Consider the following 144,179-nt stretch of genomic DNA (forward strand, 5'->3'; position numbering starts at 1 on the left):
AATAAATTGTTTTTTATGTGCCAATGTCATGCTCAGTGTCTCTATCATGGCTGTCAAATCACAGGCTCTTTAACATGAATATCTGCACTTATGCATCAGTAACAAAAGCTCTCACTTCATTTTAATGATAACTGGTATGGATTTTGGGGTACTCTGTGGTTGATTTAAAACAATGAAGTCATGAACAACTTTACAACATGTTATTAGACTATATGAAGAAACAACCCAAGAATAGTTCATTTTTGAACTTGAAGTTTTATGAATGTCCACCTAGAATTTCCTCCAGGTTGATGTCTTTCATCCAGTCATCATTGCCTGAACCTGATTTAAGCAGGGAGTCAATGAAATCAGAGTCAGCATTTATCCCTGGTACCGTGTTATCGTCCTCTGGTAAGAAGTCAAAGGTCAACCGACCTGCCCGGTTGTTCTGATAAGTTGCTGGGCTTTGGCTCAGCTCTCCAAATGTTGTCGGGCAACCTTGCTGTTCTGGGGACGACTGGGTCATGCAAGTCACCCCAGGTAGAGGGGGTATCCTAGGCTGACTGGCTCTAGGAGCAGAGCTTCTGATTGCAGGGTTTATGGATAACAGGTTAGAATGAGGCGCCACCTGGTTAGGTGGGCAAATAGACCTTGGAGGAAAATGAATATCACTTTGGGGCATCACTGTATTGGACAGACTTTTGACATCTAGTCCTGACAGAGCTCCACTCTGTTTTCCGCTGTTTGTCCAGTTTAAAGCAGTGTCCATCTTGCTGGTATTGGTGCTCATGTCACCCAATCTTTGCCTGAGCAGGGAATCCTGACGGATGCTCGTCTTCACATGCTGAGTGCTTGATTGAAAAGTGGCACTCTGGTTGTTTGTCCCATGGAACTGAGGCTTGTTTTGCTGTAGCCCCATTCGGATCAAGCTGCTGGGTTGCTGTCGGAGCTGGTTTGTGGAAGCTTGAGAGCCTGTGGGTCCTGAATTAGGGGCTTGTCCAAGTGGAAACCTTCTCTCTCCTGAGGTAGGCACCATCTTGGAACTTTGTCCATTGGGTAGGTGGCATGACAAGTGTTGGATGCCACTTTGGTCTGACCCATTGCCTGTTGCATATGCATAAAATTATGTGACATAAAATATTGATTTACTTAGCAATGACATATTGCAAATGACTAATATCTGAGTCAAGGTTTGGTGTAGTTGCTTATTCCAAACCTGAGTTAAATTAATCGTACCACATCATCAGTGTGAGTATAATTCATTTACTTAATTAAATGTAGTTCAATCATGACAACTCTTTGAATAGTTTTAGCATGCTAATGGATATGGCAACAGTAATGTATTTGGTTTTAGCAAACTAGATCTCCTATGCATGCTAGGGTTGCTAAGCAAGTATGGAGTTGCTCTAAGAGGTGGAGGGTTTTACAGGAATTCTGATAGCATGCTGCAGGAAGAGCTTATGGTGAACACTAGAACAGCCTATTTTAATGTTGAGCAAGCAATCAAATTGGCTGCAGAATCAGCAAGGGCCAATAAGTATGTGTAGTAAATGATGTGATTGCTAACAGATTACATGTGAAGGTCCTATTAGTCTGCTCTATCTAGAGTTTCATGACTGAACTAGATATTTAATTCCCATATTATTTGACACTGAAAATACAATCCACACCTGAGTATAGGCTTGGCTGTTGAGCACCAACTCCATTGCATGGGTGTTTGTAGTCTGGTGGAGGTCGTGTTAGATGAAGACTGAACTGATCCTGTGTGCTCAGTTGCTCCTAAAACATTTACAGCAAAAGTACATTTAGTAGTTTAAGAATAAAAGTTCCATAGATTACAACTGACCAAATAATCAGTGATCACTAGGGCTGTGCAAATAATCACATTTAATTGTCATGCACATCTCGTCAGTAAAGTCACTTCAGTGATAAGTAGTAAATCTCCATCACCTGCTTTCAGATGGAGTGGCATTTAATACACAGAGCGGTAGATCACTGACAAGCTATGCAATATCATGTTTCTTATCGCAGGCGATTCAATCTGCGATAATGAACACGATTGCTTAATTGTCAGAACAGTACGGCTCTGTGTAGTAAATGCTGCTCCATCTGAAAGCAGGTGATGGAGATTTACTACTATTAACATAACCGGCTTTAATGAGGAGATACACGACAATCGCATTTCATTAATTGCACAGGTCTAGTGGTCAATCAAAGGTAAAAAAAAAAAGGTAAAGGTAAAGATTTATATTTCAAATAAAAGCTGTTCTTTTAAATTTGAAAAATGTATCATGATTTCCACAAAAATATTGAGCAACAAAAACTGTTTTCAACATTGATAATAATAATGACAACCGAAAAATAAATATTACCGTATTTTCCGGACTATAAGTCGCACTTTTTTTCATAGGTTGGCTGGTCCTGCGACTTATAGTCAGGTGCGACTTATTTATCAAAATGAATTTGACATGAACTGAGGGAAATGAACCAAGAGAAAACATTAACGTCTACAGCCACGAGAGGGCGCTCTATGCTGCTCAGTGTTCCTGTAGTCTACACTGAAAACATAGAGCGCCCTCTCGCGGCTATAGACGTAATGTTTTCTCTTGGTTCTTGGTTCTAAATAAATGCGACTTATAGTCCAGTGTGACTTATATATGTTTTTTTTCCTCATCATGACGTATTTTTGGACTGATGCGACTTATACTTAGGTGCGACTTATAGTCCAAAAAATACGGTACTTGATTTCCAAATCAGCAAAATTGAATTATTTCTGCAGGATCATGTAATGGCTTCTCAAAATTTAGCTTTACCATCATAGGAATAATGTATATCAAAATAGAAGACAAACATTTTAACTTGTAATAATATTTCACAATATTCCTGTTTTAAATATAACCTGCAAGTAAAATATGTACATTGTATGGGGGTAGAAGGACTGTGTATGAAATGTGTTAAACACGCCTTGAGGAAAAAAACTATATACCGAGTGTTAACACTTATGCATTGTTGGGGACGTTTTCGTTCACTAGGGGGTAAAGTTGAGTCTTACTTTTTGCCACAACTTTCTCTGTGTTTGAGCAAATGGAATGGTTTTAGGTGACAAATCTTATTTAGACACATATTTTTGAAATTTTTCAAAAACTCAACAGTACACTGCGGGCAAATTCACTACCCTATCGTCATGTCCGTGGATGAAAATATCCAATACATTTAAACTGCTGTATAAATGTATGAGATAAATATTTTTTTTCTATTTTTGTTTTTGCACAAATCTATTAATAAACCTCAGTCCTGATCAAAACTACCAAATGTTTAAAAATAAATAAATAAAGATTTTAACTATTTAATTACCAAGTTAATAAATTATGTCACTGATTTGAAAAAAAAAAACACAAAATGAATTATTTTCAATATAAAAAGTGATTGTGGACAGGATATTTTTTTTACCTTTTATCACAGTCTTGGGCATGTCAAAGATTAGTAACACCATTGGCTTTGATGCATTGTTAGTTTTTGTGCAGCATTAGATTTTAATTTTTTCTCCCTCATTTGTTGTTTGTGGCTGTTTTTGCCCCATTGACTTCCATTATAATGAATTTTTTTGATTGCAAAGTCATGACACCATATAATCATACATTCTGGATTGTTGGTGGTTTTCCCTGTTGGGAAGAGGTAAAATTTGTAATTTTTATGGTTGATCACTAGGTGGGACCATTAACCCTTTAGATAGGCCTGTGCAAAAAAAAACTTCGTTTCTGGCTTGTATATGGAGTTATATGGAGTATAACAGCAAATTATAGTGTGTGTGAGATTCTTGATTGTTGGTGGTTTTCCCTCTTGGGAAGAGGTACAATTTGTTATTTTTTACAGTTGATCACTAGGTGGGACCATTTACCCTTTAGATTGGCTTGTAACAAAAAAAAGCTTAGTTTTTGAATTGTATATTGTTACAGCTGCTGGTGTGTTAATGAAGGTGCATGAGTAAGAAGATATATAAAAGGGTTCTTTCAATGATCGAGGGTGAATAAGGGCACATCCAACATAACAATACAATACGATATGATAATCACGGACAAGGAGGAACTAAACAGACAGGGTATTTAAGTACAAGGGAAGTAATCAGGGGAATGGAGAAAGGTGGGGAATAATCAAATCAACCAAACAGGAGATAGAACATGATGAAATAAGGAAACTCAAAAGGAACAGAAAGTCCATGCACGTAACAGTTCGCCCCCTCCCGGGAACAGTGGGCCCTCGCACCGAAAGAGACCATCAAGCGGAGGGAGGGTGGGGGCTCAGGAGGAGAGCGTGGGGTAGGCAAGGGGCAGGCAAAGAGGGAGCAAGGAGCTTGGAACCCGTGTGGGGTGGAAGGAGGGAGGACCCAGGGAGGAGCCCGGAGCAGGAAGAGCCAGATGGTGCGCCAGAGACCAGCCAGGATGACTATCCACGGTGGAGCCGACAGCGAGAGGAGCCATGGTGGAGGAGGAGCCGACAATGCCAGGGGGCCGACTGACGGAGACGTGCCGGCGGGTGAGGAGCCCAAGACGGAGCAGACCAGCCGCAGAGCCAGGGTGACACAGAGGGTCCGGAGGTCTAAGGTAGCGCTGGAGGCACCGGTGACCGAGGCGGAGGCATAGGCGGGGCTCCGGAAGCCCACTGCGGAGTCAGAGCAACTGAGGATAGAGGTGGAGCCAGAGGGAAGGAGGACCCTGACAGAGCCGGAGGGATGGGTTGATGAGGCGCAGCCATAGGAGTGGAGTCCCAAGGCGGCGGATGGTTGACGACTGACCAAGGTGGGGCCGGAGGTACAAGGGAGCCATGTGGAGCTGGTGGGATGACAGGAGCAGGGTGCAAAGGCGGAGCCACTGGGTCAAAGGACCGAGGTGGAGTCCAGGGCTCGGAGGCTGGAGGCGGAGACAGGGAATCCACACACCAAGGCGGAGCTGTATGGAATTATATTTGTTTCAATAATAATGAACGAATCTTTATAAAATTTAACCTAACTTTTTCAGAAACTATCAAAAATATGCCATTACAAAAGAAGAAAATCACAATGAAAATGAAAAAAAATTTACTCAGTCGCACAAATTCAACAGGCTCTTCAAATATGCTTCATTCTTTGTTAATGTTTTTCAAAGATTTGTTTTTGCTAATCGTGGATTCTTAATTCATTGCCACAGATTTCGCTTACGTTTCGCAGTTTTTCATTTGGTGTTTTGACACAAACCTTTTGTGGGGGCGGGCTTTACAGTGATCTACTATGAGTGGATAGTGAGCTTTTGATGGGAAGGTACTCTCTGACAGGGAAGTGCAGACGAGACGCCACCCAGTGGCGTGCATATTTGAAAGCTCTCGCGGTAGTGATGTGTCGTTCATGAACGAATCGTTCTTTTTAAACAAATCTTTTAGGTGAACGAATCGTTCTCATTCACGCAATCCACTGACTCATATTTCTCGTTCACTGAAGTTCCTCCCTCCACAGCAGCGCGGCGCTATAAGCAGCGCATGCGCAGCTCAGTGAACCAGGTATCTGTGAACTGTTTTCATATTTAGCATACAGAACTCCACGTTTAATCCCCGATTTATGAATGTGAATAAATAATATACAAACCAATCTGTCTGAACAAACAATTGAAATGCTAATTAGGCAAGAAAACCTCGTGCTTTGTTCATCTGAACAACTTAATTAGACTTTATGTATTGAATGCGATTATGCACACATTTTAATAAAGCCAGATCAGTTTTTGTAACAAGATAATACGTTCGTTGACTTAAGACATAACACATAATAAACTCTTTTTTGCCACCTGCTGGCATATTTTGTGTAATACGAAGAAATGATCACTGAACGAATCAGTGAACGATTCTGAACGAATCATTTTGGTGAACAAACTGAAAATGAACGAATCACTTGAAAGACTTATAATTTCCACCACTATCTCGGGGTGATTAAATCTGGTCTCTACCGCAAAAAAAATTTTTTCACAGGCAAAGTGAAAGACATTTATTTTAAGCTCATACACAGGTTCTACCCTGTAAAAGAAGTTTATACAAAGATTTAAATCTGACATTGATCTTACATGCTCTTTTTGTTCGAGTTGTGAAGAAACTGTACACTTATTTTGGTCATGTCACTACACTTAGAAACTTTGTGATGATATAGGTGTTTGTCAAGTGTAAGATTTTGCCAGGCTTCTCAGTACATATGAAAAACATTATATTTGGGTATTATGACTCTGACCCCACAAACGAAAATAACAGTTTTGTTATTAATCAAACAATTTTCCTAAACAAATTTCACATTCACAAATGCAAATTATCCAACTGTAAACCTGTCTTCTCTGTTTTCCTAAAAGAAATGGAAAACTATTTGAATGTAATTTCAGTATCTACTCATAAGAAAGCTATAAGTACTGTTAGATTTGCTCTGCCTTTGATCTCCTTGTGTAATTTTGTTTAGATTTTGGCCCTCTTTTCTTTAAAAAAAATAAATAAATAACAAAATAATAGAAAGTTCTATTTTATTCTTTTTTTGTGTGTGTGGTTGATATTATGTGATGTATGTTTATGTTTTTGTTCTCTGCATTAATAAAAAAATAAAAAAAGCTCTCGCGTTGATTTGTATGCAATGCGTCGTGCCTTGTATTACTAAATATGTAAATAATATTTGACCTTCGATCGTCTCAGTCTGTAAAGCTTGTGTTACTGAAGTAACATCGATACAAGTTTTTCATGTAACAATGTGCTACAGTTTGTTGCGGGTTATTATTGTCATTCAGTAACACAAGCTTACTTCAAGCTGCCTTGAAGGACAAGACCTCATCTTTACAGACTGAGACGATTAAAGGTCAAATATTATTTACATATTTAGTAATACAAATCAGCGTGAGTGCTTTCCAATATGGGGGCCACTGAGTGGCGTCTATAATTCCCGGTCAGAGAGCACCTGTCCATCAAAAGCTCACTATCCAATCAGAGTACATCACCGTTAACCCCGCCCCCACGAGAGGTTTGTGTCAAAACACCAAATGAAAAACTGGGAAATGTAAGCGAAATCTGTGGCAATGAATTCAGAATCCACGATTAGCATAAATGAATCTTTGAAAAACATTAACAAAGAATGAAGCATATTTGAAGAGCCTGTTAAATTTGTAATGGCATATTTTTGATAGTTTCTGAAAAGTTACGTTCAGTTTTATAAAGTTTCGTTCATTATTATTGAACCAAATGTAATTCCATAGAGCTGGAGACTGGAAGTCCCGTAGGGAACCATCGCGCCCAAATGGCGTTGACTGAGGGTGAGCTGCGGGACTGACTGGCACCAGTGGAGATGAGGTCGAGGAACTGGCTGGTCTAGGAGGAGATGAGAGAGGGAGGCCGGGAGGAAACATAGGAGAATCGAGGCTGGACAGCACCAGCGGAGAAACAGGGGATTCAGGGCTGGGTGGAACCAGTTGAGAAACAGGAGATTCAGGGCTGGACGTAACCAGCGGAGAAACAGGAAATTCAAGACTGGACTGAACCAGCTGAAATGGAGCAGAGGAACTGACTGGTCTAGGAGGAGGTGGGAGTGGGAGGCTGGGAGGGAATACAGGAGGATCAGGGCTGGACGGAACCAGCGGAGACCAGGGATGCACCGAAATGAAAATTCTTGGCCGAAACCGAAAACCGAAAAAGAGAAAACCAAGGCCGAAAACTGAAACCGAAACACCGAAAGAAATTATGCCAATTAATAGTACCATTGCATTTATTGCTATGACGGTGTACTAACTTTACTAAAATTAAGACATTGCAATTGCATAAATTAATATTAAAGTTTCAAATATAATTACAATTACATAAATTATTTAAAAAAAAACATAAAAATACATAATTACAAATTATGCAAATATGTATTAAGCACATTGCAACAATGCACAGTATTAAAATAAAATTCAAACTAAAAATGTATCCCACTCATGTGTATATTAAATAATAATGTACAGGCCTACTGGCCTGCAGAAAGGTTTTAAAATTAACTGTTCTCTCATAAAAACAAAGTGCATTTAGGTGAAGTGCATTTGAAATTTTTCTCTGTAGGACTAGAAAGTGCATTACTTCTCCAGTAGGCAAGACTGTTATCACTTCTGGGGATGGGGACTTCAGACACATAACCATCTAGCTGTTGAGCAGTTGATCTTGTCATCTGCCTGACATTTGAGAAATATTTGAGAGAGTGTATTTAAATAGGGCCAGGGCATAAATAAACATTTTTATCATATTAAAGCAGAAATCTAGCAGAAAATCTAGCAGAAAAATGGCTACAATCTGATATTATGTATGTATGTGTGTGTGTTTGTGTGTGTGTGTATATATATATATATATATATATATAATGTCACATATATAGTAGCCTAAGAACAAAATAGCCAACGTATTATTATTATTTGAGGCACTTTCTTGTAGAATTCCACTGAACACATCAGACAACGAGGGTGCATGCCCCTCATCTGGTGCAGAGACGGGTCTTTTTTTTTGCGCTCTGATCTCAGTCTCCTGCGCTTGGCGCTTGTCCGTCTCCACGCGGGTTCTCCGCATCCAGCGCGGCCTGGATCATTTCTCGTGTGCGCTGCCTTATTTCCGCATCCAAGTAATGGTCTTTATAACGCGGATCAAGCACATTCGCGATGAAGTGCAGAGGATCCGAAAAGATCTCAGTGAGAAGTGTCCTACTTTTCTTTGTTTTCACTTTGTTAGGAGATGCTTTAGTGCTGCGAATAAAGGAATAAGAAGAGAGAGAATGTTCTCACTGGTGTGAAGTGAATGTCGTGGGGAGCTCGTGGTCTGCGCTATGCAGGTGCACGTGCAGGTCGCGGTTTCTGTTTGCGTCATCTTCACAACATTTCGGCCGTGTTGTTTCGGTGATAAAAGTCTATCGGCCGAAAACCGAAAATGAAATTTTCGCCGAAAATTTTCGGTGGCCGAATATTCGGTGCATCCCTAGCGGAGACACAGGATATTTAGGGCTGGTCGGAACCAGCAGAGAAACAGGAAATTCAGGGCTGGGCGAAACCAGTGGAGAAACAGGAAATTCAGGGCTGGGCGAAACCAGCGGAGAAACAGGAGATTCAGGGCTGGGCGGAACCAGCGGAGAAACAGGAGATTCAGGGCTGGGCGGAACCAGCGGAGACACAGGGGATTCAGGATACCTCCATAAACCAGTCTTTAAGGTCCATTAATTCCTCCATATAATTCACAGAACAGGTGCAGCTCACCCTCAGTCGCAGGAGTGTGGGCAGGGCTTTCTCCATGCCCTCGATCTCCACCAGTAATCCCACGACACACAGTCTTGCCGGCTCACACACCTGGTCAGTTGCACGCTCGAGTCCTTGTTCCCAGACAATGATAGGCTGGGGCTCTGCGGGTAAGGTGGGCACTGGCTTTATCTTCGTGCACCCACTCCACGAAAGCGGCAAAATCCTCTCTGGGACCGTTTGCTGGCTGGCGTGCCTTACACCGCTCGCTCAGGCCGGTGTAATAAAAGTTACAGAGCGAACGGTTGGGGAAGTGGGTAAGGCATGCCAGATCGAGAAAGTCCCTAGTGTGGTCTTCCAGTGAACGGTCCAGTTGCTCCAGGCACAGGAGATGGACTGCTGGTAAGGCCATTCCAGGAGAGGGGAAAAACAATACAGAAAAGAAAGAAAAACGCCACTAAATACACTTTTAGGACCGTGATTCTGTTACAGATGCTGGTGTGTTAATGAAGGTATGACGAGTGGGACGGGGCCGAGAGACGTGGGAACAGAAGCGAGGCCGGTGGAGTGATTGAGAAATGAGCGACACCTGCTCGACCCACCGGTCTCGAGTCCCACGGAGGAGATGGAGGGATATAAAACTGGAGCGACGACAGTGACGGATGAGAGAGGACCAGGCCTGGGCTTTAGTTGTGTTTGGTTTTTATTTGTGCACGTCAGTCATCCGTGAGGGGCTGTTTTATGTTTATTTTGTAATTAGTTATTATTTTGATTGTCCGCCGGTTCCCGCCTCCTTCTTCCCGAGATTATGAAGATTTCATTTGTTACAGAAGGCGATGAGGAAGAAGATATATAAAGGGTTATTTTAATGATCGCGGGAGAATAAGGGCACATCCAACATAATACAATATAATACGATAATTACGGACAAGGATAAAACATTATATTGTGTGTGTGTGTGTGTGTGTGTGTGAGAGAGAGAGAGAGAGAGAGAGAGAGAGAGAGAGTGTGAGAGAGACCTTTGCACACTTTGCACACCTTGATGTATCTGAAAAAAATCTGAATAAGCACCTTAGCTCTCAGAACTACATGGAGTAAACAATAAAAAAGAAGTGTGTTTATACACACGCTGCCTTTTGATTGTGAAAAGTACAGACCAAAGAAAATCAAGTGGATTTAAACACTTGCATGCCATCCTGCTGGTCATTTGATGGTGAGAAGAGCAGCAAGCAACATGAGAAAGGGCTTCTGTAAACGTCTGACAGAAATAAAGTCAGTCTGGTTATTAATAAGTGGAGCTGGTGATGCTGTTTGTGGGGTTGTTTAATCAGATCTTGAGAGATTTCATGTATTTTATTTCAGTTGATTTCATCTAAGGCTGTGTCTGAAGTAGTTCTTGTGTTTATCTTTTTTTCAGTGATTCTGTTTGTTAACAGCAGTTGTTCATCACTAATTCACAATCAGCACTTAGTTAATCACTTAATTACTTAATTGCAAAGTTTTAAAATTTACATGGTTTAAATCAAGGCAATCGGTTTACTCAAACGGTTTGAGTTAAGTTACTTGTTGGGTTTTACAGTGCAATTTCTTTTGTCTGTTTTCTTAATTGCAGAATATTTATCATGTGCATCCAGTCCTTCATGCTGTCTTTGCTGTAAACTGGTTAAAAGGCCAGAAGTGAGAGACTTATTTACCCTCATTTGATAAAACTGTTTTGAAAAAAAATATTTTACATTTAGAAATTTCTAGAATCTTTGTTTCGGGTTTTTTATTAGTGTAAAAACTTTTCCAAATTACTTTTCCAAAATAAAAAAGTAACTAAGTGAAATTTTCACTTATTTTTCACAAGATCTTGAATAGTTCCTGTAGCTCAGTGGTAGAACATTGCATTAGCAAGTGCAAGTTTGGGGGGTTCGATTCCACGGGAACACATGATAGGTGAAAATTGTTAGCCTGAATGCACTGTAAGACACTTTGGATAAAAGTGTCTGCTAAATGCATTAATTTAATATTATTTAATTAAAATTTACTCAATAAAATGTACTTATTCGTTTTTTTTTTTTTACTTAACTTAGTTAAGTAGATTTACTTAATTTCCAAATGTGTTAAATTTACTTGAAAAATGCTTGTGCAAAAACTTGCCAAATAAAAATTAAGTAAATTTACTTATTGTTTTTTTCAGTGTATTTTACCTAATAAATAATAGTTTAGCTGCAAATACGCAACATCACGAATATGGAAACATTTGGATGTGTCCGGAATGAGAGAGGTAAACCCAACAGGTAAGCTAAGTGGATATACTGTATATCAACTTATTTTATTTACTTATTTATTTCGTGTTTATCCCATTTTTTTCATTGCATATGAAAATTTAAGAATTAAAAAATCCTCCTACCCCCTAAAAATTCTCTTCACATTCACTTGTGCGCTTTTGCGCAATACCTTCCTCTCGCATTGCTCAATTGTGGACGACGTAAAAGTGTTTGATATAAAGGTTGCTGTTCCATTTTATACATTAATTTGTTAATTTAAAAAAAATCTAATTATTCTGTTAGTTTCATGGTAACATGCAATCAAGGTCTTCTGTTATATAGGCTATATTTAATATTCACTGTGGCATTTTCACCCGTTTAAACTTAAAATTCCACGATATTTTAAATTCAGTTTAATAGTATTAATAATTCTGATTTAAACTAGTATAAAAACGCATTAAATTGCTTAAATTATTTCTATAAGTTAAAGTAGCCAACCTTAAAAATGTGCTGTCATGACTTTTTCATCGTATTTTTTACAGTCTGATAACAAGCTGTATTTGTTTTCCTCTTTTTATTATTATTTTTGTTTTAGTTTATTGAAAATAAATTGGCTAAAATAGAAGCAGACACGTTTAAATTAAAACAACCACAAAAACATGACTAGTCTTGAGGGAAATGTAGGTTTTATTATTTTTATAAATCGCAGATCTCACAGACGAACGTCTTAATATGATCGCACATTAGAAATGTTTGGTGAGATAAAATGTGCACGATAACATTAAGCAAATCTCTTCGCCATCGTCACTCTTTATTATTAAGCAGGAGTTTACGTACAGTTAATGCGTGTGCGTGTGCCGCGCTCATTGTGGTGTGTGTTTGTGTGACTGACAGACAGCCTCCGCGGCGCGCATGAGAGTTCTCGCAGATCTCACAGACAAACGTCTTAATATAATCGCACATTAGATATGTTTGGTGAGATAAGATGTGCACGATAACATTATTAAGCAAAAATCCATAGTACATTTTTTTTTTCCTTGTTCCAGTACCGAAAGCAGAACCGATAGCGTCAGATCTTACTGATACGGCCTTTCATAATTTAGCCCCCGGGGCCAGTTTAAAACCGGGTTTCGGTACACATCCCTACTTATATCTGACTTATATTTTTTCCTCTCACAAACTCTGATTTATTTTTTAGCGTGTTAAAATAAATAAATAAATAAAACATGCAGCAAACAGAGAATAGGTGATGAATCCATTAAAATGCAACTATAGACGACTTATATATTTTTTCCTCTGACAAACTTAATTTATTTTTAGTGTGTTTAAAAAATAAAAAAAATAAAGAAGACATGCAGCAAATGAAAATGGCGATTAATCCGTTAACATTTTATATTTCAGAGCAGAGCCTGGGCCTAATATAGGCTATCCAGGTTTTTTTTTTTTCCCATTGCATCTGAAAATTACTTGATCAGCCTCCCGCGATGCTCAGCTGTGGACAATTTAAAAATGTTTGATATAATGGATGCTGGCCCATTTTATACAGGAATTGTTCATTTAAAAAAATTGAATAATATTGTTAGTTCTAATTATATTATTAACACAAGTTCATTTAGACTATTTAACATGCCCTGTGGCATTTTATCCTTTTTTACTTATAAACTCCTTGAGAATTTAAAGTTAGTTTAATAGTATTTAAATTCAAGTTTAAAAATAGGTTTTAACTGCTTTATTGGCTTCCAATAGCTGCTCGCATAAAATTCAAGGCATTGATTTTTGCCTACAAAACTACCACTGGCTCTGCACCCATTTACCTAAATTTGTTACTTCAGATTTATGTGCCCTCTAGAAGCTTGCGTTCTGCAAGTGAACGTCGCTTGATTGTGCCATCCCAAAGAAGCACAAAGTCACTTTTACGGACTTTTAAGTTAAATGTTCCCTTCTGGTGGAATGAACTCCCCAACTCAATCTGAGCAGCTGAGTCCTTAGCCATCTTCAAAAATCGGCTTAAAACACATCTCTTCCATCTTTATTTGACCCTCTAACTTTAACACTCACTATTCTAATTCTATTCTTAAAAAAATCTAACTACCTTTCTAATCTTTTTATATTCTATTTTCTTTTCATTCATTATGCAATTGTATATGTATGTGTGTGTGTATGTGCAAAGACCTCTAACTAGCTTGCTCTATTCTTTTTTATTTTTATTTTTTATTCTATCTGTTTTCTTTTTATTTATTATATTATTTAAAATCCCATGCTACGTGTATTGTGTTAACCTAACTGAGACTTGTTATAGCACTTATATATCATTGCTCTTTTTGTTGTTTTTGATTGCTTCCACTGTCTTCATCTGTAAGTCGCTTTGGATAAAAGCGTCTGCTAAATGAATGAATAAATGTAATGTAAACTGCTAAATACCAACAACCATACTGCATGTGAATAAATAAAATGCAAACTTTTCATAACATTTCATTATTCATAAAATGCATAACGTTTCTGGTGTTTGGATTTGTACTTCAATATAATGAGCTCTACACTCAAAAAAATGGATTTGTGGCACTGTTCGATTTACACAGATATGTTTTGTTAAAACTACACAAATATATTTAGTTTTTCGCCAAAACACAATTGCATTGTGCTTAATCAACTTAAACTGTTTCATTTTCAATTTTACTTAATTATCAATCGTTAAACAAACGTAAAGGGTTTAATTCCGTCATTCAAAAAAAAACGGAAGTGACGATTTCCAACGCATTTGATGACCGTGCAGAGGAGAGCAGCTCTTAAGAACACATTTGATTACAGCGATGTGCATGTTTGCACGAACTCTGAGGTTCTCCAAGCACTCCAGTAAAGAAAAGTCCAGTCACGTTTATTTATATAACAGTCCTTTATGCAACAGATAGCTTTTCAATATTAAACATGAAAATACAGAGTCAGTGTCGCTAGAATTATAATTTGATTTCCTGTTATAAAACAGCTCTCCAGTGTGGAGCTAGCTAATGATAAAATCATTTTATAATTGGGGGAAATATTTCATTAAAGTTTTAGTTCTGCGCTAGATCAACCGAAACTGTTTTGATTATTATATCCCAATAAGGTATTTTAAGAGAGATTGTATTTATTAATAAAATGTTTATCCAAAAATGAAATGTCCTATCACGTACCTTTACTTTTATTATACATATGGCTTACAATAAGAGATGTTAAGAGGCAGAATGATTTGTCATTCAGCTACTTTCTCATATAACTAATCAAATGGCAAATATGAGTTTCTCCCTTATCTCCTTTTGTGTACCAAATATATTTAATTGTATAAATTAATTGTGTACTTGTAATACATAATGACTTTCAAAAGCGGAGGTAATTCCCTTTATTTGTTAGAATATGAATATTATTTAACTAATTGCAAAAGCTAAATAATCAATAAATGTCTAAACATGAAATTTCGACCGAGTTTGGAGACCCCTGGCTCAGCACAGTGAAAGTATTTGAAGCTTTGTTTATGAACATGGCGGTGTGGTCATACAATGACTTTAAACCGGACACTACTCTGAGCTGTTCACATTGTACAAATGCTCCAGATATGTAATCAGGTTCACCCTTTTGGAATGGTAAACATGACACTATTCATCACTCACACAAATAAATCACTTAATATTTTGATAATTGAATTGGTTTTTGCTGTTAAACTTTTTTTTTTGTAACACATTGCACTTCATGTGTTTACAGATTTGTGCAGAATTTGAGACATACAGAATTACCATAGGCCCATTAGAATCAACAATCTTTGCCAAACTGGATCCGCACTACAGAACTTATGAAGATGCTTGCATACTGAAGAAGAGTGCTTGGACAAATACTGAAACCCTCTTGGTGCCCACTACGCAGGTAAGAACAACTGCACTCAACACAACCTTGTATTAAAACATTATTCTCTCACTGGCCACTGGAAATTGACAAAAAAGACAGATATAATAAGATTAGGTTTATTAATACAATAAATACAAAATATGTGGTATTACTTTAAACTGACAGATTATGAATGCATTTGCCTGCCAAAAACCATTCATTTTGATGTAAGGCAGGGGTGTCCAGATCTGCTCTAGGAAAGCCAGTGTTCTGTGGAGTTTAGCTCTAACTCACCTGCCTGGAACTTCTAGTAATACTTTTTTGTTTTAAAATTCCCAAGAACCTTAATTAGGTGGTTCAGGTGTGTTTAAATGGCTAGATCACCCAAAAATAAACATGTCATTAATTTCTCACCCTCATGTCGTTTCAATCCCCTAAGACCATCATTCATCTTCAGAGCACAAATTATGATATTTTTTAGGGATGCCCCGATCGTGATTTTTCATGGCCGATATCGATTTTTTTATAAGCAAACTGGCCGATTCCGATACCGATTTCCGATTTTTTTTTATCTTTAAGCAACAAACAAGAAAGAAGGAAAGTATGCATAAACAAGATGTTTATTTGGTATTTAATTGGCCAAAACTGTATTTTGGGTATTGAAAACAATAACTGTAACCATCTGAAATTAACGGCAGTAACTGCACAGTTAGTAGCTTACATTCAATACAAACATAGATGGTACAGACATCAGCATTTAGCTTTTGTTTTTGAATTGGGTTGAAACTACATAGAACTGGTCTTAAATGAAAAATTAATTGTAACCATTGGAAATTAAAGGCAACAACTGCATAGTTCTACAGTCCAATATTGAGGAAAAGCTTAATAAAGCCCCTTTCACACTGCGATTCCAGCAATTACAGATCCCGCAACGACACGTGACATCAGGGCAGGCGCTAAAAGAGTCGCACGATAACGTGCGTCATCAATTTGACACGGCATTAGATCTGGCTTTTGTTCACACAGAGCTCGTCCCGGGATTGAACCCGGCAATGTTACTAGGTGCCCGACCCGGGTTCAATGCCGGAATCAATCCCGGGACGTGTTTGCTTTCACACAGAAGGCGACCCGGCAATGTTCCGGCAATTTGCCGAGTCCGACGTCCAGTGTGAAAGGGACTTAAGAGGTTTCTTAATCAGGATTTAGTATTTGTTTTAGTTTTAAAATTTGGTTTAAAAAAATAAGTCTTGAAACTAAATAAAAGTGAAACCAGTGAAACTAAATAAAAGTATGCTATATAAATACATTTTAAAATCAAATAATTTTGGTGAGAATAAAACAAAGATGCAAAGTGTTTCATTCATCCAATTAAAGAAAATTTGGGTAATGATTTACATCTATATTTTTTTACTTGATCCAATGAAAAATAAATAACTATTGTCTCAAGTAAAAAAATAGATGTGAATCATTACCCTATTTTTATTTTAATTGGATGAATGAAACACTTTTTTTCAGTGTGCTACAGCAGGTGATTTTTATATCAAATGAAGTCGATGTAATTTTAAGGTGAAATAAAAAATAATCATCCTAATGCAGAACTGACGTTTACTTCTGGCTTTTCAAATGTGTTTGCAAGTCATACTTTACACAAAAAAAAAGTATTTTAGTTTTGTCGCAGTTTAGTCTGTTTAGTTTCTCATCCAACACGCGAGAACTTGATCTGAACATCCCTTCACTGTTGCTTGTGCAGGGACAGTATGCTCAGGCAGCTTCAGTGAGTGCAGGAAAGGGGCTCTTATTTTGTTCTTTTGCGCTTCCTGTTATCTGTGCCTCAGACATGTAGCTCTGCACTTCCAGTGCTGAACGGCTGCCCTTGTACTGTGCACAGATTTCGAAATATTTTCCACACAAATTACATGATAGCGAATGATTACAATGTAGTCTGAGCACGCGGGCGCACTTCCGGAAAAATCGGCCGAAAAAAAAGGCCAAAGACCGGCCGATTACCTATCGCATATTTTAAGCAAAAACCGTCTGGTTCCTATTTATGGCCGGTCAACCGGTGCATCCCTAATATTTTTATGAAAATGCGAGCGATTTCTGAACCTCCATAAAGGCTGCAATGCAACTGAAATGTCATAGTAAGGACATCAGTAAAACAATTCATGTGACATCAATGCTTCAACCACACTTTTACAAAGCTACAAGAATACGTTTTTGTGCGAAGAAAACAAAAATAGCGACTTTATTCAACAATTCTTCTCCAAATCACATATGCCACCATTATGGAGAGTAACAAGAGGCATGAACCTTTGTTTTCCTCTACATGTAATTAAGGCTCAGTGCATGCGTGTTCTAGGTCAGCAGCACCATGCGCATTAATTATTTACGTGCTGTTGATAATGGTGGAAGATGCGATTTGGAGAAGAATTGTTGAATAAAGTCGCTGTTTTGGTTTTGTTTGCACAAAAAACTATTCTTGAAGTATCCAAATGAAGACCCTAGCAGTATGGAGTATATGGTGAGTTTTTTTTTTTCAAGGTTAATAAATGATTTGTTAAAGTTAATACCCAAGTTAATTTGATAAGTTAATTTGAATTCCCCATCCTTTTAAATACTTCTAGGATACAGACGTTGCCAGCAATCAGGAGGTGATCCAGAAGACTCGTGGGAATCTATTTGAAGCTGCAGTCATTGAAGACAGTCCAGCAGAAGTTGGTTTTAAAGGATAAAGTTCTTCAGGACCTAGCAGTTTACAGTCTGCAAAACCATGTTGCTGGGACTGATATATGGACTGAACTTGAGCAACCCTCCTGAACTCAGGTACACATTTGTAATACTGAAGAAGTCATTTCTGGAGCCTGTTCCTGTTTCTGGAAAAAGGTTTGATTGGTTACCCATGAATGCCAATTAGAAAATGAGTAGTTTGATATTTCTGCTATTTTGTGTAATTTTTTTGTAATTTTGTAATGTGGTTTCAACTGTATTTAACTGTGTGTAATTAATTATTGCTTGTTTAACAAATACACTTTGATAATTTGTGACATCTTGTCTTTTGACTCATTACAAGACAAATCACACAAAAAATGCTTTGTTGAAGTGAGTAACTTTAAATAGAAAATATTTAGTTAAAGTAACTAGAACTAATTGTGTGGAACCACTGTCCATAATTGAAATGAGTAATTTGAAACAAACCTCCTTATGTTGATAGAGTGAAACAAATTTGGCTAGATTGTAATAAACCAAAACATGTTCAGTTAACTTAACCAGTTTAAGTTAAAGCAAAGTGAATAAATTGATTTGGTTGGACATTACTATTTCACATAGATTCTACCTCATTCAGTTGTGTTGTGACAACACAAGGAGTTTGCATAGATTCAAAAAATTCCATTAATTTTATCAAAACACAATTTGGTTGTGTGGAACCACTGTCCATAATTGAATTAAGTAAGTTTAAAGAGTCATTTTTCTGAGTGTAAGTTTAATAGCCCTAGACTGGTTCTCTCTCTCTCTCTCTCTCTATTTAACAGCATTACCTCAATGAAATACGTCTTCCTTGAGGTAGAATGAATGTTTTCCTGCTTGCTAAATGTTGGTCTCATGATCAATAAGTTGTATTCGCCTCAATCTGATTCAGTAAAGTCAAACCGCAGACAGTGAAGCTGCATCACTGAGCGCGAGTCCCGCACGCTGTGAGGCGGGAACAGAGGATTCCGCTTGGTCTTAAAGCCTTCCGCAAACATCCACGATCACAAATAAAAATGATTTTCGTAAAATAATGATTAATTATTAATTGATGATTTGTTATTATCATTATGGTCTTGTGAATATATAGATAAAAAGCTAAATGTTTTCATTTCATTTTCATTTCGTTTCATTCTTGGTTAAAAAAAATCTTCAGGTTCCATATGCAGAGCGAAATGGGAACGGTCCAGCATTTAGCAATAATTGTAATTAACTCTGTTTTTTTCTTGATTTTTTCAAACTACTAACACTTTACAATTTTGAATTATGCCTTACGTGTGTCCAAAAATTTAGTATTTTCTGTTTCAGCTGTTTGATCGCGCTGGTGTCTCGTGCACATATTCACTGGAAACAGCAGTCGTTCACCAGACATTCAGCGTTAGCAGTGATCCACTTACTCCACATATTGTTAATTATGATTTTTTTCCATCGATACTGAAACACGCGTGTACAACAAAGCCTATTTTACCTCACGAATAATACTTAAGCTTCAAATGGGCAACATCACGAATATGGAAACGGATTTCTCCCGAGTGAGAGAATGAGAAAGCCCAACCTTACCTTATGCTTAGCTTTAAATTATTATTATTTTTTTTTGTTTATAGCTAAGCGTATATTATTATATACTGCAATTATGTTTATCCATTAGAATTCTATATTTTTAATTCTTGTTTTGTTCTGATATATTTGTTAAATTTAAAGGATTTGTTGTAAAGTGAAGGGAATTAAATATATCCTGTTTGTACATGATAACATTATTAGGCCAGCTGTTATTATTTCTAAATGTAATAAAATGCAATTTATACATGAATTATATAATATCAACAAAAAAAAAACATGCAGCAAACGAAAATAAGTGATTAATAGGCTACATTAAAATTAAACCTATACACGATTAATTTTTTTTTTTCTCTCACAAACATCATTTATTTTTTAGCGTGTTTAAAAATAAATAAAAAAAGAAAAGATGCAGCAAATGAAAAAAGGCGATTAATCCGTTAAAATGTGTTACTCTGGGTTAACAGTAATTATAAGTATTATATACTTCAGAGCAGAGCCTGCATGGGCCTAATCTAGGATATTTTTTTGTTTTGTTTTTTTCCATTGCATCTGAAAATGACTTCACATTCACTTCACGCGCTCAGGCAAAGATCCGCCTCTCGCGTTGCTCATCTGTGGACGTTTTAAAAATGCTTGATATAAAGGTTGCTGTCCCATTTTATACAGGAGTTTTTCATGTAAAAAAATCGAATTATATTATTAACACAAGTTAATTTAGGTTATTTAACATGCACTGTGACATTTTACCATTTTTAATTTATAAACTCCTTGATATTTTAAAGTTAGTTTAATAGTATTTAAATTCAAGTTTAAAAATAGGTTTTAACTGCTAAATACCAACAACTATACTGCATGTGAAAAAATAAAATGCATACTTTTTAAAACATTTCATTATTCATAAAATGCATAACATTTCTGGTGTTTGGATTTGTAGTTCAATATAATGAGCTCCAAGTTTAAGAATAGCCCTAGACTGGTTCTCTCTCTCTCTCTCTCTCTTTAACAGCATTAGCTCAATAAAATACGTCTTCCTTCAGGTAGAATGAATGTTTTCCTGCTTGCTAAATGTTGGTCTCATGATCAATAAGTTGTATTCGCCTCAATCTGATTCAGTAAAGTCAAACCGCAGACAGTGAAGCTGCATCACTGAGCGCGAGTCCCGCGCGCTGTGAGGCGGGAACAGAGGATTCCGCTTGGTCTTAAAGCCTTCTGCAAACATCCACGATCACAAATAACAATTAATTATTAATTGATGATTTGTTATTATCATTATGGTCTTGTGAAAATAATAATATGGGCTGCGAGAATATAATGAATACAAAGAGTAGTGCTGCTCAGTGCAGGCATGTTTCAGCCCAGTAACACACCGTTCCTCAGAGCCAAAACACAGACCGAATTCTGTTCAGCTGGAGGGGGTTGGGTTTTTGGGGTTAGTTATGTATGGCTTTTGGGGGTCGAGATAAAGGTGTGAATTGCTCTTTCATATGGACAGTGTCTTATGAGGCTTTCAAAGTTGCTGAACCGGTTTATAAAGGACTGTTGTTTTGGTTATAGACAAAAAAATGGTCTGTCCCCAAGTAAGATTTTTCTAGTTCTAGTCGTTCATTTGTTATATTCAACTAATCAGAGGTTTATATTAAATTTACATAATCAAATTCTTAATATATTCCGCGCTCAAGCACATGCATTAAGTTTGCCACAAAGTACATGCAGCAGTAGCCTAATAATTGTGAAAAATGAGACATTTTAATTATTTAATAATAAACAAATGTTTTCTAGTCTGCTGCAAGATGAAATTCACAGTGCTGGCTCTCTCCGACAGAGAAATGCAACACTCAGAGATTGTTGAATGTTGAATATTAATGCGCCCTGTCATTAATGCGAATTAATAATTTTTGCACAAATACTTGCATATGAATATTAATTCACATATTGCTTTACAACGAAAATAATTTTTTACATGCAATTATCCAAAATGAAACCAAACAAGATTTTTAATGAAGATAAAATAAATAAGAATAAAAGCTGCACATCTACCATCACACGTGCAGTGCAAATCTTGCACATACTTTACACATCTGCATTTAAATGCAGCTGCATTTTTTTTTCATTAAATAATATGAAAGCAAGTAAGGCTGGGTGATAAATCGATTTTATCAATTAACTCGAATTTGTAATTTACATCGGGTTGTTTGAATGAAAATCGGTTTTCTTTTTAACAACCACCGACGCACCACTCAGTCTCCCGTAGTTCAGAGTGGCTCAACCATCCCCCGCGACTCTGACAGAGACACGCCGTCGAGCAAAGGATGAGCTGAGCGGTGTGATTCTGACTGGAGCCCGTAATATAACTGCATATTCAGCAAGAATTCATGTTAAACATATTTAGCTATGGCTTGATCAGGTTATAATGACTGCAATAGTCGAGCGGGATGTTAAAGGCTATATGAGTTTGTCTGTTTCTTTTACTGATTATTTTCGGGTTAAAGCATGATTTAAACAGATAAAGCACATTCACACGCAATAGCTTTAGCAATAATGCATTCAAACAAATGTAATCTTACAGTGCTACTACATTATCAGTAGGCTATTTGATTTTGAAATCTTGAAGAAATTAATCGATCTGTTTAGATAAAATAACTGACAAAAATGTACTGTTATTTTCCTCACAAACACAATTTGCACAGCTGATGGGCTAGTATTAACAAAAAATAAATAATAATAAAAAATAATATATAATAAAAAATAATAATAAAATAAAATAAAGGTCTTACCAGCATTAAGGTAATAACATCACAGTTTTTTATCATCTTTTCTCAGTTATAAGTTTAGAACTATATTAAAACTTGTTTTGAAAAATGTCTTTGTCATTTGAATATTGATTTTAAAATCGATTTAAATCATAAATCGGATTTTTTTTTTTTTTAGGCCACATGCTATCGCCCAGCACTAAAAGCAAGTAAAGAAGGCTCCCTTTAAAATCACTTATGTTGTCAGTTAATGAAGCTCTTTTTTACATCGTGTGTATTTATTGATTATAATGACATAATGAGTTTAATCGTGAGGACGTTTTATTAATCCGTCTTTAGAGTTTCAAAGATTTAATCGTGCAGGTTTAATTTTATTCGTTTCTTGTTTTAGGCTAATTAGGCATAATTAATGTGAACGAAATTACAGTGCTTCATGTTTAAACATGCAACAATTTCTTAATCAGTTTACAGACAAATGTTTTTTCCCCAATAATTTAAAGGACAGTTAACGAATAACAAAAATGCATGTTGTTTTATTAAAGGAAAAAATATATTTATATTGAAAATATAAATTAAAATATAGGCATAATATATGAAAATATTGACATTTTGCATATTAATCCATGAAGCCAACCCCCCTAAAATAGGCTACCACTTTTAATTTACCACAATTTCTTTTGAATAATATAACGCATAATTAATATATTATAAATAATACTGCACACCTTTTAAATGTGTCAAATCTAAAATATGGTTTAATACCATGTAGATTAGAGAAAATATAATCACAGGTTCAGGCACAGGCTTGACATTTATCCTGCTTGAATTCGTTCTAAGAAATGCACATAACTTCATAAGTACCAAACTTTCGTCTGTGGATATTAAATATTTTAATTACAGTGTTTTTCTTTCATTTTCCGTGACTGAAGCAGTCAAATGTAACACATCAGTGAGGCAAAACTGACGTCTATTAGCGAAAATGTGCTTTGATGCGCTTGTTTGATAACTTGTGGTTAAAGCGCCACTCAGCGGTCAAAGGCTGCAAATGCACTTTATACCGCCGCCGCGGTATGTGCAGCGGGAAAAAGGGCCTTTTGAATGTCTACTTAGTGTAGATGGACTGGGAAGTAACGGAGCAAATGTAAAGGTGGGTCCAAAGGTCAGAGTTGTACAGGATCTTTGTCAGAATGACTGTCCCTACATTAAATAATTAAATTCACTGTGGTGCACACAGAACAGTAATGCTGTGTTTCTCTGTTATTTGAGTTGGAGGAGAAGGAAAACTCGAGAAACTGCCAGATAGCTAAGGGTATTAGAAAGCGCATACACACATTCCCTGCCCTATCTTACTTGTTGTCTGATGTCTTGGCCTATGTGAACCGCATGAATCTCACATTCCAAAACCTGTTGTGAACATGACCCTTGCTAGCCTTGAGGACTTGATGAATGGGCCATGTAAGGCAGAGACAGAATTTAACAAGGCTTTATAAGATGGTAAGTTTTGTGGCATTACACTGACGTGGACAGATGTGCAGAACTTTTTGGTTTTGCATGCAGAGCTCACCAAATCTTTCAGAAAAAGAATCCCTTTGGAGCATGTGAATCTCATCGCTGACCTTGACACCGTCAATGCATCCTGCTATCCGGACAAAAACAGCACACTGAAGAGCTATGGGCTGGATGCTTTAGAGTGCATTTGTGACCACTATGAAAGACAGAGGGTTTCGAAAGAAGCGTGTGCTGCAGGATTTTCTCCCGGTGAAATGAATGCTTTCAGGACAATTTTTTTTTTTTACTGGAAGGACCGTTTCATTTTATAGGTATTATTCTCAGATCAGTTATTTCAATAGTAACCTGCTCTGTACAATGTGACATACATATGAGGCATGTTGTCACACAATGCTAAATGAACTTGGGTGATAACAAGTGTAACAGGATCAGTAATTTTTTTTTTTTGCAGCCATGACATGTATGCCTATACAGAAATTGACTTTGTTGAAAAATAAAATTACCCTAAGTAAAAAAGTGTGACACTTAAAAATTAAAAAAATTTAGTGCACTTTCTGTGAGCTGCAAAATGAAGAACATTTCCAAATGGCAGCACTCACTGGATCAGAAACGTTGAGCTGCGGTTGACCCAGTGGTCTTTGAAGGTTCTGGTCCTGGACTGGGTTCTTCTGCGGAGAACTGAGAACCGGAGGCCTCTGCTGTTGAGCTGGGCCTGTTATATCTACAGAACGCCCATTCACTGGTAAACGAGGCCCTTGTGAAATTCCCTGCAAATGGAAAGCATGTTATTATTATAACTCACATTTAAATGGCACATCAAAAAATGGCACATTAGCCACTGCATTACACCCTGCTGTGATTGAACAGTTAGTCCACTAGGGGGCAAGCTTTGTTTACAGTCAATCTGATGGTACACCGTCCCTGTTCACATGTGACTTCCTGTGCGTGGTAATAGGGATTTTCCATAGCCTTTCCCACACTGTTCTATCACTTAGAGAAAACACATCTATGGCTATATCCATAATGGGGACGTAATGGTACCTGAGGGAGAAGAAATTTGTCTAAAATTCGCAAAACATCCTTTCATTTTAATATGCCTACAGTCACACATGCACTGTAAACACTGTAAATAAATGCTGGTTCTAATATTATTTACAAAACACTGTCTCTACAGACTGTTATTTAAACACAGTAGCACGGGTTTACTGAAAGACTGATAGTCGCACTCAAGCCCTGCTTTACTCTTGAGACTGATCCTATGGGGCGCAACCCAATTGCTGCCAGCAAATAACAGATTTATTCAGCCATAGGGCAAAGGCATGCAATAACAGATCATCTCATAAGCCTATTTACCCAGTTTTTTTTGCACTTTCCTGAAATGCACTCTTATACAGGCTGTCATGTTTCATGTTAGTTGCTCTTTTAAAGCACTGATTACGTGGTTGTATGCTGCTATTTTTGCCATAAAGAACTTAAATTGAATGACAGCTGAGCACATTTATCATCATTTATAAAAAGAGACACAGTTATCCTTGTCAAGGTAGTCACGTACTAACATTTCATGTTAAATCAAAGTAATACTGTTTGCATGTGGTTTATAACAGGGCCTGAACAGAGTAAGAGAATGTTCGGCAGACAATTTAAAACATTTGTGAAAGTTCCACCAACATAACGCAGTAATTCCCACACACATGCATTTTAACTATATCACCTGGATGGCCAAACAGTATATGAGCACATGAGGCCGCAGGCCGATTGCCGTAGGTAATCACAGCATGCTGATACACAGCCATATCTCACTTCTACAAGTGTGATATTGCATTTATACAACAGTTTAACGGCACGAGTGCATACATTAATTAGAAACAGCAATGGAGTGTATTTAAAAGCCCTATTTTAAAATACACTAATATTTATTACATATTCTCATATTTATTTTGTTTAATTTTTATAATTTTTACGAAGTCATAATTTTGTTATTATACTGGTTTGCTTTTTGCAGTTACTATTTACTACTTTTCATAGTGTGATTTTTGTTAAATTAAAACAGAACAGTTTTTATTTTATTTTATTTTTACATACAAGATATATTACTACTATTTTAAAATCCATAGATAATAACTGAAATTTTAATTATATTTTGACTCAACTAGGAAATGTGACAAGTTTACATTTCAGAAATCTGGTCACCTTCAAAAGTGCAAAGTTAAGCACTTTTTAAAATATTTTTTTCCTCCTTTGTAATAAGCTTTGGAAACATAAGAGGTAAGCATTTCTCTTTGATATAATAATTAGTCTATTTTAGTTTATTAAGGATCAAATTGCCCATGTTTGCCTGAGCGGTTTATTTGGAACAGTTGAGTGTCCTCTAAGCTTTCTTTGATTTGTGAGAAAGTGTTATCCAGAGCTCATTCAAATTTATTGTAACCTTTAAGCAATCGTTCACCCCAAAATTATGATTCTGTCATGTTTACTCACCATCACGACATTCTGCAATTGCGTTCATGTAGCTCACACATTACACATTTACCAGTCATGCCAAGGTCATGATTTGGATTCCCAGGGAATACATGAACATATGAAATGTATGCCTTAAATGCAAAGTAAATTGCTTTGGATTAGATTTAAAGAATGTAAGTGTAAAATCCAAACCTGTACGACTTTCTTTTATTCCATGAAAACAAAACATGTTTAGTTCAAATGCAAATAGGACAAGTAGCACCACAAAAACATCACAGCAGTTCAAAATAATTGTGCTCTATATTTTTATGCAAGCCATACGGTGTGAAGCACAGACTAAAAAAATTTAAGTAATTTTTATCTTAAAATCCACCATACCCTTCAAATCTCATTTATGCCAATTTATAATCAAATGGAATATGGAATGGAATATAGAGCATGGTCAGTATGGACTACTTTTATGGTTCTTTTTTGCTGACCATCAAATGCAATCACAGTCTATTCTCAAGTTATGTAAAAGAGCAGCTTGGACGTTATTTTAAATATCTCCTTTCATGTTTCATGGGATAAAGTCATAAGGATTGAAATGAAACAGAGTAATAAATTATGATGAACATCTAAGAAAAAGAGCTTTGCACTACACCAAAAGTAATAATTCTATGTCAAATAGCTTCAGTAAAGTGAAGTACTTCTAAACAAGCCTGAACCTGAGAAACGTCTCACGTGCCCTGGTCTCGCAGGAGCATTAAAACCTGCAAAACAGCAGAGTCTGTAAGCTTCTGTCCTCAGCAATCTCTGTTTGAGAACATGTCAGCCAGGACGGCCAAACACACACAGTGTATACAGTGTCAATCACAGTGTTGACACAAAAGATTTCCCATGGCAGAAAGGATTTGAATAAAACACCACTGCGTTACGCGAGGCTATTAATTTGAGAACAGATGTCTTTAGGAGAGAAACTCCCTCTAAAGCCCCACTCGAGAGGTCCAGAAAGAAAAACACTCAGAGAGCTGCCCTGTCATGGGAGGGATTCCACAGTCGAACCACAGAGAAGAACCAATATGAGAGCAAGTAACACAAACTGTTATCTCTGGAAAGTGTTCTCTAAGTGGAGCCCTAGATGCATTGCCTGATGGATCAGCACTGGGACATCTGCTTTTTTCAAGGTAAATATCGTAGGCCAGACTGCTGATAAAAACTGCACATTGGACAATTGGTACCAGATGAGTTATGCCAATTATCTCCAAAAACAAAAAAGAGTCACACACTTTAATATTTCGTTGGACAGCCTTTAGCTTTGTTTACGGCACACATATGCTGTGGCATTGATAAGCTTCTGCAATGTCACAACATTTATTCCCATCCAGAGTTGCATTAATTGTTCTCCAAGAACTTGTATTGATGATGGGAGAATTGCAACTGCGCAGAGTCTTCTACAGCAAATCCCAAAGATTCTCAATGGGGTTAAGGTCTGGACTCTGTGGTGGCCAATCCATGTGTGAAATTGATGTCTCATTCACCCTGAACCACACTTTTATAATTTGAGTCTGATGAATCCTGGCATTGTGAAACAAAACCCATTAAAAAAGGTGGGGGAGATTCATAAAAAGTGGACTGCAGCTGGAGTCAAGAACTACTACGCACAGACATATGCAAGACATGGGTTTCAGCTGTCACATTCCTTGTGTCAAGCCACTCTTGAACAACAGACATCATCAGAAGCGTCTAAAGTCAAAAAGGACTGGACTGCTACTGAGTGATCCAAAGTTATGTTCTCTAATGAAAGTAAATTTAGCATTTCCTTTGGAAATCAGGGTCCCAGAGTCTGGAGGAAGAGAGGAGAGGCACACAATCCACGCTGCTTGAGGTCCAGTGTAAAGTTTCCACAGTCAGTGATGATTTGCGGTGCCATGTCATCTGCTGGTGTTGGTCCACTGTGTTTTCTGAGGTCCACACAGCCGTATACCAGGAAGTTTTAGAGCACTTCATGCTTCCTGCTGCTGACCAAATTTATGGAGATGCAGATTTCATTTTCCAACAGGACTTGGCACCTGCACACAGTGCCAAAGCTACCAGTACCTGGTTTATGGACCATGGTATCCCTGTTCTTAATTGGCCAACAAACTCGCCTGAACTTAACCCAATAGAAAATCTATGAGGTATTGTGAAGAAGAAGATGCGATATGCCAGACCCAAGAATGCAGAAGAGCTGAAGGCCACTATCAGAGCAACCTGCGCTCTCATAACACCTGAGCAGTGCCACAGACTGATCGACTCCATGCCACGCCGCATTGCTGCAGTAATTCAGGCAAAAGGAGCCCCGACTAAGTATTGAGTGCTGTACATGCTCATATATTTCATTTTCATACTTTTCAGTTGGCCAAGATTTCTTTGTATTGGTCTTAAGTAATATTCTAATTTTCTGAGATACTGGATTTGGGATTTTCCTTAGTTGTCAGTTATAATCATCAAAATTAAAAGAAATAAACACTTGAAATACATCAGTCTGTGTGTAATGAATGAATATAATATACACGTTTCACTTTTTGAATAGAATTAGTGAAATAAATCAACTTTTTGATGATATTCTAATTATATTACCAGCACCTGCATATTCAAGTAGTCAGCTGGTAGTCAACTTCTTCCATTGCTCCAGAGTCCAATCCTTATGCTCCCTAGCAAACTGAAGCCTTTTTTAAGATTAGCCTCACTGATAAGGGGTTTTCTTATGGCTACACAGCTGTTTAGTCCCAATCCGTTGAGTTCCTTTTGCATTGTGCATGTGGAAATGCTCTTACTTTCACTATTAAACATGATCATGATCCTTCAAGATGTTTTTATGACCACATCTTCGAAGATGATAGTTCCTCACTATCCTTCCAATATTTAATAATGTGTTGGACAGTTCTTAACCCAGTTTCAGTAGTTTCAGCAATCTCCTTAGATGTTTTCTTTGTTTGATGCATGACAATAATTTGACCCTTCTGAAACAGATTAACATCTTTTACACGACCACAGGATGTGTTTTCTGACTTGGTTGTTTAAGAAATGAGAAGCTATTCACTGCATCAGCTAGGGTTAAATAACTTGTTGCCAGCTGAAATATAATCATCCATGCAGTAATTATCCAATGGGAGGCTCTATTTGCTTAGTTAAATCCAGGTCCTGACTTTTTTTTTTATGATGGGCAGTGACAAATAAGAGTGAGCATGGTAAAGAAAAGGAAAATATGATTAAAAAATTTTCTTAGAAATTTTCTCTTTGTATGCAATTAGTATTATTGTAGTCAGCTGAAACAAACTAAAATCATATTTTTCTTAGAAATGACAAAACACAACAAAAGTACTAAAACTGTACTAAAATTAAAATGATAAAACTATGAAAATATAACAATGCTAAATATAATTAAAACTAATAGTTTTTCATTTATACTAAAATAACACTTGCATAATAGTTATAATATTTTTGTTTTAGATTTATATTTAATTATATAATGTAAAATGATGTTTCCAAATTGACAAACATTCTGAATTATTATTAATAGCAATACTTTAATCACATATTTCAGCAATTTAAGAGTCTGAACTAATCTTTCCTTCTCATACAAGGTCAATTAACATTATATTTTAAGAGACTTACTGCACTGACCATGACACACAGTCAAGCTCTGTATGATATAATTTCCCTTTTTTATTCATGTTGGTCGCACCACATGACCTTTGACAGACAAAATTTGTTCTAATATACTGTGAAGAAAGAAATAATGGTTATGACAAACTGCTTAAGGTTCTCATTGATGATGCTTTTTTTCTTCATTATGATATCAGACAGTCGTCATTTGTCTGACATTTTTGACTCCACCACCAATTATAACCACCACCCCCCCCCACACCAAAAATTATCCAAATCAATTAACTTGTGAGTAAGCAGAGGGGAAATGTTTAACCAATGCTTCTGCAAATGGCAATGACAGATCACTCTGTCAAAACATCATAGAAAAGGCACTCAGCTCAATGTGTGTATGAATTAAAGGGGAAGTCGTGGCCTAATGGTTAGAGAGTCGGACTGACAATCGAAAGGTTGTGAGTTCGAGTCTCGGGCTGGCAGGAATTGTAGGTGGGGGGAGTGCATATACAGTTCTCTCTCCACCCTCAATACCATGACTTAGGTGCCCTTGAGCAAGGCACTGCTCCCCGGGCGCCGCATCGTAAATGGCTGCCCACTGCTCCGTGTGCGTGTTCACTGCTCTGTGTGTGTGCACTTTGGATGGGTTAAATGCAGAGCACAAATTCTGAGTATGGGTCACCATACTTGGCTGAATGTCATGTCACTTTCAATTATATATTTAGTTTGTTTTTAAATTTATTGATAGGCCAAAAAATAGCATCACATTTTTTACCCATAAAGCATAAGTGGTGCTGGCCAAGGCTCATAAAGAAAAAATGCCACGTATTTGAATAACATAAAGCCTCATCACATTCCACACATGCTATTATGGTTAAAGTTCAGGTCATATTGTTGTAAAATGCTCTGGTGGTGACGAAAGTTACATCTGAAGTTGCTTCATTAGTTGATACCATGAAAAATTCTCAGAAGTTGTGACCACAAAGCCAGACTTTGTTCATTTGACTGAAATCGACTGCCTTAGTCAAACTCTTTGTTATGTGGGGGAGCTAAAGCCTTGCTAGTGTGGCCGTGTCTGTAATCCACTCTTTGTGATCCTGATGTGTCATAAAGCTGTTTTCCATCTCTCTTTCCCTCTTCGTTCTTTACCAGTGCATCGTTAAATGAATACCACATGTGTCCGCCGACTCCATGAAGGAGAGATGTGATTTAGGCTCCCATTCCACCAGCATTACAAGCAGTTGACAAGACTGCAGGCCCGGGCCCCGCTGCGCACTCTTAGCACTTCCTGCTGACTGGAGGCAGGACGCCATCCCCAGAGAGCAGCCCGGCATCTGGACTTGGTCCCAGATCATTTTCCCAGGAAACATTCGCTCCTTGTAGCGAGGCTACAACAAACTAGCACTTTACACCAACCCCCACAAACCAACTCATTCCCACTCCCAGTAATGAAGAGCTTCAGCGAAGCCACAAGCAGCACAAAACACAATCCTGCGCCTCAAACTCTCATTTCCCTAAATTTACTAAAAAATAATAATAATAATGTGGGGTTTTCTACAAATGGACATTTTTACTTAAATTTTAAAAGATAAAAATTAACCATTTCAAATCTGACATATGAAATAAAAGTTACATTTAATAGTTGCGTACAATTTATTTATTTAAATAGAAGAGTTTACCAGACCTTTAGACATTATATTTCATATTTAGAGTCTCATATTTGATACATCAGGATTGTACGGCTCATAAAACATGATATATGGGAATACTGGGGATAACACTGAAAGACAACAAAATCACCTCAGTGTTATTGAGAGGCCCAAACTGAGCAAAAAAAAAAAAAAGAAATTTGGTATAGATGCTGATAGTTGTGTCCGAAAAGTAAGATGGAATCCTGATTTGTAAATCTTGTAATGCAAGTCAATGAGAGCTTTAGAAAAGATTACTTACATAAATGCATACAGTATATCAGATGTCTCATTATATAGTCATTTTTGACCAGGGAAACCACATGAGTAACTAATTTAGAAAACAAAACAAAAGTACAACAATTATCTACATTTTTCTCATACCCTATGTGAGGAAAGTCAGTAGGTTTTATTTCAGTGCTATAATATTAACTGACCAGAAAATTACCAGAATACAACAAAATATGATTTTTTTGGTCATTGTAAAAAAAATAATAATAATTTATTTTAAAAATTTATAAATAAAAATAATTTGCCTTTTAAATTTTAAGTATAATCAACTTGGTTGTAAAAGTCAGTTCATCTTAAATTACACTGAACTGACTTCAAATATTGCACTGTTCCCATCATCTAAATTAACTGCGAGTAGAGTCTCCCATAGGGAGCGCTCTTTGTGTGATGCACAGCATTACTGCCTATGTAAGGAGTGTTTTAATTTAGGCACTTAAGAGCTTCCATTACTGTCTAATGCATTTATAGTTGGTTGCTATGTAGGCAGTGAGTATCTAGGCAGTTCACTGGCTTTTGGAGCACAGCTACAGTCTCACTTTAGAGCCAGAGATACTTGAATCGCACTCCAGATACTGACTAGTCAGTATAACAGCACTTTAATCAGAAACTTCAGATGCTGCTTGAAGTTTTTGGGGCACACAGGTCTCTCAATGTGATATGTTTTTGCAATGTGTGTTTTTTTTCACATGCAATAAAAAGATTTCCACTCAACTCTTATGACAGTCTGTGATATCACAAATACCCAGTTTGCCATACTCAGGCTGACAACTGATCAGCAGGCTGTGAGAAAAAGGAAACAAGAAACAGACTCCACATTTGTGTCTCTTTACATTCAATTTTTGCATTGCACCCAGTGGGATAAAATTCAGCTTCAACAAAAGTTCTCGAGGGCTCTGGTGGGGTCACGGCACCATTTCGGAACCTTTATTTCCATGGCATTACTAATTCAGTTCACTGTGGGAAGACTGTCCATTGCCTATTTTTCACCCTGTTGGAACAGACATTCTGACATTCATTTCCACTAGTGTAGCATACTTAAGCCCATCAATGCCATATGATCTGTACAATCACAAATAGCTCATGTAATTTCGTCAAGTTTTTTATTTTAATATATTAATTATGAAACCAATTAATCTAGAATGCAGTGTTGGTCTGTGTTGGTTACTCTACTTTATTTTGATAAAGTTTCAACTGTGCTGTCAAGTTAGCAATGCTGGAACTGATTTGTTTTGTGTGTGTATGTGTGTGTGTGCATGCCAGCGTGAATACTTCTACTGTGTCCTTATGTGTCCTTGCCAGCAGAATAAGTTTTTAACACTTATTTTCTTATTAGTAATGCATCACTGTAAAAAGGTCTGCTTTCATTTGTGTTCACACACAATAAAAACAAAATCTTGTGCTTTTGTAAAATAAAGAAAACAAATGGGATGTCGTTTTCTGCTATTTGAGTTTACTTTCTGTGAACAAATTAATCCTGTCACAAAAATTAACTGAACCTCAGCATAAATAGTCTACGTTACATGTTGCACAATTTTTTTTATTCCTTGTATTTATATATTTACTGCAGATTACATTTAACAATGTAAATAATATTTATGGGGGTAAAAAAAAAATAATCTGTACTATCTGTACTAACCCCGACAGTTTTTTCTTAATAGCTGGTGACTTCAACAGAGCAAACCTAAAAAAACCACACTGGACTTTGTCTACATAACCCTCAAAATGTTATGTTAATGAACTGTTAAATGAAAAGAATGCGTACAAGGCTGTACCCCGCCCCCACCTTGGGTACATGGATCACATCTCTGTTAGGCTAATTCTGAATGAAAAGTTTGGCCAGATGGTGCTACCTCAACACTACAGGACTGCTTTCAGTGCACAGACTGGAACATGTTTAAAGAGGCAACCACCTCATTACCGTATGCTCAAAAAAATCAACAATCACTTTACAGACAGCAGAGATACATGGAGCCTGTGGCAAGCCATTCAACCCATCACTGACTACAAGCCCCTGCCACAGGCATGTGATGATGACACATCCCTCCCGGATGCACTCAACCACTTTTATTCACAGTTTAACATGCAGAATGACACACCTTCAGAAAAACGACCAGGCGCTCTGTCTGTCTCCAGATGAAATAAGGAAGACCCTATCTATGACTAACCCACGCAAGGCTGCGGGTCCTGACAACATACATGGCCGTGTACTGAAAGACTGTGCTGCACAGCTGACAGAGTTCCTAACAGATATCTTCAACACCTCGCTGAACCAGGCAGTTGTCCCCATATGTCTCAAATTCACAGCAATCTTACCAGTACCAAATAAATCACCTGTGTCCAGTCTAAACGACTACCATCCCATATCACTGTCTCAAATCATGATAAAGTACTTTGAGAGGTTAGTCATGCACAGCATAGGTAAACCGGAACCGGGAACACTTCCTATAACACCTGATGTAATTCCTACATCATTAGCAGGATGGCATCTACGCTAATATTAGTCTGTTTCTCTCTTATTCTGAAGTCACCGTAGCCACCAGATCCAGTCTGTATCCAGATCAGAGGGTCACTGCAGTAATCCGGATCCAGTACTTATCAAGACCAGATGGTGGATCGGCACCTAGAAAGGACCTAAAAAACCTAGTAAAAGGACCTAGAAAAGACCATCCCTGAAAGACAGCGGAGACCAGGACAACTAGAGCCCCAGATACAGATCCCTTGTAAAGACCTTGTCTCAGATGAGCCTGGTTTCTCCCAAGGTTTTTTCTCCATTCTGTCAACGATGGAGTTTCGGTTCCTTGCCGCTGTCGCCTCTGGCTTGTTTAGTTGGGGTCACTTCATCTACAGCGATATCGTTGACTTGATTGCCAATAAATGCACAGACACTATTTAAACTGAACAGAGATGACATCACTGAATTCAAAGATGAACTGCCTTTAACTGTCATTTGCATTATTGACACACTGTTTTCCTAATGAATGTTGTTCAGTTGCTTTGTTTGACGCAATGTATTTTGTTTAAAGCGCTATATAAATAAAGGTGACTTGACTTGACAATATCAAAACCAGCCTCCCAAACACACCCAAACTGGACCACCAACACCATGTCACTCTCCAAGAAGGCACAACAGCACCTACACTTTTTCTGCCGGCTGAACAGAGCAAGTCTCCCTCCACCCATCCTCACCACATTCTACAGGGGCACCATCGAGAGCGTGGTGACTAGCTGCATCACTGTCTGGTACGGGAACTGTAGTGCATCAGATCGCAAGACCCTCAGCTGCACACAGCTGCAATGAACTCAAACCCCCCTGCCCTCCTCTGAAACCCCACGCAAACTCACTACCTCCTGTATCATGGACCATCGCACCTTCTCCAACCCATGTGAAGCTGTGAAGCATTCGTATAGTTTGTATTTTTTAGTTTATGTATAGGTAAACATATATATATATATATATATATATATATATATATATATATATATATATATATATATATATATATATATAATCTGTCAGCATGTAAGTTGTGTATAGATTCATATTGTTTTACTTCATTGTTGTACGTCTGTATTTATGTAGCACTGTGGTCCTGTAAGGCACGACATTTTGTTCCATTGTTTGTCCACACATGTAGCGGAATGACAATAAAGCTAAACTTGAACTTGAACATAGTAATTTTTTTTCCCCCTGTTGTACAGAAATCATAACGAATGTATATCATGTATTTAAACATATTTGTAATTACACATTTTTAATGATAAAGTTACAATGAATTAATTGTTATTTTTTAAAATGTATTAACTTTATATGCAATATCAAAGAACATATTATAGTTAAAATTTTTATCAAATACTCTGCATGTGCTTCAGTATGTTAGTCAGCACAAAAATAAGTCTAATTTAAATAATTATTAAAGAGTTGAATTTGACTTTATCACAGTGTATGTTATCCTTAAAATTTTACTTTTCATATTTAAAGGGATAGTTCACTCCAAAATGAAAATTTGATGTTTATCTGCTTAACCCCAGAGCATCCAAAATGTACTGTAGGTGATTTAAATTCTTCAGTAGAACACAAACAGAGGTTTACTCGAAACGTTGCAGTCTGTCAGTCTTATAATGGATGTGAATGGAAATCCCAGCTTAAACATACAATAAAACAAACAAACATACAAAAAAAACATACACAAACAAAACCAAACTAAACCCTGTGGCTCTTGGCGAAACATTGATTTGTAAAGACACAAAACGATCGGTCTGTTCAAGAAACTGAACAGTATTTATATCATTTTTTTACCTCTGATTCACAGACTGCCCGAACATTTTAGAACTTTCCTGAGCATGTTTTCCTGAGCATGTCCTCCTGAGCACGTTCTCAAGCAGGTGAGGCACCTTCTTCTCACGCACCTGCTGCTGAGAACGCGCTCAGGAGGACATGCTCAGGAGAGTTCTAGTAGTTCAGACAGTAACTGCGTTTACATGCAGCCAATAACCCGTTCAAAACCGGGATATTAGCAATAACCTGGTCGCGCACGGCCATGTAAACACCGGCAAAAACCCAGATATGCTCATATCCCGGTTTTTAAAAACCGGGATATTATACCTGGGGTATCCCTTTTCTAACCTGAATATTTAGTCTTGTAAACGCGTGTCGGCATATCCCCATCAAAATGTGTGTTCTGCGCATGTTCTATTCGCAAGGAATCTTGGTCTTTTGAGTAGAGACGGCGCATAAAAAAACCCCGCGTGCAGTATAGAGGCACAGTAGTGTCAAGTGCTGCTGGTGGATCAGTACCAGCGCCAAAGCGCAAACAAAGACTATCGCTATCTGCCCCAAACTATTCATTATCCGCCTGCTGCTGTTGTTGTTGTTGTCTTTGGATACAGGAACAAGAATCGGAAATGACGCATATTGCGTCTTGTTGTCCGTACGTCCAGACGCTAACCGTGCGTCGCCGTTTACATCGGGATTGGTAACTCTCTCTGCTCACGCATGTAAACGGGTTATCCCGAATGTTTCAGAAACCCGAATAGTGACCTTAACCCGACCATAACCCGAATTTTAACAGCATGTAAACGTAGTCATTGTGTGAATCAGAGGTAAAAAGGGATATAAATACTGTTCAGTTTCTTGCACAGACTGATCGTTTTGTCTTTACAAATTTAAAATCTTTGTTTGTGTTTTACTGAAGAAACAAAGTCACCTGCCTCTTGGATGCCCTGGGGGTAAGCAGATAAACATAAAATTTGCATTTTGGGAGAACTATCCCTTTAAGTGGCTTTTTATTTCATTAATAATACATCACATGCAAGCGTAAAAACTACTTTTAAGATTTGAAGTACATAAGTAACACATAACTAAACACAATTAAGTGCACTTCTTTTTCACAAGGGGATTTTTACTCTTAATGACACAGTAGCTGTCAGTTTAACTAATCTCAAGACTAGTTGTTAGCTCAGTTAGCTACACTTTTTGAATAGATTCCCCAACAATGCAAAAGTGACTGCAGTCATTGTTTTGATATGCAAAAACTAGCTAAAAAAAGCCTTCCAAACAGTGGTAGCCTATTCTGTACTGTGGGTACACAGATTATTGTCCATTGGGAAATTGGGACCTTAAAGAACCTTAACAACTCTCCCATCAATGGCTGCAAAAAGAGATATCTTTATGTCAAAATCAAGCATGTCTTTCCACGCTCTCCCCCCTTCTTCTGGAGAGGCTAAGGATGACTCCTCTTGTGTGGTTCTTGTTATCGTTTCCCACAAAGAGAGTCAAGAGATACTGTATGAAACTGAAAAGGGGGATGTTCTAAAGCTCTCAAATCATAACAAATCAGTGGTCAAACCTCTGGCATTGGGTTAAGCAGATTACTGTAACTTGTCCCTTGCAGCTAACAACCTCCAATTAGCAAATCCCGCTGTGTGCATATATGCCCTGACAGCAAGTGACTGTGACAGGCGGAAAAATTAGAAGTTTCGCATGTTAATCCACCATGCTCCAACAAGTCGGGGCTACCGTCAAACTGCTTTGAGGGAATATACAAATTCAAGGCACCCTGCACCCGCCTAGACACAAACAACAATCTTGAAAAACAAAAAGGAAAAACAGGCCTAAGTGCAGCGCCGTTGAGTTTAAAGCATTTGGCAGAATGCTAACGGCTAACACAACACGCTGACAGATGGAAAGAAAGCAGGGTGTGTGGTTTTGACACTATGACTCCATTGTGTCAAGAACAACCTGCCCTGTACAGAGAAAATGTGATAGAGTGTTAAATGGAAAATGAAGCAAAGCTAATTATTTGACAGAAGATTTGACATATCATAGTAGCTTTCAGTAACAATTGTGCCATATTTCTCAACAATTCGTCACTCTTAGCTAACAGAGCATGGCAATTCCTATAGATGAGCTTTAGCCTGAGAGTATGTCCAGCTAACCAGTATGTTTAGATTTTGTCTTAGGAATGATTTTTTTTAATTATTTAAATCAATTCGATCTGATTTACAAATAAATTTGATTCAATGGAAGTTGTGGTTCTCTAATGATTCTGAAGAAAAAACATTGGACAACTAAAAAAAAAATCACATATAATTTATGAATGAATGATTCAATGACTCACTCAAGATTAGGTTTGGGTTTTGTTTTAATTTTATTGATTCTGATGTGATTGAATAATGATATTAAACATTTTTCATGTGTTTCTTTTTTTGCAAACCATTTAGTGGAGCTGAATACCATGAAAAAAAAATCAACATGCTACATAAAAACTGGACTCTTTAAAGGGGTCATATGAAGCTATTTTAAAGATCAATATTTTGTGCATTTGGCATAACAGAATGTGTTGATATGCTTTAATGATAAAAAAACACGATATTTTTCAAATACTGTACATTATTGTAGTTCTTTAATGATCTATTAGATCAAAGTGCTTTCTCATGTTGGTAGTGACACCTCTCTTGTAACATAGTTATTTTTTTGGCTTCTAACCGCAAATGTAGCAAAACTTTGAAGGGCTTAGATTAGTGAGCAAGCTCCTGGCAGATCGCTAGGTCTGGTCCTCACAGATGAAGAAAAAAAAAGCACATAGGAATCGATAGGCGGAAAATTTGAATTTGACAACAAGTATCCGATTCCTGACCTCGATTTTCAATTCCCAACCCTAATACTTACACCCTTAACAGTTAGGGAATGAGTCCCAGTGTGTCATGGCTATTACCCAAGAAGTCACTGGAAACATATCGTACAGTTTGACAAGCAACAGCTGTTAAAAGGATAATAAACACTTATTACCTGTCGCTGATGTGCCATTTTGAAATGGATTCCAGCACCATGTTGACTGAATGGAGGCCTTTGACTTAGAGGCTTAGTTTGTAGGCAGGCAGATGGCTGCATGGGAAGTTGACAGTTCTGAAAGTGCATGCCCTGGCCTGCTGTAGATGGCTGCTGTTGCATGGTTGTTTTGTTTGGTGGTGCAGCCATGATGGGTATTTGTTGGGCTATGGTGGAAGGTGGTGCTTTAGGGCTGAAATGCAGCATCGGCTTAGTGCTGAGAACCTTTGTGTCCATGTGATGGGATGGGTTGAATTCATTGGGGTTGAGAAAACAGTTGGACATGACTTTGGCCTGACCAGCATTCTGAGCGCTGAGTCTCTGCTGAGAAAGGGAAGCATTACCTGAAAGAGTCTCCTGATTAAAAGAGCCAGGGGTTCGGTGGACACCCGAGGCAGAAGGCCAGTTCCTAACCCCTCCTGCTTGAGTCTGCTGGTGGTTGTGGAGCATTGAGTTGGGCTGCTGTTGGTTAGCAGCCATTTGTTTTAGCTGCTCAGCATGTGACATCTCAGGCCATGATGGAAGACCTCGAGAGGAACCGCCAGTAGGTCCATGGTGTCCTGAAGTGGTGGATGAGGTGGATAAAGTTGTGTTGGCCATGGAGAAGGAAGTTCCGGCAGAGGCTGGTCTTAGTTGAGGAGAGCTTCTAGCTGCCTGGCTAAAATCTGGTGAGTACTCTGTCTTGATTGGCTTATCCAGGTGAATACAAGGAGGGGCCTCTCCACCTGAATTGGGTCGACCCAGATCTAGACCAAAGTTATCGTCTTGCTTTAGCATCTTCTCCAGCTCTAGATCATTGAGTGATGGCACGGTCTTTGTGAGCTCATCGAACAAATCCTGGAGCTCTGGGTCAATCTGTCCACTTACTTCGTCTTTGAAATCAAACGTCAACGTCGAAAGATTTGTGGACGACTGGCCACAGGTCTGAACTTCAGTTGGTTCCTTCTTCATATCCCTTAGAGTTATGTTGAATAAATCACTGCCAACTCCATGAGGCATCATGAAGGTGTCCTTTCTTTGAAGGCTGTTACCCTGGTTGGCATCCCCTACCAATCTTTGATTCTGCCCTGATGCCAAAGCACAGGAACCAGGTCGAATAGAGCTGGGTTCCATGCGGAGGCGCTTGAAGTCGGACCCTGATGCCCCACAGGAGAGGCCATTCTGCTTTGATGTATACCCAGGAGACTGCGCTTCAATCTTTCTCCTCAGTCCCTGCTGAAAATGCAAAGAATAGAAAGTCAATTTTATTTAACAAATGTTTTATAAGTCAGGTTTAATGAACTCTTATTAAAATACTCTAGATGTTTCAAACCAATTAAAACTAGTGTATAACAAATCTGTTCATGGGTGAATTATCTCTGCGAAAATGTATACAGTTTTGCAGTTTACTGCTGAGACTCTTTAGCCTTGTTCAGATGTCCTTTTTTGTATTTCAAAAGAGACTCATTAGATTTAACATAATTTCCCACATGGCACTTATAGGGTAATATCTACAGATATAGGTTAAACTCCTACTTACTAAGAATCCATGTGCTAGACATTTGGATTAATTTTCTAATGATTCCATGCAAGTTGTGCACATAGAAAGCTCACATGCATTTTTTTAAATATATATATTTTTTAAACTTTTTGCCAGATTCACAACAAGTGATTACATACATACATTTGACTATACCCTTGTGAATGTAGATTAATCTAGATTCATTTACAGTAAGGAGCTCATGCCCACAGTTAGTACTTAGCATAGTACATGCACAAGCAATCTTCTGTACAGCCATTCATCACTCTCTGCAAGCGGATTGCTCTCTAAAGATGTGCTTTTGCCCTGAGAGCATGCATAACACGATCTTGGAGTAATTCTTTGCTAATCTCAAAACCAGCTGAAATACAATAAACAACTTTTATAGAGGCCTAGACTTGATGTGATCAACTATATTTTTATGCAGCACCTGTCACTGCTATGATCTGTTTTGTTATTGTGAAACAACACCTATTTTAGGGTCAGGTAGTTATTCTGTTATTCATACATATACATATTTTCTTAACACATCCTATAATTCTAATTAAACTACAAGTGATTTTTGCATTTGTGTTTGTTGGTTAGTTACCATTTGCAGGCTTACTGATAAATAAATTTCTGTGTGGAAATATTTCCACAGAGGTTTTACGCACAAATATGTGTGTACGTACACCGCTACAGTTAATGAGACCCAATCTAAATCATATCATGAATATCCCTGCATCTTCAGTAATCCACCTGTTTTACTAGCAGCAGGCCAACATTTGCTGAACAAAAAATAATTAAAATACTCCCAAGAACTATTGTCTCAAAACCTGGTATTAACTGTGTGGATAAATTTAGCCATTAGATTGATGTTAGACAAAAGAAGGCTTTATCTGTGTCCCTCATTTGCATGAATTACATTTCCCACTGTTTGTTTGTTGTAAAGATAGCATTTTCCTTGTGTGAAACTGTTCCCTTTGTTCCTAAAGTCTTATTTTATGTAAATTAGGCTTGAACAATAATTCAGAAGTAACGTTATAGATGCAAATGTAGAACAATATTTAGTATATAGAAACATTTACTTTATATTAAGGCATAATTCTAGAGTTACATATTTTGTCAGGTAGCTTAAACATTTACTAAAATGAACACTATATATATATATATATATATATATATATATGTGTGTGTGTGTGTGTGTGTGTGTATTTCTGGTGTAGCCTAATGTAATAAGCAATATTCACGTATATACAAATGAATAAACCTGACTATATTGTCACACCAACAAAATTTCAAATCAGGTAGAAATTGTCTCAACATCTGCACATTTGAGTTTTATGAAGAAGAAATTATAAATATAATTTATCAGACAGAATAATCATGATGTAGGTGCTGACCAAATCCACCCTAACCAACACTGTTTCCACCCAGCTGCAATATTGCCTGCACATGGATATGCATAGTTATTTAAACACCATCTGACATTATTGCCTACAGAGAGAGATGTGTGTTCAACCCAACTTCATTATCAGCGCAGGGACGGGTGACTGTGGTGCAGTTTTCGCTGTAGCGGAAAATTTGAGGCATTTCCGTTTACTGGAAATATTACTGGGCTGGGATGTTTTATGCCTTCACCACTCATCACCCTCATCTCCATCTCTCAAAAGCCAGTTAGATATTTAAATTAGCTATGAATGGCATGTTGACATCAGTATAAAATTATTTTCCCATTGTCAACCAGGTTACAGATAACATATGACATGCATTTGTGTATGTTCAAACAACTTCACTGTGATGGAGCAAGATTTGAATTAGGCTGGACATCAATGCTTGTGTGTTGTTTTGTGGTTCCTATGAAGTTTCTAGGCTGTTAGTATGTGTTGCCCAAAACCCCCTCAAAACCAGTCAATAGACCAGTTTTACACAGCAAAATCCCCAGTGTTAATGTGGAGTGTGAACACATATAAACACTGAAGCAGAGTTGAAGTTAATAAGATAATTAAGAAGTTAATTGAGTTATGATTGAGCATTATTGAAGACACCTGATGTTAACAAGCAGTATCACCAAACGAGAAAATCACAATTTGTGTGTCTCCATTATAGTGGTCAGTGTTTGCTTTAGTTGGGATCTTGGCCCTTCAGTTATTACCTTTAGATTTTGTGTGGCTGTGGTAACTGAGTAATAACATACAGACAGACCAGAGCAAAGGCAATCTAATGGTATTGATTTTTGTTTGGACTAATTGTCATGTGTGACCTGAATGCCTGGGTTCAGGTTTCTTTACTGTGTACATAAATTAGGCGGATAAAAAAGTGAACCAGCATTTTTGCCATTATATGACATGTTTTTAAAAGTTAGTTCTACATAAAGAAAGAGTTCTTTATTTTAGACACGCATACATCAAGAATGATCGTGAGCATCACAACAACGGTGACCATCAAAAAAGCATGTTGTAGCCAATAAAACTCATCCATGGCTCCCATCATGCATTGCAGCATGAATAAATTATGAGCTGAACTGTCTATTTAACCTTTTATTCTAACTTTATTTTATTTTTGCTGTTTTTATGTGAATTTTTAGTATCTAGTTTTGTGATGTTCAGAGTAGATCTGTTTATCTGAATATGCTGTTTGTCACCGTTGTTGAGATTCATTTGCGGATTCTTGTTATCTGTGTGTGCCTACAAATAAAACTCTTTAATAAAAAAAACTTAAAGTCAGAATCACAGATTCGCAAGAGATGCTTACAAAATGTATAGAAAATACAGACTCTTTTATGTGGAATCAAAGCTGTTACAATCGATAAGAAGAGACTGTAAATGAGTTAAGTGATTAAGATCACGCAACGATTACATTAAAACATAATTATCACCCCCGGAGGATTTTTGCTCTTGGCTTGACACACAAATTTGAAAAAGAAAAAGTTACAAGCCAAGATCCCAACTAAAGCAAACACTGACCACTACAATGGTGACACACAAATTGTGATTTTCTTGTTTGGTGATTCTGCTTGTTAACATCAGGTGTCTTCAATAATGGTCAATCATAACTCATTTAACTTCTTAATTATCTCATTAACTTCAACTCTGCTTCAGTGTTACTTTTAACACTGCTTCAGTGTTTATATGTGTCCACACTCAGAGTGTTAAATTAACACTGGAGATTTTGCTGTGTACCTGGGGATGCATTTACTGTACAACGACGTAACACACAGCTTAACTACCATGGTATGATGCATCATTTAGAAATTAACTCGCTAGTGACAACCGTTTCTGTACTGACATGGGCTCACCTACCGTCATTTGAACCATGTTGGCTGAACAATATAAGACTGTCTTTAATAAAGCTGTGTGCAGGTTGTGGAATAATAACTTCTGCTAATTAATTGATTCAATATCAGAATTCATGTCAGAATATTATAGTTTATTAACATGAACAACAGAAGGCCTTCCTTTTATGTTTTATTTGATGTTGGATTAATTGCAGATTCTCCTTACATCATACTCTGAGGTTTCCTTACACATTTACACACATGCACAGTGCACACTCTTCAAATACGCAACTGATTGTTGGCATGCTAAAATATAGAGTAAAATGTGTCAGTACATATTTAAATAGGATATAGAATATACTGCATATTATCATGCTGTATTGTGCATCATGATCTATGCCCACATCTCATAATGACATGAAACTATGCTTCTAACCACAGGCAGTTTACTTTTTTAATGAGAGCTGTAGTTCCAAGTTTGCAACTACAGCTGTGGTAAAATCAGAAATGTTGAACTACTGTATGTAATGGCAAAGCTTTTCAACCATAACTGGCTATCAATGTTTTTGGGAAACACAACCAGGTTAGGAGACCAACCGATACTTTATGGGAGACTATTTTCAGCTTAAACAAATGTAAAAATGTGGCAGTTTATTCACATAAAATACAGTTTTGGAGACTGAAAATGCTAACTTTTTAAAATGGGTTTATCAAAGTGCAGGTTGTTGAAAATGATGCTGTTATCATCTCCATGTATTTTCTCCAAAATTATTAACACTAGCGGTGTTTCGCTTAATTTGCATAGTTTTAAAATGTTAATGAAACGAAACATTCAAAAGAAAATATTTATCCATTTCTGGTAATATCAGGTTGCTATAGTCACACAAGTTTGTTGAGAAAAATATGTTGTTCCCTCTACATAAGAAGTCTTGATAATGAGCAAAGGATGTTGTTCTCTCAACATAGGATCTCAAGGCCATGACTTTACATTGTATGACCATGACATAAGGATGTCGTTACCTTGACAAAATTATCTTGAGGCCATAACATTTTATCACATCCCATGAATTAAAGGGAAAGTTCACCCACAAATGAAAATTTGATGTTTATCTGCTTACCCCCAGGGCATCCAAGATGTAGGTGACTTTGTTTCTTCAATAGAACACAAACCAAGATGTTTAGCTCAAACTGTCGCAGTTTATCCATCTTATAATGCCTGTGGATGGGAATCATGGCTAAAACGATTCATTGATTTGTAAAGACACAAAACGATCAGTCTGTTCAAGAAACTGAACAGTATTTATATCATTTTTCACCTCTGATTCACGCAATGCCCAAACTGTTAGAACTCTATTGAGCATGTCCTCCTGAGCGTGTTCTCAAGCAGGTGCATGAGGCATCTTCTTCTTCTTGCTTTATGGCAGATTTCAGACTTGTATGTGCATTACCATCATCTATCTCTCAGATGGACCATTAACACTCTATCTACAATCTCAATTAGGAGTGTCAATGGTCCACTTGAGAGATATGTGGCGGTCACGTGCCTGCTTGAGAACGTGCTCAAGAGAGTTCTAACAGTTCGGACATTGCGTGAATCAGAGTTTACATTTTGTTTTTATAAATACTGTTCAGTTTCTTGCACAGACCGATCATTTTGCGTCTTTACACATTAGTGTATCATCACGAGCCGCATGGTTTAATTTGGCTTTATGTATGTTTTTACCGTGATTCCCATCCACTTACACGTACAGTATAAGAGTGATAGACTGCAACAGTTTCAGTAAAAAATCTTGGTTTGTGTTCTACTGAAGAAACAAAGTCACCTAAATCTTAGATGCCCTGGGGGTAAGCAGATAAAAATCACATTTTCATTTTTGGGTGAACTATCCATTTAATATGACGTGGCCATGACAAAACTAAGTGAACCGAACATGTCCCCTCCCAGTCACTGTACTGTGAAAACTACAAAAAGCACAAATTTGTGAAAACAGTGATGTATATTTAAAGGAATAGTTAATACAGGTCTGGAATAGTTAGTCTACAGGAATGCGTATGTCCACTAGGGTTGTGCCGATAGACGATAGTATCGTGTATCGACGATAGTCAGAGATATCGACATAAGCAGATTTCTCTGTCGATAATCAAGATGATATTAGGCTCATTTTCCTATTAATGTATTAGATTATAATAATAATAACTATTATTTTTATTAGGCTGCTTATTAAAATAAAACTGCCCAGCTATTTCATTTCAGCATCGCATTTCACACACACACACGGCGCGTGCGAGCGCAGGAGGATTAGAGCCTGTAGTCACTGAAACTGTCCGCCTTGACTCTGATAACTCGTTAAATCCATGAAATGAAAGAGATAGAAAACGAGGAGTTGGTGTCCCACACATTTAATGGCTGCTACACGACAACACGCTCTTCTCATACATGACAGATTAACTCTTTCTTGGCGTTACAAATAAAGACAAAATATTAACAAGGCGGCAGAGCGAACTTATCATCCATAGTGGTTCTCACGTAGACCTTCTATTAGACTTATCACTTACAACACTCACTATGTGGTGATGACGTAGAAGGACTACGTGAGAACCACTATGGATAAGTTCGCTCTGCCGCCTTGTTATTATTTTCATGCACACCACACTATAATGTGATGCATGCAAAATACAGAGTTTTGGCCGTTACTAAAAGTCACCATCCACAAACAGACGTACATCGTCTGCAGATATTAGGTGTTTCATTGCACTTAAACAAGTAATCTGAACGGCCTATATGTGTGCACTATTTTAAACGAGCCCTCACTAACTGAGTTTAATGCCACAGTTATGTTAGAATGCATCTCATTCTTGTTTCTGTGGCGGTGCATCAGACTCGTCATGAGGTGCGCGGTCCGGAGCGCTGTATGACTGATGCATCAGTTCAATTCAACTTTACTCCAAATATATGAACTTACCTGTTTTAAATACTTTATATTTAACTTGTTTGTTTATGCCCAATATTAGTGTTAAACTGTTGGACTTTAAATGAAATCTAATATTGATTTACACCGTTGACTGATTATGCAGAACATTTAGACTGATAACTTCCTCACACAGATGCGGCAAATTGTCACAGGACGCACGATATGACAGTTGTGTCCGACTATATATATGAATGTAGCTGTTTTAAATACAGTATTTTTATATTTAACATTAGTTTATCAGTATGTTTTAAAGTATATTTTTTCAATAATTGGTGATTCCATAGGCTCTCTCACGCACCTGCACGGTTTAAAACACAAGAACAAAGAGTCTCTCTCTTGCTCCACCCATGCACGATAAGATCGTGTATCGTCGATCTCACGGGCTGACGATATGACGATTTGAAAAATGACCATATCGCCCAACACTAATGTCCACAGGTGCGTAAGGCTTCTTTACAAAGTGACACTGCCAACTACTGGCCTGGCATGCATAATACAGCATTTTTAATCATTCTTGTGGGTTTATTTGAATGGGGATTGTCTTGATGATGATGTCAGCTGTACATGAAACCTTTGAAGAACGCAAAAGAAAAAGTCGTTGTTGCGAAAACATACCCTAAGAGCAGCAAACCAACCTTCTTCATGAACCTTCTTCATTCTAAGTCTATGGGATTTGTTTTAGTGGTAGTCCTGTTTGGTAGGGTGAGTATGGTAGTTTCTAGTCTTGCATAATTTATGAATGGCATGGAATTAGCTTTGGAGTAATGGAAGCGTGCACGCTGAATGCCAGGTGGGTGGCTGTGATTTCTTTCTTGGAGACGGCAATGGTGGTTTGTGCCAGCTTTGGATACAGTTGTTGTAGCTGTTGTTAGATGGCAATGATGGTTTGTGCCAGAGTTGGAAAACTGTTGTCATAGCTGGTACTAGGAGCTGGCCGGTTTCACTGTTTTAAATGACTATTTATGTCTGTATGTCTGTTATGTCTTTATGATGTTGCAAATTTGAACATGATATATTGGGGGGTGTTGAACCCTTACGGTATCAACTTGCTACCGGCTAAGCTTATTTATGTTTTAGAACTTTTGTTGAGTTGTTAATAAATTATGTTGACCTGGACAATTTGAGTGGAGAAATCTATGGCTGGTCATAGATAGACTTTACATTAGGAGAATATTTTGGCTAAGCTGATGAACTGTCCAATAATTTGTCTTTTTTTTCTCTCTTTTGCCATGAATTCTGAGTACATATTTCTTTTTAAAATACATGTTTGTTTCATTTTGAGTGTATGTATGTCACAGTTGCTATTCTCATTGTATTATGCAGTGCATATCAAAATTATATTATACATATTCAGCTGGTTATGTGATGCACAATATTGTGCAAAGAGCCATGCAGAAATAAGTCTTTACAATAATTTATCCTTGTAATCATACTTTTTGTATTAAAATGCAATACAAGTTATTTGAATTGACTCTGTAGGTAATGTTTTGGAGTTTTGCAAAAATGTATGTAGAGGCAGTGTTGCCAATTAAGGTTATCAGCCACTGAATAACCAATACTGCTCCACGGACCACAAGATGTTTCCACTTGTTTTATTTGATGGCAAGTGCACACATCTGAGCTATCATTTATCATTCACACACAGTGCTGGACAGATTTCATGCAAATGTAACACTCAACCATAAGTAGGAGCAATACTGTTGATTGCTAAATTGATACAACACAGAACAGCACTTCACGACCAGCCAGGGTTTTTATGCAACATCAGTGAATCTTTCTGTGCTTTCACAAACTCTTTGCCACCTCCTTCAACATTATTTATATTAGAGGACTGAACAGTATTGCAACACTCCAGAATCTTTCTTCATGTCCCTTTCTTCATGTAAACAGTGGATTATTTCCCTGTTGATATTTCATAAAGAGTGTTGTACAATTATAAAACACAATAGTACAATTTTCTCTGTGTATCTTATCCTCTCAATTTTCAAAACCCAAAGCCAAACATTAGCCAGTGAAGAACTGTGTCCCATTTTAAGAGAAGACCCAAGTAAGCACCATGTGTGTCACTGCCTTTTACAGTCCCTCGCTAGATTAAATAAGTCATTTTTCTAAAATATTCACATGGTGACACATATAACTGTCACTAACCAGATGTAACATATTAAGGTAGAGAGGAACCTGATGTTTCTTGTCTGTATGCCAAATACACTTCAGATGGTCTGATAATAGTTGCGTGTTCATTTTGGCAAGGGGCTGCAAAGAAACAGTGGCCTCTATTCATTGGAAATCCTCCTGACAGAGCGACAAGTGACCTGAAAATAGATTTTCTGATTAAGCTTTAATGAGCTCAGAAGCTCTGGATCACTTTGAAAGTGACTCCTGGAGGGAGGAGAAGAAACGGCTCTCAGCACAAACTGTGCGAAGGCTTCGAGGTATCACACGTGTGACACTGCTCTTGCTGAAAATGAACACAACAGCTGATTAATGTTGTAAAGTAACTGCTCCACTGGGCCACAGTTATATTAGACAAGGATATTCTTGTTTAGGAATAATGGAAATGAATGGCTATAAACCATTTCACAGTAGACCTAAAAAAATGTTGAGCTGTTGGTTTGAAGTTTAAGCATTAAAGCTTTTCAATGTTTTTTCCCCCTTGTTTCTGTTCCCAATTGCAGCTTTATATCTCCCAAATGCAACCTAATAGTCCATTAATAAGTTGATTATTAGCTAAACACCATCAGATGGAGCTACAGTAGATCCAAATAAAATTTCAGTTCAGTTAAAAATAAAGCCATCAAATAGATAAATATTACCAATCTGTCTACATTCTCAGATTTAGGAATATTAAATGCATAGTACTGGGGTGCTAGGGCTGCACGAATAATCGCATGCGATTGTCATGCGTGTCTTTGTCAATAAAGCCAGTTCTGTGATTAGCAGTAAATGTCCACCACCTGGTTTCAAATGGAGCGGCACTTCCCAGCTAAATTTTTTTTTTTTTTCTAAAATGTTCTAAGAACATTTTCATGGATTGTTCTAACAATGTTTTTAGCGGGTAGTTTAATTTTGTTCCCAAAATGTTCTCTCAAAAGATAGGATAACATTCACAAAAAACATTCTAAAATGTTTAGCAATAACATTATTAGAACATTATCCCCTAACCTTCTAATTAAGATTTAAGCAGATGTTTAAATGTTGATGTTGATGTCTGTTTAAAAGTAATAGTTTAGTCTGATGTCACCATAATGGTGATAAGTGTTGGCTTTAGTTGTGCAATTTGACACTTAACTTGTCAGTGTTGTTCTTTAGCTGCTGTCATCTTTATTGTGGCCAAAACAGCAAGAGAACATGTGGTTCGATGGTGCTGGTTGCTTGCTGATGATTGCTATGTCACCATATATGTGGTCTGGTTACCTGTTTTCATCCAAGCTAATGTGTGGTGTTACTTAAGTATTATTTATTAAAGTGACTCAATGGGTCAACAGCCTGACACCCAGCCAATTTTAAAGCAGATAATTTCAAGGATTAAAAAAAAAAGAAAAAAAATTGCTTTGTCACACAAACATCAAGATTCAGTGTATGAATCTCAACAATGGTGACATGCTTCATGCTGCAATGTATTCTGGGTACATCATGCAAAACTAATCCGTAGCACCCAGAATGCATTGCGGCATGAAGCATGTCGCCATTGTTGAGATTCTTACACTAATTCTTGAGGTCTCTGAAAAAAAAAGTGACATAAATCGGCAAGACCTTGTGTATTGCAACACATCTGCTATAGTCACTAATTTAAAATTAGTAGCATAGAATAGACTCCTGATAAAAACAGTTGATCAGATTGTTAAATTAAGAAATGTTTAATATCAGCAAGCAACCAACATTACCTAATGACATCTTTCTCTCACTGTTTTTGTTGTAACAAATATATTTACAGCAGCTAAAAGAACATTAACACTGAAAAGAGTCATGCTGCCTAAGTACTGATCACCATAATGGTGACGTCAAACTAAACTATTATTTTCAATAAACCATCAACATCTCTGTTAATCTCAATAAGAACTTTTTAAAATTTATGACAGAAATAAATCTTGTTTATAATAAGTGAAGTTTGTAATACTGTTTTTGGAGTATTTATGCTAGAGTTTGACACCAAACAGAGGTTGGGTTTTCACTTTCAACCAACATCTGACTTCTGAGCAATGTCAGTCCACATCTAGTGTGATGGGAAGCTGTAGTTCACTGACTAGCTGCGCAATATTGCATTCATAATCGCAGATAAATCGTATGCGGCTATGAACGCGATATTGAGTGATTATTGAGCGATATTAAGTGCGGCTCCATTTGAAAGCAGCTGATGGACATTTATCGCTAATCACAGAACCATTTTTTCTGATGAGACATGCAGACAATCACATGCGATTAATCGTGCAGCCCTATGGGGTGCATATGTTTATTATGGCTAAAGCCTGAAATATAGTTCACTTTTGACAGAAATGCTTTGTGTACAGTATGCATAAAGCCAAACACATAACTTTTGAAGTATACTTCATTTGGTTGCTAAAATTGTCCTAAAACCCCCGAACATGCATCACTCCAAACAGCTGAACTCACAGTGCACAAATGGTCTAGTTTTAATCCCAGACATATCTGTTGATTGCATGAACGCAATAGCAAATCAGAGGTGTATTAGTCAGAATCCACTCACCGCTCATAAAGCAGGAGTTTTGTTCAGTGTTTCTGAGTTGTGCACGCTCCGAATCCTCTCATTAGAATAAATAAACGTACACACGATGTGAATAAGTGATGAATTGTGCAGTAGTGTAGAGATCGTAAAGAACTGGGTTGATTGACAACTTTTTAATGATTATAAGCTGGAGCGCTCTTCTAGGCTATAACCCATTCAGAATTTGAATACCTTCACTCACGGATTCACTCTCTAATAACCATGAATCCAATATTGGCTTTTGTCATCGTGTTGCCTTTATTACTTCAGTTAAGTGAAAGTGGAGAAGGTGCTAGCACAGTGAAATATATCTGTTGGCATGTGTGGCTGCATGTATCGACACGCCCCTGTACCTTAACCAAATATGTATAGAATATTTTCCTTAACATTGCAGCAAAAAAATAAATAAAAAAACGTATGTATATATATATATATAAAAATATATATTAAAAAATTCTTACTCTCGGTTAACAGTTAAATGGCAGGGTTTCCCATACATTCATTAATTTGTGGCGGCCCGCCACAATATCAACGCTGACCGCCACGGATTGATTCCGATTTTTTAACTATTTAATATGGGTACAATTGTATTTTATTGTAGAGCTGCGCGCTGCTTGCTCCCTCTCAAAACTGACAACGGAGGCACGCACGACTAGCCCCTCCTCTTCAAACACGATCTGAATCAAAACATGAGCATGCGTTAGTTAGAGGACGGATCACCGGTGTTTAATGCTTATTCAATCCGGAGTTGAATGGTTAGTAATGAACACTGTTGCTCAACATAACTCTGAGAAAGTAGTCTATGTTAAGCGCTGTCGCGTTTCCATTACAGATTCACGCAAAACTTTTGTTTTTTTTTCGAAATATCGATAAACAACTATATTGCGAAATGACGGCGTTTCCATTAACCGATGTTATGCGACTAAAACGTCATTTTTTTCCTCTAGCGATCAGTGATTCCAAAAATCATGGCAACAGATGTTGGTAGGTTTATATATATCACAGCCACCAGGCTAGACATTATATTATTATTATCTCCAGGTTCAGGTTGGTGTGTGTTGGTTTTTGTCCACCTCAATCTGCAGGTCTGTGTGTGTGTGTGTGTGTGTGTGTGTGTGTGTGTGTGTGTGTGTGCGTGCGTGCGTGAGTGTGTGTGTGTGTGTGTGTGTGTGTGTGTCAGAGTCTGTGTGTGTCCACCTCCAGGTCCAGTTTGGTGTGTGTGTGTGTCGGAGTCTGTGTGTGAGTGAGTCTTTTTGAATGTTTGAGTGTGTGAGCCCGTGTTTGAGTGTGTCAGTAAGTTTGTGAGTTTGAGTGTGTGTGTGTGTGTGTGTCCATCTCCAGGTCCAGGTTTGTGTGTGTGTGAGCAAAATTTGCAACAAGAAGTCTGTGGAGCAGTCATAGCATAGAAATTGTAGCAATGGCATAGCAATGTAGCAATAGCAATGTCTTTAAAGGGATAGTTCACCCAAAAAATGAAAATGAAAATTCTATCATCGTTTACTCACCCTCAAGTTGTTCAAAACCTGTATGAGTTTCTTTGTTCTGCTGAACACAAGGAAAGATATTTGGAAGAATGTTTGTAACCAAACAGATCTCGGTCCCCATTGACTACCATAGTATATATTTTTTCCTACTATGGAAGTCAATGGGGACCGAGATCTGTTTGATTCTGTCAATCTTCCAAATATCTCCAAATATAACCAAATTATCCCTTTAAGGTATCTGACACTAAGTGTTGGCAATGGAAATGTGTACTTGCCACTAAAAATATATGATATATTTATGATATATATATATATATATATATGATATATTTAACTTAACAAGTTAAATAAACTTAACCGTTTAATCATAAATATGCATGATTAAACAGTTAGCTGCATTTTATAATTAGCATTGTTTTTCCCTTCTATCTAGGGACAGAACATACCTGACCCATCATTTGAGAATCACTGGTGTACAGCACATCTGTTATTATGTGCCTCAGTTTGCGGCTGTCACTTGCGCTGACCAAACAGAGGAATCTTGTCCTGCGATGTGACAGTGTGTGTGTGTGTGTGTGTGTGTGTGTGCTGCTAACATGTGCTGCTAGCAATTGGATCATCACACTGATGATCAGTGCGACTGATAGAAAGCTCAGCGTGATCAAAATGAGAGGATGTGACAGCCCTGGACCTGGAAGCAGCTGTCAGACCTGTGGCACTCCCTACAGCCACTGCTCTGTGTGTATTTATCTCCGTGTCTGCCTGCCTGTGTATACATCAAAGAATTCATATGAAAGAGTGACTGAGTGTAATGCATTACGTGGAGGCTCATCGTGGGGAATGTTATTGTACTATTGTTACCTCTTACAAAATAACTAATATCACATTGTTAATTTTCATGGAATGCAAAACATTACTTTAATTAATTGTCACTTTCATAGCTATGACCCATGACTCACACAATCTGTTAAAAAAAAGGCAAATATACTGGTAATTGTCTGCCAGGACATTAATAATCCATTAGCTTTATGGACAATTCTAAAACACAACACAAAGGTGTAAAATACAGGGTAAAAAACACTCCGAGCAACTGCATAGCAATACATTAAAACATTTTCAGAACCATAAACCTGACTCAACCGCGCAAATCCATTATTTCCATAACACATTTCTAATATACTTTTTTTAAGTATGCTGGAGCATACTTTCTCAAAGGGATGTTGCATATTTACTTTTTGAAGTGACCTAGAAAAAGTGCAGAATGTAAAACATTTCATTGTTTTACATTTGTAAGTTTGCATTGCTTATAATTTAGTAGGAATTAAAGGGGTCATTGGATGCTTAAGTTGATATGATTCTTTAGGGTCTTAATGAAAAGTCTTTAGAGTTGGTTGTGTACACACACATTGCCAACACACATTTCAGTTCAAACAACTTATGAAAGTGCATGTAGCATTCGATGACCCATTTTTAAAAAAATGCAGATTTTACTGTAATCTTAGATTTCTTCAAACTGTGTATCAGAAGCTTCTAGACCACTGACTGTCTATTTAAAGAGAAAGCTGTGGCCTGTTTGACAAACAAACGAATCTCTTTGTGTGCAAGAGTGTCTATGCTTTCCTGCTCTTTAATCTATTCTACAGGCCCTTCAGGCATATTGTAATCCACCCCTGTGAGAATATGAAACCATCTCAAATCCAACCTGGCAAAAAACATGCCCTAAATAAATAATAATAAAAAAATAAATAAAAAACACCACTCTTGTGTTCCTAGGGAGACATAATATTTATATCGGTTACACGGGATGCAGAGCACCGAGAGGTGGAATTTCAAATCACAGAGAAGCAAGAAATCGGAGCCCTGAAAACCTGTGTTTCATAGACTCAACTCCCTGCATATATGTGCATGAGAACTAATTACATTCAGCCTCTGAGTGGAGAGAGGAAAACAAAAACTGAAAAGAGAGGCAGAGAACCGCTATCACAGAAAAATAAATACAATAAAGTCTATTAACCAAACAGCTTTGGTTCCTGTATGCTGATCACTCCCTCAGTTAGTGAGCCTACACATATTGATTCAAGAACAGTGACATTTAAATTCCAGATGATTATGGCAAAAAAAATACAAAAAATTCATAACTGCTGATTATTTCCCTTGATATTATGTTATTATTTTGATCAGGATGACTTGTTTAAGATGTTATTTTTTTATTATTATTGATTTGATTTCCATTTCTCTTAAAAAAAAAAAAGCAATTAATATTTTAGAGGTCCTTCAGTTAGCATGTTCAATGTATGCTGTGCTTACAGTAACAGTATAGACAGTATTCACTGGAAAAACCCTCTCTGAAAAGTTGCATCTCTAAAATCATCCCTTTTAAAACAGCTGAATGCAGTTTTGTGTATTTTTACAACATCTGAGGCCCCTACAGTTCAGTGAGTGAAATTTTGATAAATTAATCACACACAAAATTAACACCTGCGGCTGCTGACATTATATTGTCTTCTGAAGCTAAATGATTGTTCTGTGCAAGAAACAAAACATTACATGCAACATTATTAGCTGTAATGCAGAGCATCAGAAAAGTGGGGAAATCTGATTATTATCCAGAAACTGGTTCTTTCAGAAAGTTTATTTCAATGAACACAATGACATAGCGTATACGCAATTACATTACCCAATAATGGTGTACTATGCGGATGTTTTACATGTCTAAAGCATCTAAAGTGAATCAACAAATCTTTACTCAACTATAAAACTTTCATTTCACCCTTTCATGCAAGTGTTCGGTTCACGCATGCTCATATCAGTTACTCGTCAGTCTTTGGTCTGAGTCGAACTATTTCCTCAGTTCAGTGACCGCTGGAGGGACTGGAGCGCTGATTGAGTTCATTCATAAAAGGATCAGATTCATTGGTATTTTGTACCATTCGAGGTTGGAGGGACTGTCAGGTACATCTGAAAGTTAGTTTCGATTGCGTAACTTGCTGCTTGAGTAATTCATTTTTTCTAGAGCTGTTTAATCTAGTTTACCAAGAAGAAATAGTACAAAAGAATGATTCGTTCGTGAACTAGACATCACTCTGGACCGTTTACCTGAGGCTCTGGATAACAGGTAATGTCGTAAACTGCATCAGAGGGAGAGCTCTTTGAGGAAGATTCTGCTGCGCTGCTGCACCCCAGGACAGTGGCAATGCCTTAATCGGATCCAGAGATGACAGCTATGCTTTCCCAGGCCGCAGAGAAGGTAGGGCTCGAGTAGAAACCTCCACTGCATCCAAAGCCTTCCAGGCTGGATGATTGGTTCCTAGGAGTGGCCTGCTCGACAAAAGAACATTTTTCACTATCTCTTGGTTCCAGGAGGGCATGAAGCGTTGCAGACAGCCCAACACCGGACCTCATTCATACTCCTCCTTCGCCAGCTGGCAGCAGCGGGGAGTTCGAGAGGGTCAACAAAGGCCCTACTCACGCACCCTCTGCAAACCTGTGGAACCAGGTAAGCACTGCACTGCACACTCAGACCCCTCTCTGGTCCGCTCACAAGTCACCCGAGTTGGGTCCCTGCGCTTCAACTCGCTGCCCCACTGTGGGTATGGTGTTTGTTTCACTGGTTCCGGCTATGCGATTCAGTTCGCCAAGCATCGCTCCAAGTTCAGCGGCATCTGCTTCACAACAGTGAAGGAGGCCGATGCTCCTGTATTGGGTGCGGAGATCGCAGTCCTACTGGCGAAGGACACAATAGAGCCAGTCCCTCCAGCCAATATGATAACGGGGTTTACAGCCCTTACTTCATTGTACCCAAGAAAGGCGGTGGGTTATGGCCAATTTTGGACCTGCGAGTCTTGAACCGGGCCCTTCATCAGTTACGTTCAAGATGTTGATGCAGAAACGCATCTTCGAGTACGTCTGTCCTCGAAATTGGTTTGCAGCGATCGACATAAAGGACGTGCACTTTCATGTGTCGATCCTTCCGCAGACCATTTCTGCAGTTTGCGTTCGAAGGACAGGCATATCAGTACAAATTCCTTCCCTTTGGCTATCCCTGTCTTCCCGTGTCTTCACAAAAGTCAAGGCGTGGCACTTGTTCCCATCAGATAGCAGGGTGTTCGCATTCCTCAACCATCTCGATGATTGGCTTATACTAGCACAGTGTCAGCTGTGCGAACTCATGGACCTGGTGCTTCAGCACCTCAGCCTGTCGGGTCTTTGGATCAGCTGGGAAAAGAGCAAACTCTCCCCGATGCAGAGGATGTCTTTTCTCGGTATGGAGTTGGATTCAGTCGAACAAAAAGCACGCCTCACAGAGGAACGTGCGCAGTCTGTGCTGACCTGCTTGAATTCATTCAAGAGCAGGATGGTGGTCCCACTGAAAATATTTTAGAGGCTCCTGGGGCATATGGCAGCTGCAGCGGCACTTACACTGCTAGGGCTATTGAATATGAGACTGCTTTGGCACTGGCTTCATGGCCGAGTCTCGAGGTGGGCGTGGAAATGTGGCACGTACGGGGTCCAAGTCAAACTGGCCTGTTCCTCTAGGCAGGAGTGCTCCTGGAACAGGTCTCCTGGCATGCTGTGGTTTATACAGATGCACTGGCATATCAATTGCCTAGAGTTGGTAGCAGTACACCTTACCTTGGACCGTCTCAAAGGGCAACGAGGCAAGCCATTGATTTTTTCTAGAGCTGTTTAATCTAGTTTACCAAAAAGAACCGGTTCAAAATAATGATTCATATGTGAACCAGACATCACTCCAGACTGTTTACCTGAGGCTCTGGATAACAGGTAATAATGTCGTAAACTGCATCAGAGGGAGAGCTCTATTAGGAAGATTCAGCTGTGCTGCTGCACCCCAGGACAGTGGCAATGCCTGAATCGGATCCAGAGATGACAGCTATGCTTTACCACGCTGCAGAGAAGGTAGGGCTAGAGAAACTACTGCGTCCAAAGCCTTCCAGGCAGGAAAGTGCGCAGTAGGTGCTGACCTGCTTGAATTCATTCAAGGGCAGGGCATATATTGAATAAATAGAAATTGTAGCGATATCCCAATTCATCGGTCACTGATGTGACATCTCTGTTCCCTCTTTCAGGGAACGAGGGTTACTATACATGACCGAGAACGTTCGCTTCATAAGACCCCAAAATATTGTCAGGAGCCATGGATATTCAGTTTAAATAAATAAATGAATGAATAACAAAAAATTACAAATAAAAATAGTAGGGGTGTGCCATATAATACCATACACGATAATTCCAGTATAAATTTTTACATGATAAAAAAGTGTCATATAACAATATCAATGATATATCGACGCAATGACGTATGGTGGATATATGTTCCCTAGCGGGCACAACAACACTACCACAAACCCAATAGGTGTGGTCGACTTGAAACAGTGCTGCGCTGACTAATCGGTGTATGACATCAAAGTATCACGAGATGGGATCTAGAGTGCACACTCTTACCATATCTTTAGTAAAGCAGCGTGGAGAGAGGGGAGGGGGCCTGTGATTTCAACCCACTTCCTGAGGGGAGCGTAAAGGCACATGTTTTAAGCCTTGCCAATTTAAACATTTAAAACAATTTAAAGCATTCATACAGAAGATACGGAAAAACTCAAACAATAGTTCGAGCACCAAGTTCGGTGCGCACACAGAGACAAAACCGAGCTCTTCTTCGCTTCCTCCCATGCCTGAACTAACTAATACTCCTCGCCAGTTTAAAAATACAAGCACAAAAAAATTATGAAAGCACCCGTGCGCTGTTGTACAATGTGGATGCAGAGATCCATGTCTACAGCCCTTAAACACCGAATTGAGTTTTGTCTCTTCTTGCTCTTGAAACGACAAATACATACTAAATTGTCAACTCGAAAGTCTCCTCGAAAAAATGGTCCGTTATGTCTTAAGTGAAAGTAAACAGTTGCGAAAGAAATGGAATGTCTACAATATTGGATGTATTTTCTCTTAAAGTGACCACGCCTAATTTACTAGCTGCTGTCAGTGTCCTTCATGTTAATCCAAGAAATGAAATGGGAGAAAACCACTCACTGCTCTCTACTGAATTATTTTGTAGTGTTAACAAGAATTAATCTATATTTAATTTATACAGTAAAGACTATGCAATGCTATTTACATTTGATTATTCAGTTTCTGTACCTGGACACCTAGAAACTTGAAAAAACTTAAACGTAGTTTAATTTGTATATTTATTTATTTGTGCAATTTACACTATTTTCAAACAGGGCTCACCGGTAAAACCTGCACCGGAGCCCCACAAACCCCAGCTACCGATCAGTCTGCTTCAAGTCAAACATACAGCTGCTGCTGTCACCTTATGACAATAGATTTACACTTCGAATTAGGTAGTCTGTCATTGATGACAGTAGCTCAGTGGAAAAGGATTGAAAATGCCCTTCATTTTGTTTGCACTAATACATGCTGCTGCCTGACAGCTGCAATCACCAATAAAATGCTGTTCCATGTTTTGTTTTTTTTTTGTCTTTTTTTTTTATCGTCATAAATATCAGCGCAAAAATTCTTGAAATATTGTGATATAATTTTGAGGCTGTATCGTCCACCCCTAATAAATAGCACACAATGACACAACAGAAAACCAAACATACATGGAATATTATAATCAACAGTAGATCAGAGTGCTAACAATGCTAATGCTAGTTAATCCTTACACATCTGCCAGGGGCCTAATCCAAAGCTATTTACATTACATTCAAGGTATACATTTAATCAGTTCATGCATTCTCTGGAAACCCATAACCTTGGCATTTCTAGCCCCATGCAATACTGCTTGAGTAACCGGAACACTTTATTTGTGTTATTCTGTAGGCCTAATTAAACTTTAAAATAGTTTCAAGCCACGGGGTATGCATGCAGATTCAAACTACAGCCAAACATTATATATCGCATAAAAATGTTAGTTCTGCTCATATTTCCTACCAGTGTCTTTGATGACACACTAAACGATTTTAGATTTAAAAAAAAGAATTATGCATGTCCACAAACGGACAGGACAATGTTTCTCATGAAAGCCATAAAAACTGAAGAAATCAGATCAGGATCGGGTGTTTTAGACAGCTTCTCACAGCTTAATAACTCAGACAATCCACCGGACCAGAGAGAAGCAGTTTATAACCAGCTTCCAATGGGAATTCCTTGACTGTTTGCGCTTTGTGTTTTTAATTAATATCTCAACAGATGTGAGTTGCTACATACATCCTCTATATCAGGGTTCCTCAATAGGTGGCCCGTGAGAGAAAAATGTTTGGCCCATGCTAATTTCAAATAAAGTGGCATGAAAATTCAAACGCAGCATCAGAAAGTGACATTAACTTGCATCGTGTCTACACCGGACGCGAGCAGTGCCGTGCGACACAACAAAATACATTACAACTTATTATAATCAGTGATGCTGTCTACACTCAATCTGGCACAGCGCGAAAAATACTAAATAGAATCTGCTGACTCGTTCTTTTTAATGACTTGCTGACACAATGTTCAAATGATTTTCAAGCTTTGTCGTGTCCAGTGTACATATACGATGTGACAGCAAAAACATGGCGAGTGTTATGGATGTTGGTTCACAGTTTTAAGGTAAGTTTACTTTAGTTTAGTTTTGTAAGTTTAAAGGTAAAATATATATTGTTGCTTTTACTATGGCTATAAAGATCACGCAAAATTATATTTAACCTGATAGCCAGCACCCCCCATTATGGGACTCACAGCTGAAAGTGCTCTACCTAACTTATAATTGTAACAGTTTCCTACTTGAGTGTTACAAACATAATTTTGGTGTCTTTGGAAAGAAGACCATTTGGGCTTTACTTTTTATCAACCAGATTTGATAATGCTCAAAAATATTTAAAGTTATAGACACTGAAGTGCCTTGAAATTTTTTTACCACACTGCATTTTTTTTATTTTTTTTTATATAAAAATACATGAAATCAGTCCTGGAGCAATTTAGAAAAGTAATGGGTTGAAAGTCGAGTTTATATTTAAAATCTGAAGAAGATACCATGAAAAATTAGATTCCTGGAAAGATTTTTCTGAGACTATGTCTAGCCCCCCCCCCCCCCCCCCCCCCAAATATATATATAAAAAAATTACCAACTGTACTGAAGGGTTCTACAAACTATATAGCATACCACTGCATAGTAGGGCTGCTCCGATCTCATATATTATTTTAACAGATAGATATGTTTGGTAACTGGCTCATTGAAGTAGAAAAAAATAAATAAAATGTTTTCATTCCACTGGGAATGTGGATGAAGAAGTGATGGAGGGAGGAAAACAGAGAACATTAATCCAGATTCTTTGTTGTTATTAAGGTCTGTACACATGAGTTGCCATGGTGGAAATTACTTGTGGAGCTCGCTGTTCTTGCCATAATTTTATTGCTCTGACAGATTCTCTTGAACCAAATATGGAAACAAAACATGTCCTCCAAACTATGCTGAAACATCATTAATCATTACTATCCTACGTGTAACCTGTAGAAAAGAAGTATCCAACTTGGTTTAATAAAAATACACACCTCTGTGCACTTTTTGTTTAACACCGTTTTTACGTACTGTTCCTTAATGCACATTTCGCTGCAGTTTCAAAAATAAATGTCTACTGAGTGGCACTAAAACACTGGTTCAATTCGTGAACCCTGGCACATTTCTATTACGTTGAAATAGGTGGGTATTGCTGTGTTTTTATTATGCTGCTTCTGGTACGTATCGCGGTGGTTCAGAATTCAAATATCTGGGGAAAAAGTAAATAGTCTATTGTGTTGGAAATATGCCCTAAACCAAACCCAACCCTAAACCTACAAAATAGTGTTAACAAATGCAAAACATGTAAAGAAACACATTTGTTAATGCAACTGTGCCATTTGACCTTCCTTATGGGCAGATTAGAACTGCTTTGTTGAAGCGTGGTTACACGGGATTCAAACCAAAGCTCCTCGCCTCTCAAGTACATCTCCTTACTCCCCATGAACCTACTGCCCATGAAAACCCATAGATATGAAGCTAAATACGAACGTTCAAAAGCATCATTTTTCAAATCTCCCAGCATTGTCTTGAAGTCATAACATGATGTTCTTCAAGTAATTGTGCAAAAATTATGCTTTATTAAACAAAACTAGGTAAATTTGTGTGAAAAGGAATACAAGGTGTCAGAGTTTTACTGCCTCTGGATTTCTGATGTAGTCCAGTTTCTCTGGTGTTTCTCTTGAGAAAAGGTTCAGAATTTCAGAAGAGGTGCTCAGATTTGCCAAGATACCAAAGTCTGCAGTCAAAAAGTCAAAGAGTTCAATATGAACTCCAACACCAAATCATCTGGGATTGTGTGTCTACTATTGGTAGCTTCATACTCTTAAAAATAAAGGTTCTTAAAATGAGGGTTTTTGCTGCAGTGTCATAAGAACAATTTTGTTTTTCTTAGTGCAAGAACATTTAAAAAAAAAAAATCTAAATAACATTTTGTGTAATTGAAGGGTTCAAAGGATGTTCTTCTTGGAACTGTAGATGCCAATAAAGAACCTTTATTTTAAAGAGTGCACATAAATCAAATTTGGGAATGTGAACAAATCATTCACAATACATTTGTCAACCTGTTCAACAAAGGGACATTGCTTCTTCTCACATAAACTAATTAAGCAAAGCTAGTACAGATATTGCTCCATTCCTCACAAAAAATGGTGTATCAGATATGGGATACAGCACACCATTGATTTCATTATATTATGATTTTATGATATTGTATGATATATTTTAGGTTTTTGAAATTGCACGGAAACAAATGTTCTCCTTTTGAGTTCTGTGGGAAAAGAGAACATCATTGGGGGTTGCGGGTGAGTAAAAGATGGCTTTTCATTTTTGAGTGAAATTTTGCCTTTAACAGACTGTCAGATACAAGCACGGTTGATATAGATCTAGCACTGCTTTCCTTTGTGGGTGTATGTGTTTGAAAATCTGCGATAAAACGATGTAATGTATGTACTGTACGTTTGCATACTAAATACGAGAGATGCCTGCAGCAGCGCACAAAAAGAGCAGAACCTTCTCTCTCAGAGACTGAGGCAGTTCCCTGGAGAGAAAAAGGGAGGAAAAGAATAGAAAGATCAGCAGCATATGAAAAAGGGAGAGGAGGGGAGCGAAGAGAGGCATGCAGCTCCATCATGAAGCCTCAGAGAGCAAGAGAGACAGAACGTGAGGGCCGATAATACAGCTCTTTGAAGATATCGAGCATCCGTTATGTTTACTATGGGCCGTGTGTTATTAAACAGTAACTCACAGCATCTCATTTCCCCTGTCTGTCCACGGCTGTGCTGAATCGCACAATCACATCGAACCCAGAGATCCAGAGCTGAGCTGACCACATTTACTAGCCAAGAAAGCAATATGTGTGTCCTCAGCACCTCTTTTTTCTGGAGCTGACAGACTCGTATTGTAGAAAATGGAAGAAAAAGAGAAGACATTGTTAAATAATGTGTGCAGATCTCATTAGGATTCCCAGTGCTGGCATGCTCTGAGGATAGGGCTGTTTTCAGCAATGATTTCAGAGAAAAAAAAATTGCTTTGTTTGTCATCTTTTCTTCAATGTCTGCATTTTGTTTCATTTTTTCATTTTTTTTTGTTTTTTTGTGCAAACTGAATGTGATGTCTTTGGTCACTTTATTATCAACAAGTACTTCACATGTTCTTCTTTTAAGAATGACTAAATGCTATCTAAATAAATGTCTTTTAAAGTAATATTTTCAATTTAGTATTAATAAAAAGAGAAAAAAAGAAATTGTACTTGTGTGTGTAATTGTTAAATCTCACACAACTGTATATTAACCATCAAATGTGTCCTGAATGGCTGGGTTTTTATGCCTCGCACAGTATTTCACAAAATCTTCTGGTTAAACATTCCACAACTGCAACTTGTTATCTTGCATTAAAAAACTAGTTTGTCCATAGAGCAGAGCGGGCTGAGATCTGAGTTTAATCTATTGCAAATACTGAAAGTGAATTTATAATGTAAAATCGTGGTACACAAAGGCAGTGGGTGATCTGAGGTGCTCTATGAGAACTACCAAGAGAAACACACAAACATTAACATGCTGAAACCCCACAGCAAGACAATGTCATGGCACCAGCCTCCCAAAAACGACACACACACGCAAACACGCACTAAAGTCACTAAGGAGTCCATCAAACTCAGCATGACAGGCCGTCACATTCAATGGCCATATCTGTAGTGCCGTTTTATCATTTTTTTTTAGCATGCCCTGGATATGACACTGTTGTCACCCTCAATCTTTACGTCACCTTCATCTCTAAGGACAGTCGATGAAAAATCCCCCCAGTGCTGAAGCACACATCAAAGCATCAGGTCTCCAGTGTTATTTGATGTGATTATGTTCAAAACAATAATCACTTCAGCATTTATCTAATCAATCAATCAATAGTAGTTAATATATATAATTAACAGTAATAGAGTTTATATATTTTTTGTAAATATATTATTAATAATAATAATAATAATAATAAACATTCTTAAAATTTGTAAAAATGTACTCCGTTTTAATGTTTGTTTGTTTTTCAATTGTAGAAAACCTTTATGTATTATAAAATAATTATTATATTAATTAAATTAAGTGGTGTAACTAGGTAAACAATAAAAACATTTTCCTAACACCTTGACTATATGAATTTTGCATATCTTAATTGTTATTTTCAAATTTTTTTATGTGTTTTCAGGTTAAAAAGTTTTATTTACAAATATCATGAATTCACAAATAATAATATTATATGTCTGTAGGTTTTGGACTCCATATAACATTTTATACTTGACACTAGTCATTATATTATGATATTTTAAAAGACTTGTTGACCCTGACACACAGTCATAAGGGTGTGCAGAGCTCCTCACATGACTCTGATTAAGTGGCCAAAATATGTTGAAAATAATTATAACCAAATGCAAACAATTATGCCACTCAGTAAGGCTTTCTTTTGAAGAATTTTTAAAAAGTTTTTAATTAGTCTTTTCGCCATTATAAACCATCAAAGGTGTACTAAGCAATATTGGAAGGGTTTCAATCAAGCAAGTGAAAAAGAAATTAATGCTTGACTCTCCTAATGATAGATTTGTGTCTTTGGTAAATGTGAAATATAGGCAATGTGCTGCTCCGCTGGCTGGGAGCTGCTTGACTGAGCTGTGCTGAACAAAAGCCCTGGGCTATCTCCTTCACAATAGTTGCTACAAAAGACCTCTGTTCCAGGTTCAGTGGGCAATTTCTGCCCTTGTGTACTAGTTGGGTGTTTAATTTCATTGTTTCTATCACACACAAAAGCTACCCTTTTCCTATAGACCCAACCTGGCCCTTCTTTCTCGTTCACTTTGAGAACCGGATTAGGAAAGAACCGTTGAGAGAAAGACCTCCCACTAGCTCTCAGAGCTCTTCTCGACTGATTCTCTTGGAGCGATCTGTCAGGCAGGCAATCAGGCTGAAAAGGTTTAATTTAGTGGCAGCTCCGACACGGATGCTCGTTTGCCTGAATGCACCTCAGCAGGCCTGAGAACAGAGTTTAATCTCTTCTACAGTCTCGTTTCCCTCTCATTAACCAGCGCAGAGATGGTTCTGACAAATGTGTGAAAACCACATCTAACGTGGGTATGCCAACTAGAAAGTACAGATACTGTGTGAATTTAGTCATGATTTGCCCATACAAAAGTTCCTGCACTGATACTGAGGTCCCCATGGCCCCCTTCCTCAAATCTTGCCCTGGAGGTCCAATGCGCTTCAGAGTTTAGCTCCAACCCTGATCAAAGTCACCTGCCTGTGACTTTCTAATAAAGACATTGATTAGCAGTGATTAGCATGCTCAGGAGTGTTTGATTAGGGTTAGAGCTAAACTCTGAAGCACATTGGACCTCCAGGGCAAGATTTGAGGAACCCTGCCCTAAGGTTTTGATATTAAGTAGTAAAAGTGTTCTGGGTGGTCGCTAGGTGGTTATTTATTGCCACAGGTCAAAAGAGTCCTACTGTAAGTCTATGATAATCTGGTTAGTCAAACATTTATTTTTTATGCTGATGCCAACGCAGATATCTAAAGAGCAATGCCAATGAAATATGATCCTGTATATCATACACCACATTACACCTGTTTTAGCTGATTTGCATTGGTTGCCCATTAAGTACAAGCTTTTAAGGTTTCACTTACACTTTATTTTAAGGTGTCTTTGTTACAGTGTAATTACACATAGAAGTACTGAGTAATAATAATTAACTACCCCCCGGTTTCACAGACAAGGCTTAAGCCTAGTCCTAGACTAAAATGCAAGTCTGAGTTGTTTCAAATGAAAGAAACTTGTACTGATTGATCTTAAAATATATCAGTGCCTTTGTTTTGTCTCAAGATGCACACCAGTAATGTTTTTTTCTAAGGCATGTTTATAAGAATTACTTAAATGTCCTAATTGAACTATGGTCTAATCCTGGTTTAGGCTAAGCCCTGTCTATGAAACCAGGCCTACATGTACTTACTATATAGTTAGGGTTAGGATTTGAGTTTGGTTTAGGGATACTTGCGTGAAAGTATGCACAATTAATTGTTATTATTATATTAAGTAAATGTAATGTGTTACAAGGACACTTTAAAATAAAGTGTTACCAAAGTTTCTTTCAAGGTGTTTTTTTTTTTTTTGTAGCAATATGTTCTCCAAATTGTAGTTCAAAGTTCTATAAGGCAATTTATTTTATTTTTATTTTTTGTGACTGTATTGTAAACTTTATGAGACTAGGTTGAGGTGCTTGTTATATCCAAATATTAGAATATATTGTAAAAATATTTATTAATATTTTAAAGCTGAATATCAATTTTAAGTCAGGTTTTAAGTCATATATATTTACATTTCTTAGGTTATTCTTTTGAATTATTATTATTTCTTGCTTCATTTGTGCTTATATTTGAGCTCTTGCAAATTTAAAGTTGTTATTGTATATAAATACAATGCATTATTTATTTTGCATTATAATGAACTTTTAATGATAGTAAATGAAACATACATAAAATATCTAAAACTAAATTAACACTGGTTTTAATAATAATAAAAATAATAATTATATATATATATATATATATATATATATATATATATATATATGAAAACAGAAAATGTGCATTATGAGCACTGATTTATGTCAATAATCTCCAATTGGTAAAATATCAGATTGGATTGTCCAGCAGATAAATCAGTCTATCACCATTTCTGTTCTCTACTCATTCAATTTTTCCTCATTCTCTCATTCAACAGACATAAGTCAAGCAACATTATTTTTATAAATACATTTAAGGTGCTTGATTTTAGGTATCATTCATGGACAGCACAATGTTAAACATTGATAGGAGTGTAACGATCCATCGATATGGATTTATACATCGATCAAATGTCTAATAATACGATGTTTCAATGTAGCATGTAAAAAAATCGATCCTTGTAGTATATACAGGCACCTTTATTTTGCAACTGTCCACATCTATGCATTACTGCCAATGCCTGCATTCTCAGCGAAACTCCCCTGTCTGGGCTCGATAATTAGGACTGCCTGAAGGCCCAGGGCAATTATAAAAAAACTGTTGACGAAACATTCAAGCGCTGTGTGAGTTTTCTGTACGTTCACATCTGAAGCATGAACACAGAGAGCCACAGTACTTAATTGAGTTCTCTTTCGTTTCTTTTTTTGTGCTTGGGTGAACAAATATTACATCAAAACGCACGTCTTAGCAAATATCCTAGTAAACATAATGAGTTATATTTTAATGTAAACAGCTAAGAAAGAAATCAAGTGTGTATCAGTAGAATTCTGTCTCGAAGTGAAAGCAGACTTAAAATAACTTTCTTTTGTCAAAAAACAAACAAATATCTTACTGCTCTTGACTGACTAAATTTTGTAAATGTAATAAGGATTAATCAGCAAAAAAAAAATAAAAAAAATAATAAGGTCTCAAATAAAAATAAGTTTTATTTTTCTAATTTCTTTTTATGTTTACTTTTCTGCTTTAATGAGAATCTTATTGAGGATTTACACTCAAAAATTATATTTTACACATTGCACATTTAGCACAGTCTGAAAGACTTTCTTGACTTTATTATTAAAATAACGTGTATTTATTTATTTATTTATTTTGAATGTCCCAAATTTCAGATAAATGTTCATATTAAATATTTTGGTTGCATTTGTGAATAAAAATGTAACTGCTTGTTCAAAATAGGTACATACTATCATCCACTGCTAAATCAAATCATATTGTAATCATGTCGTAGAATTATTTGAGGTATCTGCAAATATCGTATCGCTGGGTATGAGAATCTATATCATATTGTATTGTGATGAACCGTCCCATTTACGCCCCTAAATATTTAGATTCTCAGAATTAGGACAACGTTCACTTTATGAAAGCGAAGGTTGTGTCCAAATCCCTAACCTTTAAAATGAGCAATATTAGAAGTAATGCTTGGCGTAGGAAACTCTCCTGGTAACTGAGCCATGTGCAGAAGAACAGAGATGGGAGACAGGAGGACAAAGAATCTGCAAGATGAGACAGTCTGAGCGTGTAGGAGGGGAAATCATATTTTAAGCTGCACCCTGATAGGAAGTATAACAGATTACTGTACTAAAGCTCAACCCCACGGCTCATGCCATGCCAGCAGAAGTCCGTCTGTTAAGCTGTAGGAACAGCTGTGTTCACTCTTTCAATAGTGAGAACTTGATAACCAAATCTACTGCTGACCAGGTTCTAAGATGCACTGCAGAACTGTAAATTACAAGCAAAAAAGAGATGCAGCTATTTATCCCAGATCTTTTGCCCTGAAACAGTGGCCTCAGAAAATGTAAACTTGAGTCACACTTACAAAAATGTCACTGTATCAGATTACTCAACAGCAAAATATGTGCCATCTATAAACAAATGATGCCAGATCTTTTTCTCTGGAATTACTTTTTGGCTGCCTGTACATATTTAAGATGATGTATAAATACAGCTGCTCAATTTGTCTTAATTTTGAAAACACTTTTATATCTTGTTTTTGTATTCTTCTTTTAGGGCTGTGCAAAAAATCAAATGCGATTTTCATGCGCATCTCATCAGCAAAGGCACTCCTGTGATTAGTAGTATATCTCCAGTGCTTTCAGATCGGGGTTGCCAGGTTTTCAAAAAAAAACCTGCCCAATTTCTTCTCAAAACTAGTCCAATCGTGTTTCGTTCCGGGCGATAAAAATACATGTTTTTGGCAGGGTTACCTTGGTAAAATTCGAATTTTAGGGGCTAAATATCACGTTATTGGCATTGGGGTTGCTTCAAACCGTGGACATGAAAAACAACCACAGACTTGGCAACACTGGTTGGCCTTTAATACACAGAGCTGTACTTCACTGACAATCTACAAAAGATCAATTTTAAAATGGCAGGCGATTCTTTGTCGATATTGAAAGCTATTTTGTGTAGCTTGTCGGTGGACTACGGCTCTGTGTAGTAAATGGCGCTCTTCCTGAACCAGTGTTGCCAAGTCCGCGGTTGTTTTTCAATTCCGCGGGTTGAAGCGACCCCAATACCAATAACGTGATATTTAGCCCCTAAAATGCAAATTTTACCAAGACAACCCTGCCAAAAAACATATATTTTAACCCCAGGATGCAATTTTTATCGGGGAACCTCCTGGAAACGCGATTGGGCTAGTTTTGGACTAGTTTTGAGAAGCAACTTGGCTGGATTTGTTGTGAAAACCTGGGAACCCTGATATTAACGCACGTGCTGGAGATATACTTCTAATTACAGGAGCGTCTTTACTGATGAGATTTTTGCATAGCCCTATTTTCTTTTTATGAAATATGTATTTTCAGTATTCTTTCGTAAAATGTAATCCAATTATTTTTATTTTAGTTTTAGCTTTAAAAATTAATCTTTAATACTGTAATCTTAATGGTAAAAGACTGTAAAAATGTTCCAATAAAAAATCTAATTGGTTAATGGTAAGTGGACAGCAATGGGATAGGGTATTACACCTAATAGGACATTTCATGTTATTTGACAGTAAAATGCTGTTAAATTGACAAAAAAAGGAAAAGAAAAGAAAAGACAGCTTTATAATGAAAAAATGTCAAACCAACATTCCCAGCACAAATTTGAAGCTTTTTCATAGAGAAATATTGTTAGTTTTTATCTTACCAGTTATGAACAGATTTTATAATATATCCTATGTTGTTAAATGAATTCTTATTGCATTATGGCTAATGCCTAATGGCTAGAGAGTCGGACTTGTAACCCAAAGGTAGCGGGTTTGAGTCTGGGTAGCTGCAGGGATTGGAGTTGAGGGAAGTTAATGTTCCCGGGGGCCAGAGCAAAAAATGCCTGCCCACTGCTCCGAGTTTGTGTGTGTGTTCACTACTCAATGCTGTGTGTGTGCACCTGAAAGGGAAAAATGCAAAGCATAAATTATGTATGGGACACCATACTTGGCCACAAGTCACGTCATATCACTATTTTAGTGTTATCTGTGTTACCGTGATGGTGGTCTATATTAAAGGGTTAGTTAATCGAAAAATCTAAGTTATGTCATTAATAACTCACCCTCATGTCGTTCCAAACCCGTGAGACCTACATTTATCTTCGGAACACAGTTTAAGAAGCAAAAACTACGACTTTATTTATCATTGTCTTCTCTTCTGTGTCTGTTGTGAGAGAGTTCAAAACAAAGCAGTTTGTGATATCCGGTTCATGAACGAATCATTCGATGTAATCAGATCTTTTTGAACCAGTTCACCAAATTGAACTGAATCGTTTTAAACGGTTCGCGTCTCCAATACGCATTAATCCACAAATGACTTAAGCTGTTAACTTTTCTAATGTGGCTGACACTCCCTCTATGATTGCCCTTGATTCATGCCTTCGGTTTACCCGCGCTCATAACATTAGCATAGAATCAGTTCAGAATCAATCACCAAAAGAATCAGTTTGGTTCAGACGCTCTGTGTGTCATTCTGCTTCACGCTGAATCACACATGCGCAGTATCATCAGCTCCTCGGTTCTCGAATCGGACGCGTCTGACAGAAACGATTTTTGACTCGAGATTGACTCAATGTTTTGTTCGTTATCTGGCTCGGCTCGGTGTTCATCTTCAGTTCTCTTTTCACAGCAGTTCCGTCAGTGTACTGTTTGAGTAAATGAACTAAATTCCTCCGGGAATTACTAGTAAATTACTCCGGGATATTGGTTTGTTTGAACTCAGAGGGAGTGTCAGCCACATTAAAAAAGTTAACAGCTTAAGTCATTTGTGGATTAATGCGTATTGGAGATACGAACCGTTTAAAATGATACCGTTCGATTCGGTGAACTGGTTCAAGAAGATCCGGTTACATCGAATGATTCGTTCGGGAACCGGATATCACAAACTGCTTTGTTTTGAACTCTCTCACAACAGACACGGAAGAGAAGACAATGATGAATAAAGTCGTAGTTTTTGCTATTTTTGGACTAAAATGTATTTTCGATGCTTCAAAAAAATTCTAACTGATGTCACATTGACTACTTTGATGATGTTTTTCTTACCTTTCTGGACATGGACAGTAGACCGTACACACAGTTTCAATGGAGGGACTGAGAGCTCTCAGACTAAATCTAAAATATCTTAAACTGTGTCCCGAAGATAAACGGAGGTCTTACGGGTTTGGAACAACATGAGGGTGAGTTATTAATGACATAATTTTGATTTTTCAATGAACTAACCCTTTAATATTTAACTCTGGATAAACTTTTTGGCTTTTTTATTATTTGGCTTTATCTTTAATACAAAATTGAAAAATGCTGATTTTAGTAAATTGGCATATTAACAGTATTTCAGTATCAACATAATTTTAGTTAAATTTAAAATAATTTTAAAGGCAACCTATTATGCAAAATTCAATTTATATGCTGTTTGAACATAAATGTGTGTTGGCAGTGTGTTAACACAACCACCCTATATTGAAAAAAATCATCCCATTCCTTTTTTTAATCCCCATCAATCATAAGCAGAACAAGCCATTCGCAGAATCTGTACAAAGTGATGTCACATTACTCAGGCCCAGCCCACAACTTTTTACTGACCTCCCCGTATTAGCAGAGACCCGCCCTAAATGGAGCGCACACAATCCAACCTGTTTATCTTCACGCTAGAGCATTTAAAAGCAGCATTCAAGTAAGAAATGTCTTTTTATTAAAGTTGCAAAAGTTATTCAGACAGAGCAGTGAGTGATTTTCAGCTTTTATGTATTGTTTTGGTCATAATAAAAGTGTAGACAGCAGTATGCACTGCATATTATGCTGCCGTCATTTAATACACAGATCTAATATAAAAATGTAATTTCTTTCCCAGCTGTTTACCTTCACAGACATAAACAACTGTGTTTTTGTAACTTATGTGTTTTTGACACAGACTTGTGTGTATTTGACCGTTTAAGTGCAACAAGACATGAAAAAGAGCTTAATTTAGTGCTCACATGCCGTGTGACAGCCGCTTTCTGTTCTGTGCTTCAGATGTTTGTGCTAAGAAAACTGTTTATCAGAAGTTTAAACTGATATATCTACAAAACGCATGATGGTGCACTTCAGCGTGATATATAAAATAATTCAAACCAAACGGATGTTTTGTTTTGTCAGACTATCCGAGGTACGAGACTATGAGACTTAAAGGCACAGCTCTATTCTGGAAAAGGGGGCGGGGAACAGGATCTCACTTGCATTTAAAGATACATGGCGAAAAAACTGTGTGTTTCTGCTCACACTCAAAATAGCCATTTTCAAAATTATATAAAAAAAAATATATCTGTGGGGTATTTTGAGCTGAAACTTCACAGACACATTCTGGGGACACCTGAGACGTATATTACATCTTGTAAAAAGGGGCATATTTTATGGTAAATTTCTAACAACCACAGCTGCTGTTTTCCACTGTAAAAGCCACACATTAAAAAATAAATAAATAATAATAACAGTGATTTATTCAAAATTGTAAAGAAAAACGGCTACTTGTTGATGAAAAGGGTATTATTGGAACAAAAGCTGCCAGTCCAGCTTCCTCTTCAACCCATAAATGGTCGTTTCCAGTTATGCAACTTCTCAGTAAAATGTCAAAGCCCACAGTTGGCCCCCCAAGTCCCTTGCCACAGGAAACGGCCCATAAGCAGGGAACAAGTTGCCTTCCTGTTTTTAGAGACGACTCCTGTGGCATGGCGAGCTGTTTCCTGGTTTCTCTCTCTCTCTCCCTCTCTCTCTCTCTCTCTATCCATCTCAACATCTGTCTTTCCCTCAACAGCACAGCTGCCTCATATGGCTCAGATAAGCCATGCTGTTGACCACTAAATGATTTCAGGCATATAGCTTGGCCCAGTAGGATTTATGTAGGGAAAATCCTGATTGAGGTTTTTTCTGTTGTGCTGATCCGGGATCAGCTGCCCCCATGTGAATGCATTCAGAAACCCCCAAAAAATAAATAAATAAAAATAACACACTGCATAGCTGATCTCAAAAAGGCCAAAAAGGCTATACAAAGTGCAATATAAAACATACACTTCAATTATTCTAATTAAGCAATATATTCACTGTTCTTTAAAACAAATGTGGCACTAAACCTTGGGGTAAAGACTGCTGAAAAGTCAGCTTTGCATCACATAAAAACGTACAATAGATTAAAATTTATAATATTTCAAAACATTACTGTTTTTGACTGGATTTTTAATCAAATAATGCAGCCTTGGTGAACATGAAATATATATATATAAAAACATATACCTATCTCAAACCGAATGGTTGTATACATAAAATCAAATGTCAAATTATGAACATGTTCCAGTATTGCCTAACAAACACAAAATATGAATGTAAATTCTGTGTTCAAAATTCCAAATAGTTCCGGAAGCTGTAATCAAAACGGGAATGTAGGATGATATTTGAACTTTGGATTTCTTTTGTGTTATGATTCTGCTCAACGTGCCTCAAGTTCCCATAATGCTTCCCTGAACACTTCATTTAAATTTGTATGCAATTAATCTCCCGTGGGAACATGGGACACAGGGGTTAATTTTGGGCTCAGACACCATTGTTTGTCTCTTAATCGAACAAGATCACTTGTTCAACAAAACATCTTTTCATAACCAACAAGAGAGCGATAAAGAAGTTTGTGTGCTTAATGCAAAAGCCTGAATACTGAGAACTAGTACAAGCTATTTTTGGTGCACACTCTTCGTCTGAGTCACCTCCGTGCGGATCTCAGCCATAAAATCCTCTCCTAAGCTTTTCTTGTCTTCACAACTAAAAATGCTTACTGTCATAATGCCGAAGTTTACAGTGGACTCAGCTCACCGTACAGTCTGGCTTTACTCCCAACTATTTTAAACGACATTCAAGCAGTTGACTGACTTTAGGACTGCACAATAATTCCTTCAGTGCACCACATATGGGCTAAGAACCCCAACAAAGGAGCACATTATGAGATGATTTCACAATGTGCAGAGAGAGAGGGAACGCAGTAGGAACTGAACTCTGCTCAACTCCCACACACTTCTGACATTCTGACTAAGGCCTGTAGACCAATATTGGCAGCCGCATGCACAAACCCAGGCTGAGGTCCCGCAGCCAAGAACATGGGAAAATAGAGGCACGCATACAAAGCAACTTCTAACCTCACCATCTATCAACAATCGGCCATTTACTGAGCTGCGCTCTGAGTGATAGTGTGTTTGGACTGATTCAGTGGTAGTGACCCCATCATTATTGTGGCTAGAAAATTGTTGGGTTTTTTGTGCTGTCAAGCAGCCAAAACCTCTCTTTTGACAGCAAGTGTGATAATTTAGCAGAGGATAGATTTGATGAAACCAAAAAAAGGGCTTTATGAGTCCTAAACTCCATGTGTTTATCATTGAAGCTTGTGTGAAAGTAAAACACATTGGCAAATGTTCACATAATTTAGGGAGGCTACATCAACTACAACAGCATGTAGCTGAGGAATAGCTAAACTAAATTTTTTGGTAGCATTATAGTATTTTTAAAAGTATACTTTTCCAATTATGTTTTATTTTATTTTTTTGGAGGGGAAAACTATATCGTAAAGTGGTAATTTAATGAAAAATCTAAATGTTTTAGATGTACACAACTGAGAGGTTAGTCTGCAATAAAAAACATACTGCACGTTTCAGAACTCAAAACTAACTAAAATATAGATTATTCTTTTCTACCTTTCTGAAACATCCGGATTTGAAATCACGATTTCCCCTCAATGCCTTTAACATGTATCATCATCCTCATCATCATCTCATGTCTGTCCAGCAAACACAAGAGCAATACAGCTGTTGGATAAAGATGTCAGTGAGTTTGTCAAGCTCAGTGGATGTAAAGATATTGATAATGCAAAAACCTTCCATAGCCCTGCTAAAGGTGTACAGGAGGGATTGAATACAGTGTGATGAAGTTAGCCAGTCACAGACATTTCTGTAAGGGGTTACGTCCTTTGAAATTCAGTATTTTTCACAGAGAATGAAGATGAGGATGGAAACTAGGGATGGCCGTTTTCCGCAAATATCACATTCGAATATTTGAGCTCACAAAAAACGAATATTCGAATATTCGTTTATTTAAATTAAGTTTAATGAGACAGACGTTATTTTTCAGCAACATTTATTGTTTCCGTCATTTTGAACAAGCTTACACACAATAAGCTTGAACATTACACATCGTGTTTTGTAGCTGAAAACCTTTAACAATGCATGCAAACAAACAAAAGTACAGATTAAAAGCAAAAAAACAAAAAAAAGTGAACAAAGAAAAAACATAAAGCATCCTGCAGCAATTAGGTATTGTAAAACGTAGCCTACACTTAACTTTGAAACTTTTAAACTGTCAGCAAATCTTTTTTGCTTTTTTTTCTATGGTTTTACATGTTCTTGTTAAGAAATACGGGCATGTAAACATGATCGGGGGAAAGTCGGCTCCTTAGTCTGTTAACAATAAGGCCGACCGCGGAGGAAATGCGCTCTGACAGCACGGACGTTGGAGGGACTCACAAATAACGGTGTGCTAAGCGAATAAGTTTTGTGAAGCGCTTCGTGTTTTCGTTTCACCACTGAATGGGATCCTCATCTGGTGGAATACATGGAATACATGGCTCCAGCAAGAACTGTTCCCACTCGTCTCGGCTGGACTCTCTGTAATCATCGCTGAAGAACTGGCTCAGCCTTTTCCGACGAGTGGGCATTGCATCCTCTTCATCGTTGGTGGCTGCACCCGCACCACTCGCTTCAAGGAAAATGTTCTGATAATGTTCAAAAAAAATTTTTTTTTTTCTTACTTCTCTCATGTTTTCATAGAGAAACTTGAGATGTTTGTGTCGAGGGTCTAGGGCAGACGCGAGAAGAGGAGTTTTCACTGCATTCTCCATGTTAGCGGTGTTTATTCGTTGCTTGAGAGATGCCGCAACAATGTTCTTGAATTTGGTCACTTTCTGTGATTCTCCACGGCATATTTGAAGTACTGTAGAAGACCGCAGTTCTTTTAGGGGGCGTTCACATATCGCGTCTTTTGCATGCTCAAGTTCGTTATTTCCAATGTAGGCGCGTGGTTTGCGCGCTCATAATGGAAGCGATGCGGTCGCAAAGTGCATGCGGTGCGACGCGCTAATTTTTTCCAGGCGCGTCCGCACCGCATCGAGTTAAAAACATCTCAACTTTTCAGAATGCCGCAAGTGCACCGCAGGTCATGTGACAGGAACTAACCAATCAGCTTCATCTTTCCCGTAATAACGTTGAAAGCTCAGCCAAGATGAAGGAAAAGCTGATCATAGCTATATATGGAGTGCCATTTTGAAATAAATTTAGTAGCAGAGCTACTGAAAGCGATTTTTCTGTGCTGCAAATCCATTTATCCTTTGCTGAAATTTCCGCGTCTAAATGGAGAGAGCATGTCATTGTTGCTTAGCAACGGCAGACGCCTCAGGAGCGTTTCTGCCCGAGCGTTTTGGAGAAGGAGAAAGCGGCGCGCCTAGCGTTTTCCACACGTTTTTAGGCGCGATATGTGAATGGCCCCTTAATCATTCATTAATTTTTTTTTGCTTGCATACATCTTCAAATATCCCGTGGAGAATCACAGAAAGTGACCAAATTAGGTTTTATTGTGAACTTTTTTTTTTTTTTTTTTGAAATTTGAATATAATTTTTATTTATCGAATAATTAGAGCAGAACGAATATTCAAATGTTCGACTATCCGTGCACACCCCTAATGGAAACGTATTAATTTTAAGGCCGGGACACATCAAGCCATCTTCAAAGAACTAGCGGTGACGAAAGCCGACGGTGTTGTAGCCTCGCGTCGGCAGCGTTAGACCAAAAGGCTGCACTGGAACACTCCGCACAGACTACAGCCGACAGCAAACTAACATTCTGTACATGCCTAAGATGAACGAGCTGTTCATATCAGCAGCTATTAAATAGTATATATTCATCATTCAAAAGGAGAAACCGAAACAAAGATATACGAGATAAACGCAGATATACGAAATGTAAACAAAGCAGCGTTTGCTTATCATTTTGAATATCAGTAACGTTAATAACTTTAATAATTTTAAGCAGCTCATGTTGTTATGAAAACATTCCCCTGTACCACCTTCATTCACATGCTTGTTTTAAACAATTTTGTTTTAATTCTCTGACTCGTTTGCTAAACTGAACATCCAATCAGGGGAGCTTTTCCCAAAACCATAGTTGCTAACTAAGTTAGCTGCTCGCCATTGGCCCGACGATATATAAAATAAGTGAAATAAAATTACAATCAAGTTCTTTGAATGTGTTCTTTACTATGTTAACAAAATAACTGTACATCTTTAAAGCATAACAAAACTAAAAAGGAATCATTTAAAATGTAATTTAACGTAAACATTTTTAATTCAACATTATTACAAATCACAATTTTGTAAAAGTGTAGTTAAGTACGTTAAAGTCATGAAAGTTTCTTTAAGTGCACTTAAGTGGACTTTTGATTCATATTCTATTATCTTCAAGTATAGTTTTAAAAAATAGACACGTTTAGGATTTGAAGTACTCTACAAGTGCACATTCAGTACAATTAAGTACACTTATTTATTTATTTATTTATTTATGTATTTTTAAAGCAAAGTTTCCAACTAACATCCGCAACACTTTTAGCAGGCATACCGCGGGTTATCACTGCACATCAGCTGTGTCTTTACTGTGTGGAGCCATGCTCTGATAGCTGCACGGAGAGTTCAAGGTTGCAGCAACTCTCCATATCAGTGCATGTTTGTACATGCGAGGCCGGTTGCGTGTGAAGCAGCTTTCAAAAGTGTCTGTACACTGTACACTGTACAGCTAAAAGAAGGACAGAGAGAGAGAGAAAGCAAGGAAAACAGAGTGACAGGTAGTGGAGAAGAAGTCATGTGATCCTGCCCGAAATCAATCTTCTCTGCTACAGTGACTGCCCGCTTTGTAAAGCAGCTTTCTCATTCATTTTCCCCATAGCCAGTAATACAAATTAAATAACATATCAGCAAACGGTTTGATCACTGGAGAATATTAACAGGAATTTTTCTCCTGGACTATTGAATGTTGCACATTATTGACCAGCAATCAGTGTGGACCAGCTTGAATGTGATTAAAATAATGAATTATTATTACAAGCATAATGTAAGCATGCACATCCAGAAACAAGTGCTCATGCAGTATGACACATTCATCTCTGGATTAGAGGCCTGAGGGAAGTGTGCATGTGTTTTGCAACAAAGACCCAACCACTTAAGGAACTTCCTATTTAATCACACTGGTTAGAATATATCCCACAAGGCCACAACCTTGAAAGAAGCGCAGAGAATTGTCACGGACAGTCTATTAGCAGCATGTCAGGCAAAGTTCAGAATGGCTTCCTTATAGCTATAATGGAGTTTGGGGTGAAAATGACTGTCATTCCTGTATGCAGTACATTTACATGCCACAACCATATGTTTATATATTATTTTAAAAAATTATAAAAATGTTATAATAAATGTCTTCAATGATATTCTTCAAAATATTTAAGATTTATCTTGTATTTTTCTTTTTAATCAAAAACATTCAACAAGATTTTATTGAATTTTTTTAATTAGTAATATTTTTTAAGTAACTCTGTAGTTCCACTCTGTTTCAGCATATTGAATGTGATGTGGAATAAAGCAGCTTTCTCTCACACATTTATCTACCTGTCTAATTTCAGGATTAGAGACATCAACATGTACCTTTACGCATTATGGGCGTTTTTTTTTTAATTAAAAACATTGAAAATTCTTACAATCAATATCTGAGTAGAAGTGTTGTTTATTTTCATGTAAATGTGTATCGAAGGAAAAAAAAATATCAAGGCAACACAGTTACAATGAGTCAAAAGACAAGGATTTACAATCTACATTGTACAGTAATTGCAACTAGAACATTAAATATTAACAAATTCTGCTGACAAATTCCACTTTGATAGCAGAAAATGAAATATTGATAAAGTCTAAATGACTTCTGCCTAGTGTTTAAATATTTGTGAACACTTAATAAATTCTCTGAAATCATGAAAACCTGGTAATGATCCTCCACATTTACTGGCGATTAATATTCTATTATTTGAGAATACAATTTAATCTTCTTTAACAGGCTGACCTCATTTGTATTTTCATACAAATAGAGATATGTATGCATACAGTATGCACATACATTTTGTGCATACGTTTGTTTGCGAATCCTCTGAAAACAGAACTAGAATTGGAACCAAAGCACCAATGGAGATGAACGAGTTTCTCACACAAAACCACAGTGAGACTCATTTATCAATAAATGGAATGACTTTTTCATAGAAAAACATATTTATAGACAAAATCCAAATAGGAGAAATAAAAATAAACTCATCTGCACTTTCTGTATAGCTGAACTTAATCAGCATGAAATGTAAGCAAGCACGAAATATACAGTGGGTATAGAAATCCCACTTTAAAAATAGTCACATTTTGTTGCTTTGGAGCCTGAAATGAAGACGGACACAGTTTTTGTTTTATCCAGCTGTATTTTATGTACAGTACTTCAAAAGTCAAAAGTTTAGAAACATTATGATTTTTGAATGTTTTGGTACTCAGTTATTAATAATGGTACTTCTTACTATCATTGTTAATAAACAAAAAAAAATCAACTATCAACAGTATTTGCTGCTTACTATATAGTAGAAAGGTTTTCCCCCGTTTGTTTCTTCCCAGTTTTCGTTGTTGAACAGAAAGTTCAAAAGAACATTTTTTTAACTGAATTTTCTGTAACATTATAAAAGTTTGCTGAATATAATATAAATTTCTATTAAACACAAACAATGCAAACATTTGAATGTAAGTATATTATGGTTTCTGCATAAATACTCAGCAGCACAACTGTTTTCAACACTGATAATAATCAGATATGTTTCTTGAGCAGCAAATCAGCATATTAGAATGATTTCTGAAGATCATGTGACACTGAAGACTGCAAAATGATCGCATCACAGGAATAAATTACATTTTACAATATATTTACATATACAAACCTGATTCCAAAAAAGTTGGGACACTGTACAAATTGTCAGTAAAAAAGAAATGGAATAATTTACAAATCTCATAAACTTATATTTTATTCACAATAGAATATAGATAACATATCAAATGTTGAAAGTGAGACATTTTGAAATGTCATGCCAAATATTGGCTTATTTTGGATTTCATGAGAGCTACACATTCCACAAATGTTAGCACAGGTAGCAATAAGAGGCCAGAAAAGTTAAACGTACATATAAGGAACAGCTGGAGGACCAATTTGCAACTTATTAGGTCAATTGGGAACATGATTGGGTATAAAAAGAGCCTCTCAGAGCGGCAGTGTCTCTCAGAAGTCAAGATGGGCAGAGGATCACCAATTCCCCCAATACTGCGGTGAAAAATAGTGGAGCAATATTAGAAAGTAGTTTCTCAGAGAAAAACTGATAAGAGTTTGAAGTTATCATCATCTACAGTGCATAATATCATCCAAAGATTCAGAGAATTTGGAACAATCTCTGTGTGTAAGGGTCAAGGCCGGAAAACCATACTGGATGCCCGTGATCTTCAGCCCTTAGACGGCACTGCATCACATACAGGAATGCTACTGTAATGGAAATCACAACATGGGCTCAGGAATACTTCCAGAAAACATTGTTGGTGAACACAATCCACTGTGTCATTCGCCGTTGCCGGCTAAAACTCTTTAGGTCAAAAAAGAAGCTATATCTAAACATGATCCAGAAGCGCAGGCGTTTTCTCTGGGCTAAGGCTCATTTAAAATGCACTGTGGCAAAGTGGAAAACTGTTCTGTGGTCAGACGAATCAAAATTTGAAGTTCTTTTTGGAAAACTGGGATGTCATGTCATCCGGACTAAAGAGGACAAGGACGACCCAAGTTGTTTTCAGCGCTCAGTTCAGAAGCCGCATCTCTGATGGTATGGGGTTGCATGAGTGCGTGTGGCATGGACAGCTTACACATCTGGAAAGACACCATTAATGCTGAAAGGTATATCCAAGCTCTAGAACAACATATGCTCCAAATCCAGACGTCGTATCTTTCAAGGAAGACCTTGCATTTTCCAACATGACAATGCCAGACCACATACTGCATCAGTTACAACATCATGGCTGCATAGAAGAAGGATTCTGGTACTGAAATGACCAGCCTGCAGTCCAGTTCTTTTACCCATAGAAAACATTTGGTGCATCATAAAGAGGAAGATGCGACAAAGAAGACCTAAGACAGTTGAGCAGCTAGAAGCCTGTATTAGACAAGAATGGGACAACATTCCTATTCCTTAACTTGAGCAACTTGTCTCCTCAGTCCCCAGACGTTTGCAGACTGTTATAAAAAGAAGAGGGGATGACACACAGTGGTAAACATGGCCTTGTCCCAACTTTTTTGAGATGTGTTGATGCCATGAAATTTAAAATCAACTTATTTTTCCCTTAAAATGATAAATTTTCTCAGTTTTAACATTTGATATGTCATCTATGTTGTATTCTGAATAAAATATTGAAATTTGAAACTTCCACATCATTGCATTCTGTTTTTATTCACAATTTGTACAGTGTCCCTACTTTTTTGGAATCGGGTTTGTAAAGCAGTTATTTTAAACTGTAATAATATTTCAAAATTTTTGTGTTTTTACTGTATTTTTGATCAAATAAGATCAAATGAGACATTAAACAAATGTAAAAATCATAATGTTTCCAGACTTTTCCCAAGTACTGTAGAACTTACTTAAGTACTTATATTATTTAATAGGAAAATAATTTTTCCTTCCAGGCTTCTGTATGAAGATCCAATCACATGCAGAGAGCGAGAAACCTACAGAAAGACTAAAGGAACCTTCAGCAATTTTATGAAAATATTTAATCGTGCCCTTGAACGCTTGCCATGCGTGAACATGCTGTTGGTAGATGGCACAAGCTTCTCTTTGTTGCCGGATGTGGGAAAAACATCTAATAGATGCTAAAATAAGAACAGGAAGGAAGCAGGGGGTGGGGTGACAGCGGGGGAGGACGAGAGAGTGGGAGTGAGAGAGGAATGTTCTCTTTTCACTCCATTCTCTCTCTCCACACACACTCACGAGTCTGTACAAACATTATGAGTGGAATGTAGCATTGCACTTATTTACCGTATGGGCAGCAGATACAGGATTTTGAAACTTTAACAAGCTTTATGATTAATTTAGCCGCCGCTGAGCCTCATGCAGAGACTCCCAGACTCTTTGCACTGCCTCCTCCTCAGACATTTAAGAGGCCTGACAAATACTAGACAGAACAAGTTCTTCTTTTTGATGAGTCAACAAGTCAAACTGACACTGCGCTCTAGCCGAAGAGGCCCCGGGCAGAACACACTTGTTTATCACTGTGCACACACTTCTGGTGCTGATCTGAGAACAGCACCAACACAGACTCAAACACAATGTACCTGGACATGTTATTAATACAGAGTGATTAGTGCTGGATGGAAAAGTGTGGAGCGAGACTACACCCTTACAACACTTTACACTGGTGCTACCATGGTAAGTGACGTCACATGCTAATACCAAGGTATTTACATGTACACCAAGGTACATTAAAGAAATTACCATCTTACGTATGAAAATACTATGGTATTACCATGGTACTTTTCAGTTACTGTTTTTATAAAATAGGTCCACACCAAATTACAGTCGTGGCCAAAAGTTTTGAGAATGACATAAATATTGGAAATTGGAAAAGTTGATGTTTTTAAAAAATCAATTTGCATATACTCCAGAATGTTATGAAAAATGATCAGATGAATTGCATAGTCCTTCTTTGCCATGAAAATTAACTTAATCCCAAAAAAACCTTTCCACTGCATTTCATTGCTGTCATTAAAGGACCTGCTGAGATCATTTCAGTAATCGTCTTGTTAACTCAGGTGAGAATGTTGACGAGCACAAGGCTGGAGATCATTATGTCGGGCTGATTGGGTTAGAATGGCAGACTTGACATGTTAAAAGGAGGGTGATGCTTGAAATCATTGTTCTTCCATTGTTAACCATGGTGACCTGCAAAGAAACGCGTGCAGCCATCATTGTGTTGCATAAAAATGGCTTCACAGGCAAGGATATTGTGGCTACTAAGATTGCACCTAAATCAACAATTTAAAGGATCATCAAGAACTTCAAGGAAAGAGGTTCAATTCTTGTAAAGAAGGCTTCAGGGCATCCAAGAAAGTCCAGCAAGCGCCAGGATCGTCTCCTAAAGAGGATTCAGCTGCGGGATCGGAGTGCCACCAGTGCAGAGCTTGCTCAGGAATGGCAGCAGGCAGGTGTGAGCGCATCTGCACGCACAGTGAGGCGAAGACTTTTGAAAGATGGCCTGGTGTCAAGAAGGGCAGCAAAGAAGCCACTTCTCTCCAAAAAAAAACATCAGGGACAGATTGATCTTCTGCAGAAAGTATAGTGAATGGACTGCTGAGGACTGGGGCAAAGTCATATTCTCCGATGAAGCCCCTTTCCGATTGTTTGGGGCATCTGGAAAAAGGCTTGTCCGGAGAAGAAAAGATGAGCGCTACCATCAGTCCTGTGTCATGCCAACAGTAAAGCATCCTGACACCATTCATGTGTGGGGTTGCTTCTCATCCAAGGGAGTGGGCTCACTCACAATTCTGCCCAAAAACACAGCCATGAATAAAGAATGGGACCAAAACACCCTCCAACAGCAACTTCTTCCAACAATCCACCAACAGTTTGGTGAAGAACAATGCATTTTCCAGCACGATGGAGCACCGTGCCATAAGGCAAAAGTGATAACTAAGTGGCTCGGGGACCAGAATGTTGAAATTTTTGGTCCATGGCCTGGAAACTCCCCAGATCTTAATCCCATTGAGAGCTTGTGGTCAATCCTCAAGAGGTGGGTGGACAAACAAAAACCCACTAATTCTGACAAACTCCAAGAAGTGATTATGAAAGAATGGGTTGCTATCAGTCAGGATTTGGCCCAGAAGTTGATTGAGAGCATGCCCAGTCGAATTGCAGAGGTCCTGAAAAACAAGGGCCAACACTGCAAATACTGACTCTTTGCATAAATGACATGTAATTGTCGATAAAAGCCTTTGAAACGTATGAAGTGCTTGTAATTATATTTCAGTACATCACAGAAACAACTGAAACAAAGATCTAAAAGCAGTTTAGCAGCGAACTTTTTGAAAACTAAAATTTATTTAATTCTCAAAACTTTTGGCCACGACTGTATATACTATAGTATATATACAGTGGGTATAGGAAAGAATCATCCAACTTTAAAATGATCACATTTTGTTGCTTTGTTCAGTGAATCTGTACTAACATGTACTTATAGTGTACTTACAGTGTATTTATCTAAGAAAGTTCTGATAATACAAGGTAACTACATGGGGTAGGGTTAGGTTTAGGGGTAGGTTCAGGGTTAGTACCTAGTTATTACATAGTTATTGTAATTACTATAATAAGTACCAAGTATGTACATGAGAAACAGGACTGTAAAATAAAGTGCTACCAAAATATTTTCCATAGGAAGAAATGTAGAAATACCATAGTTTTTGGAGACTGAAGTACATACGAGTATGGTGAATTATTAGCATTGTTACTAACATACTCACATATATATATATATATATATATATATATATATATATATATATATATATATATATATATATATACACACACACACACACACACACACACATACATATATATAATTTATTGTGTTTTGGGCACACAACATATTTTTGCACAACTTTTTTTATTTTATTTATTGGTCTATTTTATCTTTTTGGCATGGTACCATGGGCATGGTTAATACTATGGTAAATTAATTTTAGTAACATGGCACATCTCAACGTATCATAGTTTTACCATGTGCTACCATCGGTTTACCATGGTACCATCATAGTACTATTTGTAAGAGTGATAATAGCATAGTATTCTTTGAAAGACCTTACATACTATGGTAGCGTCTATATCATTTGATATTTTCACTCAGCTACAGTACCACCACAATCTCTTCTGGAAAGCAAACATACAGCTTATATGTGAATAATGGGAGGTTGTGAAATACAGATTTTGGTTCAGTGTGAGGAGGTGGAGAAGAGCAATGAAACAGAGAGCAGTCAGGTGTGTTCTTCCGCTGAGCTGCAATGAAACAGTGCTGGACTGTGTTTCTGAGAGGGAGACTGAGGGCACCAGGCGCCAGGAATCAGATCTGACAGGAGCCAAGACTGTCACCTCACAAAACAAACACCAGTCCTGAGCCTACACACTCCACATTTCTCTTTCTTGCTCGTTTTTTTTATTATTATTAATTCATTTATTTATTTATGTATGTTTTTTGTTGTTGTTTGCACATTGTTTGACATTATTTTGAATGCAATTAAACATTTTCCACCCCCAAACTCTCATTCTATTTAATGACTTTCCAAAAATTATATATTTATAATTATTTTAAGCGTAAAATGTTCATACATAATTATGGCATGTCACAATGCCTTTAATTTTTGCTTATTTCAAAAAAAAAAAAAAAAAAGTACTCTAAATCTTGTTTTCACGTTTGATATGTAGGGTGAAATGTGACTTACATATTCACCAACATTGCTTCATTTTTAACAAACGTGCCTGAGTTCACATATTTTATAAAAATCCACATCTTAATATATTAGGACATTCTTGTGACAAGCGGTGGTTGAATAAATGTGGTTTGAACATCCTGTCAAAGACAGGAAATAGGTTGTGCAACTTTTACATTATCCAGTCATCTGATCCTTTATTTGAATTTAGTCTTGATACATGGCCAGTGACTCATATAAAACCATTGTATGATTCTTCACACTTGAAATTAAGCAATAACTGAATTAAGCAATAACACATGAGATATCTGTGAGAATATTTTATGTAAAAATATGACAATAAAGCAAATTTGAGGACTGCTTGTCTATGAAAAAAAACAACAACAAAACATCCAAGATGTTTGGTGTGCTTGCCAGGGTATTGCTGTTAGATGTTCTGAGTGATTTGTAGTGCGGTGCTATGCAGTTCCTAGGACTTTCTTAGAAAAGTGACGTCACACATCTCCTGAACGAGATGCACGATTTGAGGTATCATTCATGTTCATACCCCAAACAGCACAGGATAAGTCAGAAAAAAGTTAGAACTTTAGGATTATTACCGTATTTTCCGGACTATAAGTCGCACTTTTTTTCATAGTTTGGCTGATCCTGCGACTTATAGTCAGGTGTGACTTATTTATCAAAATTAATTTGACATGAACGAGAGAAATGAACCAAGAGAAAACAGTACCGTCTCCAGTCGCGAGAGGTGCTTCTGTAGTCTACACTGAAGACATAGAGCGCCCTCTCGCGGCTGTAGACGGTAATATAAGTTGTATGTTTTTTTTCTCGTCATTAATTCCACGTATTTTTGGACTGATGCGACTTATACTTTGGTGTGACTTATAGTCCGAAAAATACGGTAGTTTGCTCAAATCCCAAAGCCTAATCATGAGCAGTAGCAGTAGTTAGGGCTGGGCGGTTTGAATAAAGTGTCTATCATTAGAGATTTCGGTATATCGTGTACTCTGCGGTATGCAAATATATCTGCGTAACATACTGCTTAAACATTATATTCAACATTGAGTAATAAGGAAACATGCATGAATGAGAATATAAAGAGTGACAATCTTGATCGAGTTAAGTGCAATATGCCATGTAAAAGAACTCTGTGCTCGCACTGACTGATCAGAGTTGGGTATAACGCGTTACTGTAATATAATAACTTTTTCTGGTAACACAGTACTGTAACGAATTACATTTTAAATATGTGCAATTTGATTACAGTTACTCAATATAAGTCAATATAATTAAGTTACAAATGTAGTTAAGAAAAAAAAAGCCTTTTAAAATCACTTTTTCTGTGGGGTAGATGGAGGTGCCGGCGTGATCACCTGCATTTTTTCCTGATAACAATGAAAATAACTTTAAATGCTCCACCATTTTTGATTGTACATATATGTGTAATACAATATTTGAATCTGTGAAGGGACTACTTTTATTTGTGTACACTCACAAAATCAACAAAAGATCGTGGTTTTGTAAAATAAAGAAAACAAACAGGATACACTTTCAGCTGTCTCAGTCTCCACAAGAAACGAGTCAATAAAATGAACCAAAAATCAGCGAATACTTCACACACAGAAATTTCACTTTGAAGTATACTTGTATACTTGTATTTTTTTTAGGTTTGATATGTTTTCAAAGTAACTTGAAAATAAAGTAATTAGTAATCTGATTACTTTTTACATGCAGTTATCACTAATGTAATCAAATTACAATTTTTCAAGTAGTAATACGTCATTTGTAATCATTTAAATTTTTTTTTAATAACTTACCCAACACTGTGACTGACACACACACAAAGCACACACTCAGAAAGCGCTTCTCTTAAACAGCATGTGATCGCGTATTTGGGACATGCATGATGTTTAATAAGTTTATCAAGTGGAATAAGCAGTGAAAAAGCTCAATCAGCTGCTCGCAATGACTAACACACAGCCGAAGTGTGCACACTAAAAGCCCCTGTCACACTGCATGTGATCGCAAAAACAGATCTCTCTCTGTTTTTATTGTGCTTAAATGGTCAAATATGCACACAGTAATGACAATGTCCGTCGTGTGGAGTATTCAAGTAAACACAGTCGGTTAAGTGTTAAATAAATGTAAACAGTTGGGTAAAAACTGGGTGTATTTGAGTACATTGGGTATGTGCAGTCTGTCTTAAAGGGACAGGAGCCTTATTTACCTGCTGCTGTCTGTCATTATTAATGTTAATAATGTTTGATTGATACCCTGAAAATTATGCAGTGTTTTATTCATACACTATTCAGGTTCTGTAATATTTCTTATAATGTTAAATCAACCTAACCCACTCTAGCTGAATAAATTAAAAGTTTATTTCATATTTATTTGTTCTGTTGTACTTGTAAATTGCTTTTTTTTTTCTTAAATTTTAATAACAAAAAATAAAATAAAAATAGCTATATCGAGGTATATATCGTTATCGGGAAAAAAAAGTTCTCAAACCGTGAAATAAGATTTTGGTCATATGGCCGCCCCTCAGTAGTAGTGATGCCTGGCTTAGTAAACACTACCAATGAAACCTCACAGAGCTCACAGACATGTCATAGAGCTGAGCTGGATATTTTATAACGATGAAAGTTACATGGCAAGTTTGGAAAGTCGCACAATGGTTTGACTCCGTGTGATCACAATTTTCTTGTAATGACTTTGAAATGAATTCTATAATTTATTCCCACAAAGTATCAAGAGGATATCAGCAGAGCAGTGCCAAAGCAGGGTCTGAAATGCTACATCAAGCATTCTTTAGTCAGCATATCATTCTGAAGCGGGAAAATGCTGTCACTGTTTAGGCTTCTAAGAATATGAGATACAATGTGGAGATGCTTAAGAATTTTTTTTTGCCCTACACACGTATGGCATGCTAAAATCTTATTTTAAACGGGCAACAACGTGAAACACACACATATATATAGACATTATATATATATATATATATATATATATATATATATATATATATATATATATCCTAACTAGATGCAACCAACAGAACAAATAAACAAATCTTATGAATGCCCAAATGTATTTGGCAGCAAGTCGACAGCTGAGAACTGTTGAATAAAAGAACAGCTGCATAAAATTCAGAGATGACAAACAAACATGACCTTAAATTTACCTTTCTGCATTTGCATAAAGACCTTTTATGATACTTTTTATGGTGCTTTTTGTCCTTTTTGGACCTTGACAGTCCCTGCTCTAATCTACTTTTTTAATTGTATGGAAAAGGAGCAGCTAGGATATTCTGCGAAATCTCTTATTTTTTTGTTTCACATAGGGAACAAAGTCATTTGGATTTTGAACAACATTCAGGTGAGTATTGTTATGTATTTTTTTATTCTTATTTTTTTTTCTAAAGGCTAATTTCCTGGATGAACTATCCCTTGGGGCACCTGACACACCTGCACTTTTCTTTGTTTTTCAGCCCTATTCTAGCAGTCAGCATCAAGTGTTATATATCATTATAAACAGGAGAACTTGAAGTTTAAGCCTAACTAATTTAAAGTCCCAATTTTCCTTTACAAAATTTTAAGAGAAACACAAGCAACAATTGGGTGTTTTTTAACTGTGTACTTAAACAGAAACTCCTAAAGTTTGGATATTTTTCTTTATAAAGTTATTGGTGAGTGTTTTTCACTTCCAAATAAAATTTTGTTCACACATAACATTCCCAAAGCAAGATATTAGATATAGACATGTATTACAACATTGTTATCTGCGCTTTTATGTGAAAAACAGGCCTATTTTGTTGACTAACAATAGAGATGTGTCCAAAAACATTTAGGAAAGAGAGTTATATTATAACAAAACAAAAAACAAAAACTAAAATATTATATTATTATTATTTTTTTTTCAGAGAAATATATTTTCAATCCGAGTATGAACAATAAACACAAACCATGCAGCAAGTAGTAAAAACAATTGCACAAATTGTCTCCTGCAACAATACAATTGATTCACAAACTACACGCAAAATGAGTGAGAAACTTCAGAGATTGCAACAGAATTTTTTTTAGAAAATTATAATTATTATTATAATTATTATTATAACATATCTATGAACTATGTAAGAATTATTTTCTCAATATACATAATATAAATGATCGATCCGCTGGCTGTAATCTGCTTCAGAATTGATTTTACCGGGACATCACATAATGACGCGAAGACATAAATTCCAGTGCTTTATCAGACATGTAACATTGTTTCCTCATTGTTTTTGGTTTGTTTTATGTCAAAGTACTCGTAGTCGTGTGTTTTTCTGTGCTTTTTCCAGAAAGTTTTCTCATGCATAAAGCCAATGGTCATATGTGTTTGTTTTCATGCACGCAAAACAGCCTTCACAGCAAACAATCCAGAGTGAAATTAACTCTGCTGGGAGTACATGTGAGACCACACTCAAGAGTGTGAAAGTATTCAAATAGGAGTGTTAAATTAACACTGAAGCTGAGTTAAAGTTAATGAGATAATTAAGTGATTAATTGAGGGATGATTGACCATTATTGACGAGACCTGATGTTAACATGCAGAATCAACAAAGATGAAAATCACTATTTTTATGTCACCATTATAGTGGTCAGTGTTTGCTTTAGTTGGGCTCTTGAGCCTTACATTTTTAAAGTCAGATTTGGTTTGGCTGTTACAACTGAATTGTGACAAGAAAAAATCAAAACATGGGCATTTGACCTGAATCACCAAACTCAATTAAAGCCTAAACAGATTTGAGTGACCTCATTGATTATAACAACCCTGTGATTGTACAGTACCCGATAATTAAAAGGATTTATTGAAAGTTGTTCTGATTATTAAAAAAAGCTTGTTTTAGGCGCACACACACATTAAAAATTAGTGTAGGAATCTCAACAACGGTGACAAACAGCATATTCAGAAAAACAGAACAACTCTAAACATAAGAAAACAAACTACTAATAGAAACATAAAAAAACAAAAATAGAATAGTAAGAATAAAGGAAATTACTGAAACAATTCAGCTAATAATTTATTCATGCCGCAATGCATCATGGGAGCCATGGATGAATTTTGATAGGCGGCACCCAGAATGCACTGCAACATGCTTTTTTGATTTTCACTATTGTTGAGATTCACAGTTTGATTTTTGATGTTTGCATGTCTAACTGAAAGACTCTTTTGAAAAAATTTTGAACAAACAACTTTTAAGAAATTCCACAGATTGTATTTAAAATGCAGGAAATACTTTGTTGAAGAATCATAGGGATGCAATAATCAACAATGTAACTTTAACTCAGTAATTCAAGAATAACAATAGTCTTTGCTTGTCCATCAGTTTTATAACTCAGTTATAACAGCCAATTAAATCTGACTTTAACATTTTAGGGGTCAAGAGCCCAACTAAACCAAACACTGACCACTATAATGGTGACACCATTAAAATAGTGATTTTCGTCTTTGTTGATTCTGCATGTTAACATCAGGTCTCGTCAATAATGGTCAATCATCACTCAATTAATCACTTAATATCTCATTAACTTTAACTCTGCTTCGGTGTTAATTTAACACTCCTATTTTAACACTTTCACACTCTTGAGTGTGGTCTCACATGTACTCCCAGCAGAGTTAATTTCACTCAGATTTTTTTTTGCTGTGTTTACTTTAACTTTGCGTTCATTCATATTTCCAAATAAATATGTTAAATAGCTGTTCAAAAGATCAAAACCTATGTTTATTGGTTGAATATGGGACAGTTTGTACCAATCTGGGCACAGGGGTGGGACTAACCATCAACAATCGTTCCTGTTTGGCTAAGAGGAATGAAATGCATTGGTTTCTTCTGACAAATATATGTTGTCAAAATGTGATGATGTTATCACATACACGGAGCCTCTGAATATCCAAATGAGAGAAGAGAGAATCTCAGCTTTAGAGCACTTTTTAAATCAATTAGGATTAGCAGTTCAAAAGCTATTAAATATTTAAGAACAACAGTTATTTTTTGCCACGGGCAGCTGTCTCGGTCTTTGAGGGTTAATGTCAGTGTAGGCCAGATTATCATCTCCATAGACATATTACTACAAACAAAAAAACAGCAGAAGCCAGCAGAGGTCAAAAGGTCGGACTTTTTGATACTCTTAATGAAGGTACTGAGATTGTGTTCTGTGAATGACAGATGGGTCATGTTTCATGATCGATGCAACATCATACAAAAACTAGAACAAGCATCTATGAACTGCAAGTGTGTGGTGTTGGTTTTCTTTACAAGAAATGAGAGCTGAAATCAGAAGTCAGGTTGCAGAGCAGTACAGTTTTGTCCAAGAGTTATCTTACAATAACTAACTTCAATACTTTGATGAATGTTTCAACATTTAACGTTCTGGAGAAGCGTTTTTTGATGAAACCTTTCATTGATTGTTTTTGGATAGCGAGGTAGGGAAGTAATTGTATTTTGTGAACAAGTGTAGTTAGAGATATATAAATTAGTTGTTTTTATGTTTGTTATTTTGGACTTGTCGGCTCCTGAAGCTAAAATCCCCTAGTTGTACTGTAAAACCATTGTGCTCATTAAAATACTGCTAATTAATTTTATTTTTTATTTAACAACTCTTTTGTGTTGTACTCTTTCATGTTGCACCTTTACCATAGATGGGGCGTAGCAATACTGAATATAAGGAATAAGGCTTTTTGCCTCCCATTCTCTGCTGAAGCTGTACTTTGACTTTGACCCGGGAGGCAGCGAGGGGGAGAAAGAGAAGCAGGAGGGAGGGACAAGAGCATGGAGGGAAAGGAGAAACAGACAGGGCTTGTGCTCTTTTTCAGGGCTGTGAGCGAGGAGCCTGGGAACGTGGAGCAGTTTGGCCAGCCTGATAGAAATATCCTGAGTTGAAATGTAAACAGGCCTGATCTCTGATCTACCCGGAGAGCCCCGGATCTGACCCGGCATTCCACCCAGGGGTTCAACACTGACATCAGGAGCCCACTTTCTTATTTCCTGGGCTGGATGCTGACCCCTCAGGAAAATGGAGTGTGTTTGAAGTTTAAAAAAAATCTCCTATGCCCGAGACACCCATACAGTCACTCAATAAATTATGAATTTCAGATGAGCTGAGTAAACTTCATTTTTAACTGCTCCATTCTTCAATAAAAGCCTGTTTGCTAAGCCTGCATTACATTTCTACACCATTACAAAATAATTTTGCACTGAAAACTGTCATGTAAACTGTTCAGATTGAAATGATCAGGGATCTACAGGACATGCAGAGCGGCAGGTGCTACTCACAGGAAGAAACGGCAAAGTTGGATAATCTATACCATCTATAATCGTCAGTTCACTTGTTGTTTAGGAATAATAGCATCAATCTTTCTCCTATTACTTCTCCAGCACCACGACAGCAAAATTTCTGATCATCTGATCAATTGGAGATAATTTGCTTTGTAATTTTTTAACAGAGGTTGTGTGTGGAAACCATTTAAAATCAACTAACTATATCCGTGAAGCACATATGTATCTTTAAATGCAGATGTTAATGGTTAGAGTTTGACAAAACCTTGATAATAGGGTTAATCTGTTGTTGATGTTGATGTTGTTTACAGTTAAATTATGTAATGATGTAAAGTGAAAGGGTAAGCGATGACACAGGGGAGTGTGGATATTTGAGTCATATTGTTCATTTATGCAACTCCCACGTACTGTATGCAGAACTGAACATTCACAAAGACATATTTTGTGGGATGGGGGTTTTGTGGGTTGTTGTTTTTGCAGGTAAGAGCCACAGATTTTTATCATCCACTCAGGGCCCTTGCTTACACACCTGAGGATACAGTTTCCCACAGGGGTTGGATTTCAGGTGAGTTCAACAGAGCACAAGACTTGTCGAAAGATATAGTGAACCACCCCCTCTAACACTTCACCTCTTTATTCTGCTCTGTTTTATTTAGTTGGGCAGGAAAAACCTGACAGACATCAGAGTGCTCTGTGTGCTTTTCTGTGCTAAATACTAAGCTTAAATGTGTCTCACAATTCACAACCACTTGCCGGTGCAAAGAAAAGTCAACACAGCTCTTCCCCACTCTGCATTCCGACAGGAATATTCCCTGCACTGCATTAGAAATAAATTATTATTAAGTATAATAATACTTAAATTAAGTATGCAGCAACTAATATATATATATATATATATATATATATATATATATATATATATAATTAATGAATATAATATACAAGTTTTATTTTTGAATGGAATTACTGAAATAAATACACTTTTTGATGATATTCTAATTATACGACCAGCACCTGTGTGTATATGTGTATATATATACACACACACACACACATACATACATTTCATTATTTTCACCAGATCCAGTCTGTATCCAGATCAGAGGGTCACTGCAGTAACCTGGATCCAGTACGGATCCAGACCAGATGGTGGATCAGCACCTAGAAAGGACCTCTACATCCCTGAAAGACTGCGGAGACCAGGACAACTAGAGCCCCAGATACAGATCCCCTGTAAAGACCTTGTCTCAGAGGAGCACCAGGACAAGACCACAGGAAACAGATGATTCTTCTGCACAATCTGACTTTGCTGCAGCCTGGAATTGAAATACTGGTTTCGTCTGGTCAGAGGAGAACTGGCCCCCCAACTGAGCCTGGTTTCTCCCAAGGTTTTTTTCTCCATTCTGTCACCGATGGAGTTTCAGTTCCTTGCCGCTGTCGCCTCTGGCTTGCTTAGTTGGGGACACTTCATCTACAGCGATATTGTTGACTTGATTGCAAATAAATGCACAGACACTATTTAACTGAACAGAGATGGCATCACTGAATCCAATGATGAACTGCCTTTAACAATCATTTTTGCATTATTGACACTGTTTTCCTAATGAATGTTGTTCAGTTGCTTTGACGCAATGTATTTTATTTAAAGCGCTATATAAATAAAGGTGACTTTGACTTCATTCATTATATTCATTCATTACACACAGACTGATATAATTCAAATGTTTATTTCTTTTAATTTTGATGATTATAACTGACAACTAAGGAAAATCCAAAATTCAGTATCTCAGAAAATTAGAATATTACTTAAGACCAATAGAAAGAAAGGATTTTTAGAAATCTTGGCCAACTGAAGAGTATGAAAATGAAAAGTATGAGCTTGTACAGCACTCAATACTTAGTCGGGGATCCTTTTGCCTGAATTACTGCAGCAATGCGGCGTGGCATGGAGTCGATCAGTCTGTGGCACTGTTTAGGTGTTATGAGAGCCCAGGTTGCTCTGATAGTGGCCTTCAGCTCTTCTGCATTCTTGGGTCTGGCATATCGCATCTTCTTCTTCACAATACCCCAAAGATTTTCTATGGGGTTAAGGTCAGGCGAGTTTGCTGGCCAATTAAGAACAGGGATACTATGGTCCTTAAACCAGGTACTGGTAGCTTTGGCACTGTGTGCAGGTGCCAAGTCCTGTTGGAAAATGAAATCTGCATCTCCATAAAGTTGGTCAGCAGCAGGAAGCATGAAGTGCTCTAAAACTTCCTGGTACACGGCTGTGTGGACCTCAGAAAACACAGTGGACCAACACCAGGAGATGACATGGCACCCCAAACCATCACTGACTGTGGAAACTTTACACTGGACCTCAAGCAACGTAGATTGTGTGCCTCTCCTCTCTTTCTCAAGAACTCTGGGACCCTGATTTCCAAATGAAATGCAAAATTTTCTTCCCCATGATTGTGTAGCCTACAGAACTAGACTGAGAGACCATTTAAATGCCTTTGCAGGCGTTTTTGAGTTAATTAGCTGATTAGAGTGTGGCACCAGGTGTCTTCAATATTGAACCTTTTCACAGTATTCTAATTTTCTGAGACACTAAATTCGGATTTTCCTTAGTTATTAGTTATAAACATCAAAATTAAAAGAAATAAACATTTGAAATATATCACTCTGTGTAATGAATGAATATAATAAACAAGTTTCACTTTTTGAATGGAATTACTGAAATAAATAAACTTTTTGATGATATTGTAATTATATGACCAGCACCTGTGTGTATATGTGTATTGCTATTCACTTAATAATAATAATAATAATAATAATAGAATCTTTGGGTAGACAGCAACTAGATTTGATTCTAGAATGACTTTTTGCAAATTTAGAACGATTCAATTCGATTTCAATTCATGATTAAATTAGATTAAATTCAATAATAATGATTTGATTCTGCATTCTTAAAGTGCATTCACAAATGCTTCCCCTAAATTCTTTAAATGCTTAGTAAAGAGGCAAATTACGAAGCAGCCTTCATGGTTACAGAACCATAGGTTAGAGAGAGAGAGAGAGAGAGAGAGAGAGAGAGAGAGAGAGAACACTTCTGTCCATTGTTAGATACTAGTTTAATGATGCTATGGCATGACATGGCACACACTGTAAAAAATAAAAAAATAATAATAATTTTACAGAAAAATAACGATGATTTTTGGACGGTTGTTTTCTTTTATTTTAAACTGTAGTCAAAACTCTGTAAAATGAACAGTATCTGTAAATTAACAAATTAGCTGTTATTTTAAGTATTGTGACATTAACAATAGTGTAATAGTAACAATAGTGTTCTTGTGGCTCAAGTGGTGGAGCATTGCATTAGTGGCATAAGGTTGTGGGTTCAATTCCCAGGGAACACAAGTTAGGTAAAAAATGTTATCCTGAATGCTTTGAGTCGCTTTGGATAAAAAGTGTCTGCTAAATGCATTAATTTAATTTAACAATACATTACAGTAATTAATTTTCTTTCTTTTTTTCTTTCTTTTTTTTTTTACAGAAGTAGTGTTTCTTATTTTTTTTCTTAAATTACATACAAAGGTATGTAAAAAATCATCTGTAATTAAACAGTAAAATAAAATTCTCCAAATTCTTAAATGGCTGGCAGCCAAAAAAAAGTAACCACAAAAACACAATGGTAACTACAAAAACTTTATACAATTTATGCATTATAAAAACTCTTTTAAATGTCAAACATAACAGCATTAAACACTAATAGGTCTTTCCCTTTCCCAATGAAAACAACATAAAAAAACACTTAAATTCAACATTTATTTTCCTTATCCAGTCCCATGCAAAGCATGCTGGGAACTAGAACTGCCTGTCTAATTGTTTTTTTTTCTTTCTTAAAAACGGTCAAATGAATGGCAGCAGCTGCCAAACAAAACAAAACAAACAACCAACAAAAACATAAAATTGAAGTATATCCTAATTTGTATAAACCGCAGAGGTGGGTAGTCCAGGGGTCAGAAAGTATACGTCCTGCCAAATGTTTATTGCACCAATGAACTCAGCAGCTGATTTTACCAGAGGAGAACCAATTAATTCCTTTCAAGTCACAAGCAAGTCTCAAGTCAAATCCCAAGTCCTCAAAGAGTTAAAGTTAATGGGATAGTTAAGTGACTAATTAAATGATGATTATGCATTAGTGATGAACCCCTGCTGTCATTGAGAATTACAGAGGATCAATTGTGGATGTTTTATTGGTTAAAATTATGCCACCATCATGGAGATAAGTGTTTGCTTTAGTTGGGCTTTTGACCCTTTTAATAACTCAAAGTAACATGATTGTTAACAATTACAATATTGTTTCACAGCAAACATTTAAGCGTTTGTGTATTGCTGAATAACAAGCTTGAAGTAGCAGATTATATCACACTTCTTTTTTTCTTTTAACATTTGAATGATCATCATGAAGTGGTCTTTCTTTGGTTTATTGATTGCTCTCAGCTTTCCAGAATTGTGATGAAAGTCCTACTGCTTAAATATTGGGAGAAAAAAAGAATTATCAGCACAGGCTTTTAGACATGAAAACTTATCATATGTTCCTCACCAGTGGTGACAATAATTGTCTGTTCAAGGTCTCCATTAATTTGTACTTTTAGTAATTTAATGTGTATATATGTTGAAAGCATTGAATCGCTATAGATATCGCGATTTCATTCGATTCTTAGCGTTTTAAAAAGATTACTTTCCGAAATCTGTGATTCACGATTCAAAAATCATGTTTCATCTTCAAGGTTTGTAATTGATGCATTGATAAAACAAGTGAATCATTACACCCCTAATATACGTACACACACACACATATATATGTACAATGTGAATTATAATAATAAAAATATAATACTATGTTACAAGACTAATCATGTTCTGTAATTAGCATTAGACTAATACATTTTCATCTTAATTAAATCAAGCCCAAATTTTATATATATATATATGCATTTTAAATATATGGCGAATAGCTATAATTATTAGTTTAATCCTCAGACATTTGGTAACTGTAATTGACCTTGATAGTACTTGGTAAAAAGTACTATTTTTTTATTTTTTTAGATATTTTACATTAATTTGGGCATTTCTTGTGCAAGTATTTTAATCACAAAAAAAAATTGTAATTATTTAAGTAATTCATAGGTGGTGTCTAGGTGATTTTTTCAACAGCCTAGAAGTTTTTTTTTTCATCGTTTCCCTTGTTTTACTATAATAAAATAAAACTCTGAATTTAGGTAACAGAGGCTGATACTACATGCTGAGGGGGTGATTTTTGCCAGCAGCCATTATGTTGTGCAAATGGAGGTAGGGATGTATATGGCGAATGGTTTCAGCACTCTTCAAAGCCCCAGTCATGTCTCAGACTGTGAATAAAACATGAGGTATACACAAGGCGCACACCACAAAGAAACCGCTAGGAGAGCCAGCGTGGATGAGGAGGGAATGCTTTTGATTTAAGCAGCAAGAGCAATCCTACTTGAGTTTCTGAAAAAAACTCTAGTTATCTCTCAATCTTCCACTTATATAATTTTATCTTGTTTTATAGGTCACATTTAATGCGTATAATGCATTTGTTGCTGCACGTAACTGAGATTAAAATGATCAACAAGCCCTCTATCCTTCAAAATACTCAGACAGCACACCCACAGATCAACCGCAATCTATCTGCTGCCTGTCGAATGCATGGCACACACAGAAAATGGCAAGAGTTGACTGAAAATCTAAACCTAACACACCTTCCAAAAGACAGAATGCACCAGTCCGTCTGGAAACAATGTCATCTTTATGAAGTATCAGGTTAATAAAATGAGTGCTTTTGAGAATTGTCTCATTGGTTTGGATGAAGATTGCCAGATTATTGATATCAAATCTTTAAAAGACACTAAAGAGCTTCACAAAATCGCCCCAGAAGCAAAACAAACTTTGGTTGCTGATTTGACATGTCAGTCAGAAAAACACGTCCTGACAAAGTGGACGGTTCTTATGCTGACAGTGAAAAATTTGTATCTATCCTTGACTTTCTAACCAATCGTTTATGCTTTCTGACAAAATGTGAGTGTGCTCATGTGTGCTCATCTAATTCATTATTTCAGCATGAATATCAACCATGGGAAAAACTGGGTCCAGGGACCCATTCATATTCCTCAAGTAAGGCACAGATAGATTTACTGGGCTTCAAGTGGCCTCCAATGAGCTGGACTGATTGTTCCACATCCAGGTGTAATGAATCAAAGCCACATTCAGCTTCAACTATAGCCAAGTAATACCAGGAAACACTTTGGCATTTCCTTCTTCCACCTATTATTCGTAATGCCTGCCTCTCATGCTTAATTATGCCCAATTATGTTGCTACATCTTTAAACATTGTTTTAGAGGTTTAGTCTTTCCAAAAAGCATTGCTTAAAGGGACAATTCACTCAAAAATAAATACATCATTTACTCACCATCATGCTTTTCCAAATTCACATGGCTTTCAATCTTCTCCTTAACACTTAAGATATTTTGAAGAAATGTCTTTGTCCAAAATTCACTGTCAAATTCAAACAGCATTGGACCCCATTGACTTTCTATGAATGGAGAAAACTTTCTGGGTGAACTGTCGTTTTAAAGTTTTATAGAACAGTTCGGAGTAGACATCATAGTTACATCACTTGTGGTGGCAGAAAAAAAAAAAAACCTAGTAACAAGTTGAGGCAAACTGGAAAAATCCATTGAGTTAGAAAAAAATATTATTGTGCCCTTGGATGTCAGAATCGGTTTTTATAGAATGGTCGTCAAAGACGCCACTTTAAGCTAAACGCAGACGTTTAAACGGATGGATGAAACATGCTACGATTACGCCACTTGTATTAGCCCTACAGTTATAGCATGATTTTCTAATATTTAAAACTATAACATTTACGTATTATATCTCACAATTCTGACTTTTCTTCTTGAAATTGTAAGTTAATTTATCCTAGTTTGGACTTTATAACTCGATAACTCAACAATTGCGAGTTTGTCAATTCTGAGGAAAAAAAGCAAGAAATTGTTGGATTATAAACTCATGATTCTGAGCCGAAGGGAGAAAGAGAGACAATGAGGGGTTGATATTTCTTAATATCAATAATAATTTTTTGCCAGCAGATTTTTTCCCATAAAAAAGGTCACCACTGTTTGCAAACACTGAAATTGGTCTTTCTCTGTTAAAATAAATTACGCTTCAGTATACTTAAGGATACTTATTAAGAAAATTATATACATTAAAGTAATTTTTTTTTGTATTTTTGGTCACATTTGTAATGATGAAGTTGCAATTTAGTAAAATATATTAACTTTGAATGTGATATTGAATAAAAAATCTAAAGTTAAAATTAAGTGTTTTGCGTATGTTAGTTAACATCATAATAAGTGTACTTCTATAAGGACGACAAAATATTATTAAAATATAACTCTTGAAAACATTTAATATGAAGTTATTACAAAGTGCATTTAAGAAACATTGTCATGAAAGTGTCTCTGTTTAAAGGGGTCATATGATGCGATTTCAATTTCTCCTTTCTCTTTGGAGTGTTACAAGCTCTTGGTGCATGAAGAAGATCTGAAAAGTTGTAAAGACTAAAGTCTAAAATCCAAATAAATATTCTTTATAAAAGTTAAGTCAACCATGCCTATCTAAAATGGCTCATTCTAACACGCCACCACGTCTACGTCCCGATGTGGGAAGATTTGCATAACGCCACCCACATGTTCACGCAAAGAAAGAAGGGGTAACTTTTATTCTCTCTTTTGCCGCCGGCGCCATGTCGTGGAGATGTTGTGTGTTTCATGGTGAAAGAGAAACTAAACACTGTTCCAGAACAGTTCAACCCAAATATTCAGATGTGTTCTGCGCATTTTACAGAGGACAAGGACTATTTCCTCTAAGAGTAACCTACAATGTTTGTGGTTTCTCCAATCACAAATGCAGACATGGTTTCATGTTTACACCTCGCCTTTCAGAACGATGAGCTTTGTAAAAATTTACGCATTTCAGAAAGGTGGGGCATATAGGCATATAGTTTGTGGAAAACTACAAGTGCACATTCAATACAATGCACTTCTTTTTCACAAGGGGACTGATGAAACCTAATTGTGAAGTACTGTAATGATACAGTGCATCATTAAAGTCTAGGGCTGGGCGACATGACCAAAATCTTACATCACGATATGATTATTTCTTTGTCTTTATGACATCAAAAATGTTGATACTATAGAAAATTTCATAATTCTTGTCACCAGTGTGAATATAAAAAATATAAAATAAAATAAGAATAATAGTAATAATAATAATAATAATAAAACTAACCTCAATTTAGAAAAAAAATAATAATACACACATTGTATAAAGTAAGCAAATGTATAAAAACACTGTATATTCATCACTGCATAAATTCAATATACCGTAATTCCTCAAATAAAAGCCGGGGCCTTTATTTACCTGAACTGCAGAAGGTAACAGGCTTTTATTTGAAGCAGGCTTTTATTAGAGGCAGGCCTTTATTTCTAATTCCATCTATTTGATAAGTAAATGTTTAAAATAACCCGTTTTAAATTAAAAATGATAGCGTTCCAGTGGAGAGAGATCATAACATTAGCACAGAATCAGTTCAGAATCAATCATCAAAACAATCAGTTCGGTTCAGACGCTCTGTGTGTCAGTCTGCTTCACGGTGAATCACGCATGCGCAGTATCATCAGCTCGGACACGTCTGACAGAAACGGTTCTAGATTTACTCTCTTTTCTTTTTTGATTAACATAAATGACAGGCAGCAGGAATATTAGACTGCTGTCAATTTAGGAGCTGCCCAGATCCAGTATACTTTTACAAGTTTTCTTTCTCAACTGTTGCTTTCACATCAGAACTAAATGACTGTGTTTTTGAGGATACTTGCAAAAATGGGCATATTGACACCTAAAAGTGTGTTATTATAAAAGACCAGCTCTCTATGACTGTTTTCTCATGCACACACCTTTCAGACAGTCTTTTAGACAGCATGCAAATGAGATCTCTTTTGCTGCTGATTGTGTTTCAATGGCTTAAAAATCACTTGTTTTTAAACCACAAAACAGTACGTTTTAATGACCACATAGCACAGCAACATCTCATGAGCATTTAAACATTATAGACATTATAGACAAAATCTCCACTAGTTGATAAATTTCGACCAGTTAATCATGTATATCGCCCACCCCTATTAAAGACTACGTGACATAAACTGGGCTTAACAGAGGCTGATCTCTTTAGATTAGCAAACAGCACTCATACTGTAAAACCTCGTTTACTCTTCAGTGAGAGGATGTTCCCAAGTCAGTCAAAACTCTGAAAGTAGGAAAAAACAAATTCATCCATAAGCCCATAACACTTAATTACTGGCCATTCCTCTGACAATCGTGTTTTCAAGGGCTGTTTGAATTTAAGTAAACAAAACCAGGACATATATTAAATAACTCTAAACATTTAGATGCAGGCTGCACGCTTCAAATGGCTTTATGGGAAAACCATCATTCAAGAAGGTGCTTTGAGGGCAATTTATAAAACCTTTGATAATAGAGCATGACAACAATGCATCGTATGGAACAAAACACAAGGCCATTCATGCAGTGTTTGCAAGATTTCATCATCAAGCAATTTCTCCTTGTGCCATTGGTAGGGCTGCACGATAAATCGCATGCGATATTTAATGCGCATCTTGTCAGTAAAGCCGGTTCTGTAATCAGTGGTAAATCTCCATCACCTGCGTGCTTTCACATGGAGCAGCATTAACTACACAGAGCCGTTGTTCACTGATAAGCTGCGCAAAACATGCGCAAAATATGATCGTGTTTTCGCGCAGCTTGACAGTAAATAACGGCTCTGTGTACACTTTCAAAATTGGCAAAGCTGAAAGGAAAACCTGACCCCTTACCTTATGATTTTGTATTTTGCAAGAATATCCCTATGATAAACTAGACCTAAACTGTCTAGATAAACAAAAAAGACAAATTCAAAAACATTATATAAATCATATTTATCATGCTATTTCCCTAAATGGCTACAAAATGTGTTATCTTAACAGAGGGTTTCAGAATTACTGCAAAGCGATCATCTGAGTCTATGAGCAGAGACACTAAACAGATGCATCAACCTCAAGTGGTGTCAAACAGTGAAATCCCAAGAGGCAAATATAAGGATGGAGAACAAAGACCCAGAACTGACCTGTTGACCGCAAGTGTTTCCATCCGTTACAAAAGCTGAGGCTACAGTACAAAACATGTTTATTTATTTCAATGAAACTTTCTTTCTTAATGACCAATAATTGTGAAAATATGCATACATATGTATAAAGCGGTTCAATAAAATATTCGGAAACTTAAGGAACAATTAGGAATAGTTAACCCAAAAATGTAAATTTGCTGAAAATGTACTCATGGTTAGGCCATCCAATATGTAGGTGAGTTTATTTCTTTATTGGAAACTGATTTTTTTTATAAATTTAGCATTGCATCACTTGCTCACCAGTGTACCTTCTCCAGTGAATGGGTGCCGTCAGAATGAGTCACCTTTGAATGAGAGTCCAAACAGCTGATAAAAACATCACAATAATCCACACCACTCTAGTCATTCAGTTAACATCTGGAGTAGACAAAACCTGTGTGTTTGTAAGAAACAAATCCATCAAACTGTCCATAATCCATAAAAGACACTTAGTCCAGTGAAAAAATTGCATCCCCTGTTCCACCCATATTTTTTTAGTTTTGTACTATCAGGAAAAAAATATTTTTCACTGGAGAAAGCAATATTATGGATAAAGGACTTGTATTTTAGCTTTCAGCAATAGATTAAAATTGTCAAATAGATGTATTTGTTTATTACACACATTCAACTTTTGTCTTCACAAGATGTTAATTGCTAGATGTTCTATTAATGGACTGTGATTGACTGGCTTAGTGTGAATTACTTGTGGATTATTGTGATGTTTTTATCAGCTGTTTGTACTCTTTCTGATGGCACCCATTCACTGCAGAGGTTCCATTGGTGGGCAAATGATGGACTGTTTTGCTTGAAACTTGTGTGTATTCTATCTTTCTTCAAATAAATGTTATGTGGTTTGGTATGTTATCCAATTTTATCCAATGCAATGGCATTCTATAATTTCCTAATGTGACTTATGAGTGAAAATGGAGGGACTGTACTGTATAATCTGCATTGATGAAAAATCAGATGTCACTGAATCACCACCTCTTTTTAAGTTCAATTTTGTTTTGTTCTATTTTTTAAAAGACCTTTAAAGAATCATGTGCCTGCCTGCAAGGCCCTTTTTAATTAAACAGACGCCCCCATCTCTCCCTTACACATCTACAGTAATCACATCATATCAGTGTGTTGATGTCATTCTCTGGGAAATTGTTCTGACACGTGTCCCCATTTGAATTAGATTATAAAATCTATTATGTGTGCACACTTAATGCCACCCAAAATACTTACTGCTATTTGAGAAGAAATTTTAGATTCCGCCTCCGACAAACTGTGGGCTTTATGTTCACCGTTCACTCTGCTGAATCCAGGAGGCTGCTGAGAGGCCGATCTATTGCCCCTGTTCTTCCTGTTCACAGGGCCCTGATGGACGATGCTTAAGAGATGGAGTGTGCTCTCATGTTCCCGGTCCAAACTTTCCGCCTGCCCGCGCACATAGCGGTGCTCACAGGTGGAGTGATGGCGCCGGCACAGCTCTATTCTGGCACGCAAGCGTTCCACTATGGCACTGTGGAGCTGAGGAACGGCTGATCCCCTTGAAGTGGTGATTGGTGTGACTGATCCTCCCATCCCGACGCCCAACATTGGTGCAAAACCACTTGGGTTGGTCTGGGTCGGAGCTGCCTCTCCCATGACCTTTAGTTCCCTTTGTTAACCCTTTAATGGCAGCACCCAGAAAAACAAGGGAAATTATTAATTTCGTATAAATAATTATTAATTATTAAGTTCGTTTTTTAACATGGAATTAATCGGTTTGCTCAAAAATGTACCCTGGAAACCAAAGATTATGTGTTCTCAGGAATAATACTGTGATAGCTTGATACATGCCACCTCTAAAAATATGTTTTATAAAATATTAACCTAAACAAAATTATTTATTTCAGTGAAAATCAATGATATTAATGCAGAACTCAAAGTGCACTTCTATCTTTAATGGACATCTACATTTTTGTAAGCAGTTGATGTGTTATATTCAGCAAACCCTTTAAAGCAATATATATATATATATATATATATATATATATATATATATATATATATATATATATATATATATATATATATATATATATATGCTTGCCTTGAACAAAAAATCTTTAAAAACGATATAGAGCTCAGACGCTTATAGGCTATCCAAAAAATTTAGCAAGGCAATGTTAAGACCACATAATTTTTTTTTAATTGATTGACGTTAAAACGTGCCATATAATGCTTGTGTTTGATTTAAGTTGGCCACAGAGAAAGCGTTCCTGGTGGTAAACGTTTTTTAAAAGTTGAATAAACAATGTCTTTTTTGGCAACGGTTGCGCAAAGGCTGACTGTCAGTGCCAATTAGTTATTACAAAGTTGATAAAGCGATTTCGGGAACTGTGCGCTAAATATGGTTCTTTCTACATTACGTAAACATGTTGACGTTCTTTCAGCTAAACTGAATGTTTGGGAAACGTTTTATAAATCCACTTATAGGTATACAAACATAATGGAAGCCCGCGAAATTACGGACATTTCTATTCACGTAGTCTACATATGTTAAAATGCATCGATTATGAAATTAAAATATGCTTTCAGGATCAACAACTTCATTTTTGAGTGTCTACGCAGTATAACGCAACATTATTACAACACTATGCCTTACCTTCCAGTGCACTTGGATGTCTTGCAGCTTGCCAAAATCGCCGCGTGCGCTCATTCAACTCCATGCAAGGTGTACCAGATCCACAGTGTACTCTCAGAATGCTTCACACAGTCCTGCAGTAAACGCAATCACGCTAATGCATGCGGTTATAGTCGGCCATGCCGTGAACCCAGGGTTCCTGTCAGCTGACAAATAATACATGCAATTATATTCTATTTACTTGGAGGCATAAATCCGCAAACTTCCCGAGAGTTCAGGCTGTGTCCGAGTACTTCCCATCCTTTTGTAATTTAAGAGGCTGTTAACGGTTCGTTGTGGTGATTGCCAAAGAAAGTAAATAAAAGTGGCGTTGCATCGCGACTGGACTGGCGTTATCCGCGCGTCGGACTGTCAGCATTCCGAGCGCGTACGGGGTTCGTCCGGAGAGGCTGGCTTACCCCAGACTGACTACAGACTCCCATTGTATGAGCGGTTCCCTCTCGATCGAAAGCAGTCTTGAGAGTGGTGCGCTGTCCTTTTGCAGGCTCTAGTGGTGCCAGCAGTGAACTACATCAAAGCAGCTGACTATACTGAGCCCATCTGAGTGGAGGCCTCAGCATGCTGTTATATTGAACGCGTTACATTTACATATACCTTATTAGAGAAGACCGGCGAGACACTCTTTCATTCCAGTTAAAATAGTATGAGAACCAGGGGCGTAGCCATCTTTTCAGAAGTGAGGGGGACAGAAATTATATAAATGTACACTATATCAATTTTGCTGCCATTACAATATAATATACAACTTCACAATATAAAATTTCTGTAATCTATATAGCCTACCAGTCAACAGTTTTATAACAGTAAGATTTTTAATGTTTTTAAAGAAGTCTCTTCTGCTCACCAAGCCTGCATTTATTTGATCCAGAATACAGAAAAAGCAGTAATATTGTGAAATATTTTTACGATTTAAAATAACTGTTTCTATTTGAATATATTTTAAAATGTAATTTGTTCCTGTGATCCAAGCTGTATTTTCAGCATCATTACTCCAGTCTCTAGTGTCTCATCCTTCAGAAATCATTCTAACATGCTGATTTGCTGATTATCAATATTTAAAACATATGAATACATTCATTCAATGATCCAAAGATCAGCATTTATTTAAAAATAAAAAAAGTCAATATAATTTTTTTTTTTTTGGAAAAAAAATTATGGAAATTAATACTTTTATTTAGCAAGGATTCTTTTAATTGATCAAAAGTTATGATAAAGATGTCATTTTAAAAAAGATTTCTATTTCATATAAATGCTGTTCTTCTGAACTTTCTATTCATCAAAGAAACCTGAAAAAAATGTATTCTATTGTGATCATAAGTGTTTTTTTGTTTTGTTTTTTTGAGCAGCAAATCAGAATATCAGAATTATTTCTGAAGGATCGTGTGAATGTAGTAATGCTGCTAAAAAATCATCTTAGAAATCTCAAATTAAATGTTGAAATATATTCAGATAGAAATCTTTAAATAGGCTTATAAATAGGTTATTTTAAATAGGCTAGTAAAAATATTTCAAAATTTGATTGTTTTGCTGTACTTTGGATCAAATAAATGCAGGCTTGGTGAACAGTCGAGTCTTTAAAAAACATTATACTACCAATGAAAAGTTTTTGAACAGTAAGCTTGTTATAGGCAACTGAAAATTTTCTATAATTTCAAGCTTTGAATTGGCTTAGAAATGTATAACTGCTGGACAATAAGTATCAAGAATGAGTATGAAGAAACACACACTGCATGAGAGTTTAGCGCCTCGTGATGTTCATCTCGCCTTCTGGGTCCGAATAAAATATGTCATGCGCAGACAGTCCTGTCTCTGAGTTTAAATCTATATAGAAAACCTCTATGCGAATAAACTTGACTGAAAAAGTGCGGGGGACGAATTTCTGTTATATAAAAAGTGAGGGGGACACGTCCCCCGTGTAATCTACGCCCCTGATGAGAACTATTACATATATTCTTTATACACTACACAAACATGCACTGTAAAAAATGCTGTAAAAAACGACATATGGCAGTAACAAACTGCTTTTTTTCATTAAAACAGTAAAATCCCACAAAAAATATTTGTTGTTTTTGATAAAGTAGACATTTGCAGTACTGTGACGTTACAGTGGTCAGAGTCGACACTCAGAGGCTGCGTTTCAAATCACACCCTACACCCTCATTCACTATTCCCTGCATGAGTTTACTAATATAGTCCACCTGACATTAGCATCCTCCCTGACTGCGGGTGTCGCTGTTGGACAGTGTTTTCTCTACTTCCTGCTGGCCTTGCTGCAGCTGATCGTAGCTCCGTGTAGCTGTTTTTTCTCTAGAATCTTTATCTTACTATCACTCTCTGTTGTTTAAAGTGATAAAATATAACTTAATTCCTACCATATTTCTGATTTTATCGATCAATCTTTTAATCTCCAAGTCAGATTAATTTTAATTTTGTCACTTATTTTAATTCCTTGAGTGCAGTGCACCTGCATTGTGTTAGCACTCGCTCCAGTTTTTCACAAGTTCATCAAACAACTTTGGTAAGAATATTTCATCAAGCATGGTGAGTGATGGCTTCTCCTGCTATTGTTATTTGCAACTCATGCCACATGTACAATTTATCTATTTCTGTCAGAGATTAAGGATTCACATGTGATAAATGCAGGGAAATTGTTAGGCTGACAGAGAAGATTTCAGACTTAGAGACATGCATCCAAACTTTAATTGAGGACAGCAAGAATGTTAGGGCTCTAGATATGCCTTTGGATGCGTCTAGCTCAGGGATTCCTGTACATTGTTCGGTATGGCAACAGAGCCCCTGCAGCAGGGCAACTGGGTGACAGTGAGGCAGCATAGTCCTGGGTCAAAACACTGCGCTATTCATGCCACCGCTAATGATGTTCGACTTCGCCAGTCGGACATCACTAAAAATAACATTAAAGAGGTGTGTGAACTTGCAAGCATGATCTCAGACACTGTAATATGCTCTGGTCCCCTCCCTGCTTACCGTGGTGATGAGATGCATAGCAGATTGTCATCACTCAATGGCTGGATGTCTAAGTGGTTCCCGCAAAACAACACAGGTTTCATAGACAATTGGACGAGCTTTTGGGGCAGACCTGACTTGTTGAAAAGAGATGGTCTTCATCCCTCCTGGGGTGGCGATGCTCTTCTCTCTAGAAAAATGGAACATGGTCTTAGAGTTTATACTTGACTAACTGGGGCCCAGGTCAGGAAGCAGACAAACAGGCTAAACTGACTGTCTGATAGCTGCCTCGCGTCACAGAGGTTGGTTAATTCTCAGCACATACGTAGAGACTCTTTCACCTAGATATCACACTTTAGAGACTGTGTCTGTTCCCCGAACTAGAAAATACAAAAAAAACGTCCAAATCAATTTAAGAGAAACAATTTAATTGAGGTTCAAAAAACAGATGCAATACGGATAAACAAATGATAAAGCTTGGCTTATTGAATATCAGATCCCTTTCTACAAAAATGCTTTTTGTAAATAATATGATCACTGATCATTACCTAGATGTGCTCTGTTTGACTGAAACCTGGCTAAAACCTGATGATTACATTATTTTAAATGAGTCCACCCCCCAATATTACTGTTATAAACATGAGCCATGTCCAAAAGGCAAAGGGGGAGGTGTTGCTTCAATTTATAACAATGTTTTCAGGATTTCTCATAGGGCAGGCTTCAAGTATGACTCATTTGAAGTAATGGTGCTTCATATAACATTATCCAGAGAAACAAATGTTAATGATAAATCCCCCGTTATGTTTGTACTGGCTACTGTATACAGGACACCAGGGCACCATACAGACTTTATTAAAGGGTTTGGTGATTTTACATCCGAGTTAGTTCTGGCTGCAGATAAAGTTTTAATAGTTGGTGATAATATCCATGTTGATAATGAAAAAGATGCATTGGGATCAGCATTTATAGACATTCTGAACTCTATTGGGGTTAGACAACATGTTTCAGGACCTACTCATTGACGAAATCATACTCTAGATTTAATACTGTCACATTGAATTGATGTTGATGGTGTTGAAATTATGCAGCCAAGTGATTATATCTGAGATCATTATTTAGTTTTGTGCAAACTTCACATAGTCATAATTGTAAATTCTACTTCTTGTTACAAGTATGGTAGAACCATCAATTCTACCACAAAAGACTGATTTTTAAGTTATCTTCCTGATGTATCCAAATTCCTTAGCATATCCAAAACCTCAGAACAACTTGATGATGTAACAGAAACTATGGACTCTCTCTTTTCAAGTATTTGAAATACAGTTGCTCCTTTACGCTTAAGGAAGGTTAAGGAAACCAGTCTGACACCATGGTAAAATGAGCATACTCGCACCCTAAAGAGAGCAGCCCGAAAAATGGAGCGCAACTGGAGGAAAACAAAACTAGAGGTATTTTGTATTGCTTGGCAGGAAAGTAACCTATCCTACAGAAAATCATTAAAAACTGCTAGATTAGATTACTCTTCTTCTCTTTTAGAAGAAAACAAACTTAACCCCAGGTATTTATTCAATACTTAGCCACTTTATTGAATAAATACCTGGGGTTATGTTTGTTTTTGTTTAACGAAAAATAAAGCCTCAACAAGTGTTGACATTTCCCAATATCACAGCATTAATGACTTTATGAACTACTTTACCTCTAAAATCGATACTATTAGAGATAAAATTGTAACCATTCAGCCGTCAGCTACAGTATCGCTTCAGACAGTGCACTATAGACCCCCTGAGGAACAGTTCCACTCATTCTCTACTATAGGAGAGGGAGAATTGTATAAACTTGTTAAATCATCTAAACCAACAACATGTATGTTAGACCCTATACCATCTAAGCTCCTAAAAGAGGTGCTTCCAGAAGTCATAGATCCTCTTCTGACTATTATTAATTCCTCAGTGTCATTAGGATATGTCCCCAAAACCTTCAAACTGGCTGTTATTTAGCCTCTCATCAAAAAAACACAACTTGACACCAAAGAACTAGTTAATTCTAGAACGATCTCTAATCTCCCTTTTCTGTCCAAGATACTAAAAAAGGTAGTATGCTCACAATAATATTCCTTCTTATAGACAAATGGTATCTGTGAGGATTTCCAGTCAGGATTTAGACTGTATCATAGTACTGAGACTGCTCTCCTTAGAGTTACAAATGACCTGCTCTTATCATCTGATCGTGGTTGTATCTCTCTATTAGTTCTATTCTATCTTAGTGCTGCGTTTGACACTATTGACCACAACATTCTTTTGCATTGACTTGAACACTTTGTTGGCATAAATGGAAGTGCATTAGCATGGTTTAAATCATACTTATGACCGCCACCAATTCGTAGCAGTGAATGAAGGGGTATCATATCAATCACAAGTGCAGTATGGAGTACCTCAAGGCTCAGTACTAGGGCCGCTACTCTTCACGCTATATGTTACCCTTTGGAGATATCATCAGGAAACACGGTGTTAGCTTTCACTGCTATGCTTATGATACCCAGCTCTATATTTCTTCACGGCCCGGTGAAACACACCAATTTGAAAAACTAATGGAATGCATAGTCGATATAAAAAACTGGATGAGTAATTTCTTCCTGCTAAATTCTGAAAAAACAGGTGTTATTTATACGACCTAAAAACTCTGTATGTATTAAAATAGAACACTGTCTAAGACTTGATGGCTGCTCTGTCAATTCTTCGTCATCAGTTAAGAACCTAGGTGTGCTATTTGATAGCAATCTTTCCTTAGAAAGCCACGTTTCTAACATTTGTAAAACTGCATTTTTCCATCTGAAAAATATATCTAAATTATGGCCTATGCTCTCAATGTCAAATGCAGAAATGTTAATCCATGCATTTATGACCTCAAGGTTAGATTATTGTAATGCTTTGTTGGGTGGGTGTTCTGCACACTTAGTAAACAAACTACAGCTAGTCCAAAATGCAGCAGCAAGAGTTCTTACTAGTACCAGGAAGTATGACCATATAACCGTTTCCTTGATCTCACAATGGTATTAGTTATAACTCTGTTTTTATAGGGTGGAATCACTAACTATGTTTCAATACGACCTTCACAAGTCTGTAATATAAAAAAAATTAATCATTAATTTGCATATTGTTTTATCTTTTTAGACCCTTTCATTGACACACACAGAAATCGTACATGTTTTTACCCTCAAACACCAACAGCATAGAAATATAAGTCTTATCTGTTTTTGCGTGATGAAGACGTTGATGATGACGATGCTGACGACGACGATAATGACAAAGACAATAATCCTGAAAGTCCATTCACCACACTCTAATCGATGAATGTCCACGAAAGCTCATGTCCATGGTGTACATCCTAAAGTTTCCACGTGCAAACCTTTGTGTTGATATCGAATCACAGTACACCCAAGTCTTCAAAATCACTAGTGTGACACAATCCGGTTTCAGGATCCACAGCAGTATTTCACATTGCCTCTACATTCAATTCATTGACATGTTTCAGACAAGGTTTCAGACAGGCATGTAAAAGAGAAAGATGTCTCCCACAGAATGTGGAGTCCTTCTACAAAAAGAATCACATTAAATAGTTATATATAACTACATAAATAACAGACAACATTTAAGTAAGGATGGCTGAAGCGAAACAGTCGTTCCGAAGCTTTGCGAGATCCCGAAGCGCAGATGTGTCGAAACACTGATCCGAACCGTGATTCGAAACACCCATGTCACGTGACTATGACCAAACGAAGCCTCGAAGTGTTTCACTAATTGTTTCATCAGGTGTGGTCCGCCGAATCAGCGTTTGATTGGAACGGTCGGGAACAGACCACACAATCGCACATCTGTATAAAAGTGAAATAAATGCATTTTGACCTCGTGGGTTTTTGTGAGAGGAGTTTGACTTTGAGATAGCGGATTTTTGGTGATATAGTGACATTAGTGCGATTTGATTAGTTATAGGCAATTTAGACTTACATTTAAATTTACACAACACATTGACTGAGAGGCTAGAGACAGACAGAGAGTATACATATAGTGACACATTAATAGATACATAGATATAAATATATATAGACAGCTAGATTAATAGATAGATACATATATAGATAGATTACAGATACATATATAAATACATATATTATAGATAGATACATATATAGATACATAGATTATAGATACATATCTAGATACATAGATCGATTCATATATAGATAGATAGATTTGGATAGATAGATAAAATGGAAGCTCCCCAGAAGAGATGCCGTACATCTGTGGTGTGGGAGCATTTCCATTTAGAAACCCCAAATAAAGTGAGATGTGTGTATTGTGATCGGCAGCTAGCCTACTGCAACAATACATCATCCATGATGCGCCATTTGAGGAGCACTCATCCTGCCATTTTGCAGGGTGCAGAGGATGGCATTCCCCCTGTACCTAGGCCTGCTACTGACACTGCTGGGCCATCTAAGCAAGGTATGCATTGTTTGGGATATAATTATAATTGAAATATAATTACAACCTTTTGGGACACTGTTTATAAAGTTTATAAGTTATATAAAGCACTGATTATAAACACTGGAAGGTTTCCAAATAATGAACCAGTAGGCTATACTTTTAATAGATGTGCACTAATTGAAGCTGTATTTTTCCAATGTATTTGTCTGAAAGTATGTTTTGTCTTCTCTTTTAAAAGTCAGACAGAGGGAATTGGATGAGGCTCTTATAAACATGGTGGTGAAGGATCTGCAGCCCTTCACCATCGTGGACGATGAGGGATTCAGGGCATTTGTGAACAAGCTTGATCCAAGCTATGTCCTCCCATCCCGGAAGGTGCTTAAAATAATGGTCAGCGAAAAGTACAACAAAGCCATGGAGAAGACAATGGAGGACCTACAAAAGGCCGAATTTGTTAGCCTTACAGCTGACATGTGGTCCTCCATTAATATGGATGGATATCTTGGTGTGACTTGCCATTACATAACACCAGAGGCAAAAATGGCAACTGTTGTACTGGGTGTAAGGAGGTTTTACCAAACCCACACAGCCCAGCATCTCATGGTGGCTAAAGCCTTGCTAATGGCTGAGTGGGGAATAACCTCCAAAGTTCAGTGCATGGTGACTGACAATGCATCTAACATGATCCTAAGTGCCCAGCTACTCCACCTTCGCCATGTCCCATGTTTTGCTCATACTTTAAATTTGATTGTGAAAAAGGCACTAGATCAAACCCCAGTCATCAATGAAATACGCCAGAAGGCCAGAAAGATAGTGGGGTTGTTCAGATCCAGCTGCAAAGCAAAGGACAAGCTTGTGGAGATGCAGAGCTTGATGGGAAGACCAACTCTGAAACTGATACAGGAGGTTGACAGGAGATGGAACAGCACATTTGACATGCTACAGCGCTTGTATGACCAACGTGAACCAGTGGCTGCTGCACTTTCCAACTTAAACAATGATACTGCTCCCCTGACAAGTATTGATTATGACATTATTGAACAATCATTGTCAATACTGCAACCATTCAAACTCGCAACAACAGAGATGTCAGAGGAAAAGAGAGTGTCTGCTTCAAAGCTTATACCACTGTACAGGATGTTGCAGCACAAGCTTGCACAGAAAAAAGGAAATGCAACGCAGGAATCAACTGTTCAATTAGGTAGGCCACAATGACCATACTACCCATGTGATTGGCCATAACTGTCATATTATTGTCATTATTATAAATATGTGTTTCTCCTGTTTTGGCTCATAGGCTCACATCTGCAAGAAGGTCTGCACTCCAGATGTGGAGGTTATGAGAGTTTTAGAGCCTTGGCACTGGCTACACTGCTGGACCCAAGGTTCAAAAATGTGGCATTTGGAAATGCTGCCAAAGCCCAGGAAGCTGAAAAGCATATCACACTGGAGTGTGCTTCACTGATGCATTCAAACACAAATCCTGGTGAGCAGTTTCAGTCTGTGTTATGTTATGTAATCTGAATCATGTAATATAATATATCCTTCATATATGCCGTCAGTTTAGGATTTGTTACTAATTGCTGTTTTCATTTTTATTCAGACCCAGAAATGTCAACATCACACCCATCATCATCATCATCACCATCACCATCAACATCAACACCAGTAGAAACACAGGACAGTTTATGGGAACTTTTTGATACTCGCATCCATCAAACCAAGATGATACACAATGCTACAGCTGATGCCACAGTGGAAGTGAAAAAATACATCAACGATGCGTATTTGCCCAGAACTCACGATCCACTAACTTACTGGAAAGAGAGAGCAGTAATCTTTCCTCATTTGTATGTCCTTGCAAAAAAATATCTTTGTATACCAGCAACAAGTGTCCCTTGTGAGAGGATTTTTTCAAAGGCTGGAGAAATTATCTGTAAAAAAAGAAGTAGGCTAAGTCCTTCCACAGCAGATAAATTAATATTTTTGAATAAAAATCTCTAAAAAAGTGAGACATTGTGGCTTGATTTCTTTTATTAATATTCATTTTTCATGACCAAAATAACATTATGCACAGTGAGGAGCCTATAGGTTACAAGCTTCACATATTAGAACATTATAATAATAAAAAAACAACACATTTTTTTAATGGCTCGTCAAGGTTGTTTCAGATCAACACCTGCAAGTGACCACTAGGTGTCACCGTTGAGACGGGTGTCGGATTGATTCGAAGCCTCGAAACAATATGGCACATTTGGTTCAACTGTTTCATTGGTTCACGAGGCCTCGATTTTGCCATCACTACATTTAAGTCGATATACAAGAAACAATACTTACTTCAGATTGAGCATGAAACTCTAAGTTTCCCAATCAGGACCATTGATTGTTTGGAGCCATAAGCCATGCTTATTCCTCCATTACCAATCTACTACTTCTACTCTCTACACCAGTTTTATACATCAGAGTGTTACTCCTTGTTGCCCCCTCATGGTGAGTAGTAGAGGTACAACGAAAAAAAACATGTTAACAGGTTTGACTGTTACAACCATATTAACCCGGTCCTGTCAACACTGCACTGGCTCCCTATCAAACAGCGTATAGATTTTAAAATATTACTTATTACCTATAAAGCCCTGAATAGTTTAGCACCTCAGCATTTGAATGAGCTCCTGTTACATTATAATCCTCCATGTCCACTGCGTTCTCAAAACTCAGGCAATTTGTTAACACCTAGAATATCAAAATCAACTGCGGGCGGCAGATCCTTTTTACTATTTGGAGCCTAAACTCTGGAATAACCTACCTAACATTGTTCTGGAGGCAGACACACTCTTGTAGTTTAAATCTAGATTAAAGACCCATCTCTTTAACCTGGCTTACACATAACATACTAATATGCTTCTAATATCCAAATCCTTTAAAGCATTTTTAGGCTGCATTAATTAGGTAAACCGGGAACACTTGCCATAACACCCGATGTACTTGCTACATCATTAGAAGAATGGCATCTACACTAATATTAGTCTGTTTCTCTCTTATTCCGAGGTCACCGTAGCCACCAGATCCAGTCCGTATCCAGATCAGAGGGTCACTGCAGTCACCCGGATCCAGTACGTATCCAGACCAGATGGTGGATCGGCACCTAGAAAGGACCTCTACATCCCTGAAAGACAGTGGAGACCAGGACATCTAGAGCCCCAGATACTGATCCTCTGTAAAGACCTTGTCTCAGACGACCACCGGGACAAGACCACAGGAAAGAGATGAATCTTCTGCACAATCTGACTTTGCTACAGCCTGGAATTTAACTGCTGGTTTCGTCTGGTCAGAGGAGAACTGGCCCCCCAACTGAGCCTGGTTTCTCCCAAGGTTTTTTCCCCATTCTGTTACCAATGGAGTTTCGGTTCCTTGCCGCTGTTGGGGTCACTTCATCTACAGCGATATCGTTGACTTGATTGCAAATGAATGCACACTATTTAAACTGAACAGAGATGACATCTTTGAATTCAATGATGAACTGCCTTTAACTGTCATTTTGCATTATTGACACTGTTTTCCTAATGAATGTTGTTCAGTTGCTTTGACGCAATGTATTTTATTTAAAGCGCTATATAAATAAATAAACTTGACAGAGAATGAACACTAATGAGTGAATTCAGACACTGATGAACAGCTGCTGTTAACAAACAGAATCACTGATGGAAAGAGCAAGAAATGAAACTACAACTGACTTCAGCCACCCAACTAAGCAAAGTTATGTCCAAAAGATGTCTTTTCAATGTCTTTGTCACTAGAGGTGTACTTTGAAAAGACGTCCACTGAGGAGCCAGAATGAAAGTTTTTATGATGTCTGTTTTGGACGTGATCTGCACGTCTGATATAGACGTTCATGGAACCTCAAGGTTAAACACTAGTTTAAACGTGCTCATTGTTTCTATTTGTAATTGCAAAGCAACTCACAAACAGAGTGTGTTTGTCCAAAAATCAGGAAAATAAAATAAACTTTGCTCACACCTTTTGACATCTTAGCATCTGTAATTCACACATCTTTGGATTGTGAGAGAAACCAAACCTGAAGGAAAGACGCTTTGGCTCAGGATTCAATCCAGGATCGTTTTGCTGTGAGGAGCCAGTGTTTCCCACTGAGACGCTGGTGCTGCCCTTAATCACAGAAATAAGAGACAGACACTTTGACTATTTCTGTCAGACGTCTACAGAAGCTCACAGCGGAGGCACATCAAGCAGCGTGAGAGGAAGCAGAAGAGGGGTAAGCGCGGAGGAATCTGGGCTAGGCTAGACAGTGCTATTAAGCTCGATCAGCTGACATGCTATCAAGTGGACAGAGCTCTCGTCGCTGGAGGAAAAACCCGCGGCGGCGGGCTTTGTGTTTACATCAATGATGTGTGGTGCCACGATGCTGTTTTGATCTGCAAACATTGCTCACCCCTGGTAGAGTTTATGATTATTAAATGCCGGTCGTTCTATCTGTCGAGAGAATATACTGCCATAATGCTCGTCTCGGCTTACATTCCCCCGAACAACAACAACTACAACAGGAACGATGCACTAAATTAACTGCACCAGCACATCAATGATGTGCAATTACGAAATTAACTCCCCAAGCCAAAACTCAGGAGCTCACAGAAAACAGATACCATTCTGCCATGCACAGATACCATTCTGCCATGCAATAAAACAATAAAACTGATCTGGAAAAGAGATCTTCAAGGAGTGCAACACCTATTTACGACCTCCTTCCTCCCTCTCCTCTCCTCTCCCCTCCTTGCCTTTGACTCTCACTCTTCTCCTCCAAAAGCAAGAATATCCATATGCCATGTTATATCTTGTGAAAATGTTGTTTTTTCCACTTCATGTTTAGTATCATTTTAAAGGTCTCTGTGCGAATGGTAAAATGGTCTCAATTTCACAATAGTCATTTATATTATGAGAAAGATTGTGTTCTGCTGAGAAGGAGGTGTGTCCCCCTTTAGGGGTCTTTGAGAATGTTTAACTCCAACCAGGTTTGACCCTTATGTGACCGCTGGAACCTATTGAACCAAAATGACCGTTATGTTTGTACAACTGATTTGAAAATTTATTTGTTGTCTGGTCTGAGTATTTAAGGGGAGTGACAAAACAGTACGGGGCGATTCTGTAGTCAGATCAGCCCATAGTGTGGAGTGTATCTCATATGCTCCATACTATGTATCTTTCTGTAATCAGGTATATTATTATTTACTCAAAAATGTAATGGTGTTGAACACATTGTGCCCATAGAGCACATTGTATAGTTTTTTTGTGCTACTACCTGCGCATATTGGCTAGTTAAGTTTATTCTCTAAAACAACTGAGGGCTTTGCTAAGCATTTTAGACCATGTGTCTTAAATTAGAATAACTGTTAACTTTGTGACTATGTTAAATTTGTTTGTCTTCTGCGTGGATCACTTGGTCGTTCCCCATATGGCTACAGTGTCTGTGCAGGAGCAAAGTTGCCACGCAGTTACAATCTGATTTGCAATTGCACTATCCTTTCTAAATTGGCTTCTAATTGTTTCATTATGTAATTGACATGATACAATTATACCTGACTAATAATATATTGTTATATTTGATCTATCCTAAACTCATCTGAAATCATTATGACTGGTAAACTGTGAGGAGGCTTTTGTTACCGCAAATCTATGGCTAGGATAGGTCAAACTGAAGGCTCGAGAATGATAGGAGCAGTAGGCACATCATCGGAGACCTTCTGATTTCTGTCTATCACTGCTGTTAGCAAGTTGTATGGGAAAAGACTAAATAAACTACACTTTTGTCATAAGCAAGCAGTAGGCGGCAGGCACAACATGTATTAGTCTACCTACATCCTCTGACTAGCATCAGACTGACGAATTTGTGATCGTAAGATCCATGTGAAGCTAGCGTGAGACTTAAAAGAGACATTAGGTCCCCAGTGAACGGATAATTGAAAGTATAGTGAGTCCAGAAAAATCAAATATCAAAACTGATACATAGTCAACCTTTGTGATCAGTGTTTAAATAGAAACATTGTCTAAATTTAATGATCACATGAAATTGGAGTCAGATTGAGCATGGAGCTAGACTAGGATTTAAACTAAATCCTGATAAATTCAGAAGCTCAAGTAAAAGACAGAATACGCATTAAACCTTCGACCAGGCCGCTGGATTCTGCTATTTGGGCTGGCGGGTGGATCCTTACAACTTGATAGCCTATACAAGTTTTTTTTTTTTTTTTTTTTTTAAACAAATGCGCTTGTTGGAATAAGTGTTGTTTTAATTAATTTTGTTAATCAAACATAATTTATCAGTCTAATTCCTTCAATAGATCTTTTATTTTTGTCAATCTTAACTTCTAACATGCTACAGTATATCAAACGCACACACACACACACACACACACGCGTATGTGTGCGCAAATATCTAAGAGAAACAAAGTGTTTTGGAATGATTGCCTTCTGTAACGCTTGTGTCGTGTTATCTAGCAAATAAAACAGACATATGTAATTAAAAGCCCAAGGTTTTACAACATATTAGTGCATCGAAACGAGAATGGTGTCGGGTGTCTGGGGGCTGTGTGATTACTGATGCCAACATATCAGTGTACTGTATTTTTGAAAGGATTGTAAAACATCTAAAGGTTTTCGGTGTTTGCGACACATTTGTAAACTAATGAGTTTACAACATACAAATGCAAACATACTATACAAACAAACATACAGAATATAACTTACAAACAATCACACACACACGTTTGATACATTATATATATATATATATATATATATATATATATAAATCATATCTCATTCTAGTCAACGATTGTACCCTTTTTGAAGGGTGGATTTTTGTACTGTTAAATAAAGGTATAAAATTGTCACCACAGGTACAAAATTGGTCTCTTAAGGTACAAATCACAAGGGTACAAATTTGTACCCTATGCCAAGGGTACAAAAGCTGTACCCTTGAGGGTACAGCCCCAGTGACAAGCTATTGTACCCCTAAAGGTACAATTATGTACTTTATTTTCTGAGAGTGCAATGCCATAATATTAATTTACAATGTTCACTTTATTTTAAAATGTCCATGTAATTACTATTCATATAATAATTACTTTATCTATATACTGTATATATATACTGTATACACACATACATACATATATGTAGTGACTGTTTTTATAATAACATTTAACATCAATAAATGTTTAATTTCATTGCATATTATGGGATTTTGAGTTGGATTAAGAGTTTCTGTGTTAGGTTGGCCACACACTGGAAAATGTTAACCCCGGTTTTGAGCCCAATTTGCACCCCCAAGCGATTGGGAATCACAGCCTGATTCAAGGCTTGATGCAAAAAAAAAATCATCAAATGTGTGATGCCATTATGATTATTTAATTAGTCCATCTCAAATCAAGGATATCTATATGGCTTCAGGAAAATCATCTTACTCTGAATGTTAAGAAAACTTACTCTGAATGTTAAGAAGTCTTTATGTGCTTTTCTAATAGAAAGCAAAAAGAAAAAGTAATAATTTGAGTAAATAATAAAGAAATAGAGGAGGTAGATGAGCTTAATTTTTTAGGTACTGTTTTAGACTCACAACTTAAATTTGATAAACATATAAAAAAGCTATCAAAAATGGTAAGGAGTAACCTAAACTGTTTTAGACTTATTAGAAAATATATCTCAAATGAGGCAGCTCATCTTTTTATGCATGCAATGATCTTGTCCCGCATCTCATACTGTATAACAGTTTGGACTCAAACAAGTGACTCCTTAATCAAAAAAATTGAAATGTTTTATAATCGTGCTCTAAAAATAATGGATAAAAAGACAAATCGATGGCATCATTGCAACATTAATATGTTAAGTTTCACAAATTTTAAAAAGCTGTCATATATAAAATTGATTTTTAAATGTTTGCATAATAAGGCACCATCTGTTCTATGTAAATTGATAAAGAGACCGGATGATACAGGTAGAATCACTAGGAGTTCGGCAGGTGGGAATTGTAAGATACATTTTTGTAGAACTACACAAGGGCAAAGAGCCTTTTCTATTGAGGGCTCCAAACTCTGGAACCTGCTGCCAAATGAGTTGAAGGCAATACTTGAAATAAAGGTCCTTTACATTGAAAGTAAAGCGGTGGTTTAAAATAAACCAGAATTGCACGCATATTTAAATGTAAGAATTTTTGTATGTATAAGTGTAATGTAATGTAAAGGTTTTTTTTTTATATGTATAATTCAGGGAGGTATTTGAATGTCTGTAAGGGAAATATTGTGGTAGTTTTATTCTATGAGTAGTAGTTTTATTCTTTGTTTCTATATAACTTTTTTTATTTATTTATTATTATTTTTTTTAGAAAAGCCTTTCTAGGGACCTGAGATGCAAATTAGCTTATGCTATACTCTCTATGTGCAATACATATTTTCCCGTTTTGACTGGGATAATGTTTCTTTTGTACTGTCCCTATACAAATTAACTTATAAATAAAAATAAAATTGTAAATATCACATAAAATATTTGTTAATTTAAAATCTAATTAAAATTTTACATTATTTTTGTTAACAAAAGTAAAAAATAAATAATCTGCCGACATTCGGACTGCCAACCAATCCGCAAACAGCCACTGACTGTGGTGTGTGATCCCAGCATCTTGGGAGACATTTGCAGTACATTCTAAACAATACAGAATCTTGATTAAACCTGGCTAGGCTAGCAATAAGTAGCAGAGTTCCCTGCTTAATTTCTGTAGTAAAAAAAAACTTGGCTTGATGGTGTAACAAGGAGTCAGCTACGTTTGGATCCATATGCAGTAGTTTATTATAGAGTGGTCAAACAGGCAGTAATCCAACAACAAGCGTCAAGTGTGTAAATGGATATCAAAAATCAGTACCAGGCAGAGGTCGGGACAGGCGGCAGAGAATCAAAGGTGGTAAACACAATCCAAAAATCAGATACGGAAAGAACAAACACTAGGAAAACACTCGGAAATGCTAGATGGGGCTAAACAAGACTTCACAATCATTGAGAGTCCAAACACAGTATATATAGGGGAGTGGTAAATGGTGAACACCTGGTGGTGATTAGCCCTAAGCATGGGATTATGGGAAATGGAGTTGTAAATGGAAATGGACACCAAATGCAAGAGTCCTGAGTGGAGTGCTGATGATTGTGACATAGCGCCGGCAGCCATCTTGTGCAGTGGTAATGGTGGTTCAAGCTCCACTGTCGACTGTGCTTGACAATGTTGCCCCCCCCCCCCCCCCCAAAAAAAATATTTTGGGTTTTCAACGCAGTCCTCTGCCTCTCCCACAGTGAACGGAGAGTCACATAACTGAAGAGTATACTCAATGATGTGCCTTAAACTGCCATTAAACTCCCCTCTAGGTAACCATGACTTAATTGGGTCATTGAGTCCAAAACGGAACAAGTCCTTCATAAACTTCATAATAGAACGGTACTTTATATGATATCTCACAGAACTGTTGAACATACTCTTCAGTAGATAGGCCTCCTTGACGAAGGTGTAATAGCTGATCTACTGGGTCAATGATAGAGCTGGATAGATGACACACTGACCTAGAAGTGGGAACAGACATCTCGGTAACGAGAGGATACCAGGCTGCAGGATCCTGGTATGACGAAGTCTTCTGTGACAAGGAGTCAGTGACGTTCGGATCCATATGCAGTAGTTTATTATAGAGTGGTCAAACAGGCAGTAATCCAACAACAGCGTCAATTGTGTAAAGGGATATCCAAAATCTGTAACAGTACCAGGTAGAGGTCGGCAGGTGGCAGAGAATCAAAGGCGGTATACACAATCCAAAATCAAACATGGAAAGAACAAACACCAGGAAACCACTCAGAAATGGTAGAGGGGGCTAAACAAGACTTCAGAATCATTGAGAGACCAAACACAGTATATATACAGTAGGTAGACAGCCTAAATGGGCATTGCCGTGGCGGTAACTGTAATTAAGTCGCGTGTTAAAATCATTCACGAAACTACGGCCAGGTGTCGCAAAGGGACGGATTGCGAAATTAATGTAATTGTGAAATGAGATAAAAGGAGGAAGTGAAACAATAATAACATTATGATATAACATTGTAACATTTAAAAAAAATACATAAAAAAATTTACAATGAGTTAATTTCAAAATGTAGGATAGTCTTAGGCTACAGTCTACTCATCAAAAATTAAAAGAAGACCTTTACACAAAGGATCATATGCATGCTATTGTTATTAAACAGTAAATATAAATATATCTAATAGATATAAAGGATAAAATATATCCTGTTAGTACATTATAACATTATTAGGCCAGCCGTTATTATTTCTTAATGTAATATAATGCAACTCATACTTATATTTTTTCCTCTCACAAACTGATTTATTTTTTAGCATGTTTAAAATAAAACATGCAGCAAACAGAAAATAGGTGATGAATCCGTTAAAATGCAACCTATACACGACTTATATTTTTTTTCCTCTGACAAACGTAATTAATTTTTAGCGTGTTTAAAAAATAAAAAATAAAGAAAACATGCAGCAAATGAAAATAGGTGATTAATCCGTTAAAATTTGTTACTCTGGGTTAACAGTAATTATAATTATTTTATACTTCAGAACAGAGCCTGGGCCTAAATTTTTTTTTTTGACTTCGTTCATCACATTCACTTCACGTGCTCTGGCGCAGATCACCCTCCGCGTTGCTCAGCTGTGGACGATTTAAAAATGTTTGATATAAAGGTTGCTGTCCCATTTTATACAGGAATTATATTGTTAGTTCTAATTATATTGTTAACACAAGTTCATTTAGGCTATTTAACATGCACTGTGACATTTTACCATTTTTTACTTATAAACTCCTTGAGAATTTAAAGTTAGTTTAATAGTATTTAAATTCAAGTAAAAAAAAAAGGTTTTAATTGCTTAAATTATTTTTATTAATTAATAATGATATCATGTTTATTCTTGTAGAAAATATGTGTTTATTCTTTAAGAAAATAAGGGAAAAAATAAGGGACGATCCAAATATTTGTTTTGCTTCACCTATTTATGTAGGTTACAATTATAAAAAAAAATTATAATAATAATAAATAAATAATAATAAAATAATGTCATTAAAAAATACCATTGGCCATTAATTAAGTAATTTTGACCATTATAGAATTGTGACTTTAAAGGTTAGTGATTTATACTGAAAATACTGTGAAATTACAAATGTCATGGATTTTAGAGCATAACAACTAGTTTATTATATTTATATATTATATATTTTTTCCTCTCACAAACTGATTTATTTTTTAGCATGTTTAAAATAAAACATGCAGCAAACAGAAAATAGGTGATGAATCCGTTAAAATGCAACCTATACACGACTTATATTTTTTTTCCTCTGACAAACGTAATAAATTTTTAGCGTATTTTAAAAAATAAAAAATAAAGAAAACATGCAGCAAATGAAAATAGGTGATTAATCCGTTAAAATTTGTTACTCTGGGTTAACAGTAATTATAATTATTTTATACTTCAGAACAGAGCCTGGGCCTAAATTTTTTTTTTTGACTTCGTTCATCACATTCACTTCACGTGCTCTGGCGCAGATCACCCTCCGCGTTGCTCAGCTGTGGACGATTTAAAAATGTTTGATATAAAGGTTGCTGTCCCATTTTATACAGGAATTATATTGTTAGTTCTAATTATATTGTTAACACAAGTTCATTTAGGCTATTTAACATGCACTGTGACATTTTACCATTTTTTACTTATAAACTCCTTGAGAATTTAAAGTTAGTTTAATAGTATTTAAATTCAAGTAAAAAAAAAGGTTTTAATTGCTTAAATTATTTTTATTAATTAATAATGATATCATGTTTATTCTTGTAGAAAATATGTGTTTATTCTTTAAGAAAATAAGGGAAAAAATAAGGGACGATCCAAATATTTGTTTTGCTTCACCTATTTATGTAGGTTACAATTATAAAAAAAAAATTATAATAATAATAAATAAATAATAAAAAATAATGTCATTAAAAAATACCATTGGCCATTAATTAAGTAATTTTGACCATTATAGAATTGTGACTTTAAAGGTTAGTGATTTATACTGAAAATACTGTGAAATTACAAATGTCATGGATTTTAGAGCATAACAACTAGTTTATTATACATTAGCCAATAAAGCATTTTTTTTAAAGAACTGAACTTAAAGTTGTGAACTAAAATATAATTTCAACCATACAGCATGTGAATAAATAAAATGCATACTTTTCATAACATTTCATTATTCATAAAATGCATAACGTTTCTGGTGTTTGGATTTCTACTTCAATATAATGAGCTCCAAGTTTAAGAATAGCCCTAGACTAGTTTCTCTCTCTCTCTCTCTCTCTCTCTCTCTAACAGCATTAGCTCAATGAAATACGTCTTCCTTCAAGTAGAATGAATGTTTTCCTGCCTTGATAAATGTTGGTCTCATGATCAATAAGTTGTGTTCGCCTCAATCTGATTCAGTAAAGTGAAGTGAAGCTGCATCACTGCGCGGAGTCTCGCACGCTGTGAGGCGGGAACAGAGGATTCAGCTTGGTCTTAAAGCCTTCCGCAAACGCTATGTTCACAAATAACAATGATTTTTGTAAAATAATGATTAATTATTAATTGATAATTTGTTATTAATTGATAATTTGTTATTATCATTATGGTCTTGTGAAAATAATAATATGGGCTGCGAGAAAATAATGAATACAAAGAGTAGTGCTGCTGAGTGCAGGCATGTTTCAGCCGAGTAACACACCGTTCCTCAGAGCCAAAACACGAATTCTGTTCAGCTGGAGGGGGTTGGGTTTTTTGGGGGTAGTTATGTATGGCTTGTGGGGGTCCGAGATAAAGGTGTGAATCTTTTGCTCTTTCATATGGACAGTGTCTTATGAGGCTTTCACTTGCTGAACTGGTTTATATAGGTATGTTGTTTTATGTCCCCACGTAAGATTTTTCTAGTTCTAGTCGTTCATTTGTTTTATTCAACTAATCAGAGGTTTATATTAAATTTACAAAATCAAATCTTAATATATTCCCGCGCTTAAGCACATGCATTAAGTTTGCCACAAAGCACATGCAGAAGTAGCCTAATAATTGTGAAAAATTAGACATTTTAATAATTAAACAAATGTTTTCTTGTCTGCTGCAAGATGAAATTCACAGTGCTGGCTCTCTCCGACGAGAGAAATGCAACATTCACAGATTACACAATGCTTGTTTTGGTTTAAAAAACATTTGAAGCTTTCTGTAGATATATTTTAATGTATGTGAGATGCCACGATATTATGTTAATAAAAAAATTATAAATTCATTATCAGGAAAAAAATAAAGTGATGAGACGGTGCCTCTCTGTCATTAATGCACATTAATAATTTTCGCACAAACACTTGAATATGAACGTTGTGGATTTCACTTGCTCCAAGAGCGCTCCATCACGAGTACAATTCATGCCAACAGCCCGTAATATAACTGCATATTCAGCAAGAATTCATGTTAAACATATTTAGCTATGGCTTGACCAGGTTATAATGACTGCAAGAGTCGAGCGGGATGTTACAGGCTATAAGGTTTGTCTGTTTCTTTTATTTTTTCTGATTATTTTCGATTAAAGCATGATTTAAACAGATACAGCACATTCACATGCAATCGCTTTAGCAATAATACATTCAAACAAACACTTGAAAATTGCTGTAAAAAAACGGCCAAAATTTGACAGTAACATACTGTTTTTCTTTAAAACATTCTGGGTACTATTCATCATTTTCGAGAAGGTAGCCTGCTGCTATACATCGTAAATTACCAGTGTTCAGAGTCGACACTCAGCGGCTGTGTTTCAAATCACACCATACACCCTCATTCACTGTTCCCTACATGAGTTTACTAATATAATCCACCTGACAGAGAGAATGAAAACTAATCAGTGAATTCAGACACTGACGAACAGCTGCTGTCAACGAGCAAAATCACTAAAGAAAAGAGAAACAAGACAAACACAGGAACTACAACTGACTTCAGCCACAGCCTTAGATTAAAACAACTGAAGATTTAAACAATCAACAAACAGCTTTACCAGCTTCACACATTACTAACCAGACTGACTTTATTTCTGTCAGATCAGAGATCAGAGATCAAAAGATCTTACTGAGAATTACAGAGATTTAGATGATGATGTTTTACTGTTTCGTTTGACGTTACCATTGTGGAGATCAGTGTTTGATTTAGCTGGTATCCTGACCCTTGACTTTAAAACTTCAAGTTTTGTTTTATTGCTAAATCTGTGATTTTATGACACATATGTTATAGCATCATTTATGACTGTGGTTAAGTGGTTATGGCTGTTTCTATTTGCCATAAATTACTGGACTGACTTCAAGTGTTGCTATAATAGTAACCAACTAGTTATTTGGTATAGAAATATGAGTGAATTATGTTTTTCTTTCTTTGAATTTTTTTTTAAGATTGAACCATAACAACCAGAACATATGGATATAAGAACAGATTGAGTTTGAAATATTTCGAGCTTCATTGTCATCAACACTCAAAGAGAGACATAAAAAATCAGCATATGAATCTCAACAATGGTGACAATCAAAAGGTTCATGATGCAATGCATGCTGGGTACCAGCACAGGAAAAAACTCACCCATGACTCCCAGCATGCATTGCGGCATGAATAAATTATGGCGCTGAATTGTCCACTTATTTTCTTGAATTCTTATGTGCTTATATTTATGCTTTTGTATTAAGTTTTAGTAGCATGTTTTGTGATGTTCAGAACTGATCTGTTTATTTATTTTGTGGATTGTCACCATTGTTGTGATTCATATGCTGATTATTGATGTGTCTGTCTAAATTACGGCAAAAGTTTTTTTTTTAATGAGTGATATTTTCTTAACAGTCTTTCATAACTTATGGCTCAGCAGAGTTCTTCTTTTGCTATAGTATCAAAAATTCAATAAGAGAAGGAACACTGGATTGAATCAGAAATAAGAGAATGTTTGTTCTTCTAAACCTATAAACAACAATATTAGACTTGAACCGTGACTTCTTCTTAGCACCAAGTTTTTTCTTTTTTTTTTTTTGCTATAACAAGTTCCAAAGACACATTCTTACAACATGTAAAAAAAAAAAAAACTTGGTGCTAAGAAGAAGTCACGGTTCAAGAGCCCAACTAAATTAAACACTGATCTCCATCATGGTAGTGAAAAAACACCTAAACCACTGTAACTCTCAATAAGATCTTCTGTAGACATCTGACAGAAATAAAGACAGTATGGTTAGTAATGTGAATCTGTTGAAGCTGTTTTAGTAGTTTTTTAATCAGATCTTAAGAGATTTCTTGTATTCTTTTATTTCAGTTGATTTCATCTAAGGCTGTGGCTGAAGTCAGTTGTAGATCTTGTGTTTCTCTTTCCTTCAGTGATTCTGCAGGTGTTTATCACTAATGCTCAATCATCAGTTAATCACAGAATTATCTCATTAACTTCACTGATTCAGTGTTACTCTAACACTCTGTAGTGTGCACACATTATAAGTGTTCATTTAAAACTGAGTATTTTGCTGTGGGGTTTAAAGGGTTAAAGATTTAAGATGAAGAAAAAACAGCATGAAACATAATTTAACAGCAATAAACTGTAATTAATTTACAGGAAACAAACTGTAGAAAAACAGTTATTTACTGGCACCCCTGCTGCCAGTAAATAACAGTTTTTCTACAGTTTGTTGCTGTAAATTAATGGTTGCCAGCAAAAAATTATTTTTCTACAGTTTGTTGCTGTTAAGTCAAGGAAAAACAGTAATATACTGTAAAATGTAAAAGTCAGATTTACCAAATTAAAAAAAAAAGTTAATTAGACTAAAATATGTGTGAACATCCAAAAAAAAAAGTTATGCAAAGTCATACACTGATAATGAGTAAATACTGAACTCGACTGTATTAATGTGTATTTGCACAAGAGAGATCTGCTAGTTTAATGTAGTTTTGTTGTTCGCCATTGTGCTGGAGAGTAGAGCCTGTGCTTCAGTCAATGATGAGCCACAAAATCTGATTTTCTGTTGCTTTATATGAAGACAGTAAACATGGAGTCGCTGATACAGTGGTGATTTCTGTGTTAAGCATTTCAGGACATACATGTGTGCTATTAGCTGACAATGAGCTGCAGTGATTTGAGTAAAAGTAATGCATTTAGTTACTTTACTACTACACATTAAGTGTTTGCAGTTATATATTAAGAAATATTCCTTCTCAGTGGACTCAAATGAAATAAGTTAATAGTAATAACATCGTACGAATGCTAGTTTTTAAACTCAAACTGTTTGAAGCAGTGGGAGTGGAGTTAATTTCCATGGTAGAATTTACGGTGAAATACTGTAAAAAAAAAAAAAAAAAAAAAAAAAAAAAAAGAAAAACAAAAGAGCAGTATATTAATGGATGAGAGCTGTAAATTAACAGTACTTTACTGGCACCCCTGTTGCTAGTAAATTACTGTTATTTAATGGCACAATTTTTTTAAAGTGAATGAAATCTTACAGTGCTACTAAAACCAGTATGAGTTGAGTGTAAATTCAGTGTAAATTTTAATTTAAATTATTAAATGGTTGCCACCTTATGGGAAAAAAGCCCTCCCTACACCTGCCCTAAGCCTACAAAATCTTCAATTTTACAAAAAATATATGCTTTTCTGATGTGATTTGAAATTTGAAAAGGGAGAAAAATAGGTAGCCAAAGGGCAGATTCGAACCCATGTAGATTGTGTCAAAACTAATAGAATAACACACACTTTACCATCTACACCACTGCATATGCCAATTGGCAGATGTCTTTTGTAATCTTGACTAGCACAATCACAATCCGCTAACAATACCATGTACTGGCACTTTTTTAGTGTAAAATAGATGCAAATTCCCCCCCCCCAATAGTTAAACAGTTGCCCAAAGAAAAAAAACAGGGGATGCTGCAGCACACCCAGCACCCCCACTTCCCACGTCTATGTATTAGTCTCTTTTATAATAATACATTAAAGACTCATATTTATAAAGAGACATATTCATTGTTTCACTTAATCATTCACAACTCTCAGGCTCTTTTAGGACAAAAACATGTTGGTGTTTAGATTTTTTTATTCTGTTGTCTTGTTTTTTGGAGCTGTCCTTAGTGAGGATATTATACTCATTTACTTAGTGAGGACATTATAAAAAAACTAATACATTCGGCAGGTGCTTTTTACCCACACATACTGAATTCAAGCTATGCGTTTTATCAAAAAATGAAAAGTGGCATGTGAGGATTATAAGCCTGTATTGACATCTCACCTTCATCACAGTCATAGCATGAGGAGAAACACCATAGAACCTCTTCTCTAGAGGCTCCTACAACAACAGCAACAACATCAAAATCAAATTTATATTCCACAATGATTTTCTCTTTTTTAATTTTATTTTTTTTACATGTAGGTGTGTATTTGTGCTACCATGGTATCAGGCTCAGGGATGCTGACTCCACTTAAGACATTGGAGCTAAACCCCTGCTGGTGCCGTGGGATCAAGTCACCTATCAAGGTCAAAGTTCAAAGGTAAAGAGTCAGTGTGTAATTGTTTTTATTTATTTATTTTTTTAATGACATTTAGACCAAACTTTAGTCACACAACTGAAATAAAACATGCTCTTAAAGTGATGAATATTCAAAGGATAATAATAATTATTATAATTATTATTGATATTATTATTATCTGCCTTTTTTTCTTTCAAGATATGACTACATTTAACAATAACATTATCACTGTTAAATGGCAGGAAAAGCCATTTTGTATTGATTACCAATGATAACAGTAATATATAAACAAGAAAGTTCCCAATATTTCTAGAACTAAAGTAAAATGTTAAAAACTCTTTTTGAAATGTTTCTAAATCTTAAAAAAATCTAAATTTTAAGTGGTCTCAGACATTTGCAACCTTTTGTATTTAAAGTTAACCAATTATGCAAAAAGCACTTTTATAAGGTGTTTGAATATAGTTGTGTGGCCGCAATGTGTGAAAACCACCAGCCTATAATGGTCTCTCCAATCAAGTGGTTCCAGATTTCTCCTTATATACACGTCATACTAGAAAAAAGTCCCGTCCCTTTGTGATGCTCTCTGTCCTATTAACATGAACCCCGCGCTGAGTGAGAAGCAGCAGTCCACCATTACTGTTTTCTTTGCTATAGCTGCTGGAGATACAATGTCAGTGAAGTTGACCGCTTGGCTCTGTCGAGCTCTTAATTTAAAAGCAAGATACAATGAGACCAGCTATGTCTTTATTTTTATCATACTGTGCTCCCTGTCTGTGTAATAAAAAAAATGCATTTACTGCACAGTGAGAATGCATGATATTGTCCTGTTGTATTATTGCTGGTATGCCAGAGCATGAGATCTCGAAGCTCCACCCTCTTCTGAAAAGGGAGGCGGGAGCACAAGCTCATTTGCATTTAAAGGGACAAACAAAAAAATGACACATTTTGCTCATACCCTAAAAGTGGCAAATTATTTGTGGAGCATTTTGAGCTAAAACTTCACATGCACACTCTGGGGACATCAGAGACTTATTTCACATCTTGTAAATAGGAGCATAATGGGTCACCTTTAAGCTTCAGTAACAAAATGTCCTCCTTTCTTTCACTTTTAGTACCCAGGGTTTGTCATATGAGGTGCAGCTGATCCACGTCTGAACGTCCCGGCCAAGGAGGACTTCCATAAAGCAGCTCGGCAAAGACACAACCGAGGGCCCAGACATCCACTGGGGAACCATACTGAGTATCTCCGACCAAAAGTTCTGGGGCCTGATACCATCGTGTTGCCACATAATCAGTGTAATCATCATTGGACCAGCTGTTTCATGCACACACACACACACATACATAGAAATACACACTTTTTTTACTTATCTATCTAAATGGGGACCTTCCACAGAGTTCTGCTGTTTTTATATTCAGTTACTTAGATGTAACCTTCATCCTATCCCTAACAGAAAATTATCTGCATTTTTAGAACTTTGTTTACTTTATCAAATTTTTACAAATGAGGATATCCTCAAAACGATGTTTTGACATTTTTAATTCACATCTGGGTACAAATGTGTCCCCAAAACATATATAAGTAGCTACACACACATAGATTCACAATTACATGTACATCATGCAGAAAGGATTACAGCATGCTGATGGATAGACCTTGTGTTAACCTTTAACCTATAGTAACAATACGCTGAAACCCAAGGATGATGCATATAAGCAGATCTTGACTGGCTGATTGCACCTGTGAGGCTTCACGCTGCCCTGAAAGTGAGCTCAGGACACAATGAAAGCTGATATAGGTAGGAAGTATAAATAAGTCATTAATGAAGTGAAGATGCTAAATGCACATAAATGGCTAGAGAGTGAGTGAACGGGGCAAAGACACTTACTGAGGATGCGAGCAAAGCCAAAATCACATAGTTTGATCACACCGGTCTTGGTCAGAAAAATGTTCTCTGGTTTGACGTCCCGATGGATACACTGGTATACACACAAAGACAGACACTGTCAGAGATGCTTACACAAAACCCCCACTGTAATAAGGGGGGTAACATCTTCTTTCTAACAAAATCATATTAACACAGGCAACTAAACCAATCTAGCAAGAATCAAGCACAAAAACAGCTCAGTAAAAGTCATTCCTTGTGTCAAAATTTGCAATATTCATAAAATAGTGGGCAAAAAATACCCAGATGACCTACTACTTCCACAAAAATTCTGAAGTGTGCAGATATGCCCCATTTGACCCATTTTGGAACTGTCAACTTGACGTCATTCACCATACTGTAGGTGCTCACAGAGGATTGTGGCATCCTTCAAATATTCAATGATTACTATGGTGACTGACGTCAAGTTGACTATTACAATATGGCGGATGGCTTACATATGCTAATGAGGTATCGATGGATGGACACTTTACTGTCCCATGAGGCAACAGGAAAGGATTAGCAAATGCAGAGAAATGGCACAACTGACAATTCCAACATGTAGTTTGTTTGGATTTCCCTCATATAACACATACTGTATTCACACTTACAGTAATAAGCTCTTCAAATGTAAGGGGACATTCACACAGAATGCATTTTTCCATTCATCATTGCTACTTCTCAGTTGTTTTTCTACGTAAACATGTACTAGATGGATGTGTTTGACCACTGCATTCACGGTTTGCGTCCTTTGCAGCACCCATGAAAAAGCATTCTGAAAACATAATGCTCAAGTGAAAAGAAGTTTAACTTTTGAATAACGTATCTCTAGACCTTTTTTGGATCCATTGAATGTTTTTTTCTGCACCAAAATGAATATCAAAATATGAGACGCCAATTTATTCTGATTGAAATTGGCATTCACCACATATTTTATTTCATTTATGCTGACTGTGATTATGAGCTTAATTGCATCAGTTTGATTGAAATATTGATAACGTTTAATAGCAACATTGGCCAAATCTCATTATATTTGCATTTTGCGGGTGCACGTAAACGTTGTCATTGATTCTGTGACTCCTGCTGTAGGTCATGAGATTTTAACAATTGTATTCCAAGACATTTTGTTATTGTTAACTGTCTTCTCCTCATTCCAAAAATAAGCTTCTTCAATAGTGTGACTTTTCACAGTTATCTGTAGCAGTCATAAGTGACACACACTGGTAGACGGGAAAAGAGAGGCTGGACATACTGACATTGTGTTTGTGACAGAATTTCACGGCCTGTAGAGTTTGCCACACAATACTCTTGAGTTGTGCCTCAGCAACCCTAAATGGGGAAAAGGGGGACAAATGATAATATCCAGCCTCTTAGATTCTGCTGACCACAAATTAGCAGGATCTAACATTCTGCCATAGTTGGCAGGATCTGCTAACAGTTAAGTTATCTTGTTCTCTAAATATTAGTGCAGCTTCCATATATCTGCATTATCCCTGGGCCTGTAGTCACTGGCAACCAGTTTCTTTGTTTTGAGAAGCAGCTAAGGTTACAACTGAAAGGCCTTCTGGGAAAGAGAGAGAATGCTGGGCAGCCACAGCCTTTGTGGTCTGACCAGTTTAGCTGCTCTAAAAAACAACAGCTAAATACAGTCTATAGAAGTCAGCATGAAATAACATTAAAGAATCAGGAAATCCATCAAGAAGATTGCACTATGAAAAATGGGCATTCCAAGTCGTAGGAGAGGAAAGTTTGTAAAGAAAGAGGAATTGGTGAAGTCAGCCGAAAACAAAGTTGTTTCAAGGGTGAGACAAGTTATTACATTTGAACAGAAGATTACAGAGGCAAATGTTTTTTTGCAAGAAGACTAGGGATGCAAATAAATAGGGTTGGTTTTAAATGTCATGTTAATTTTAAAGATAACAGCATAAACATAATATATAATAGTGTTGTGAAGTGGTTAATTGTTTTTATTTCTATTTTTAATTTACTTGCATGACATGCTTATTATTCAAAGTAACCACAAATGAATCCTGAATTCACCCCCCCCCCCCCCAAAAAAAAAGATAATTTAAAAGAATTATTCTGTTGAATGAGAAAAGCATAGAATACACACTAAAAAAAACTTTTTTAAGGAGCTTAAAAATAGCCATTTTAATTTAATACTGCATAAAGATCACACCACACAGCAAAATCTCCAGTGTTAATTTAACACTCTGAGTGTGGACACATATAAACTCTGAAGCAGTGCTACAAGTAACACTGAAGCAGAGTTGAAATTAATGAGATAATTAAGAAATTAATTGAGTTATGATTGAGCATTATTGAAGACACCTGATGTTATGATTTATTCATGCCGCAATGCATGATGGGAGCCATGGATGAGTTTTTATTGGCTACAATATGCTTTTTTGATGATCACCATTGTTGTGATGCTCACGCTGATTCTTGATGTCTGTGTGTCTAAACTAAAGATTTTTTTTTTATCTAAAACAAACTTTTAAAAACATGTCAAAATATGCCAAAAACTCTGGACTGCTTACTTTTTGTCACTTAATTTATGTATACAGTAAAGAAACCTGAACTCAGGCGTTCAGGTCACCCCATGACAATTAGCTGAAACCACAATCAATAGCACACACGGTTGCCTTTGCTCTGGTCTTTATGTTATAATGCAGTTACCACAGCCCACAAAGTCTAAAGTAAATAACTGAAGGGTCAAGATCCTAACTAAAGCAAACACTGACCACTATAATGGTGAAACACAAATTGTGATTTTCTCGTTTGGTGATTCTGCTTGTTAACATCAGGGGTCTTCAATAATGGTCAATCATGACTCAATTAACTTCTTAATTATCTCATTAACTTCAACTCTGCTTCAGTGTTACTTTTAACACTGCTTCAGTGTTTATATGAGTCCACACTCAGAGTGTTAAATTAACACTGGGGATTTTGCTGTGCAGTATAAAATGTTCAATTAAAAAAAAAGAAGAAAGTTTAAAGATTATGGCTAAAATAGCTTACAAAAAAACAAAAATAAATTCTTGATTTATTTTTTTTTATCCTTTGATATGTTTAAAAAATAATATTCTACTGTAGACATTGAGGGGTGCATTTGTATGTCAAGTAGTACACAGGAAAATCCCCAGTGTTAATTTAACACTCTGAGTGTGGACTCATATAAACTCTGAAGCAGTGTTAAAAGTAACACTGAAGCAGAGTTGAAATTAATGAGATAATTGAGAAAAAAATTTAGTTATGATTGAGCATTATTGAAGACACCTGATGTTAACAAGCAGAATCACCAAACGAGAAAATCACAATTTGTGTGTCACCATCATAGTGGTCAGTGTTTGCTTTAGTTGGGATCTTGGCTTGTGACTTTTTACTTTTTAAAATGTGTTTGGCAAGCCAAGAGCAAAAGTCATCGGGTGGTGATGATTATGTTTTAATGTAATCGTTGTTTGATCTGAATTACTGAACTCATTTAAACTTTTTCTCTAAGTAAAACTTCCATTATTGATTGTAACAGCTTTGATTCCACAATGAAAGATTCTGTATTCTCTATACTGGCTGTTTTGTAGGCATCTCTTGCAAGTGATTCTGATCTTTTTTTTTTTTTTTATTATTAAAATGTTTGATTTTAGGCACACACAGAAAACAAGAATCAGCGTATGAATCTCAACAACGGTGACAAACAGCATTTTCAGATAAACTGATACTCTGAACATCACAAAACTAGATACTAAAAATTCACATAAAAACAGAAAAAATGAAATATAGTTAGAATAAAAAGTTAAAAAGACAGTTCAGATCATAATTTATTCATGCCGCAATGCATGATGGGAGCCATGGATGAGTTTTTATTGGCTACAACATGCTTTTATAATGGTCACCATCGTTTGGTGATTCTGCTTGTTAACATCAGTGTCTTCAATAATGCTCAATCATAACTCAATTAACTTCTTAATTATCTCATTTACTTCAACTCTGCTTCAGTGTTACTTTTAACATACTAGTATGTTTTACATACTGCAAACAAACACACAAAGTCATACTGTATGGTATAGTAAAACTAAAAGGCCAATAATTAAATTAAACTTTAAGAAGAAACATTAGTATATGGCAACAAGTATGGACAACTGGATATCACTTCCACAAATGCTATTAATTAAAAAATCATGGCCTAATAGAGACATTTTGTCAGAAAAATAAAGATGCTGGAACTTGGCTGATTTGCTCCCATTCAGACGGCGCTGGGGCCTGGATCACAATGCAGGTGAGTCAACTTCTTCCACACCAAACAAATAACAAACAAATCAATTCTATATGAACCTCGCTTTGTGCTCAAGGGCATTCAATGTCATCCTGAAACTAAAAGGAGCCTACCCTCTGTTAGACGCCGAAAACAATCTGAAGTACAACATTCTGTAGAATGTCATTGAATGGCAAAGATTCATTTCAACAGTAACATTTTATTTTGATGGTCCCCTTCTGCAGTTCTGATGACAATAATAATATTGCCACTACATGCTAACTAAGTTGCACAGTTAATCAGTAAAATTACTATTTTGGGGAAATGAAAATAAAGTGTTAGCAGAAACTAAGCAGACAGTCTCATAATATTCCAATGACTGCAACAGTATATTACAGAGTTGCAATGTTATGAAAAAGCAAAATAAAGTGTGACCATTTTCACTGAAATTCCTGTTAACCAAAGCAAAGCTAAGTTGTCTTGTTTTGAATAAAACCAGTTAGCAAGTTATGTCAACTACCTGACGAAACATTCAGGACAGCTAATAATAGAAATAATGTGAATAACATTAACATAAAGCTATTATAATCAATTACTAGTATCATAATAAAAACAACTTAATATATATATATATATATATATTTTTTTTTAATGATGTTTTTATGTATTAATTTATTTGTAATCTGCCTATTGAATACCTAAAGAGTATGATGGGTAATTTTAATTAAATTTGCTAAAAACAATTTTAGTCTTTAGACCTAAAAGACCATGCCCTTAAAAATTGCAATACAGTGCAATATTGCAATTTAGTTAAAAGAACATAACCAATTTGTATTAAAAGCTCAATCTACGTTGCTGGGTCACCTTACCTGAGGGACGACTCGAGTCAATTACAATAGAGATCGCTAACACATGTGACCAACTGGGCGGCAACGTCATCAGAACGCAAAGAATTATGGGTATGTTTGGCCAGTTAACATGGTCTGGCATAGCAGGCTAGTGTTCTGGCATGAAAATAATGAAAAATTAGCGTGAAAAACAGAATATAATCCTACAAAATGCAGCAGGCTAAAGAAAACATTGTCAGACCATACCGCCTAAAACTAAATCCTAATGCAAAGATGAGATATGATGAAATAAAGAGAATCAAAGGACTCGATCCTTATGAGCAGAGCGACTGGTCAAGGTAACACCCTCCAGCCCAAAAGAAGGGCATTTGAAAAGGCTGTGTTGTGGTGCTTTTGCAGAAAGCCTGAAGAGCTTGACGACATGTTTGCTTGCGATAATCAGAACTGTCCTATACAGTGGTTCGATTTAGGCTGCGTGGGACTCAGCAGCGCACCAGCCAGAGAAGAGTCATTGAAGTGACTTATCACCCACAACCTACCTCATACATTTTCAGTTTCTCATCATTTCTATGGACTCTTTATAAATGTAAATGTATTCATCTAAATGTATTTACATGTTAAATATGTAAAGAAACTGAAAATAAGTTGTTACTACTATTTAAGTTATGTAATTGTGTTTTCAACCAAAGAACACTGATTTTGCACAATTATTCCTTAATACAGATAAAGGAGGCAGAATTTCATTCAATCTTTGTGTATTTTATTTACATACATGGTAAAAAAACATTACATGTGAGAAGAGACATTACAAAATCTTTTGGAAAACAAAAAAACATTTACATATTAGATGGGAGCATGGTGTATAATTCTAACATGACGCCTTCACAACAATACTTGGACACATATTGGTCAAAAAACAGCACAAAACTACAATTTTATCCAGCAAAGTCATCAGCTCAGTCTCATGAGTGGTGTGGACAGTGCCCGGCAATGGAGGTGGATTCACAGGACCTTCCATCTCAGGTGCAGGTGTAGTGTCTGACAGTAACAATATAAAGAAATTGTGTCATATCACAACCTCTATTCCTAAGGAATCCCGATTAGCTATACACAGGGGGCAACATACACTAACGTTCAAAAGTTTGGGGTCAGTAAGATTTTTAAATATTTTTAAAAGAAGCATCTTCTGCTCACCAAGGCTGCATTTATTTTATTTAAAAAAATAATAATAAAAACAGTAATTTTGTGAAATATTATGACAATTTAAAATGACTTTTCTATTTTAATATATTTTAAACTAATTTATTCCTGTAATCAAAGCAGGATCACACTCCCAACATTTCATAGGCAGGTTTGCCTGCAAACACAGTCACCAAATAAATTGCAATGTAGCCTAGATCCACAACATTTAAAACTGATTAACGTTACGCTTTAGTACATTGGTAACTTAAGCTCATTTTCTAGCCATTTCATGCTAGTTAACAGTTAAAATTTACAGAGAGTAATAACTTACCTTTGTGAAAATGCTTTGAACACACCATCATGTGTGGTGGAGTGTTATAGAAGGTAATCTCAGCCTCCTTACTGCTGCTACCATGCCATTCATCGCCTTTTTGTCACCTCTGAAACAAGGCTTGTACTATTATTTTTCTACACTGGAAAACGATAAAAGGATATTCCGTTCTTAAGCTTTATGCCACTTCTATCATGAGAACGACTATTGCAGTTTATAACACAGCAGGTAGACGGCATTTTGAACACTGTGTTCTTCCCTCCATGCAAAGAGGTCTGGTGCCTAATGTTTGTGCCGCGGATTCCCAAAAAGCTTTGCGTTCACCACTGGGAATACGTCACGATGACGACACATTAGCGATCTCTATTCCAAAGCGTTTCTCATCTCCTCCATGTTATAGAATAGCAGTGCTTCCTCAGGCTGTGAACATCATTTCAATGTTTATTACCATCACAAGTATTCCTCATGAGCTCCAAACACACAGTTTTTTTCAGTTCAGTGCTGGCACTTTCCTGAGGCATTGTCTTCCAGAAAGCTGAATCCTAGTAACCACAAGGCGTCATTCCGGTAGAATGATATATGGACACGTTGCTGGACAAGCATAGATTTAATCTCTCCATTGAGTCATTTTAGAAGAGTTTTAGCGCGCAGACTGCGTGAAGAAATAAAACAGTATAGGCGGGCTGGGTCGGGTTTTGAGCTCACTGAGACAGTGTAACTGATCACTGTGTATTGTGACACAACCCTTCCTCTGTGTGGCTCATGTGGTCTCTGTGCAATGGGGCTCTTTAGTCTATAAGTTTATATTACAATTATTTACATTTCAATCCCAGGGGTTGCTGGTTCGCTGAAAATTTCAGGTGAATAAAATAAAATAATATAATTAAATGATATTTTCCAAATAATTCTAACCCCAACCATGTCCTTACTCCATACCTGAAAATGTGTGAATTTCCCAAAACATGTGTTTGCACAGTAAACTATAATCTATAGCAGGGGTGTCCAAACTCAGTCCTGGAGGGCAACTGAGTTTAGTTTACACCGGCCTGGAAGTTTCTAGTATGCCTAGCAAGTGATTTGCTGGTTAATGTATGTTTTATTGATGTTTTATCTAGACTCTGCAGGTCAGTTTTTAAAGTTAGTTCACCTAACATAAAGTGTGACCATTTTTGTATTTGTAATCAATAAAAACTCACTATTTTCCACACACCTTATAGATGAGTTTCAAAATGCATCCTTTGACTTCATACAGTGTTTACATGGAAAACTGGATAATTTCATGTAGGCTTTATCCTTTGTCAAAGTTTTTGTTGTGGGAACTGTTAAAGTAGCAGTTTCTGTTCAGGTTTTCTGACACAAATTCAGCCATACTGTATGCTGCATACTAGAATACTCTTACAATTTCGAATTAAACACCTGTTAACTATTGCATGCTGAATTAGCTAAAAGGGGTCATATGACGTTGCTGAAAATAATATTATTTGGTGTATTTGTTGTAATGCAATGTGTTTAGTGAGTTGTGATTGGCTGAATACATCAAGCATATGACAGATATGTTACGTGCCTCACCATACTGTGATGCTGGTTGAGCGCCGAGACAAAAACAATATAACCCCTTACAAACAAGGCATTTGTAGCATCCAGTGGGAACATAATTACTGATTATAATGACTTATACTGTGTTTTTATGTGTTGCATTGCATATCGCGTCAAGTAAACTTAAAACCATGTCTGCATTTGTGATCAGAGAAACAACAAACACTACTCTACACTGCTCAAAACTTGAGTTTGAATCATCAGTGGCAAATTATTTACATATAAAAAAACGTACTTACAGGCTGAGTCAGAAGCACCAGACTGTCCTTGGAAAGTTGGAACTGCCACACTTTATAGAACAGTCTTTGAGCCACAGACGCACTGTAGGCTAGTCTGCAGGATCAGGAAACAGTCCTCCTTAAATGTGTCTGCGGTCACACTGCGGTCTTGAGAACAACGTGGCCAGCAGATTTGATGAAGGACACAGCATCTCCACAACATGGCTGCAGCAGCAACAACAATACAACAGAGAGAATAAAAGGTACGTCTTCTTTCTTTGTGTGAACATTTAGGAGGTGTTATGCAAATCTTCCCACACTGTAAAAAATATTCCGTAAAATATACGGTAAAAAAATGGCAGCTGTGGTTGCCAGAATTATACAGTAAAAAATACAGTAACACTGTTTTTGGTTTAGCAGTTTTATACCGTAAAAAATACAGTAACACCACTTTAGGTTTAACCGTTTTACCTTAAATTTACAGTTTAATAACATAATACAACTGATATAATTTTAATATTCCAGCTTATTGAAGTACTGAAATCTGTTTTGTACCATTGTATTATACTGGTAACCACCAAAAGCAGATGGTAATGAAAAAAAGTCACGTGATGAAACAAAGCCCATCACAAGCAGCTTTTTAATAATAAGATATATAGGAGGTGCACAGTGACATTCATACAAGCACTAAACACCATCATGGTGAGACTCATTAAACTGAAATATGCAATAAACATTAATTTAACAACATTATATGTAACATACATCCCTAATAAACATAACAGATAAGAAAATAAGAAGAAGAAACATAGATATTTCAAAGAAAAAACACAATTTGAAATGCAACGCAGAGAATTCTGGGTACGTAAGTTCATGTTTTTTCACTGTAAATTTTACAGGAAATTACCGTTAACCATTTAACAGGTTTGTACTGTAGCATTTTCAATTTTTTTTACCATTAAAATCACAGTAATTTTTTACAGTGCACATAATGATGTAGAGACGTGGGGGTGTGTTAGAACGCGCCATTTTATGAGGATGTGGTTGACTCTTAAATTTAATAAAGAATATCTCTTTGGATTTTAGACTTTAGTCTTTGCAACTTTACAGATCATGTTTATGCACCAAGAGCTTTTAACACTCCAAAGAGAAAGGAAAAATTTTAATCACATCATATGACCCCTTTAAACTTCTTCCAGCTTCTGTAATTGTTTTTTTACTAGTAACAATTTAATTACAGTAGAAAGCTCTACAACTACAAATCCTTACTAGTAGGGATTGGATTAAATAGCTCTCTTTAACTGTAACTGTTGAAATTTTGTTCACTAAAAAGGATACATTAGACATAAACTTTATATGACATAAGTTGTTATATTTTCTATTAATTTGATATGATGTTTTGCCTTTTTACCAAATTTTCAGACATCTCTGTATACAAATTAACTCTGACTTGTGTTATTTAGTTTCTTACTCAGTAGCCTTTAATGAAATAGAATTTGTTAAACTATCAAGTAATTAATCAAAGGTTAAAGGTATTTAATAAATAAATACAAATAAATGAATGAATTAATAAATAAACACTAGGGCTGCCAGAGGTGAAGAAACTTCCAGTAAGCAATAGCTTTGACACTTCAGTGAGAATGACAATATTCACACACAGGTTCTGAGACAGCATGTTCAGTGTATTCAGCTTCACAGCGCCGTTTGAGTTTGTGGCCTCTAGAAGTGTGTGCTGGTGCAAGCCATCTCTCTGGTTTGGAGCCTGGTTTCAGTTTGTGAGAAAGTTTGCAGGCCTGTGTTGGCTGTATCCACAAACACAAATGGTCTGACCCTGTCCCACAGTTAACCTGAAGGAAGAATGAAGGATTACATTCAGATATATCATATTACATTCAGGGTCACTTTTTTCACTTTTATATATGATACAGAAGGGATTTATTATTTGGAAAACAGAATATGCTACTGTTTTTTTTTTTCATTCTGAATTTCTGAAAAGAAGACGCAGACCTGCAACGAAAACGTATAAAATAGTTTGCAGTAAATCAAATATTTA

The 144,179-nt window shown here is 36.7% G+C and overlaps 1 protein-coding gene and 1 pseudogene across 1 annotated transcript; both read right to left on the bottom strand.

The window, feature by feature from the left end:
* Positions 1 to 236: 236 nt before the first annotated feature.
* On the bottom strand, positions 237 to 107,120 carry LOC132123065 (mastermind-like protein 2). Its single transcript, XM_059533589.1, has 6 exons — positions 106,667 to 107,120; positions 105,262 to 105,687; positions 39,238 to 40,491; positions 24,486 to 24,653; positions 1,650 to 1,758; positions 237 to 1,083 (listed from the first exon to the last, which is right to left on the bottom strand). The coding sequence occupies exons 2-6, from the start codon at positions 105,661 to 105,663 to the stop codon at positions 257 to 259; spliced, it is 2,760 nt and encodes a 919-aa protein (XP_059389572.1). The 5' UTR covers positions 105,664 to 105,687; positions 106,667 to 107,120; the 3' UTR covers positions 237 to 256.
* A 24,162-nt stretch (positions 107,121 to 131,282) lies between these two features.
* On the bottom strand, positions 131,283 to 135,107 carry LOC132123261 (cyclin-dependent kinase-like 1; annotated as a pseudogene).
* Between the last annotated feature and the right edge of the window lie 9,072 nt (positions 135,108 to 144,179).

The sequence above is a fragment of the Carassius carassius genome, chromosome 41 (genome assembly GCF_963082965.1).
Source record: "Carassius carassius chromosome 41, fCarCar2.1, whole genome shotgun sequence".
NCBI lineage: Eukaryota > Metazoa > Chordata > Actinopteri > Cypriniformes > Cyprinidae > Carassius > Carassius carassius.

Coding starts and splice junctions, on each gene's coding strand:
- LOC132123065 (XM_059533589.1), bottom strand. CDS start 105,663: ATGGGAGAGGCAGCTCCGACCCAGACCAACCCAAGTGGTTTTGCACCA. Junction 24,654..39,237: donor AAATGGCACATCAGCGACAG/GTAATAAGTGTT, acceptor TTCCATTTGCAG/GGAATTTCACAAGGGCCTCG. Junction 1,084..1,649: donor ACAGCCAAGCCTATACTCAG/GTGTGGATTGTA, acceptor CATATGCAACAG/GCAATGGGTCAGACCAAAGT.